Here is a 144,179-nt window from a genome sequence, read left to right as displayed (position 1 = left end):
ATCTGCATGTTTTGAAGTGAATACGCCATTGCAGATAGCAGCAGAAACAGCAAATCCATTTCGCAGCATAAAGATAGTTACACCAAAGAAAAGTAAATGAACTAATCACAGCTTTGGTTGCATTCCAATGAATTATTTTATTTCAAATGTTTGTGCTGCAAGCGACGACTACATTTGAATAATCTTTAGTCAATGCTGTGGAAAATTTCTCCAGAAATGCAGGTTTTGTAAGGCACTCTGAGTCATCCCCTGAACTCGTAGATGTTTTGTGTTGGTGGTTAAATAGCATTCGGCTATACGTTTGGCATTTGGCAGAACATTTATCTTATTTTTGAAGCTGTTTTGAGTCTACTCCTTTCAGCCAAGTGCTAGCAACATGAAGAAATATCAAGTCAACTTTGCAGAAAACTGTTGGACTATGGACTATATTTTAGATTTGTGGATACATGCTTTAGCAGTGCCATCCAGATTCCAGAGGCTCTAGACTCTCAAACACGTTTTATCACAATAAAAATGTTCATGTTAGAAATAGTAATCTTACTTGGTAAATGATCAGAGTTGTATATAGCGCTTTTCCACTTTCAAGGCACTCAAAGCACTTTACATCAAGGAAACACTCCATTCACACACACATTCATACACCAGTGTAGAGATCCTGGGGGTGAGGTGGGTTAAGTGTCTTGCTAAAGGACACAACAACAGCATTCATCTTTGGGAGCTGCAAGAGCATTGCCAGCCTGTGGATCAGTGGCTCTGCCTGCTCTCCCAATAATGTTTTATGTAGAGAGTGGGATTCGAGCTGTAACCTTTGGATCAGTAGACAAAATATGCCTAAAATATTTAAGGGGACAACTGTAGTTCAGTTGTCCCCTTTAATATTTTAGGCAACTTGTGATTATATAAGAAACTCATTGAGACAGTTTACTACAGGGGCAAACTCTCTTATGAAACAATGCCATTATAAGACTTCCAAAATAATCGTTCTTTTTGTGCATATAGCTGCTCAAATTAATGCAGAAACTCTCCTGGCTGTAGTGAGCTGGGTCCACATCAAAACTTGTAATGGTACACTTGGTCTATTATCGACCAATTTAAACTCAAGTCCTTTTTTTCCTACATTTTTAATTAACAGCATTTTTACACCTCACTAAAACTTCTGCACAGTACTTTGTTGCCAACACATATACATTCATCTTAATTATCCCAAGAGTTCAGCCTCATTGAGACGACTACCAGAAGCATCACTGATAATATGTTTTGCACTCCAATACCCTGACTAACATTCCCACATGTTAAGTAGCACGAAAGGATCTGTGTGGAACTGTCTACAGAGAACGCAGTGTGCCCAGGCAGGCAGCTGCAGCTCAGTGCCACAAGGTGAGGACTGAGTGAAGCTAATGTGATGGGACGTACTAAATGCGAGCTAAAGCAGCGGCAGGACGCAGAGCAGGAGGCCTTCAAAGCACTGGAGGTGTGGGGGTGCCACGTCGACTCTAATCCAGCCTGACACCGTGTGAACTACAGTAACTAAAGCACACATCAATATGGAGCCTATTGACTCACTTCAGAAGATGATTTGATCCTTGAAGACAGGCCCACATACAAATAAGAACATGACATTTAATGCGTCTAGACCAATCAATTAAACCAGGATTAAACCGAAACAAGATGGAGATATGGGGACATGTCAACGCATGAGAAATGGGTGGGGTTGGCTTGGATTGTTTGATGGGGCATAGCAGTATCTCTCTCTTTATTTCTCTGTCTCACTCTCTCCCATATTATTTCTCTGTCTATTGCACTCTCTCCCATACGCACATATGTATATATACACACACATTTCTGTCTCTCTCTTATATTTATATATATATATATTTTTTTTTTTTTTTCTCTCTCTCATATATAAATGAGTTCTTCTGTATTTGACACCAAACAAAACATGTCCTTAATGTACTAAGAGCACATTATGTGCACAATGACAAGGACCATGCTCACATAAGGCCCTTTTTACTGTTGCTACTTTTGGATTTATGGCTGAGATAAAATGCTCTCTAAATAAACCTGGGACAAACTATGTGTAATGTATTTGCTTTGTTATAGTGGGTGTTTGTTTGATTATATATTTTATTAAATCATCCTCACCCTCCACAGGTGGTCTCATCCCTTTTCCACGTGTTGTTCCTTCTTTACTTTTCTCTCCGTGTTTGTGGGAACCTCTTGAGCCCCACTAACCACTCCTTTAAAGATAGTGAGGTACAGATCTTAACCAGAGAAAATACATTTTATATATATATATATATATATATATATATATATATATATATATATATATATATATATATATATATATATATATATATATATATATATATATATATATATATATATATATATATATATATATATATATATATATGGAATTCTGTTCAATTAGGAGTTAAACTTACATACGCAGTACAAGTGTCAAATTTAATAAATTAATTATGCGGGCACTACAAGATTTAATGAGAATAAAATTAAGTTGTAACTTTACGAGAATAAAGTAGTAATTTTACAAGAATACAGTTAAAATTGTACATGATTAGAGTCGTGATGTTTTTCTTAGCCAAAAAAAGACAATTTTACTAAAAATAAGATCGACATTTAATGATAGAAGATTCAACGCTCAATCAACACACACAGAATGCAAAAGACTGGTGCTTGGATGAGTGAAAAACGTACGTAACCTACAACTCAAGAATACCATTTTAAAATAATCTTTAGACCAAGCACTAGGATCAGAAGGGCTACAATAGGAATATGAATAGAGCGAATGTAAATGAAATGTCAGGAATCAGAAATGAGCAATGATGGTTTAGTTTAGGTAGAAAAATGAAATAAAATTAAAAGTTGTACAATTTAACAGCTGGCAAATTGTGTTACATTCATATTGTGTACAATAAAAAAAAAATACAAAAAAGTTCTACTGAGCTGAGTGATATTTCAGTCAAAGTCCATTGTTCAAAAAGGTTCCTCGTTGTGGCAGTTCAATTGGTTAACACGTGATGAGATAAACAAGAAGAGTAGAGAGAGTAGAGTTGCCCTTCTCCATTCACAGTTCAGGGTTCGAGAACAGGCTCGCTATCTCCTCTCAGAGTTTTCTCAATCGTCACCAACCATCAAAAACCTATCCTGCGTAACAATAATATATACACCTGGTTAAAAGTCCAATTCCATTCTCTAATCTTTGTTGTAGTAGTAGTAGTAGCTATATCTTTGTTTGGTTTTTTTTGTTTTTCAATCTCAAATTATCAATTTTGAATCCCCTTTGTACAATTTACAATATCAGGAACATACATGCATGCTTTAAAGTCAAAGTATCATTGTTGCACATGATGCAATCATAATAAAATGAATTGCTCCTTTAATCTTTTCAACTCACTAAACATGTGATTTGTGATCAATACTTGTATCCAATTGAATTAGTAACTTTTAACCTTTGTTAAAAGCTTTTGTAAATCAAGAAATTGACCTACTTGAATGCTTTTGCATAAAGAATCTAAATGTGCATTTAGCATCAAAATAAACATCACATCTCACCAGAAAATAGTGCAAAATTAGTGCAGTGACATTTTTATCAACTTAATTCTTGCTTTAAAATACCGTAAAAAAAAGTACAAATAAGTTTCATATTTACCTTAAGTAGTTGTTTACCACTTGCGATTAGCATTAGCGATAGCATGAGTTACTTTATACTTGAAGCGCATGTTGACTCACCGAGATAGTTTAGCCTGAACACGGAACAACACACTATCATGGCCACTCTGGTTCATCATGCAATCAACTTAAAACAGCATAAACAATTTCCCAATTAGAATTATAATTTTGTACCATATTTACATCAAAATAATTAGTGCACTCAACCATAATCTGTTCACTTAGCAAAATAAAGAGTTCGTCAACCAGCCTCTCATGTGTGTCCAAAGCATAAAAGAACTGAAAAAACAATGTGTACTGTACCTGTCATCGAACCTGGAGGAAGTGGGACTTAATTACTTTCGACAAATAAGGTCATTATCACCCAACATGACTGACAAGACAGGAAGCCACGAGAGCGACTGAGAGGATCACACTTCCTCTTACCAAAATAAAACTTTTCAAAATAAAATTACTGCATTAACATTAGGAGAGAAATAAGGCAGTTTTATCTACTACGTCTACTACGTTACACTTACCTATAAAGGACATCAAACTTTAAAATGCTGTTATTTTACATGGCCCATATGTTTTTAATTTATTAGACAAGTGTGCACCACAGTTTAGCTGCCACCTCTCCACTCATATGTGTCAATCACAATCTGTTGAATGAAGTACGCTTCATTTTCTCCAGTGGAGTGACTGGACTCCTTGGAAAAAGCCTGCAGAGCGTGTCACTCCCTGGGGCTCATTGCACAGGACACAGGCTGTGCACTGAGCTGCAAACAGGTGGAGGAGTCTCAGTGTGATCTTTATCCATACTTCACTCTGCTTAGCTTTGCTTCTCTACTTGTCTAAATGTGGGCCCTTTGCACAGTCACCGTTCAAAGATGTGCTCATTGTGGATAACTTCAGCCCGTCGTTATGGGCTTGTGGAGCCGTGCAGACTGGGTTGCCCCAATTTTTCACAGCAATTATAATGTAGCCTAATCCCTATTGACACTGAGCTGTCCCGTTTCTGTCTCCAAATGTGTACAGTTTAGTCCAATACACAGATCTGAAACTGGTTTTAGTCTCTGATCCCAAATTCTTTATGCAGATTTGATGCTGTCTTCATTGTTCCCCAGTGAGGTTTTGGAGCACTACATCCACTCCGTATCTGTGGATGTTCCAGGCAGACTGCGTAAACATGAGCTGCCACTAGCCTGATTGTGCATGGCTCCACAAGCCCATAAACAAGTGTTTGTAAACAGCTGTAAACAGCTCACAGCAATAAACAGTAGAAAGCTCAAAGGCTGAGGGAACAGATTAATGGTGAAAATCACCCCAAGACTCCGTCACCTGTATTTGGCTGTTGACTGGAGCATTGGTGTCCTGCTCAGGACATGGGCCATGCTGAGCATCAGCCACATGAAGAGGTTTCAACAGTTTTAAAGTTTAAAAGGCCAGCAATATAAAGTTCTATATCCATCGTATTTTTTTATTTAAGCTTTTAACTCAACTAAGCACCATTCTTTTGCACTAGTAAAAGATAGTAGTGAAGCACTGATAGTAGTGAAGAATTGCTCTTCTACGTTTTGACAATGTTTGTGTTGGCCCCTAAATCTTGATTAAAGTCATTGTCAAAATAAAGACATAATTTTTTTCTCATAAAATTACGATTTTGTTCTTGTAAGATTACGACTTCATTCTCTCAAAGTTACAACTTTTTCTGGCTTTGACTTTATTCTCATAAAATGACATCTTTAATATTGAAATGTTAAAACTTTGTGCTCATAGCACCCATATATGTTTTGTTTTTATGTGACACCTATACTCCGTCGTATACTTCACGCAGGAAGTGAGGTACACTTGTAGCTATTTTAGATCTTTAATGATTTGATCATTCAGTTAATTCAGGAATTTATATGTTTGATTTGTATCAACATTAAATAATTAAGTTAAAAATGACGTGATATTTATTTAGGATCAACACTGAGTTCTTTAGTGTACTTTATTTTAGTCAGATGTTGCACTTTATTTGCTACGTTAATGCGCCTGATTGTTGAATTCCTTAAGGGCACTTTGTAACTTTCTGGTGGGGGTCTGCCACTTGCTTGTCTCCATGGAGATGTTATTACTTAGTCTGGAATTTTTCACATTATGGCTTAAAGTTATTTATCTCACATCAGATTTATTATTCCAAAATATATTATAAATAGAACTGAAAAACATTCATTGGTACTGTGAGTGGGCTTGCCTCTCCACAGATGTGCCTGTAACTAGGCTTGGTGGCACCACCTTCTTGTATCAATGGAGTTTAGATAAATTTAATGCTATACTGTAAAATATTCCAGGCAAAAACTATCATCTCCATGGAGACAAGTAGGTGATGGACCCTCCTGGAGAAACCTTGTACAGAGCACAATAAGAGACAATATATTTAACAGTATTTTGAATGAATTCCTCTTGCCTTCTATTTTGGCAACATGTTTCTACGGTTGAACGCCACAGCCACAGAGCTGGCTGATGCTAAGTCCTCTCTCATTCAGTCTGCTCTAACCTGACATGTGGGAACACCCAAGGACCCAACCTGTTCACACACAATCTGCAGTGGCACAATCCCATTACTCAGGCTGTTATTGGTCCCTCTCACACACTGCACCATAGCACGGGATCACTCAGCCCTGGCCAGCTTCTGTGCCCCCCCCCCCTTCTATCTCTGTCCCTCTCTTCTTTCTCATGCTCCTCCTCCCTCTCCTTTTCCCCTCTGTCTCTCTCTCTCTCTGTCCCTCTCTCTTTCCCCCCCTCCTTTCCCTCTATCTCTCTCATTCTCCTGGGACCTGGCTGCTTGATTTTCCAAGGTGTTCGTCTCTCACTCTCCCTCCATTGTCCTCACTGCAGCCTTATATCAGTCTCTGCTTACGCCAGTGTCTTGTCGTTTATTCTTTCACACCGCTCTCCCCCCCTCTCTCTCTTCTTCCTCTTTCTTTCTCTTCACTACGGTCTTGGCTCCTTTCTGGACACAACACAAAACCTTATTTAGCAGTCCGCTCAGCAACAGCCGTAGCAAAAGCTGCCAATTCACCTGCTTAGATAGCTGTATTCTCTCGCCCTCTGTCTCCAAAACCCACCGCAATTACAATCCCTTGCATAAGTAAATGCACCTGGTACACAGCCACGTTTGATCAGCACACCGGATCATATTCACACACTTGTGGCCATATGCTTTATTACCCAGAGCGGCACCAGAGGATGTTGGAGGCTGTTGTCACGCACACTGTCTGGTCATGTCTGTCTGTGTGAGTGTGTGTGTCTGTGTGTACATGTGGGTGAGACTGTGTGTGTTTGCGTGTTTGTGCATGCGTGTGCGTCTGTGCACACTGCAGTAGGCTGTAGGGAGCCCAGGTAAATTGAATGGGTGAGAATGAAGATGTGATTAAAGTCTTGTGCGTATAGAGTACAAATTAACACAATGGCTCAGTGGCATCAATTATCAACCAACTTTGAGGAGTATGTCTTTGAATTTAGACAGTAAGATGATTTCCTGTCTATTTTTTTTAAATAAGTTATAACTCCCTATTTATAAACATTAACCAAAAATGCCACATATGTGTATTGACTAGAGCTGAGAGTTACAAGGTTCCTCGCAATACACAATATCACAATATACCATAATGTCACAGTTTTGCGATGCGTGCGATATAACATATTGCACATGATAATCTAAGCTATATAACATTATCTTTAAGAACCAAATACATTTTAACCACATTATTTCTTTGTAAATGAATAAATCATCATCAAAACAGCCACTATGTCAAATGTATTGCACAAACAAGTTTAAAAAATATACCACTGTCACAAAATAACTTAGTGATCTATACAAAAAAATACACATGGGAATATATTGGTACAGCAGACTGGAATATTAAGACTGTATCACCAAATTTAGTATCATGATATGTCAGTATTTTTACATGTGGAAGTAAAGCCTGTAAGCGAGGGTATCTGCCACTTAGGAGCAGTGAGTATAAGCACCCTCTGACCTTATAGACCTCACACCTCACACTGTTGTTTTTGTCCCCTGTCACCCTCGTCTCCAGGTAGTAGAGAAAACCTAGTCTTGACTGTAAGTTGCACTTTCGTTGTGGCACTAATTGGTATTTCTGAACATTCAGGGTGTTGCGGTGCTACTATGCTCCTGCGTGGGTTACAAGCTGGATGGCGGCACAGAGGTCGTGATGCAGTGTGTCGGTCGGGTGTTTGTGTCAGAGCTGTGTAATGCTTTGCTACAGGTTCATTAAATCAGAGCCTACTGTAGACGTCAGCTTTTAACTAATGTAATGTAATAACCGATGCTTACGCGTCAGTTGCCACTTGTGGTCTTGCCCTTTTTTTTGTGACCATGAAATGCTCTCAATGTGCAACAAACCTCTTGAAAGATAGATTCGTATGAACTGTGATGATGAACAGGTGAAATGAAGTACAACAACGGAGCTGTTAAAAACTAATGCCAGCTTCAAGTTTTTTTTAAAGAATAAATCCAGTCATGTGAATAATTTAAACGTTGCCTCTGTCGACTCAACAACGCTGTTGTATGCCTCAATTGTTATCACTTGTTATCGTTGAGCTAAAACTTCTTTGAAATAATAAGACTATCATCATTACTGCGTACTGTTCTGGGCTTTTTACACCTCGTCTGAAAGCAAAGAATCAAGCTTTAATATAACAGGGGTGCAGTCCACTAGAATCAATTTTAGTTGGTGTAAAATACTTTTCCCGCAAAGAGATCATGTTGTTTCTACCACTCATCATTTTAGTGAAAGCCGAATATTTCCTCTTTGTGCATCAGAAGAGTAGCACACACCTCTGTGTCAACCATTGCGCGCTAATGCTTTGTCAGATTGTAGCGGCTTTACTGTGCTTTCAAATCAGGCCCAGGTGGAACACGGCCAGATACTTTCAAAATAACAATGTAAAAACAGGGACAGTATGCATGATATTTCTGTATTATCTGGGGCATTTTTTGGCATTTTGTGATAATGGAAAACTGCGCAATATCCAACGACCATAATGGTAACATGGTGCAAATAAAATGGATATAAAATAGTGAAGAAAGAAGCGTTAAAGCAGCACAAAGAGATGAGGGAAATGAAAATATATCACTACTTTATATTTGAAAAAACGCTTTATAGAAGTGTAGCAGAGCCGTTCTCAGGCAGGAGTTTGTGGCTACAGGCATTTCCTAGACAAATATACATATGCCATTGTGATTCATCTCTCTGTCATCAGTCATATTCTGTAGTATTTAAAGGTGTACTATGTAACTTTTTGAGTAAAGTGAGTGAGTGGCCCCCATCTGCTTGTCTCCACGAAGATACAAGTTGAACACCCAAGCAATATTCCAACCATAACAGTTATATCTCCATTGAGACAAGAAGATGGCAGATTCTTCACTAGAAACGTTACATAGTGCACCTTTAAATTTGAGTTTGAAACTAAAAGAAAGACTTGATGATAGATATGAATTTTGATGTCACATGTAATTGTAATTTTCAGTACAAAATTGGCCTTATATCATTGTAGATTAAGACCATCATAAATATTCTACTATTATTATAACGTTACTATTCAGGAAAGGTTCAAATTTGTCCCTTTTATGTATTTTTTTGTATCTGCCCAAATGCATTTTGTTTTTAAATTTAGTATTGATTAGTATCTCGGACTGATTCTTTTGACAACCCATAGCAATCTATCGTTCTTCTTGTCATTTATTTGCTGAACACAGGGGTTACTGTGAGCTGTAACCCACGCCAAAGCAAGAGCAAAACAACAGCAGTCTCAACTCACTTGTGCCAGTCTGGTCTACAGGCCAGTAACTCACTAATAGAACCTTTTCATCAACTTGTCGTAACAATAGCAACCAAATGTCACATATAAAAGCAGTTACCTTAACAACAGCACATAAACAGTTACAAGAATAACAAGTGTCAATCCTGAACTAAACACTAAAAATCAGATCATTACAGTAATAAAGATTTAGCCCCTCCTAAAGTTCACAACTGCAGAGACACTCAAACAATGATGCATGGGTTACCATTTTCCATTAAGTCAGGTGAATGACTATGACTACTATTTTACAAATCCACTCCTGAGTAACGTTGGTAAAGCTCCCTGCAAATTTTGTCAGCCTTAATACAATAAAAGCACAGAATATTTTAATTGGAGGAATAAATCAGACAAAACCTCTTTTCTGTCACACTCTCGACATTCGTGTCTGAATGAATAAATGAAGAAAGCTGACAAGATTTCCAGTCAGGCGGTGGCTCAAAAGGTGTTTAACAAGAAAGGCGTTTGATTGGGCAATTCACTTTGTCAAAGGCGCTCACGTCAAGGGGCTGCTCGTAATGTGAACAAGTCAGACTGACCAACTGGACCCAACTTTCAATGGTATTATTCAAATCAGCTCAGACTTATTATAACACCTACTTGTTAGGATATTTGGCCCTGTCTTGCAATGGGACTGAAAGATAGCCACAAGGAGGTACTACATTTTCATAAAACCAAATCTTTACTCATTTGCGAAATAACAAAAACAACTCTATAGGATGGAATAGGCTATTTGTTATGGATTGATTGAACACTTGAGAATCGGGATGGAACAAAGGGTAATTTTTACAGCTGGAAGGGCATCTGGCATAAAATTCTGCTAATTCACTGTGCATCTAGTCCCATATAGAGAGAGTTCTAACGGCAAATGGAAAAAGCAGACTCGTAGAAAAGGGGATAGAATAAATCGAATAACTCCTATTTTGTCAATAACTAAAGAAAATGACATAGATTTATTTACCTCTACTGCTGTGCCTGTGCAAGGCCTCCCATTGACAGACAAAGCATGTTTACAAGCAGCAAGAGCATTTTCAATATCATTCTGACACCTAATGTAAAAAAGGGTTTTCAAATAAATTGCACCTGCAGTTTTGAGAGTACTTTCCCTTTCAAATTTAAGCCGGCACATTGAGTCAGCTTGAGACAAACAGTAGACATTGTTATAAGGCTGTATTATTTGATCTATGACATTAAAACCAGATTATAGTGATTGATTAAATGTGACTGTAATGTTCATTTGTTTTGTAGATAAGATATACATTAGATTTCTTTCTCTTTTTTTCTGAGGGTTTGGCAACGCTTTACTTTACTTTAATTAGCTGCGAATTTGCATACTTGTAAGTGGTTAATTTGGTTTAATTAGTATTTATTCTACCCTTATTTAATGCTCTATTCTTCTTAACCTTATTCTGCCATTAGACCTTTACTAACACTTTCCTAGCAGCAAACTCCTCATTAATGCTTATCACTATGATGCACAGACACTTTGGCAGTAACTGTTGCCAAAAGAAAGGTAGTTTTTACTTATTAACACTTACTCATCAACAAAACTGTTTTAATGTCATATGGTTATGCAGAATCACACATTAATAAGGGTCAAATATGAATCTACATCGAATTACTCACTTACATGCGTGGAAATTAGCAGCCATCTGTATTTTAATATCCCTTCATCGTGTTACTGATATGGTGTTTCAAAACAAATACATTTGAGCCATTTCATAAACACACTGACTTTTGGGGACTGTATTTTGTTATGTGAAATCTCTGCATACATTTGTTTTAAGTTGGTCTTTCCTGGTGTAACCTATCACGCACTCAGTCTAAAATTGAAAATGTCTTTTGTTATATTTGCTGATGAAGAAATAAGTCCTGCATGGTGCTGACTGATTGCAAAAGGCCTTGGTGTAGGTCGAGCCTTGTCAAGAAAAGAGCTCACTAAAATGAAGGATGGGGAGACCAGCGTATGAACAACAGTACTGCAAACACTGTACCTTCTATTTCAATGTTTTGTTTTGGTTTTTTTTGTTGTTGTTGTTGTAAGGACACACTGACTGATTTATGACTCCAATCACTTTAAATGCTCTTCAGATGCAAAGGTACACTCTGTAACTTTTCTGATGGAGGTTCCATAGACTGTATGTATATGTATATGTATATATATATATATATATATATATATATATATATATATATATATATATATATATATATATATATATATATATATAGCTAACCTGCTAGCTGACGCGTTTCAAAGCTGTGCCTCCTCTCTCTGTAACTGCTGCTGTCAAACTAGTCATTTGACAGCAGTCAAAAATATTTATATTAACCTGCTCTATGTGATCCTGGTATTTATATTTCACTCTTGTGTCCGTCAAGATATAAACATTAAGAGACAAATCAGGTGTCTTCTTTCCCTGAGGTCGCTCTTGCTAGCGTTAGCAAGAGGTTTGATTGATAGTGTTGCTAAGTGCCCGCCCGCAGACAAACCAGTGGTGCGGGCGGGAAGGGGCATTACCTTCAACAGATTGGCTCTTTGGTTGCCAAAATACTCACGATTGAAATTCCAAATATGGAACTCGGCTTCAGATTCGCCCCTATAACTGCACTGTCAGCCTCGATGAGGTTCATTTGACTGGAGCCGAACACTATGGGTGACGTCACATTCACTTAGTGCACGTCTTTATACAGTTTATGGGAGGATCTGCCTCTTGTTTGTCTCCATGGAGCTATCACTGCTTTTGTTGGAATGTTCTACAGTACAGCATTAACCGTTTCTTTCTCCATGGTCACAAGCAAGTGACGCCAGCAGGTCAAGTTAAAGGCAGATCTGTGGTGAGACGAACCCACTCACAGTAAGAGTGTTTCACATTCTTCAGGTTATTTCTTAAGCAATAAAACACCAGTGATTGACTGAATACAAGATAAATAAGTTTAATTCTGTACTATGGGACATTCAACACAAAGCAATAACATCTCATGGACACAAGCAAAAAAGTTACAGCGTGCACCTTCAAAGTGGTAAAAGGCATTGTATCAGGTTCGGCACTATCAAAATAAGTCAACAGGAATTCTGAGCACAATATCAAAAGCAGTCTAAAGTATGCCTGCTTAATAAAAACATTTCAGCAGTACATATAGACTCGTCCTTGATATCTTTTTTTTGCAGGAAACATTCAGGTGTGCTATGCAGCCTGGGCAATTCTTTCCTAAATGCTTTTGAACACACAGTCTAACCCAAGTTAATTGCATACGAGGAAATGCCATCAAAGCAAACCAATTTATCAGCCGAGCCTTTATAATGGGCATAGGCTGTTTCTAGTTTACATAGCTCTCACAGCTCATTGAACCGTTACATCAACTCATTTAAATAGAAAATAAACTCCATTTCAGATTATTTCTTTATGCGTCACTATAGGCAGACTGAGATGGATGACATACTTAAAGGGCACATTGTCATGATCCGCACTGTCCGCTCCTGGTTTTCCTCCTGTCCTGCTCTTTCCCTCCCTCACCTGCCAGATCTGGGCTGAGCGCTCGGCTCCTCCCGCACCTGCTGTCCATCAGCGCAATCACCAGCACCTGCTGTGCATAAGAGGAGCTGGGAGAAGAGACTCAGCGCGAGTTCGTTGTCGTCCCTGTGTTTCTGTGTTCCTGTCGTGCTCCGGCCCTGGATGTCTCCTGCCCGCTCTGCCCTAGGCCCGTCTGGTCTGCCTGTTCCTGTCGTGCCTGTGTTCCTGTCGTGCCTGCATTCCTGTCGGTTTCTGTTCCTGTTCACCTGCTCACCTCCGGATCACCCTCTGTTCGTACTTTGTCCCTTTTCTTCAATAAATACTGTAATTCTGCCCCGAGTCTGCATCCTTTGGTCCGCTACACACACCCGTTACGACACACATATTGCACTGTTTTCTGATCTATGTTGTAATATTGTTTCATAAACCTACCCGGAGTTGTTTTTTGTTTCATTCACGCATGTTTAACAGTTCTTCTCTCAAACGAAAATCACTATGTTCCAACTTGTCATGCCATGTGGTAATACAGGAATTTCAAGCTGTAATTGTCCATCTCTACTAAACAAAAGGTAAAAGGTAGCTGTTTGTAGCTTGGAAAGTACTGCTTCATGACATCACAAGGTGGAACAGCACATTTTGAGCTGTGAAGACGTAGAGTAATAATAAAAGGTTACTCAAACATGTGTGAATGAGACAAAGCAAAACTCCAGGGGTGTTTTGGAGGAGGTAACAGAATTTTAACATGGCTAAAAGCTCACAAGCATCAATTTTGCATAATATCCTTATATTAAAGTGTACCTTTAAAATACCACTTGTACTTGAGTAAAGGTAACACAACTTGTAAATCTGAGTACATTTCCTTTCTTACTATCTTGCTAAGAAAGATGCTAAAATGTGGTTGTCAAATCTAATTTCAAGTTTGACTGAACCAATTCTGTCCTGCAACTTCAGTCAGTTCTCACTACTTTAACCAAAATACAGGAAGTTATTGCTTGGCCTTGCTTTGCCATGAAATAGTACAGTCTCTCAAGGTTGCACTGTGTCCATAAAAGGCTGATTTTGTCCAGTTTCCTTTCTCATTTTCAGAGTACTGCCAAAATTATGTTGAGTTAGTGTTTTGTATAGCGAAGTGTTAATAATGCCTTGAAGTACCTCGAGAGTCCTTCGTCCAAGCGTTGGCCCTCTAGAGCTGTAAATATTGTGTTATAGTCCTGTGCTTATTACAGATTCGGTGTGGCTGAACTGTGCGATAGCTATTGAATAAAATGCGTACGCCTTGTTATCAAAATGTTGTGACTACTCATGCAGAATTAAGGGCTACCAAAACATAGGATTTGAAGTGTGGCTGAAAAACTATCCCTCAAACAATAAAATAAATTGGCCCGTCTGATGTGGTCGTTAAACAAGGAACTTTAACGATTCTGAGAGGACAAACTTAATGAATTCACAAGGCAATTAAATGGGTCATTTCAGTTATGTTTGGGGGGCTTTTCTCTAAAGTGATGGCTGCAGCTGTAATAATGGTAGGTGAAGGAGAAAGCAACTATTAGCTCCAGATAATACAGACATTCAAAGTAACTCAATATTTTCCTTATATTTGAGTATGATTATGAGTATGATAAAAACCGTAATGGCAGTTTGTAAAAGTAGACCAACAGAGGCAGGGGATGATGTAGCAAGTTTTACATTAGTTGTAGTAGTAAAAGCCAAAAGTAAAATCTGCCAAATGGACAAAAAGTTGTAGGAGTGAAGACATTTTGCTGCTCATCCAAGCCGCTTCTTTAGTTCTGGTCAGAAGCTGCTTAGATGAGAAGCGAAAACTCTTAACTCCTACAACATTTTGTCCCATTGACAGATTTTAGTTCTGTTTTTTACTAAGGATCAAATCTGGACGACTGAGGGATTACACAGACATTAGTTGTAGTCCCGCAGCAGTAGGAGTGATGGGGTGAATTTATGTACAGTTGAAGTAGTACTGCAGTTAGGTTAGTAAAAGTAAGCATAACAGTAGTAGTATTTAGCAGTCACAGTAGTTGTCATAGAGGTGTAGATGTAAAACTAGCATTGGGCTACAAGAAAGAATAGGCTTAGTAAAAGTAATGTAATTGTGTTGTATATTATTATTCATAGACATAAATGCTTACAATAAATACAACTGTAGGCTACTTACATTCCATCGTTTTATTATTGTACTTTTATAACTCAAGCCCTAGCCCACTGTTCTGACAGCACATCAAATTGTCTATTGTTACTGAGAATGCTGATGTATTGAAAGTGGGACAACCTAAAGGTACATCGTGTAAGTTTCCGGAGGTAGTACGTTATCTATATTATTCATGGATATAAAACATGTAAAGCCATATTTTCAAACATTCTCCATAGAGATAGAAAGGTTTTATGCCATACTATGGAAGATTGTAGTCAAATGAACAACATTTCCATGGAAACAAGAAACCGGAGGTCAGGCCAAACAAGACTCACGTTTGTGGAGATGGAAGGCCTAAAGCTAACCCTAACCCACTCAGAGTAAGGATGCATGTTTTTCAGTGAACTAAACACAACAAAACGTGGCTAAAAAAGTTACATACTGTGGTTTACTGCTTTAATTGTGAGAGATTATGTCAACTGTTGATACAATCTAACCTATTTTCTGGCGCTAACACCGCTCTGACCTTTGCCTTTTGACCCTGCAACCAGCAATCTCTCCTCCCCAGCTGGAGATTACAATAATGAGGATGCACCAAATACAATCACTGGCAGCTATTCAAATGTTTGTCTAGGCCCTTAGAGGACTAAACCACAACCTGAAGAATATGAAACAAAAACTATGCAAAGTTCATTTTAAAATGTCCTGAGAAGGGGGAAGTTTATTGCTCAACTTTGCATAAGAAAAAATGAAATTGCAATGGGTCAAACAGGCTCAAGTGGCCAATTAGAGAGGTTACACAGCCACCTCAAATTTGGTAAACAGTGTTGCATAAGCGCGCTATCCTTCTATGGGATGGTGAGCTAATTATATGGAAGGAAAGAGAGAGAGGATGCCAGCAGCGGGTCTTGATAAAGTGTCAGACTGAAAGAGCCACGCGAGGATAGTTTGAATCACACATCGCAACGGGAGGTGAGAGAGAGGAGATACAATGATACAAGTCATAGAGAGGATGAGGAGCTCAGAAGGGACGCTAGACAAGCATGACAAAACATTTGAGTGAGATGGCAGCAGATGGAATGGATAGAATTGGTACACAAGTAAGGATACAGGAAGTAAAAGAACATTGTAAAAGAACAACAGCTATTATTTGGATAGAAATCACAACACAAACTACTACAATACTTTGAAATAAACAGACACATTTCCAATAGCAGATAGATAGATACACTTGACTTGAGATGCTGCGTGTAAAATGGGGTTTGTAAGTAAACCAGAAAATAGGAATGGAAAATTGATCATGTAAACACAGGGACCTATTTATGTTTTTAAATTACTAAAATTGACCAGCACAGCCCCGTTTAAAGCTACCAACTTTATTCTTTTAAATGAGTAAATTTTGTCTTCAACCCAAATCAGTACTTGACAAAAACACACCACTGCATAAAAACTGTAAAACATGCATGTGAATACTAGTAATAATGTGCCTAATGAGGGCTTAATGAGATAGATTTAAATACTACTTAAATACTATTTCCTCCTTTCACATTTTTCCCAGTTTTAAGGACATAACAGTGAATGATTTTTATCCTACTTTGAATCCTGATTCTATACTTTCAGGTCGCTAAAGCCCATTTTGATCCGTGGTCACATCTGGACACAGCGATGAAGACCACTTCTCCACATGTCATGATCAGGCTCTATGTGAAAAGTAGCCAATGAGAACTTTCTCTGTTGTTACCGTGGAAACCAGGCTCTCTGTGGAGTTTCTGAAGCCTACCTTAAACCCCCTTTGTGAAAAATGAAGTTGTGGTAATGCATCAGCAGCCCATACTTTATGGTTTTATCTGCCCTCAGTGCAGAACTACACCTTCCTTTGAAAACACCTAGGTCTGGTCTGGTGAATTAGCTCAGTTATGAAAATAATATGTAATAATGTGTGTATTATAAAAGGCAGAGCAGCAGGCAAAAATAACTTCTGTTCATCTAGTTTGTAATACCAAAAATGAAAAAGGTAGAAAAGTACATTTCTCATTAGAGGGGACATTACACTTCTACGGGGTATTAATTGTGCTATAAAGTGACTTGCAATTACCTATAATTGTTGAATCGGGATTGAGGTATAGAGCTCATTCTTGTGGCTTGCCTACAGCTGATGATGCCATTGTATTTGTTTCTGCTTCAAAGCCTGTGCTTCTTACTCTGCACAGTTTAGGTGGAGAAAATATTTTGTGCTGCGAATGTGAACCCCAAGAGATAACTTTCTGACAATTTTCTTTTGAAACATTGGAAACATTAGAGGCAAAGTCATCCATTACGGGGCACAGTAGTCACAAAGCCAGTAGGACAAACAGTATCCTCTTATTGTGTTTCTCCTATTATAAAGCCTGTCATTTATTGTTCCTTTTTGGAGCTTGTGACATGAGTTTTATGCATGAGGTGTGTTGTGTTCAAAACTAGTCCTGTGTCCTTTTTTGGCACAGTGCACAAGGGCCCAAGTTAAGGGACGTTGACCATGAACTGCAGTGTTTGAGATGACCTTTCCTCTCCTCTCACTGTCTCCTCTCCACCATGACTCAAAAAGTAAAGTTTAAACTAAAGTCAGCTACATGTTGGAACAGAATAGTTTTTCCAAATGGTGGCACAGATCCAATTGACCACAGCAAATAGAGTAAACTTTGGAATGAGATTTTTATGAGGAGGTTTATCAAAATAAACACTAATCATATGTTCTTTGGCTCATTTTTGATGACTTAAATACATTTTTATCCATCTGTAAGATGCATCTTGCAATTAAAACATGCCAACAAATGAGTGCAGATAAGGGTATAATTTTTTGATGGAGGCAAATTTTGAAAGTTACAGCTATAATGCAAATAAGAGTTTTAAATTATGTTACATATAAAATAAATTTGTAATGATTACTGGTGCTCTTTTTAGGCTTTATTTGATAAATTAGATGAGACAGAATCTGACTTGGGCAAACTTTAATATTGTAATTTCAATTTCTGTTATTTCATTACCAGAAAGAAAATCCAATTTTTCCCTTTTTCTTGCCACAGCAGCAAGAGAAAATCCTGGGTAGACTGAGGCTCTGTGTTGGCAAATGTCTGGACATGGCTTCGTAGAGAGAGAGAGAGAGAGAGAGGGAGATTTTAATTAACACAGTTTTTCTTTTTTAATAATATCCCACTATCCCACTTGATTCAATACACAGTGACTCAAAGCGCCTCCAAGAGTTTACCCTCCACATTATTTCAAATAGATAGGGTCTTGTAGATGAATGCATAAATTCTGTTGGTTATTGGCCATAATCACGATGCCAGTAAACATCTACGCAAACAGATGGAACAGATACTTAATAAACCCCAGCCTAATTAGAGTGTGCACATCATTTTGATATACTTCTGCTTCCCTGTAGCTATGGTGATGGGCATTTGTGCTCTTATCAAATTGTTGTATTGTAACTCAACTCATTTGACACATTTCAGTCCAACTTTTTGATCTTGGTCTTTAATCTTTTGGTGTGCAACTGCCTCTCTGTGTCAGGTCTCCGGAGTTTTGGGGCATGGATGAGTGGAAGTAAAGCCAGTGTCATCCATGTTGATTCCTGGTCTTATAACACTCTCGCCTCTCGCTATAGGCCTCAGCTGTGCTTGTGTTTTCTCTCATCTTGTCCATCTGTGTCTGGGACTGTGAGGGCACTCCAGTCCTGCACCTTCCTGCCTCCTATCTCAGCAACTTCAAACCACTACTTGGCAAGAATAAAGATTGCGCTCTGTCTGTGTGAGTTTATAAGGGTATTCCAGTCCATTCTTTGCAAAGATTGACTTATGATTGTGTCTCCAAAGTGCCAGTGTTAACAGTTACAGATAATGGCAACATAAAGGCAAGTGTGGACTTAAGTCACCTTTCTTCTTTCAGGTGTCACCACTTCATAAAAAACTCATCAGGACTGGACGTGACAGGGGACAGTTTGGTCTCTTGAGTATTGGAGTTTGGCCATAACACTAAACATTGTAGGGCTTTTCTTTGTGAGGAGAAATGGGTGTCACAGTAAGGCCATCTATACAAGGCCAGCGCTTGTCTTCAAATAACTCACAATGTATGGTTGTGTTTTTGAATCTAAAAAGAACAAATTCTCTTTATACATCTCTATATATCTTATATATCTTTATATTTATAGTATGTTTTGTAGTACTTTGCATTACACATATAAAAGTCAGACAAACAAGCTGTCTTTAACTCTAGTAAAGTCAATAAGAGCATGTGTGCCATTAGTGACATATGAACCATCTCGCCCTCTGAGGACTTCAGGGACCGGCCTCCTGCTGGTGCCCAGAGTCAGGACTAAACATGGGGAATCAGCGTTTTAGTTTTTTGCAGCTAAAACCTGGAACAATTTTCCTAAAGGTGTGAGACAGGCCTCTACTTTGACTATGTTTAAATCCAGGCTAAAAAAGGTTTGGTTTAGACTGAAAGGTTTTTATTCTGCACTCTTCTGTTTTAATTTTATGATGATTATTTGTGATTATTTAAGTTTTAATTTCTTATTCTGTAAAACAGTTTGAATTACTTTGTGTAAGAATTGTGCTATATAAATAAACTTGCCTTGCCATGCGTGTCGATGTTTTAGAAAGTAAAATTAATTCCAGATCTTAGACCCAGCCCCGTGTTTTTAAGTCCTCTTATGCATCATGAGCTGGAGCTGGCTATTAGTGATTGACCCTCATTTCAGAGGGTCAAACAACAAATTTCTGTCCTCCATTTTGGGAAAGTATAATCTACGCATGAGACTGACCCAACAAGCTCGTGACCTCTAGAGTGGTGATATTTCTCCATTATGAAAAAAGTATCTTTTTCAAATCATCTGCTGCCCAGAAACAAACAACTGAGTGTTGTTTAATACTTTGAATACAGCAATAGAAACATTTTTATAAAAACAAAGCCAAACTAAATCCTACATGTCCACCCACACTCGCTACTCACCTCTGCTTCTCCAGATTACATATTCATATCATTCAAACACTTGATGGGTTCCAACATCCTCCTTGCTGTCTTGGCGCTCTCCCGCTCGATCGCTCCTCCATAACTGGAGCATGCTTTCTCTTTCTTATTGAAATGAACTGCCTACATGATTAGTATGTAGAGACATGATTCATATTACAGCCTCACCTCTGCTCACTCAGCTCATGCGTTCATTAATTACTCATCTCTCAGACACGTACTGAACGTGACAACTGTTAGACCAAGATACAACCCCTAACCCCCTCCACTGTATCCCTGTCTACCTGCTGATAATTGAGACACTTGGCTTAATTGCTAAATAACTTTTCAAGTGTCTGTAGTCATTACAAATTACAAAGGTGTAAATCTGAAGGACTAAAAAGGAAACTTTGCTCTCTGCCTTTCTAATATTTGCTTTGAGGAGGATCAATACTGCATGTGGCATGTTTGCAAACAGCGAAGCTGTTGTTGTTTCACTATTGGTTAGCTGAATTAGCCACAGGGAATATTGTATAGACTTTGTTCTTGGTCTGCAGTACTTCATTATAAGGTTGAGAAGAAAGTCTGTTTTAAAATTTGGGGGAATGTTTACTGGGATCAATTTGCACCTATGGGGAGAACTTGATAAGATCGATTACTTGGACTTTAGGTCACTAAATGTCCAGATGTGGGACTCCACTTCATCAACTTGCAGACATCTATTGTGGAGCAGAATATAATAGAGCTTCTGGGACTAAACTAAGAATGCAATTATGCAAGAATTCATATTTTTAGATACAAGAACAAAATATTCACAGCCTACACTCAATCGTGACATGCAGCATAGGAGACAGTGAAATAGCGGTTAGTACTTTTGCCTCCCAGTGAGAAGGTTCTGGGTTTGTTTTTCAGGGTGGGGCTTATTTGTGTGGAGTTTGTGCATCCTCCCATGTCTATGCCCTCCTAAAACATGCGGTGACATGCACACCAAAAGTCTGTTCATTATCTGATTTTTGAAGTTATCAGATCATGCAAATGTCATGTTCACAGTTTCATCAGATGTGCAGGGCAAACTAATGGGGCAAAAACAAGCATAAAAGAGAAGGCAAGGCAAGTTTATTTGTATAGCACAATTAGTACACAACATAATTCAAAGTGCTTTACAGAATCAGAAAGGCATTAAAGCCACAGTACAAATAAATAAAAACATAAATAATCATCGTAAAATGAACATTAAGAGAAGAGTGAAGAAAAAAACCTTTCAGTTATATGCACAACTAAACAGAACCGTTTGGAGCCTTAAACATTGTCAAAATAGTGGCCTGTCTCGCATCTTCATGAAGACTGTTTAAGGTTCTAACTGCATAAGAATGAAATGCTGATTCCCCATGTTTAGTCCTGACTCAGGGCACCAGCACGAGGCCGATCCCTGAGGTCCTGAATGTGAGATGGTTCATATGGCACTAACATGTGGGAGATGTACTTTGGTGCTGGTCCATGGAGAGACTTGTACACAAGCAGAGCTGCTTTAAAGTCTATTCTCTGAGCCACAGGCACCAGTGCAGAGACCCAAGCACGAGTACGTGCATGTGCTCGTACGTCCTGGTTCTAGTCAGGACCCGAGCAGCTGCGTTCTGGATAAACTGCTAAAAAAAAGTTTTTAAGACTTATTTTAAAAACTTTTCTTCCTTGTCTTCAAAATACAAGTTACTCTAAAAATCCACTAATTAACTGACACGCACCAGGTGTTGTTGATGATCAAATTTCTCTTGCACATGTAAATACACCAAAAATCAAGGTTGTCGGAAGAAATGGGTGTCACAGTAAGTCAGTCTATACAAGGCCAGTGCTTGTCTTCAAATAATCAAAAATGATTCTTTAAGCTATGTTAGAATATTGTTACCTTATCAAAAACATACCCATGTTTACATTGTGTTTCAGTAACCCTTTATTATTAGTTTGACTACATCTCAAAATGCTCTCTCTTCCACCTTGTGATGTCATGAAGAGGTAGTTTTCAAGAGCTACCTTTTAACTTTAGTTCAGTAGAGATTGTAAATTTCAAGGCTGAAATGATCCAAATGATTCTAGTGAAGGTGTATTGAGTTTAAAACACAATTGGGTGTTTCATGTACATGATACATGACATCATAAGGTGGAACGGAGTGTTTTCTCTTTGAGGATGGAACTCAATATGCAGGGATTGTGTGTTAAACATGTGTGAATGGAACAAAACACAACCCCAGGTATGTTTATGATGAGGAAACAACATTATAAAACCAAACCAAAAGAACATGGGCCTGATCGTAATTCCACAAAATGAGAAACATGTTGCTGGATTCATTATTGATGCAATTTTTAATATTGGAGAGACTATTTTCCTCTCAGGTCAGGTGAATAGACGGCGGAGTTGGAGGTCATTATTTTCAAATTAATGAAAGATTCTCTGGTTAATGTCCTTTTGTTGAAGCGTTACATTTTACCTAGCACCTCAGGGGACTCTATTGAGGCTCCATCAATGAGCTTGTAATTTCTTCCCCCTCATATTAATAGCCTTTTTCTTTTTGTCTGCATTTTATCGCTGGCGTACAGTCCTGCATGTTGCTTGAGTAAATTTTTGCCTGTGGCACAGGGTCTATTACGTGTTGATCATGGCGTTTTAATGCGTACTTTGTTGGAGTTATGCTGGAAATAATGTCTCTTTGAAAGCCAATGGAAATGATTTTAGATATTCCTCCGATACAAGATGGATGCCGAGAATGGTAAACACGGATAAATACATGTTGTGGTGGCTATGCTAAGCGTGGTCGCACCAAAGCCAAGATTGACTTCATTTACAACCGCTGTGGCTGGTGTCCGCTAATTCTCTTTAGCAAGGCCAGTGTTTATTACCACGGTGATCATCATTCAGAGTAATCATCAGGGTGCTCCAGTTTTATGTCAGCCAATAAAAACTCAAAAGAGATCATATCTAGTTATTGAGGCGGATGGGGGTAGTACGCAAGAGCAGTTAAACAACATCTTTGACCATTGGCAACCTGCATTTTAATTATGCTAGTGAAAAACAAGATCCAAGCCAGAATGTATTTTAAACCTCCACATTATAATATTATGTGTAAACTGAATCTGTATTCCCTATGGTGTGCTTGTTTTTTTCACTTGTAACTGAACCAAATGTTCCCGAGACATCTGGCAACAACACTGTCCACATGCAGTTAATAAAGTTTTCATTAAGCAAAAACAATGGGATGATAGATTGTAGACAACAATGAACAGAGCTGTTCGATAAATGCTCTGAGCCCCACAGCCCAAACAATTCACTAAACTGGCCTCTTGCAGAATTGTACATAATCATTTCAAACATGCTCTGTCTGCATTCAGGATCCAAAAAATGTGGCCAAACTTTGGAAATGTTTTGTTAACCGAGTAATGAACCATCTCTGCCTGGCAAAAGTGATACAAAGCAACAGTTCATACTTCTCCACAACCAGCAGACCAACATGTGGAACTCAAGGTGGATTTCAAGTACTTCTACAATAAATGTTTTTATTTTAGCCCCAAAAATTGTCTACTTAATCTTATATTCCCTGTTTCAGGCCAAAAACCTTGTCATAAATAACATTTGTCCTGCCAAGCTCAAATGCGTTCTGTGTCAGTATTTCTGTCAAAGCATGTTCAAATGATCCATTTTAAAAAGACTCTCGCCAGCTCCCTAGCACACAGACAAATGAGGTCCAGGTGTTGACTGAGCTCTGGGTGGAAGATATTAAATATTCATATTCAAAATGATGCGGCTGTGGTAAACAACAATGCCGCAGCACCAAGCTTTGGGTTAGCTTTGGACTTTTACCATTTAAAAAAACACAATAGATGAAAAGAAGTTAAAGGTGCACTGTGCTGATGCTATTGCTTTGACAAGAAAGTTTCATAGTATGTCGTTAAACATTTAAGTTTTTATTTACAGGTGTTTGCATCAGTCTAAAATATCATATGCATTCTTAGCAGCGGGTCTGTCTCTCCATAGATCTGACTTATAACTGGTAGTGTCACATTTTAGCAAAGCAATGTACATGGAGACAAGCTGGTGGCAGACTCACCCCTGGAAATGCACATATTAATTAATAATGCAGCTTAACAGACAGTGCTCTCTCCAACAGACTCACAGTTGCTCATCTGCTTTCTCCATGGCGATATATAAATTCAATGCCATACTGTGGAGCATTCTAGTATAGCAATAATATCTACATGGAGACAAGTGGGTAAACCCCCCCTAGCAGAAAAGTTACATTATGTACTTTTAATTAGTGATGCACCTTACCTAAGACAGAGTGTTCTCTCCATAGATCAGACTTATAATTGGTAATGTCACCCTCTTTCTCTATGGCGACAGATAAATTCAATGCCATAGTGTGGAGCATTCTAATATAAGATTAATATCTACAAACAGGTAGACCCTCCACCAGAAAAGTTACATAATTAGTGATGCAGCTTAACAAAGACAGCGTTCTCTCCATAGATCAGACTTATAAAAATAGTGAAAGCAGGCGACACAACCAGTTATAAGTAAATTCAGTGCCATATTGTGAGACATTGTAGCATAACAATAATATCTATATGGAGATGAGCGGGTAGACCCTCCACCAGAAAAGTTACGTCATACATCTTTAATTAGTGATGCAGCTTAACGAAGGCGAAGTGTTTTGATAGAGTGATGACCTCTGCCATTCTGATCACTGCTCAATAGCCATTTTTATCATAATGATTTCAGCTCCGACTATAACAGCGCACTAAATCTTCTGTGGTTTCCGACTCTTACATATTGTTCTATGGTTGCACATTCAGACTGATTAAATGCATGAATCTGATATCTGGTCGACCATGGGAGGCTAAAATAATGAACTGAATACGGCATCAATTAGCAAGTACCGTGAGGCAGCCTTAGATAACGCTTACCAACGCATTCTGAAAAGTCAAAGACAAAGTGAATGCATTGTGAGTCACAGTATAAAAGTTGGTGTGTGGAAAAAATAAAACAATGATATGCGTTGAAAAGAGTCACATCTGACTGAGCCTTGAATCTCCAAAGCAGAACGGAAAGTGAAATTTAGCTTTTGGTAAATGGCCCCATGAGTTGATGGATCCGAGCTTTTGTGAGAAAAATGTATTCGGGGGAAACTGTCATCACATCAGAGAGAAAGACAGACGTATCTCAGGAAATGGAGCCTCTATCAGAAAGAGTTGCAAGGGCATTGGGACAAACAGATCGTCTTAGTACTTACACCGTAGTGAATGCAAGGTGATGTGGAGGTGTAGAAACAAAGTGTGAAAAGGACAGGATGCAGTGATCTACAGATACTTTTTAAAAGAACTTTCACAATATAATCCCGTGCTGAAACAAACACATTTCCTCCACTGCTGTTCCTGTGTTTCCGAATGATGAGAAATTAGGTCCGTTGCCCTAGCGATTAACATTTCAAAGCTAAATATTACATCTTTTGAATGGGAAAAGTCCTTCAAATGTAGCATATAACAGAAAAATGAAACCCACGAATGGTGTGAAAAGTGAATAATGCTGCAATACATTTTTGTCTTTTTTTTTTGGTGGTAAATTTCCAAGTGCTATAGAAGTTGCATGTACTTTATCATTACAAAGATGCAATTTATTAAGACGGGTGGATGAAGTGTCTTGCCCAAGGACACGTGCAGATGCCAAAGCTAAAAGTGAGGATCGCTGCCGTAAGTATTTATCTTATCTTTATCTTATTGCATGTTATTTACTGTATATTTGAACACTTTCATCAGATCAGACCAGACTGAACTTGGAAGGCCCTGAGTGTCTGCACATGAAGAGAAATTGGCTCTTGACTCTTGCCTCATACAGATATATTATGGCCCAATAGTTGCTTTAAAATAAACCCAAGAATGAAAAAGAGACACACATCTGCAAACTTCAGGATATTAGCGGCACCGTGCATTGTATTTTATTTATTAAGACCTTTTATTACTTTTATAAAAATACTGTTATCATGAGATATTATGAGTTTTGGCCTTATCTGTCTTATGGACGTCACACCCTTTCCTCATGCAGCTGCTTACCCCATTTTTGGCAAGTAAAATTTGTTAGGTATCAAAGGGTTAAATGTAAATCATATTTGACTGCAATTTCCTGTTTAAAAAGTTGAGGATGAGTTGAGTAATTAAGTTTCATCAGCTACGCTTGCTATTTTTAAGGTAATTATATCATTTTTAGCCATATGTAATGTGACAGTGTTTTTCAAATACTGGGTTAGGGTTAAAAGGGGATTAAGTTTCTGTATTTTAATTGAAGGCGTGAAACTATATGAGGATGTGTTAAGTCAGAGAACAGTTCGCTAAAACATAGTTGAGTGGACAACTGGAGCAAAAAAATACTCAAGTATCATTTGAAAAAATCTATATAAGTAAGTATCTGTTTAAAAAAATTACTTAAAGAGTAAAAAGTAAAAGTATTTTGTGAGGATTTTGAGAATAACGCTTCAAATGTAGTGATTTTGATAAAGATTTGTGCTTTTTGTTTTTCCTAAATGTTTTTATTTTGTATATTTTTGTTTGCCCAAAAGAACGTGTTAAAAACAAACCCTCCAGCTTTTTCAGCAGGTCTCAAATAATAATAAAAAACACTATTCAGTCCTGTTCAAAAATGTAGTGTAGAGTAGAAATTAGAAGAATAAAATTTGTATTTACATGCAGGACGTTACTACCTTTACTTTGTTACGTTCCACCGCTGCTGTATAGTAGGATGAAAAGAAGGACATATATTATTTGAAGTACTGGTTAGCTTGCAGATGTGCCCTCCCAGAAAAAGACAAAATGATCTGCAGTAATCGTACTGACAACCACTGATGGAGATACATGAACGTAGCTACTGTCAACAGATATTTTTAGGTCAAAGAGCGTGCATGTTTTTTGTTTTGGATAACAGCAAAATTGAGACGCAATTGTTGATGCAATGGTTTAAAATCCTCACTAAACAACCCAAATTCAGGAGAATGCCTCAGAGCTGCACACATTATGAAAATTATATCCAGGATTCCAGCATCTTACACGAGCACGGCTGATTTTTCTCACACAACAGTCTTAGCGAGATCCAACTGCGAAATACATGGCTTCCAACGCACTAAACCTGCTAACACTGCGCCTGCTCGCTACATCTGCTTCTCAATTTCACCGAGAGCTGGGAGTTTTTGGGGCGGAATTTTTGACGTTTCAAACTGCATTGAAATTGGATTAGGAACTTTATCTGTGTAGTAAATCGTTTTGTGAAAAGATGAATACCTCCATCTCTTGCTCCAATCTCAATCCTTTTTGGGGAAAATCGTTCTAGTCACAATAAACCTGGTCTTTGATGAGAAAATCACAGCCATTTTTATCTCTGCTTACTCGGCAATAGCACCCATTCCAACAAAACTTATTCTGTTCTATAGGTCTAAAGTACTTCAGCTCGATATAATATCCAATTAACTCACGCTGGTCTCCTCTGTGTGGTTTCCAATCTCTCCATGACCAAATAGAAAGAGCTGGGTACAGGTGGAGTGGCCCAGCTGCCATGTTGACTAAGATTAATCAGTAGAATTACAGAGATAGTGGCCGGCCAAAGGAATCAACGCGTTTCTAACCAATGTCCGTTCAAACCCATTTTCCAATCTCATGTGACCAGGTAATAACAGTTTATCCCATAAGAACTCTGTGATATCCAGTATTTTTATTATAAATGCACAAAACTAAAAGCACTTCTAATATGGAGATGGCAAAACTTTCACGGGCAGATCATAAGCCAAATTTGACTTGCAGTTTAATATGTCAAACTAACAGATGGCACGATGATGGACGATCGTCAGCGGTCATAGCCCCAGTGCGTGTAGTGTCTAAACATACAACTGCACAATAGTAAAAAAGCTGTTTTTCATTCATGAGTGGAAGATAAAAATTTCACGAAAAATAACCGTGGAGTTTGTATCTCCTAGACAATTTTCTAGGTCACTACAAATATTTTCTTTATATATTACAAAGACTTTCTATGTCACAAATATACTCAAACTTAGATTTGTTCTTTTGTTCTTTAGGAGTTAATATTTCTGACCCTATCTGGCAGGATCCAAAAAACAACCCAAACTTGCAGAAGAATATTTTTCACCTTCTAATACTTTGCTGGAGGTCTGCATTCTCCAAGTGGTCTTTTAAAATCCCACTCAAAATCAACAGGGACTAGCCTTATTCTTTGTATGGAGGAGAAAACGAATTGGACTTACTGGTCAGTTCAGCTTCAGCCCTAAAGGCACAGCTCAGGGGAAAGGATGCAGTACAAAGCAGGTGGGAGTGCGTCTCCACGGGAAGTCTGACAGGAAACAGCCCCCTTAGTGGCAGGGTGGTGGACCGCCGGTGGGCTGGAGACTCGCTGACCCTTTTATCAGGCTGCGGCTCTCGCGCTGCACTGCGCTAATGACCCAGCCGTCTGTCAGGGAAAAGAATAGGCTAAAGCTGGTTCCCTGGCCTCACTCACTGTGCCAAATGACAGCTTGGCACAGAGGAAATAACTCCTTTCAGATTAGTATTACTCATATCCAGAGATAAACATCGGGGAGCTTCACCTGTACAGACACTGCAGACTCACCCACATCTACTACCACTACACCAGGATCTTTAAGACGCTCACTGCCCACCAGACCCAGCTGTCTTTTATCAAACTGGTGCAAACGCCTGATATGAGAACCAGGTGTTTGGCCAGACTGAAGGTGGTTCCACTAACAGGCGAGTCAGCAAGAGAAGTGACTTTTAGAAACATCACATTTTGAAGTAGCCTACAGTTCAAGGTTGGTGGTTTGACTCCCTGCCGCTGTGTCTCCATTTGCAAAATAATGGTTCAATTATTGTTTAGTTGATGGTGATTTAAGTGTCATTGCCCGATTGGATAAATTCTGGCGTATATGTTCTTTTAGAAAGTCCTTGAGGATGAAATAAATATTTGGCAATTATCCAAAAAACAAACTAAACTTTTGAAAGTGATCAAATTTTTTCTACTTCTGGATGCTTCAGTGGAGGTCTGCACTCTCCATGCAGTATATGTCAAATATTTTCACTTTTCATGTTTTATTTTATTTTTATATTTTAGACAGGACAATGTCAGTGTAAAATGTGGACAGAGAGGGTAATGCCAGTGGTCCCCAACCTTTTTATCACCGCGGACCGGCCAACGCTTGAAAATTTTACCGTGGACCGGGGGGGGGTTTACTCATTTTGCTAATTTGTGGGTTAAAAACCCCTTAGCATTCCGGGTCATTTTGGTGAAATTGCCTTTGTTCTGACCTCTCCAAATTAAAATAATCACCACTATTGAACCCTCAGTAGTAAATGCACAAGTTTGGGGTCTTTGTAAAGGTAACACCCTATAGTTTTACCCACAGGTGTCAGAATCACTGTAAGTTTGTCTGCTGAGCATTTATACACTTTGGGGCGCAGATTGGCATTAGCTAATGCTAATGATTACACATGATACACATTTGACCCACAATAGCAGAATAAACCACGCTTACCGATCAGGAACAGCATCCAGTCCATCAGCACATAAGGTCCTCTGCTCCTGACTCCACCATGAGATCTTCACTCGGTTCCACGAACCGCTCCGGGTCCAGATGCCTCTAGTTTAACTTGTACAAACATCCACAGTGTCCTCGGTCGCGTACTTCCTTTGTTTTGTCCGTTTCGTCATGTTTAAAACGCAAAAGTGCTGCAAAACAGTGCGTAAAATTACGCAATTACGCGCGCGGGCCGTCGGAATGCTAAGTGGTTAAGTTGTCGGCGCTCAAGTGGCGGAAATGTAACCGAGAGAATCCGGTCATTTTTCAAAATAAAAGATTTTTCAAAATAAACGATTGTTCAGACTCAGATAATAAATACAACAGAAATAATTAATTATTTCTTGGACGGCCCGCGGCCCGGTACCAATTGATCCACGGACCGGTACCGGTCCGCGGCCCGGTGGTTGGGGACCACTGCCTTAAACCACTACACCATCAGCAAGTTAAGTTTGAAGCAGAAATGTTCTGTTTGTCCTTGAATTCTATTACATAAACATTACATATCTCGCTGCATCTTCTGATAGATTTCCAACAATTGTAACAGTTAATTGCATATTGACTTGTGTATTGACTAGATTTACATTGGAAATAACCTCTCTCTCTCAAGTCAGTTCACTATGTTCAATTCTTTTTTAATTTGTAGCCAAACCAAACTATGTAAAAGCCGTTGCAGTCTACTAATTATTTATTCTATTTATGGTGAAATTATATACTTATACAATGAAAAAAATGGTCAGAGAGGGGTTGCTCAAACTCCAAATGCAACAATAACATTACTTATTCGTTTCTCTGTCATATATGTTAAAAATGCACAGAGGCAGTTTGATTGAGGCCAATGTGAAATCTGCATTTAATCGTTATGAGAAAACATCACTTTGTTATGATTTCTGGTGAAATTCCTCCCTCTGGAATTCCCCTCCCCAAAAACTTTCTGAGGGAAAATTCAAATGTTCACAGAACTGTGACAGGAGCCTCTGCAGTGTGGATGCAGGTGGATTATGAGAGCTGCTTTGGAGGTAAGACTTTAATGAGATTTTATAGACTTTTGGCATGGATTTCATTGTAAACACATGTTTGTGCTTGCTTTATTTGAAATTAAGATTCATGTAAGGCTTGTTTCCATCAAACAGGTTGTTAATATGACCACCTACAAGAGTGTGAGATACTAACTTTTGAATGTTGTTTCTACAGAGTCTGCAAACATAAAGGAGGGATGTCTGTAGCTGCTGGTAAACCTCACACATATTATAGTTCATGTTAGTTAGTGTTTTTGTCTAACTTTCAGAAAAAAGGCAGCACTTTGAAGATCCGCCAAAACACAGGCCACAAATGAACAAAGTATTATTTCTCTTTACAGCATTTACTATATAGTGAACATTTATCACTTGTCTTGTCTCTATAGGGTGGTGTAGCAGTAAGAAGAGTTTGTACCAGATGCCCTACCTGTTACTGAATGCTACTGAGGAAGATGAAGAAAAGCAGCATGTGGTGATTTTTTTCTGCAGGTCCATTTATGTATTGCTCTGTGAATCTGTCCTGACCCTAATGTAATGTTAAAAATGTACAACTTAAAATAGATAATAATATTGTAATCATTATTCTCGTGTCCACAGGCAGAGACCAGAGCTTCTTCATTGGAATAAGTCTTAACATTGTTCAGCTCCAAACAGGCTCTTTATCACTTACCTGTGTTTGATTCATTTACAACAAAACAGAACTGTAAGAAGCGATCACATTTCATCAGCATGACAAAGTTTGTGTAAAGGGTATGCAATGACGTCAAAGCATAATTTAATTACATACAACAGTTCATATTCATATTATTTTTACTCATATCCAGCCACTTTTATCTTTCAGAATGTGCTGTTAAATCCAGTGAGCTATTTTTTCAGGGCACTATGTGAAATCACTGTTGCTCTAGGCTCTATAACTGTCTGTAATCCCGAAAGACATATCAACTTTGCTCAGTTTCCAGTATATTTTTTGTGATAAAACACCTCCAGCTCAATAATTGCAAAAAGACAGTTAATGTATACTGTGGAAGATTAAAGCAATATCATCGAGACAAAAAGTTACAGTGCACCTGCAAACTAAAAATGTTCTGTACGCTGTTCAGGCAGTTTTTCCCACAAATGCTGACAGCTTTCCGGTGTGATAGACTATAATTTGTACCAACCTGAACTTTCAGGTAGTAATTTTGCGTACTTACATGCAGAGGCAGTTCTTAACCCCAAGCGTACCATTTAAAATCATATTAGTGTAAGAGGTCTGTCCAGCAGACTAATATTAACAACTTTAAATACCTGTACAGCCTTGATCCATCTGACAGCTTATATCGATGTATAATAACTACACGCTTTTGAGAGATATCCTTCATCAGTCATAGCAGCAATTATTTTCACATGGGTTTTTACAAGGTCATAATCTGTCATTTAAATGAGCCCGAGTTAAACAGAGGCAGATAGGATGTGAATAATGTGGGAGAAATGAGCACCTCCTTGAGTATCCTGCTGACTGTGGGTGTGTGTGGTCTTATAGGCTTTAGACCTGGGTTAGACCTGGGTAAGGTGTCCCAGTCCGATATGGTCCCTCTTCTGAGCAGAGACCATGGCAAATCAGCTCTCTGCGCCGTAACCAATTCACTCAAAAAATAAATTATACTGCAGTGTATAAAAGTATGATTGTGTGTGTGTGTGTGAGGGTGTGTGTGCGTGTGTGTGGGGGGGGGGGGGGTGCGTGTGGGGGTGCGTGTGTGTGAGTGTGTGTGTGAAAGTGTGCGTCTCCGCTATCCACAAAAGGATAGCTGGTCATATCGAGTATCACCTTTTTATAAAATGAGCATAATTCAAGACTAATTAACACAAGTTAGTTTTAGTTTTCTTTTCCTTTTTTTTTAAGAAGGTCTTGATTAAGCTCTAATAACTAATAATTACTGAAATTACAATATTTTTACTGACAACTGATGGTGAGCTTGAGTCACGGTTTTGACAAGGCTGCCCCAGTTATAACAGAGGTCTGAACAGAGCTGAAAGACTCACGATTCTTTGGTAAAATATTCAGCTCAAAGCTCATTTTGATGATGTCCACATCACAGTTATGAGTCAGAGGAATCAGTGCCACACGACTCCAGCATGAGTTGTCTAAACGTACAACTGCAATAGTGTGTGTCACCAACAGATGACCCTGACACGATCACATAAGCATGTTTATTTACAACTACCAATTTTACTACTGGCCTTTACAGTACTGTAAACATTTTTACAGTGTTCAGTGCCCTCCATCACCACTACTGCATGATAAATACTGCACAAGAGCCAATCTCACAAGACCAAAGCCAAACACTTTCAGGGGATCAAACATAGTGAAAAAAGCAGGATTTCTTCCAGTGGTGTAAGATAGAGAAATGCTGACATTTGGGTAAAAAGCTTCTGCAGTCCATGTTTGAAGAGCATCAGGCTGATTTTGTGTAAATGGCTTATACCTGCAGACCATCATGCCCGCACAAAACCCTGTTATGCCCGCTATAAGCTCCACTCTATCGCTGCCCTGCAATAGTCCTGTGGCCAGGGCAGAAATTGAATAAAAACAGTCGAGGGGAGCAGTCGGGACATGTTGACTGGAGGTTACACAGCCATTGCAGAGCTGTTGCTGCTCAGTGGGGTCCTCACCATGACATTGGGTTAGGCATGCGGCGTGGATATGTAGCCTGCGTGCTCTGGCTGTTTGATTTACACAGTCATGCTCCCTGTTATGTGTGCTGCAGGTCACAGGTGGAGGCACAGAATCATTGTGCCAAAATAATGGGATTGAATGTCAGTGGGCTTGCTGCTCCCCTCAAAGGAAATAAATGGAACCCAAATGACAAGGTTCAGGGACGAGACATCAACAAAGAGAAAATATGGGAGGGGATAAATAAAAGCTGGAGGTGAAATGTTGTGTCAAAAATGGATAGAAAAATGGGTGTTTAATGACTGTCCGGGTTTGTTAGTGTGATGCCTGCTGTGATAATGTACTTGTCCGAAGCAGAGGTCATAAACAGCTGTTGTATGGGCCCCGTTGCCAAGTTTGGGGGCACCATTAAAGCAACAGGGTAACCTTCCAGGATTGCTCATTTCCCAGCTGCAAAGACAATTTTTCAATAAATGTCATGTGGAGGAAAGCTGTGAAGTAAAAGTTTGCATTCATCGAACATTGAGTGATGAAATATACAGGAAATAGTCGTGCAGGTGCTGCTAGTACTGCAGACCTCTCTGAGAGTTACTTACTTACTTGCAGTTGTCCACATAAAGCTGGTTCTTGTTTGTAGAAAACCACAGAGGCAAAATTAAACAATGAATCCATCTCATATCATAGTATCATAGTCTAAAATAAAAGTCAAAAGGTTGATTAGGTGGTAAAACATTTTTGTGAGATAGTAGAATGTTTTTTGTAAAATTTGAATTACATTTTTTTAGTTGTTTAGACTTCATTTGAGCCTGGATAATGTTTGAGCAAATATTGTATATGCTCTGGTGCTAAACAATTGTTCTCTTATTGTATATCTGCAAAAGTAAGAACAGAATATTGATGTAAAAAAAACAAAGTTAAAATGCCATGGGCATAACCAGAAGCTTTTGAGAAGAAAATGTAAAGCGCTCAAGATTTAACAATGTGTAGATAAATCAACAGTTAGCTTGTCCTGACCTCGTGCATTAATTTAATTGGCTTTGAGAATGAGCAATTTAACATGGGATGGCTTATGAGCCTCTATAACTTTAATGCCACCATGAGGATATGTCTACTCAGCACTTTCCTCTATAATATGACTAAAGATATTACCCATAAAGTTGTAGTCTTCCCTCAAAACTGCTCTAAATCAGACTATAATGAAAAATATAGACAGTAAATACATATAGAGAAACTCTGTGATCTATGTAAACCTTTGTAAACGAGTGACTGCTAAAAACACAAGTCATAAGATTACTTTCAAAAGAATACTACAGAACTTTCAATCGACCCCGGTTTGACAAAAATAAACCAATGAAGAGTCAGCGGTATCATCTTGGTGCCAGTGTGAATGAACGCCATGGTCAACATGGAGAGGAAATGAAACATGACCGTCTTGGAAAGCTACTCAGAAAATATGTTTTAAAAGAAAAAAAATATATAAAAATTCATTCTTGTGAACCCTGATGTCTAGTGGCTCAGATGACAAACTGTCCTGGAATTCATTGATTTCTTGTTATTTATGTTTTTAAAAGAGACCAAACATTTTAACCTCTAGGTAAATGAATGAATATCATAAACAAAAGACTTGTGAGTAACTGCACATGTGACAGTTAAGGTTGGTGCGGTGCTTAAGAATTTAGACATAAAATGACATTTCTACCTTTGTTCACATGCAGCAGAAGGCAGCCAGTGTAAATACTAGGACTATAATAAAGATTACAATAGAGGGCTGATTGGGGTTGTTCTGTGATTTGCAGGCTTTGTATGTCTAACTTACAATACAAATCTTGCTTGACAAAAGAAGTAATGTTTGGTTTTTGCCTAAAAAGCTAACTTAAAGTAACACTACATAAATTTCTGGAGTTGTCACATCAACTGCGTGATTCTATGACAATAGGTTAACACCATAGCATAGATATTAAAAGAACAAAAAGGCTCTTTTAATATCCATGCCCTGATGAAGGCCCAGTAAAGCCGAAACATGTTGGCATTTTTTATGAAATCAGCCATGATTGAAAAGGCTTTTTAGGCTTTTTAATATTTTCTAAATCCCACGAGTGCCTCAGCCCCCTTTTTAAACAATACCTGATCCTCAAACAGAGAAGCACCTGAGTGAAACTACACTGAAACTACAAAGACACTCAAGTAGCATTCCAGTAACCCGGCTAAGAAGGTTAACACCATACTTTGGAACATTGTCCATAGATTCCATACTGTGGAATATCATATCATAAGAACAACATTTGTTTGGACATAACATTTGGGGAGAAGCAGTGAAGGTCTTCTTTTAGGTCAAATAAGAGTCATAACTGTGTAAATACAAGCCCCTGCTCACTGTAAGGGTGCATGATTTTCCGTTTTCAGTTCAATTAAGACATCCAAACTAAAAAAAAAAAACAAAAAAAAAAAAAAAAAAAACATGCTTTCACTTTAGCCTGTTTTGGGGCCAAAAAGGTACGAGATGGGGCTTTAAAGGTAAAAGCAAAAGGCCACAGTATGTTTCCTTTTGTTTGTCACGAGCTGACCAGACTCTGTAAATATGTCTCTTCTTCCTTCACATTGAGATGGGTCTTGTTAATGTGATAGCAGCTTATTGCTAAAACATGCTCATAAGTGACAAGTCTATTATACCTTTAGCCTGAAGTTACTGTAGTCATTTGCATTGCCCTTTATTCGACAAGATATCAACCACCACATTACATGTACCTGGGACTGTCTATGTAAATAGGTGAAGCAGTCAGCATGGGGCAGACAGAGCAGGCAGAATGTTAATGTTTACTTGCAGAAAGAAAAATCCCAGCATGCATCAGTCATGGCTCGGACACACAGAACGACCTAGGCGGGGTGTGCATGATTGAACACCAGAGGGGAGGGCCCTATCAGCATTTATCTTTGAGATGCACAGCCAGGAGATAAGACAGCCTTTAATTGTGCCTGGGTCTATTGTAGGTCACCAGCCTCCCATCAATCACCTCACCCAGGGCAACGCAGCATCAGCGCACTTTAAGAAACAGAGGGGAGCTGATCAGGAATTATAATAAATTACTCTTTCTGGCATATCCTTCATTAGAGAGAAAATGTCGTAAGCGAGTAAAATGGATGAATAGAAGCAGGTTTTCATAAAAGTGGTAATAATATTTCTATGGCAAAAGGGGCCATAAAAGTGAAATATAGTCTGGGGCAAAATCTGCAGTATCATATAGGGATAACCAAGGTTTGTCTGCTGCTAGGAGCAAAGTTTGGTGTACTTTCTTAAAGTTGACTTCCTGAAAGCAGCAAGTTCAAAAATAGGCTAACCAAGAAAAAGAAATCTGTTCAGTGAATGTCAGGAGCACTGTGGTGAAAAAGCTGTTAGTCAGCTCGGCATTAGCTGCACGCTTATGGTCCCTTTATATCCATATGCAGATCAATTATAAAATACATAGAAAGTAGGTGCAAGTGAGTTAACACAGGTAGCAGATGGTGATATATAACTATATTTTTGTCATATAGGGTCCATGCAATGTTAATGTGGCAGGAAAATGAAAAAAGCATTTGTATTTAATTTAAGGTTTAGATTTGACTGGTTGACTGCTGTGCATGTTTTCTACTGGGATGGGGGATAAATGCACTTTGCAGCTCTGTTTCCTTATAATAGCCAGAAAAATGCAACAATAGCCATGTTTTCATGGGTTCACTTTGAAACGGATTGGGACTGGGCGAAAGTGTTTCTAAAGGGAAGCATATCCTGGGCTGATTGCACCCCCCGCTAAGCATAATGCAGCTAACATTTGCCAAACCAAATGTATTACATAAAGAGACACTTATCTGTCTTATCCACCTCTCACAGCACCACAAACTACTGCGCACACTACTAACACTAATTTTGTGCATTGCTGAGATCAAGCTAAAAATAAAGTAAACTATAATTCAAGTACAATTATTTGTAAAAAATAAATAAAAATAAAATAAATTAAATTAAAAAAATAAATAATAATTATTATTATTATAATAAAAAATGTTATGTTTGGATGACTTCAGTAGCTTGTAGTAAACCCCTGCCATGAAAATGCAGGCCGCCATTAAAAAGAGGTGTATCACAGAGCTTGAAGGAGAACCAGTGGGGATGGTGTGGCCAGCCAAAACCACACACTTTGACCAAACTTTACAAAGACAAGTGGAACCGTGTCCAATCTCCCTAATTTTAAGCAGGTTTAATTGATTATTTGAGTTTTCTATTTAAAAATACATTAGGCATTATTGAAAAAAGTGTCAGAGTTATAAAATTACATCTTTCAAATCCTCTTGTCAAGTGTTCTATGGAGGAAATAGTGAACCAGCTTGTCTCCAGTTAAGTTCATGCTATGACAGTTTATTGCTTATGGGTCTAGATTTAAAGCTGATTCACAATGTTGTCGTACCTGATCATTGTGTGTCCATTCAATCAGTGGCCGACACACATGGCCTTGAACCAATCTATAATTTATTTTTCACACAAACCTGTCATCATCAGAGATAACCATAGAATCAGCTCAACATAACCAACCTGCTTATTTCTCTGTCAATTCTCAATACTTTCCCCTCTCCCCTCTGCCTCTAATGGTTTCTTTTTTCTTGCAACCGATATTGCCATGGCAACTGTGGGTCCTGTATGGAAAAACTGTTGAAGATGTAAAGTAGTTCTTGTGGAAAAATCTTCTTGCAAATCCCCAAAACAGGAACGAGGCGGCATATCCAGTAGTAGGAAGAGGTGAAGGGATAGTAGAGGAATTAAGCCTGTTATAGGATTACACAGCAGTATGATTTTACATAACCCAAACTAACTCCATGTGTGATGTTGCCAGATTCTATATATGCCTTATCTTCTGCGTCTCCTGGTGGTCAATAGTTGCGCACGGTGATTGGCAAGTGTATAGATCGACTGCTGTGTTTTAGTTGCAATCCGTCTCTGCCTGCCACCCAATTGGACGGCTGTCACCCAGTAGACACACAAATCCCATGGGCCATTATAGGGCTGGTTTAATCCTCAGCACAGCAGAAGCGTGTGCGTTTGGAGGGCTGTTCAGAACCATGATACGCTGTCTGTCACATGTATCCGCGGGAGGCACTGTATTGTACTGATCCAATGCTCCTTCAAAAATGTCCCCTCTCATCTATCAATGCGCAGACACAAAACGGGTATTCTGCTGGTTCAAATCTTCCACCAGGATTTGTGTACTGAAAAACAGATGCACTGAATTGGCATTTATGGTTAATTAATTAGCTTTTGGTGCAAGATTTATAAAGAAAATTGTTGTTGCTTCGAATGTGAGGCTCTATAAAGGGTGGTTTATGCCAGGTTTCTTAGAAGGGATGGGTTTCATGGGAGAATTTAACCATTAAGAATAGAATCCAGCTGCAGAATTTCTCACATTTTCTGAAGAATGAAAAAAAAACCTTATAGTACAGTAATTATTTTGTTCAGCAATTCTATATAGAGTGTGTGATGTTATGGTGGTTCAGGGACAGGGTTAAAGGGTTGGATTTTTTGATAACAGTTCCTCATGTGTGAAAGCCCTACTGCTAATTGCTAATAAAAAAACAAAAAAAAAAACAAACAAAAAATCTAATTTATGAAGCACTTTCTAGACACTCAAAATGGACTTAAGTTTCCCTTTACAGATCCAAATCCAAATCTTACTAGATCATAATATTTGGCGGACCGGTGCATATTCTGGGGGCACCTCGCAGGTGTCTTCGTGGGGAATTTAAAAGGTGTTCTGACAAATCCCATAATCCTAATTAAGTATTTCCTCCTATTGCAGCTGCATGTTTACACAGCTAAAGCCCTCATTGGCTTTCCAGGCTCAGTTCAAACACAGACTTTAGGGCAAGCTCCACAAACACAAAAGACAGAAGAGACTGCTGATAAAGGAATCATTTACAAAGATAATCTATTTGGGGGGTGGTTGTTAGGAGTTTGAACATAAATATTGCATCAACAGGTCATGGTTTTATGAACTGAGCTTTTGTGATGTTTGCAGTTCTCTTTTAACACAAGATTCCAAATGAATAATACAAAGGAAGAGAACTCAAGCAGATGTCTTTACAGTGTACAGTGTTGGAAGTTCAATTCTAAATGCATCAATAGGACAAAACAGGATTAAGGCCATAGAAACGTTTATCTTGATTTTCAAATATGGAAACATCATGCAGTGAGCGGCGTCATTCACTGACCCTGACAAGCTGCTGGCATTTTTAGGTCTAAAGTGCTAAATAAAATGAAAGGTAAATAGAACAGATTACCTTCAGAAACATTTATCAATAGAATACATGCATTGCTTGAGTCTGCATTGTATTAGTAACAGTAAAAAAGTAAAGATTTGCATGTTTGTTATAAAATATGGCTAATCTATTGTATACTTTTGGCTGACCAGACAGCAGACCAGTCACATCACAGCAACATTACTTGACACTTGAGGAAAGAGTGCAGTCAAAACATGTCAAGGTGAGATACAATACAATGAAGGAAACTGGAGACCAAGACCAGGAGAGTCCCCACACAGAGGAAGACCCTCACTGTCGCTCTGTCTAGTCTTTAATATGACATAGAAAAGCAGACAGAACACACATATACCTTATGTCTCTGCTCTCAACCCTGGCGCACGGACACTACCCACTATAGCCCGAGCAGCTGCCACTTTAAATACTCGGTGCTGTCACCGCCTATGCACTCAGCGGGGGCAGTGACATGTTCACACCAGGCCTCCGCGCTGCAGAGGGCACTGGAGTTTAAGCATTCCTCACACATTCTCAGATTATAAAGGAGGGACTGAGGCTGCGGTCCAGTCCTCTTCAAGGGCACAACGTCACAACAGCATCTGAATCATAACAACGTGGACATGCACTGGTCAAGCACGAGACAAGGCTCAAACAGAATCAATACAAGAGGAGAGGAGGAGATGATGCATGGCACATCCATCACAGGGCGGGCAGGTGAGTGCAGACAGGACGAGGAAATGTTCATCATATTGGGACAACTTTGTGGAAATGGTCTAATTATATTTAAAAATGTATGAGCACAGTCACAATAAAAACTCCTTCATGTCCAAGTAAAAGAAAAATATGCTTTCACTATAATTAAAAAACATAAAAATTCAATCCTGTCAACTGGACAAAAAGTTATTTGAGTGAAGACGTTGTGCTGCTCATCCAAGTCACTTCTTCACTTCTGGGAGCTCACCACTATAAAAACTACCTTATAACAAACTGGTTTAGGCTTAGTAACTACTTAACGAAGGGGTTAGGAGTTAGGGTATTAATTAAGTAGTTACAAATACTGAATATATTTGATCTATTTATTAGGTTATTAAGGCTAATTAGGTGAAAACATTATAAAGTGGCTATTATAAAGTTACCTATAGGCTAAAGTGACAGTACCTCAGTTTAGTCGCATTCGTCCACTCCTGCAAAGGTTGGCAGATCAAATCCCAGGTCTGTGTATGAATGTGTGTGTGAATTGGAGAGTGGCTCCTTGATGTAAAGTGCTTTAAGTGTCTTGAAGATGGAAAAGCACTATATAAAAATGTGACCATTGACTGTGGCCATACGTTACAAATAATTGTATTAGCTAGAGCAGTAGTACTGTGGATGGCTGTGATTATTTGTCTACTTTTAACAAGGCGTGATCCTCTGAAATGTGTTTTTCTAAAATTACTTTGATTTGAGTGATAGTTGAGCGCTCTTCAATTAAGCCCTGGTATTGTTAAGACAACTCTTGTCTTACACTTAAATTTGATGTTGAGTGTGCATGATTACTAAACCATGCAACTTTAATCCCAAGTCAAAAAACACAAATCACACCTTCTGAAATAGACGATGCCTTTAACAAGAGGTTAGAGAAGCTTGACAAACCACACAGCAAAACTGAAACTAATTAATTTCCTAATAACCCCCCACTACAACATGGTCATTAAAATTTAGATAGAAAAGCTATTGGAGCCTCTTGTTGTTTGGGATGGAGTGGACACTGATTGCACGCTTCATAAATTATCTAGAGATGGCACGTGTGTAGGATCAACAGCACGCAGCTCATTAATTTCAGAAATATTTGCAAAGAAGTGTGCAAGGGGGACCAACCTGAGATACAGACTGAGGCTGTTCAAGGACACTACACAAGAGTGGTCAGTAATTGATGAGACTGCAGTGTTGTCATAATCATCAGATGTTTGGCTCTGGATCAAAACTGTATAGATATTTGAACATGTATGGAGTTTCAAGTTTCAAGGGCAAGTGTGACCAACTGTAGCTGAGCAAAACAAATGGGGCAGACTTCACACAGACCTTAAAAAATGTGTGTGAGTGCGTTCTTGGTAAATGGTCAATTTTTTATATATTATTATATATAGGTTTTTCCACCTTCACCTTCACCCATTTACACGCACAATCAAACACCAGTGTACGCAGAAATTGGGGGCAAGGTGGGTTAAGTGTGTTGCCCAAGAACACAACAACAGTGGGAGCTGGAATCACACCACCAATCTGTGAGTCAGTGGATTGGACAGGTCTGACAATGATGTTTATGTCAAGAGCGGGATTCGAACCGGCAAACTTCAGATCAGTGAAAGTTCTTTTGTCCCATTTCTTATCAATATTTTTGACGTGTCAGCTACACAGCAGTCTTTTTTGCCCATTTTTAAAACGGTGCACTATGTAACTCTTCAGGTGGAGGTCTCCAAGGGGATGTTATGTTTCAGATTAAGGCATTAAATTTACCCATCTTGCATTTATTCCATTACAGGTGTTTTTGTTGCTCCATGGAGAGAGATAAGTTCAATGTCATACTGTGAAACATTGCAGGCAACATCATCTCCATGGAGAAAAGGCAGGCTAAACCTACACCAGAAAAGTAAAAAAGCCTTTAATGGTCCTATATTACACAAAATCTACTCTTGTGAGCTTTAAGCCATATTATAACACTGTTACCTCCTCAAAAACATACCCAGAGTTGTTTTGTTTCATTCACACATGCTATGCTTGAATAATCCTGCATCTCTAAAACTCAAAATGGTTTATTCCATGTTGTGATGTCATGAAGTGGTAGTTTAAGTTAACAGCTGCCTTTTACCTTTTGTTCAGTAGAGATTGGCAATTCCAGGGCTGAAATGATGTAAACGACTCTTGTGAAGGTGTATTGAGTTTAAAAGTACAGTCGAGCAGTTCTTGTTTTGCTACATGACATCACAAGTTGGAGTCATAAGCTGGAGTCACAGGTCCAAGGTAAATTTGTGTGTTAAATGTGTGAATGAAACAAAACAACTCCAGGAATGTTTGTGATGAGGAGTCCAAATTTTAACATAGATCATAAAATAGTGTAATATAGGGCCTTTAATGTGTAATATAATAAATTGCCTACCAATCAGGGTGCAGACAAATTTAATTCTTGCCCATCAGTCTAATCTATTACAAACAGTATGCATGGCTGACTTATCTAGATATACCATATTTACCGTGTCCAACTATATACACGTCTGCCCCCAAATTCATCTGAGCTGGAACAGGGCCAGCAACACATTTAATAGCATAATCAAACTCATTCCGCCATTATGGGACTCAAGTTTATAATTTCCCATTTGGAGTTGCAACTATACTTTTCAATTTACCTCATGCACCTGCTCATTGAGGTTGTGTATAAACAAATATTATCTCCAAAAGCCGGTTTTAGATGGGAGCACTAAATAGTGAAATAACCCTAAAATGCACTTAATTTCTCTCAGCAGATGGTAACTGTTGTAAGCAGTAATGAAAATGTGGTCAGAGGTGGACTTGGTGAGAATAAGCCCTTCAGTTAACATTTATAATTCAGAGTCTTTTTTACTAATGAGCACAATAGAGGCTGACACGACTGCTTTAGAAGCTTGTAAATAGCAGTCCCTACCTTCAAAGAAATATTAAAACACACTTTTAATAATGAAGTATCTTTATCTTGAATTTTTCACCAGGGAAGCGGCAAGTCATACACAATCCTAATACTAACATGGTTGTCAAAAGTATCAACAGTCAAATGTGAATAGATACTAAAACTAAATACTAATTTGAACAGGTATCGATACTAAAAAAGTCACTTTCACAAGACATAAATGAACCTTTCCTGAATAGCTTTAGAGTGATCTTGAGCTGTATTAGAACCACATAGACTTGTATATGCCCATGGAACACTATGGAAACTACCTGGGTGACTGGGGGATTACATAACTGGTGATGGGTAACATGGTAATATAAAAGAAAGTACTTATTTAATGTTGGAAACTGCATATATTGTCTAAAGAGTTTTATTATCATCGCGGTATTGTTATGGTTAGTGAGTACTCAGTCTATCCCTTAGTTATTTTATAATCTTAACAGCACTAATGGATAATTCACATTGTACAAAGCTTCATTGTACACTTTACTCTTGGGCCAAAGTCACCCATCCAGTTCAAAATAAATGTTTGTATATTCCTGAACTTTTCTTATTTGTATGCACGACATGTCTTTATCAAAAAAGCCAGTTTGACTTTCTTTTTTCATTAGACAAAGCAGTTTCTCTGCCAATTCAATATTATTAATTACTTCCTCTGTTAGCAGCATCTCCAAAAGTGCTTATCAGTTTTAGTCAATTTTGGCAAAACACTGTCGAGAAATCACAGCCAGAGCAGGTGACAGTCTCATTCCACTTTTTGGCAAACCCCGCAGCTCTCCATCTAAAAACATATCTTCAAACTGCGCCAATTTTATTATGTAGATGGTCTTTCTAAATCCTCAGACTACACAGGTGCCAAGTGCTATTGGAGTAGAACAAAGGGAGATTATTGAACATACATTTCTATCATCCTTAAGGGGGAAATAGCTTTAAAAAATACTGTTTGTTTGGTGCTGTGAGACTGAGTGTTGAGATGAGTAACAGCCACTTTACTTACTGTTCACAAGGCAACAATTTCTCCCACAATCTAAAACAACACTTGAACAAATTTACCGCACCTGCTTGTATTTCTAAGCTTGTTTCATCACTGTTACGTGCAAGTACTACTGTGCCGTTTAATTATTCTGAATTATGCATACAGGCCTCAGTTTTGCATTTTCTCAACTAAACTTTAGTATGACAAAATACGAAATGATGCGGGAATTCAGAGTTACAATATGGTGCAATTAGCAGGAGAAGGACGTTGGGGCTGAACAGGGACTTAAAACTTAAAAAAGATTTAGGAGAAAGCTTATTGAAATGAAAACAGTAACACATTTTTAATAAACAAGATTCATTTGCATATTGGAGTGTCATCTGTATCCAGATCCAGTTGAATAAAAACTTATTTCTAACCATTCAGTTGTGGTGACACAGCCTAATACATTTTTATAGTGCTCTCCCAGGACCCACCAGGCATCTAAACTTTTGTAAAGTGTATTTCTTCCATCCATCCATTTTCTTCCACTTTATCCGGGGCGAGGTCATGGAGGTAGCAGTTTGAGCAGAGAGGCCCACTCTTCTCTTTCCACGCACAATTCCTCTAGCTCAAGTGCATTTAAAACACACAGGATGGGTGCAGATGTTGGAGACAAAATAACCAAATATGAACCAAGAAAATAAACAGTCTGAAAGAGTTTTCCAGAGAAATTACTTTTTATTTAAGTGAAAATCTGATCATTTTGGGGCCAATATTTATGTAAAAACAATTGAAATATTATGCAGAAATCTTTTAATGGTTCTCACGTCGTCTCTCAGGTGTTTGCGCATCTTATATTTTTCACGTCGTCGTCTCATCTTTAATTGTGGCCTTGGAGCGCCTCTGCCATGAACAGCTTTCCCAGGTTCTGTGAGGTAAATTCTTTCACGTTCTGGCAGTAGTTGTTAATTTGCCCTGTTGGAAAGAAACCACATGAAATCAAGTGCACCCACATGCACAGAGAGAATCACAAACAAGCCCCCACCTCACCTCAGCACATGCATATATGAACAACAGGCGGGGGAGGGAGAGAGAGAGGGAAAGGTGCAGTGAGCAACAGCAAAACATCAAATTAGAGGGGCGTGGAGAGAACGGAAAGGATCAGGATGTTGTCAGGAGGCGGTGGAGCAGCGTGAAACAGCAGAAAGGGGCGGTGGAGTTGGAAGATTGAGTCAATAAACTTTAGATTAATGTAATTTCTCCATAATGGTGGAGATAATTACAAAACAGAACCTGAGCTCCAGTGAACAGAGGCGGGGAGAGAGGAGAGAGAGGGGGAATGTGATAGTGCTGAATGGAACTACAAAAAAAACAAAACAGGACAATACCAGGATTAGAAAAACAAAATGGCCAAATGGTACTAAACTGTATATATATGTATGTGTGTGCGTGCATATATATATATATATATATATATATATATATATATACACACACATATACATATACACATACACACACACACACATATATATACACACACACATATATATATACATATATGCATATATACATATATACATGCACACATATATAATATTTTAATATTTTATATATTATATATAATATTTTAATATTTTATATATACACACGCCCACACATATATTATAGTTAGCAGTAGTGTGATGGCAAAACTCCACTCTGGCTTCTGAAAGTTGAAAAATGTGTTTATAAACCATTGTGGTGAATAATGAGGAAAATGAGAAATAAGTGGACCGCTGCAAACAACTCAAATATGCATTGTTAGTATAGCACTAAATTCGATACAAATATTCATGCAGTACACTATATGCTGTACCATATACAAGTTCTTACCTGCGATAAGAAGTGTGTCCATGCGTGGAGGTGGCTGGGGGGGCTTGAACATTTTGGTGATGTCTTCCTCGGGCAGCGGGGGCTCTCCTCTGCTCTGTCTCTGGGCGTTTTCCTGCTGTCTGCGCTGGAGGTACTGCAAACAAACACAACCAGGGATCAGAGCAGGGACAAGATGCCACAACACTATCATTATTATAACAAAGTCAATATTTGAGGTAAACACCGGCATTGAGCATTATCGCAAGAGGCATTTTTTGTTCTGCTGTTTGTAAACAAAAACAAACCAGATACTGATAACAACTTTTTTTACATTTATGGCTTTGTAATTTCTACTTTCTAATGGTACTAGAGAAATAAAGTTAATATAGTGCAATATTCACAAAATAGCCCGTGTTTACAATTCACCTTTCCATCAAGACTGCCTGTATTTTCACAAATTAAAAATACAATTGAAAAAAACAAGTCAGTCAGACATTTGGTTACAATGAAAAGACGTTAACTGAAAGTCATCCACACACGACAGAACAAGCACCTCATAGATTAAAAGTTCCATTTAAATGGAAGCCTGCAGAAAGTCTATACGTACTATTCCTGAACTTATAATTGGGTGAGACTCAAGGTCAGAAAGCCTTGTCAAATGTGGAGAAAATAAGAGCAAACGAGAGGAAGAGGTGAAGTTAGAACAAACATAATAATAAAACTATGAAAAGAATTTATAAAGTAAATGTAGAGGGCTTAGAAAAGTAAGGAACCTGGACAGAAGAGTAGCAAAAGTTGAACAGTGAGTCTCGCAACATTCAATAGGCCAATAATATTTCATACAGATGGAGGCAGCTAAAATTAATATTGATAAAATGCTAATTTCTGTTGTAATATAGCAAGTTTTTAGGTCTTGTCACTAATAGAAATAATCAGGTTCAACATTTGTTAATTTAATTTTGAATATTTAAGAAAATATGGTGTAATCAATTTGAAAATCTGGCACCTGTCCCCCATCTGAAACTATGACATCACCACATACTAGAATCTGAAAACCATAGGACCATGCTGACAAAATGGAGAGATCTGGGGGAGATACCAGTGTTGACATGGTAGTGATATGTGGAGGTGTGACACCGTGTACCGTGTCTCCAGAGATCCTAAAAGCCTTGTTAATTTGGCAAGATGGCGGAGAGACTGACATAGAACAGAATTAAGCAGTGAAAACACACAGAATGCATCTGTACCTGACTGCATAAATACATAATCGCGTTCTTAAACCCTTTGTTGATATCAGGATGTTTTTATTCAAAGCCCCATCACATCTTTGAGCATAATCAGCATGCAAATATATACATGTATGCAAATTCTTAAACAAGAAAATAATAACCGTTCGAAACCTGTGCTCCACCTTTCAAAAATAAACAGGCTTTAAAAAGAACACATTCTTTAGTCTTTTTTCTGATTGTCAAATGGTTCAAAGTGATTGCAAGACGATGACAATTTGATTGAAATGAACTAAAATAGAATTAATTATTATGTATGCTTCAAGACAGCATTAGCGAAGTCATCTTTGACTTTTGAGCTACTTTCACTGACTTCTGTTGAGTGGCAATGGGAAATCATATGTGTTTTAAGTCCTGGCAGATAAACCACTCTTTTGAGGCTAATATTTGCCAAGTAAGAAACTATATTCTCTCATAATGCACCTCTCTGACAAAGTGCAGCAGGCAGCATGTTTGTTTTTTGGTATTTATTTTTTAACAGTACCTCTAATGCCTTGCAGGGCCTTCGAGCAGACAACAACCTCTCAGCATGAGGTGGGGACTGCCGGGCGAGGCTGTGTTTTTCTACCTGCTGATACTTAGTTTGGCTTTACGATACCAAAGTACAGCTTAAGGATGATGGCAGAAAATCTCAAAAGATGCTTTTGTGAAACCGCAGGTGTTTTCAAGAACTTGGTTGTTTTCTATGTCAAAAAGAGATTGCTACAGTGTTAGATCAGCTAACAGCATAAAGCTGCATGAGCCTGCAGTATCACAACAACTTTGCCCTCATTAGTAATAACATAATTATAGGGTACAGTAAATGCAATAATCATTGAAGAAACATGCTTCCACATATTGAATGTGTAGTGCCTAAAACAGAACTCAGAACAAGCATAATCTAAATGAAGTTACTGTCACTCATGGCAAATGCATAGTTGCTTCCTAATAAATTCAAAGAGCCACCTGGGTAAACTAATTATTATTATTATTATTATTATTATTAATAAACAGTGATTAAGGTTCATTTTAGTTTGGTTTCGTGCATCTGTGTCAACAAGTGTCCATTGCGTAGATTGTGTAGCATGCTTGCATATAGTCTTTGATGATTTTCAAACACACACATATACACACACACACACATATATATATATATGTGTGTGTGTGTGTGTGTGTGTGTGGGGGGGGGGGGGGGGGGGGGGGGTGTATATGTGTGTGTGTATATGGTTAAGTTTTAACTTAACCAACCCTAACTTTGTTCCGGTGTACCAGGCTATTGTATAGACTACAGATTAAGTCACAACATATAGTTGTTTCATGGTATGGACACAAAGACAAAAAGTACTGCCAAAACATTTCCAATACATGGCCCTTCTTGAGTTGAAGCTACTAGGTCGCTACTTAGCTAGGCTTCATTTCACTTCACTTCACTTCACTAAAGAAGTACTTAAAGACGATAACATTTAATCTCTCTTCGTATTTAGAGCTTAAGTGCCTTGTTTTATTCCAACGTGTCAAACACCAAATAATGTATTACATCAACTTTGAACAACAATGGTGCGATAGCGTGCGGACCAAGATGAGAAGTGGGAACCTTCTTCATCATTTGTTTTTGATGGCCCTATTTTTATGCAGAACACAACTCTTGTCGTTCCTGCACCTCATAGTTCTAACTCTTTCACCTATGTTTGTTGTTTAATGGCATCAAAGGCAATTACACAGCTCAGTAATTACATCAAAATATGCATCTGGATATTGTGAGGAATAGGATCGTTAACCATAAATCATGACTCAAGAGATTAGCACATTTGCCCATAACTAATCTAGTGCTAAGCGATGCCTGCTTCCCTGTGGCTGTAGAAAAAAAAAAAGAAAACATAAAACAGATAAATCAGCACTGAGTGAGACATAAATTTTCTGAAACAAAGACTAACTTAGCCACAGATTGTGCCTGAGAACGCAGCTATTTACAATTCAGAGAGCTGCTAAATGAGTAATGCACCTCTCCGTGTGCCCAAGCATCTATTTTTTCCCTTTTTTGCAATTTTCTATGATGATTAATAAGGTTTCATTTGTGCAGGAAGCAGCCGGAGTCCATAGCGCCAGGATCACATGGAGCACGCAATGTACATGTCTGAAAAGAGTAATGGAGGTTTGGGCATTGCTTCAGTCTTGTGTGCGCAGCGTGATTTTTCCACATTGTAACAGTCGGAAACATGAAAAAGTCGACACCATTAGGGGCTTGTCAGTGTGAGATTGCGTGACGTGCAAGGGGGGTAAAGGCCCGGGGTGCGGCCATGATGAGAAGGTCAGGAGGCAGGCGTGATGGATCGTAATGGTCGCTGTGTAGGTCGGTTGGCCCGGGAAGGCGTGGGAGCAGAGGAGAGTGTTTGAGCAGACAACCTGTAGTTGCACGTGTATGTTTCAACTTGAACTTTAAACAGCTCGGCTATACTGGTGATGATTATGTTTGCTCATCAGAAGTACTCCGGTAAATGTAATTATATCACTGTAACACAAGGGGTTAACGCACGATTTCTTTGTACTAGTGAGACTTTTTGTTTTGCAATTTTCCATTCCACGGATAGTTTTGAGCTGAAGAACACTAAATAAATAACTTCTATAACTCATGAGACAGGGATGAGACATTTCCCACAAGATTACATAAGACAAGATAGAGTCCACAAAAGTGAAAAGACACGATTTTTACATCATAAATAATAAATGAATTGTGCGGATCAGTTGACAATATTGGCCTCATAATTATTTTATATTTATTTTATATTTTAGCTGTCAAAGTAGAACAGATTTTCTTTTTTTTTACTAGATTTTTTGCCAGAGCCAACTGTAAGTGCCGGGAGAAAATCTCTCTCATCTTTAACCTGCTAAAGGAACATTTCTACAACATTCAAGACAACTATAACATAACATGCCTAAAATGTCTCTGACGTGTGGGGTGCTCCAGGGGTCAAATCTTGGACCCCTGTTATTCAATCTCTACATGCTCCCGTTAGGCCAGTTAATACACAGCAATAATGTGTCCAAGCATAACTATGCAGATGACCCTCAGATCTATGAATCCACTGGTCCATATTCACCTGCTGCCAGTGAGACACTCTGCCACTGCATCCAACAGATCAGTGTGTGAATGTAAAACAACTTTCTCCAGCGAAACTCAAACAAGACTGAAGTCATAGTCTTTGGCCCACAGAAACACAGTCACCTCCAGTCTCTCTCTCTAAAACCTTCATATCAGGCTAGAAATCTAAGGTTAATAATGGACTCAGACTTGAACTTAAACAATAAAATCAGCAACTTTTTAAAATCTAAAAAACATCGCAAAAATCAAAGGTATACGGTCAAAACCAGACTAAGACAGACGCATCCTTGCATGTGTCTCCAGGTTAGATTGAAGTTGGTAACTTAAACACCCAAACATCCAGAGAGACATTTGTAACCCCTGGAAATAGCAGAAACTTATAAAACTAAATGCTATTCCTCTGTATTACACTCTGCACTGACGCCTACCTGCTCTCGAGTTCCCACAGAATTTTGGGCCCTCTCGCAGTAACTCTGAAGTCACAGGACTAATGGTTTTAATCATGGTGTGGCAGTCTGTTGGGCAGGCAATGGCATTTTGGCGGCCTACAGCAGATGTTGTGTGAGACCAAACTGAGCCGTTAGACTCGAGTGACTAGTGCTAAAATAGTCAGAGCATTTACCACTGAATATGCTAATTAGACTCCGGAAGACTTGGACAGTACAGTGGTAAACAGTATGTAATAATGGTAATAAAGTTGCGATAGTGTATTAAGTACTTTTGCACAATAGCCTAGTATTAGAAGCTTGCTAGAGTTCTCTCTATGAGGTTAAGGACCAGTAAAAATAAACAATGAAGCAGTAGCTTTAAAAAAATTACAAGGTACCTACCTTGTAATTTTTTTAGTAATGAAGTTCAAAAGTGAGTATTTACATATGTACAGTTTAGGTCATGACCTTAGGTAGCAACAATTTTATTATCATGTTTGGTGGTCAACAGCAACATTCAAATCAACAAGCTTGATTTGATTGATGCTTGGTTCAGAATCTTGGTTGGGCAAGCTTGCCATGGAATGGTTGAAGCAGGAAAAGAAAAAGACCCAGCCAGCTTCAGATGACCATTTGTAATCACACGTTTTGCGCCAAACGGCTAAATTTGATCCCACACAACATCTGCTGCAGCCCTTCATAATGCTACACTTGTTGCCTGCCCGACTGACTGCCGCGCCATGATTAAAACTATTAGTCCACGTGACTCACAAGCATCATGTGACTTCAGAGTTACGGCGAGAGGGCCCGAAATACCACGAGAACTCGAGAGCGGCTCAGACAGCAGTACAAAGTATAATATAGAGGAATAGTACATTTAGTTTTATAAGTTTTTGCTATTTGCAGGGGTTACATATTTACTTTCACACTCAAGAATTATATATAATCAAGAACTATAATGATCAACTTCATGAACGTCTGCTTACCTTCAAACAGGGGAAGCTTGCTGAAGCTCGCAAACAGATCCTGGTAATATAAAGACATCACAATGCAACAAGCCCAATATGGGGTAGAACTAAGGATGGGTGATATGGTGGCTTTTTTTTCTGGTTGAGGAGAAACAAATGGGACTGATGAGCATGAACAAAAAAGAAACAAATGAACTTTGTCAACAGCATCCACTCCAGTGCCATTTAACACACAATATTCTCAATTTCATTAAAATACAATTAACTGCCAAGTCCTCAACTCTCAGCCTTATTTAATAAGAGACAGTGACTCTGGAGAAATGCACGTACATGTTGCATTGTATTCTATATTGCAGATGCATTATATGTAGTATAATGCACATACAATCTTCATTCTTTTTTAATTTGTATTTTTGTGCTATTTCTTGTATTAGACAATATTGCATTCGCAGAACACATCAGACTCCATTGAGGGGAAATAGCTGCTATACAATCTAGATGAATGGATGTAGGTGTCAGGACTGCGTGCCGCTCTCCTCAGTGACTTGGCCTTTTCTCATTCTCACTGAGTAATCTAATGTGTTTGATGTTTAGGATGCATCCAGGTAAGGTTATTCTTGCAGATGGTCCGTGGCCAACTCCTCATAATCTTCAGTTTTTATTTTGTTTTTTTGTTTATTATACCTTTTTGGCTTGGTTCAGTGTGCTAGGACAAGAAGTGTATGTATGTTTATATCCCTTATGTATATAATGCTGTGTGTGTGTTTTACAAAGTGGTACCACGGCTCTTGTTAAAATTAAGTTTGAGCTCAGTGATTCGTCTCAGTGGTGTGGAGGCAGCTAAAAGAGCATTTTCACATCATTAAAATAAAAAGCTGGTTTAATAATACAAGCAGGCCCCGTGTCTTTACAGCTCCCCCCGTGAGTCGGCAGTATTTTCTGCATTGTCTCCGTGTACCCATTGTGCTTAACCTACTGAACGCATCCTTGTTCGCTGAAGCATAAATCAAATTCTCTGCCACAAAACTAGCTGTTATTTTGATGAAAATGCCCACTTATTTGACAAGAAACTAATGCGGCAGATGGAGAAGGAACGTGCTTGCCATAAGAAAAATGGTGATCTGCATTGGCTGCATGTATGCGGCAAGGTGAGAAATGATATTGTCGTGACAGAAATGTGAAGGTTAACATTAGTCACTCTCTCCTCATTAGTGTCAGCACAAAACAACAGAAATGACTTTTTAAACCTGTTTGTCTTTGCCTAAAGTTCCTTGTCCTGAGAGCTCAAGAGGGGAAGGGGGGAACAGAGAGGGTAGTGGATACTGTCCAGCTTCCCAATTTACATTTCTGCACTGAGTAAATGCAGCCAATCTTCCAGAGCTTCCTGTGTTTGTCTAATTGTTTTCTCGCTGTTGGCTGCAAAAGCTGGTTCATGTGTTTTGGCTTGTATTGAGAGTGGAAAGATGGTATTTAGATTACACAACCAATCCAAGTGCATCCACTAAAAAGAAACTCAAAATCAGGGCCCAAATCTGATCTGCAAAAAAATAATTTCATAAAGAAAAGTTGGAGAGATAAATAAATGCGAAAAGGACTCAAGGAGGCCATGGCAAAGAAACCAGCCAATGTTGGCAATTAATAGGGAGCAGGCGTCAGAATGAGCTGCTTTTCTGTCAAACTCAAACCCAAAGTCAGACTTGTATTATGTTCCGGTCCTGAATGCCATTTGCACTTGACCTCATTTCCGATTCATTTAGTGGGTTTCTGTATTAAAAGATAACAACTGTAGATATGACCCTTGCACGAAAGAATCTAACAATACTTTATTTCAGCCAAATTGGGGAATCCAGCTTGCCATGTTCAGACAACAAGCAACAACAATTGATGCTGATTATTGACAAAACATGTCTTTTGGGCATAGCTGCCAATCAGGCCTGTTCGATTTCCTGTCAGTGTTTGCTGGCATAAGTAATGATGGCTCGTAGTTGGCAGAAGTGCATGTTTCTTGGAAGAGCTGTAGCCCCTGACATGCCAGTATAAAAGGACAATAAAAACACCATGACCACCAACTCATTAAATCTGCCATCTGAAAGCCATTGCAACTCCCACAATGTATTCAAATAAATATACTTAACATAAGATTTCTATGCCCCATGTGCAAAATTATAATCTTTATAGTCTAATCATGAAGTAATTTCACTGCTGAAAATGTGTAACATAGATAGCATCTAGTGGTGATATGTGAGAATACAAAAGGGGCGGGTCAGCCACTGTAATTGTGGATGGTAGCTTTAAAATAATGTGGCACACAAAGAGGGTTGCAAGATATTTTGTAATCAAATTGAAATTTGAATGGACACAATTAACAAATCACAAAAACATTGTAATGCATTAAACAAATGCAATTATTTCCCCGCTGGTTCCCCATACAACCCCACTGTGCACCCCCACCTGATGTCTTTGCGTCAGGACAGAGGCTTCATGTTGTACCTGAATACAAATACCTTGGTGTCCAGGCAGACACTAAATTAACATTTATATCACGTCAAGAAAGTCCATAACAAAGTCAAATTCCACCTCTCCAACTACTGTTTCATCAGACCACAGCTGTCAATGCTGCCACAGTCTACATGCACACAATGATACTCTACCATATCATATACTGTCCACCTGGTCACATGCAAACATGACCCCTACCCTACCCTCGTTACCGTACGATCATCAACAAACTGGGTGACTAGTGGAACAGTTAGAGGGAATAAATTAATTCTACTCAGAAGAAGTACGTTTGGACAATCATCTTTTTTTGTCAAAGCCGCATATCAGTGGAATTCTATTCCTATTGTAGATGTTTAAGACCCTTTTAATGAAATGGCTAATTCAGAATCAGTACTGCTCACACTGACACTTGGTCATTGTTTTGTTATGTCTTGTTAATATCTGTCTATAAGCTTTTCACGTTTTGTCTTGTTCTATGTCTAAGCTGTTTGTTCTGTCTGTTGCATGTGTTTTAATGGCTGTACATGTAAACAGCTGTAAATAGTTTATGTATATCCTTTTAACCTGCATTTTTAGGGTGACAACATAACATCTGTCCACAGACTATGGATTAAAATTACCCCTGTGGCAAAATCTTGTTCATTAAAGCACTGTCCCTGTCAAACAAATACATTTTTTAAAATTCTATAAAATAATTTACTTTGTAAACAATAAAGTATCCTTTACTATGTTTAAAATGTAGTAGTAATGTAGTAAGTAGTTAAAGTGTAGTTTATCCTTCTACAAAGAAGTTTCAAAATGTATGTTATTCTGTAATGTTCAACAGTTCCAATTTCGGTCTCTAAAATGTCAACTTTGAACTGAATCCTACCATTAAAATGGCAAATCTCATTGCAATTGGATAATTTAGTCCTAAATCGTTCAGCCCCACACTGAACTAGAAAACTGAAACAGAAGCAGACAAGCGGCTGTAGGTATATTGGAGTGTCAGCTATGTCTGTGTAATTCCTCAGTCGTCCAGCTCTGATCCATAGTAAAAGCAAGAGTTAAATCTGTCAACTGGACAAAAAATTGTAGGAGTGAAGACGTTTCCCTGTTCCTCCAAGCCGTTTCTTCAGTTCTGGTCAGATTGCTGTTAAGGCAGTGTCCGCCAGCAATCTGACCAGAACTTGAATGAGCAGCAAAACATCTTCACTCCTACAGCATTTTGTCCACTTGACAGATTTAACTTTGGCTTTAACTAAGTGTCAGCTATGTTTGTTAGGTGGTTGAGGGATCAAAAGTCAGGCTAGATCAGGGGCATCAAACTCATTTTCACTGAGGGCCACATCAGCAAAATGGCCGCCATCAAGGGCCAGATGTAACTGTGCGGCAGTGTAAATGTCACTAAATGCAACTGAATGTCATGTAAAATAAATGTTATTACTTTTTAACTTGTTAAATAACGGATTCTGTGATAAACTGACAATTTTAAAAGTGTGTATCTGGTCGGGACACACCTGCTCACAGACCTTCAGCTCTGCTTCAAATACGGCCTTTTACAGCCTTTTAATTATTGGACAATTTGTTGTTTTTCTTGCAGACTAACTTTTGCATACTTACCTCCATGTTTGGTGTCAAAATGTCGACGTGGACTGTACCGACCCTGCCTCATAACACAAAAAACATACAGGTTTTTCTCCTCAAAGCACAAACTTGTATTCACCTTCACCTTTCTTCCTTCCAACTTCCTTCCACGCCAACAATTTTCCTCTTCATGAACATTTTGTGATGATCATTTGCAAATATTTCTCAGTTCCACTTGCTGGGAAAATCTCATTAGTTTATTGTCAGTGCACACATTAAAGCAGCATAGACTTATTTTAAAAGGACAGTCATGCCTTTTAATTTATCCTCTCGCGGGCCACATAAAATGATGTGGCGAGCTGCATTTGGCACCCGGGCCTTGAGTTTGACACATGTGGGCTAGATAAAAAAGATAATAAAAAAAGAAAGTTTGCAGATATAAAGGAAAGGTATGGAGAAATTGGGAAAATGATTGCTGAATGCAACTAAGAAACCCCGACAAAGGAAAACAGAATAATCCTATGTATAGCCCTAAACAAGCCATTACCCATTTAAAAGGAAGCCCAGTGTAAAACATCCTCCTTTCTGTAGGCGTTCATTGTAAGTTGATATTTTCCTACCCTCAACAATGAATTCAACAAGCACCCCCACTGTGACTAGAACAGGCACTGTCCCCATGTGCATATATTGGTAAATGTTGAAAATGCCCTGTTTGCTTGTTACTTTTGTTAGAGCTGTGACTCTCTCAGTTGGGTGCATGTATATAATGTGAGTCCATATTTTTGCCCTCTCCCTGGCTACCTGGTGTGTCAGCTGTTTGCATGCTGTGATTATGCCTTCAATTGGCTATGTCCAAAGCTGAGAGAAAAGCTGTGTACAGGTCCCCAGGCCCCCCTCCCCCCATTTGTGGGCGACTGTGTTTGAATGCATCACTGTGTGTTTGTGTTGGACCTTTCTTTACCCTGAATGTGCACTTGTAGTGGGGGTGTGTGGTACTCTGCACTATAGTACACACTAGGCTTACCTGGTGCTTCTGCTGCTGCTGCTTGCTCAGATTGCGGCTGTAGGTGTTGTATTTGACGATCTCCTGGCTCATGTCATCAACCCTGTCCATCAAAAGCTGGAGGCTCTTCTCCAGGTGGTTACTACGAAATAAGCAAGAGTCATGAGTTTACACTTTGGAAATACAACTGGTCAGTTTGAATCAGAAATGTACAAGATTCTGGCCCAAGGGCATGTCAAGGCAAGGACTTCATAAGGGATCTTGTGTCTGATAACATGTACTGCATATGGCACAGTGGCATTGTAACATCCTTAAGTATATCATAGTGACATAAGATGTGGTGTGAGAATGGGGAACAGAGCATCCAATATGGGTCAAAGTTGAATAGTCTCAATAGTCCCTAAATCGTTCAGTCCCTAAATCGTTCAGCCTCCTACTGGTAGTGGCAGAGGTACACCACCAGTCAAAAAAAACAAAAAAAAACACTGAATGAGAGGGTGTGTCCAAATGTTTTACTGGTATTAATTAAACATGCACTACAAGTCAAAAGTTTTCTAGTTTTTTGGTAGAGTAGAGTAACTTTCTTTTAGATACATAACTGCATACATGTCTTCATATTTGATGTCGTCTGTTTGTATTTAAAATGTAGAAAGTGGTAAAAATGAAGAAAATGTAAACATTGAATGAGATGGAGTGTCCAAACTTTTGACTGTTAGTGTGTATAAAAAATATATATATATCACAGCTGATGTTTTGGATATGTGCCAATTTAGAATATCGAGTACTGTACATAGTAGGGCTGTATCCCAATACAGGGTCCATGATACATTTCACATCCTAATACTCGTACCTTGATACGATACGCATCCTGATACACGGATATCCACTAAAACCAGTGTTCAAATTTTACTAGTCAGTGTTTTGATCATGTAGAAAACGCACTGGAATGTCATATGCATATTAATATCATGGTACAAATGTCCTTTGAATTAGTCACATTTTCAGACCAGCAGATTCAGCCTTAATACAGTAGTCAATGGTTGAGTGTTGTTTAACTTTGTATCACAATAGACATCTTATCAATACCGTATTGCCAAGAAGTTTGTCACCATATATTGCTCTGTCTATATTTTGAGTACATCTCTACTATATAGTCTACAACTAAAAGAAGTATATACTTGTAATTTGTGTGATACTGAATCTCACATTTTAACACATCAGTAATGCATTGTTAAAGTCACAAGAATATTGCTATCAAGATGATGCAAAAAAATCTATTTGTGCCTTTTTTGCCCATCCCTATTATAATGTAATGCTACATACATACAGCATAAATTGTGTGGTAAAAAGTTAGGCAAAGTAACTTGGACTACAGAACATGTGTCAGAAAAGCAAATTGAGAAACAATACAGTCAGTTTGAGAGTAGAGCCTTCACCATAGCAGAAAAATGAATAGTTGCAATATTTTAAGCAAATCAAAAATGATAAAACTCCTCACAGCTATGTGCATTAGCTTTCCATTTTTGTTTGGCTTCGTGACCTTCAAGATGTCAATTTTATCTTGACTTTCACAAAATTTATACAGATAAGATTTTTTTTAATAACTAGAGAAAGTTGCATAGCTTGTGGTTGTAAAATATAGTGATCAGATATGAATGGAAAGTACACGCAGAAGTTTTGTAATAAAGTTGTACTGAAAAGAAATGAAAGGGCAACCTACAAAAAGGAGGCTTTTTTTTCCTCAGTGACTCAGTGACAGTGTATGATCAATCAATCTAAAAAATATGCCCAGGAAAAAATGAAATTGAATGAAAATGTGACATAGATGTAGGAGAGATGGAAACATCATAAATGCTACTTTGTACGGTCTGGTTTTTGGGAGCCATTCTGTTCAGTGCCTTGTCCCTGCAGCAGCTCAATCACTCACAACTATCCTGAGAAACATCCGACATCAAACGCTGCCTCCCGGGTATCCAGGGGTCCCGGGCCCACTGACCCCTCCACTTGTCCCTGAGCTGCATCAGTCTGCTCTGGTATTACATCGCTGATCCTTTCCCAACATCGCCATGCCGACAACCCTCAACATAACACAACTGCATCTGTCTGCCTGCCTATCCTCTGTGCCCACCTCCCCTGAGCCTCAATCTTCTTTTTATAAGTCTCTTTAAGTTGCTCCAAGTTCAACCTTTGGTACTTCACTTTTTCACTCAAAGTCAGTCACCGGCACTGCTCCTCTCAGGATTGCTCTTTCATGAGTGTTTGGGTGATACATAACCCAACGTGTACTGGTGGCAAAACAGATTCTGTTTATTTAAATGACAACTCTAGCCAGTAGGAGAGCCAGGGCTGTGTGGGCTTTGGCGGGATGTTCGCTGATGTATCAGTATTTGAGTTTTGTGACCATTTCTGATAGACGAGACAGAATGCAAACGTCTTGTGGGTATATTCAGTCACTTTTTTCGGTGCTGTTGTGAAAGTTTTCAATTAGCCACTTCATAAATCAATATTCTTCTCCCATGGCTCTGCACATTCACTGCTGAAATATACTTTTGCTGTCAAAGACTTCACATGCTCTCAACTTGGCTTAAAGTAGTGCGCACTAAAATGGCATCTGCTGCAATAACTTTTGGAATAGGTAGATAAACTGATGTAAACTTTACATTGCTTGGCCAACCATCGAGTGCCAAGTCCATATACACTGGACATATCAGGTCCATCCACTATTCACCAAGTTATATTTCAGTAACAGTCCTGAGAGACATTTCGTTACACCACACTTAAGTGACAAATATAAATGACTTGTTTATAAAAATATACAGCGGGTAGTAGTGGGTATGAGCTGGAGCAGTACAGCAGTTTTTGATGAGAAATCTTTTTGTACAATTTCAGGATGTTTGAGTGGCATCACTTTGGCTTCATCTAGTTCAAATTTAGTTCAGAATCTATTGACTAATTTCTATCCAGTTGCTTGATTAATCAGATTAATCAATTAGAAAAAGTGATTAGTTGCAGGCCTGTAATGATCCATAGAATTGGATCATGTGCAGATAATGAAGTGGCCACTGTGCCCATTGAAGACTGACGGGCGTTAGATAGTGTAATAATCTGTCGCATGTAGCATAGGCAAAATCTAAACACACAAACTGACAACCCTGATCCTAATTACATCAGCTAAGCATCCTGCTGCTGTCAACCACTATACGAGCACCCGACCATAATCAGATTTTCATGTAAACAAATGCAAATGAAGATCATGTCTACACTGTGGAGGGGCCATTGTCTTTGAATGCCAGGATTGGGATGGCACCTTTGCCATGGTGTAATGGTCTAAATGCATTTCCATGGTCTTAAGTGAACTGTGCTGGCCCATTAGTGGGGTGCAATTTAGAGCACACATAGAAAAATGCCTTTATGATTAACATACTAATTAACAAAAAACTCAGTGTTATAACTGAAATTGTGATATGAACACTTTCATAATATTTGTTTTACACATTGGACCCAGAATCTAAGCATGCCAGAACACCTCCCCACTGCGACCTGCTGGCTGTGTCAAAACTGATTCGCACTGACGAAAGTCCATTTTATACCATTCCATCAGCCAATATGGTGGCTAATTTGTTTGGTGGGCATTTATAAAATATGCATAGGAAATAATTTAGTCAGGGCAGGATGCTTCAAAACATCTGTGGTGTATCACACGGCGAATGCTTATAAACTTTCAGTGAGTTGGCAAGTGAGGCTATTTTTTCCTTCTTGGGCTACAGCGACATGTTGAAATTCACTTGTTTTCACTGCGAGATGAAGGCAATTTTGCAGTGACCAGGGATTTAATGTTTAAATGGCAGGGTTTGGGGATTAAACAAATAATGCGCACCCATTACATATTGACCATATCTGACATTGATGACAGGTGCATTATACACTGGTTTGCTTTAGAAACAACTCAGGATTTGTGATGAGGTTAAAAGTTTTAGCACAAAACTTTCACAAGACAAAATGAAGCTACTGATGGTAACAGTTTACAGCTGCCCTTCAAAAATCACAAGCCTAAAACAGTGGAAGACCAGACCATTAAAACGTGTCCCTACAATAAAATGATGGACAACAAGCCATTTTATGAAAGAGGATCCGAGTGTATTTTCACGTCACCAAATACTCTCAAATACTCACCATATTGTAAATATTTTTCTGGTACAACTATAGTATAATCCCTAAACAGCCACAGGTGCTCAGCTCACACCTTTTGTCCAAAGCTTTCTAAATAATGCATTGAAAAACACTATTGGCAACAAATATATTGAACAAGGCCTTGCACAGTACACCACGACCTGGTCACATACAGCAAAAGCTAAATTATTCACATGGTCCAGCAAGCCTTCGATCTCCCCTGAATTACAAATCAAAGTGTACTGAGGGGCTCCTGTTCGTCACATAGTATGTTTTAGGGCCAAGTCTGGCTGCCTGCTTTTGCACGGGGTGGGCCACTATGTATTCCTATTAAAACAAGGACAAAGGAGGGCACTCTTAAAAACTGCATCGATTTGCAGGAATACGGCTGACATTCAGTAAATTATGAGTTCAGCTGGGAGTTGTTTAACAAAGCTGCCAAAAGAACGCAGAGAATGCCTTCTATTCTTACAGTGCCACTCTGATGTAACCTTTATAACTGATGGACAAGGACGTAGTAGGGAGTCACTTCAATGTACTGCCGGGAACATTTCTAGAAAGCACCAAAAATGATTGAGGAAAGATCTGATGGTTTAAAGTAATATCATTTCATTTATATAACTGCTAAAGAGTCTTATATGATTTTTTTAAATGTGAGACAAAAAGTGCAGACTACAGACCTGAAGAGAATCATATGAGATTTAAAATCTTATGATGCGCCAAATGAAAAGACTGCGGCGAATAAAGCACACACGACAAGCTAAAACTTGTGAAAGTTAGTGCACTCTCGTCAGCCATTTCCTGTCTAGACTAAAGCGACTCGCTTTGAGACTCATCTGTTCAAAACAATCAGAGCATTGCACTTACAAAAGTCAAAAGAGTATTATTTCTTAAAACGTAGCTCAGAAAAGGTTTTGCACAGACAGAAAATTGGTGATAATAAACAATAGACTACTTCCTGTGTTTCTATCAGTAATCTGCAACAGCTTCACTCACTGTAGACCACACATATTGCTATAGTACACATTTTCAAAAAATGAATTTCACATATCAGACTGTACAACAAGGGAGACAATAGATATTTTTCATCATATCACCACCAATTTAAATACATAGACTGCTTTGCAACATTGGAATTGCATAAGCCTTTCAATGTGGTCTAGAGGGGAAGCTACACAAAGAAATTTACATCCATGCAATCCATCACCAGGCTCAACATCATCATCTGTGGTAAGAACAACGCTGTTTTCTGGAGTGAAAATGCACTCACTCAGCCTTAGACATAGATGACAGTGACAAATGGCGCTTCAGATTGGGAAATGAGACAACGGGAAAAACATTAAATAAAACCCATTATGGTTTAGTTTTTGAAGAGGTGGGAATGAGAGGAAGAGGGTGGGGCTGTCAGCAGAGGATGTAGGGAGACGGACACTACAATCCAATACAAGGACAGAACCGCAGAGCCATCTGACAACTTCAGGAAACAATTTCATCCTGCCAAACATCCCATCGCAGAGACTGCGGAGAGCTATGGGCCTGTGTTTCTGCCCTACTTTGGGACATTTCAAACACTGTCACAACTTCAGAGTGGGCCTGAACAATGTGCTGTGCTAGCACATTGTTCATTTTTCAAACTCTGGGAGATGCAGTATAAGGCTACTTTCCCAAGCACATGTATTTAACTCTGCTTTGTACATTAGAGCCCTCATTAAATCCATGGCTTACTTGTGTTGAAGGACACAGATGAGGAGAATCATAACAACTCCTGATGCGCTGCAGTACAGGAGTGAGCCGAGTGCGTTAGGACACCAGCAGTGCGTAAATCAGCACTTTGTGTCGTTATTGTGCTAATTTCTCACACCTGCCCCTGGGAAGCTTTTTGATTAGCAGCTTCACAGCTGTTGCTCCACTTGCAGCGGTTTATCTCCATAAATGATTGCTGATAAATTCTCCTGAGACCGATGCTGGGAGCCTCTGAGAGCTAAACGCACAACTTAAAGAGCCAGGCACTAGGTTGAGATGAGGGGATTTGTTCATATTGGGCTCATTAGTGACGGAAGGCGCAGTCTAATGACGGGTCCTCCTATTTGAGACATTTTAAAATAATCATTTACTCTAGTGTACATTTAATTAAAACCATCTCTCAAAAGTCAAGAAGCAACTAGGGATGGGACGATATAAAATTTTAGACTCACGATTATCGTGGCCAAAATAATCACGATTAACGATATTATCGCGATAATTATTAACCTGTTAACGTTCCGATGGCCCGGGCCTGCTTTACAACTTTACAGCAATGTACATACACTTCTGCGTCACCCACACAAACAATCTACACATCAAATGAAAGCTGCGGCGCTCGTCTTTCTGGATATGCAAACCATTTTCACCTGCAATCACCACAGTGCTGACAGGAAAGACGTTTTTATAGAAAAGTCACAAAGTGTGAATCTGGACTTCACTTACCATTGTGCGCTCTGGTTCTGTCAAACATCAACATATTCACACAAAGTTGGTCTCATTTGTTCCGTAAAGGTCCAGAGAATATAATCCAGTCAAGAAATTATGTCCACAAAATAAGATCCTCCATGTCCAATCTGCTGCAGGAAAGTACTCCAAATATGAAATCTGCTCCGTCACTTTTTTGCCTTTCTTTTGTCGATTTCAGGCATAATAAACTTCTGACAGCACCAACTTTGTTCCCCAGTGCTAAACACACGTGTTAGCTTGTGATTGACACCAGTGTTGGCCAATAAGTTGGGGGTTGTGGGTTACTGAGGCCGCAGACAGCGAATCAGTGCTACAGATGACTGAAAGTTTACGCCCCACTCTTCCCCTTGTAGAATCAACCAATTACATCACACACATTTAGTGACATTTTCCCCTTACAGCCAATGAGCAGCGGGACAGGATGATGTATCACATGCCATGGTTTTCCGTAAACAGACGTACCCGGAAGAAAATGTGTACTCCTCAATGCCATGCTGCCGAAATGGACCGGTCCTTGTTGCGCCGGAAGTGACGCAAGTGCCCGTCGACAAACACTTAATTTTTTTAATTAAGGCACTTTGGTGAATTGGGAAACAAGTGGATGCAGAAATGTGTGCATAATGGCGCATTTTACGCACTGCTGTTTTGCGTTTTGAATATGACGAAACGGACAAAACAAAGGGAGTACATGATCGAGGACACTGTGGATGTTTGTACAAGTTAAACTAGAGGCATCTCTGACCTGGAGCGGTTCATGCGGATCAAGAGTAAAGATCCCACAGTGGACTCAGGAGTAAAGGACCTTATTTTTTGATGGACTGGATGCTGTTCTCGATCGGTAAGCGTGGTTTATTCTGCTATTGACTTAATTGCGGACCTTATTTATCGCGATTAACGATATTATCGTATATCGTCCCATCCCTAGAAGCAACCATCATAAGGCTAAACAAATAGAATAGTTTTCCTGATGGGCTGCTGCTACATTGTAAGTTTTTATTACAAATGGGGTAGAGAATATGGCAAAAATAAGTAGCTTCATCTTTAGAGGTAGGCCACATTTTTTCATCAGAATTCTCAGATGGCATATGGCCAATCACAGTCCAGACCAGGGCTATGGCATCACTGTAATATTGTGACACAGCTCACAATGGCACCTTGCTGAGAGACTGAACAAGCCTTATAAAAATCTGGAGCACATATTGTCGTGCTGTTGTGTAAATGAAAGGCCAAAATATTGAGGATTCATGAAAGTCAGTGATGATCAGAATATTTCCAGAGCATATATATATATATATATATATATATATATATATATATATATATATATATATATATATATATATATATTCCATCCATCCATTTTCTTCCGCTTATCCGGAGCCGGGTCGCGGGGGCAGCAGTCTAAGCAGGGACTCCCAGACTTCCCTCACCCCGGACACGTCCTCCAGCTCCTCCGGTGGGACCCCAAGGCGTTCCCAGGCCAGCCGAGAGACATAGTCCCTCCAGCGTGTCCTGGGTCTTCCCCGGGGCCTCCTCCCGGTGGGACATGCCCAGAACACCTCCCTAGGGAGGCGTCCAGGAGGCATCCTGAGCAGATGCCCGAGCCACCTCAACTGGTTCCTCTCAACGTGTAGGAGCAGCAGCTCTACTCCGAGCTCCTCCCGTGTGACAGAGCTTCTCACCCTATCCCTAAGGGTGCGCCCGGCCACTCTGCGGAGGAAGCCCATTTCAGCCGCTTGTATCCGCGATCTTGTCCTTTCGGTCATTACCCAGAGCTCATGACTATAGGTGAGGGTAGGAACGTAGATTGACCGGTAAATAGAGAGCTTCGCCTTCCGGCTCAGCTCCTTCTTTACCACAACGGACCGCTACAGCGACCGCATCACTGCAGACGCTGCACCGATCCGCCTGTCAATCTCCCGCTCCATCCTTCCCTCACTCGTGAACAAGACCCCGAGATACTTGAACTCCTCCACTTGGGGCAGAGACTCACCACCCACCCGGAGAGAGCAAACCACCTTTTTCCGGTCGAGAACCATGGCCTCGGATTTGGAGGAGCTGATTCTCATCCCAGCCACTTCACACTCGGCTGCAAACCGCCCCAGTGCCTGCTGCAGGTCCTGGCTCGAAGAAGCCATCAGGACAACATCATCCGCAAACAGCAGAGATGAAATCCTGTGGTTCCCAAACCAGGCCCCCTCCGGCCCCTGGCTGCACCTAGAAATTCTGTCCATAAATATAATGAACAGAACCGGTGACAAAGGGCAGCCCTGGCGGAGTCCAACATGCACCGGGAACAGGTCTGACTTACTGCCGGCAATGCGAACACAGCTCCTGCTCTGGTCATACAGGGACCGGACAGCCCTTAGCAAAGAGCCCCGGACCCCATACTCCCAGAGCACCCCCCAAAGGGCACCACGAGGGACACGGTCGAATGCCTTCTCCAGATCCACAAAACACATGTGGACTGGTTGGGCATACTCCCATGAGCCCTCGAGGACCCGATGAAGAGTATAGAGCTGGTCCAGTGTTCCACGACCAGGACGAAAACCACACTGCTCCTCCTGAATCCGAGGTTCGACTATCGGTCGGATTCTCCTCTCCAGTACCCTGGAATAGACCTTACCGGGAAGGCTGAGGAGTGTGATTCCCCTGTAATTGGAACACACCCTCCGGTCCCCCTTCTTATACAGAGGGACCACCACCCCGGTCTGCCATTCCACAGGTACTGTCCCCGACCGCCACGCAATGTTGCAGAGACGTGTCAGCCAAGACAGCCCCACAACATCCAGAGACTTGAGGTACTCAGGACGGATCTCGTCCACCCCCGGAGCCTTGCCACCGAAGAGCTTGCCAACCACCTCAGTGACTTCAGCCAGGGTGATGGACGAGTCCGCATCTGGGTCCCCAGTTTCTGCTTCCTCCTCGGAAGACGTGACAGTGGGATTGAGGAGATCCTCAAAGTATTCCTTCCACCGCCCGACAACATCCCCAGTCGAGGTCAGCAGCTCTCCACCCGCACTGTATACAGTGTTGGTGAAGCACTGCTTCCTCCTCCTGAGGCGTCGGACGGTTTGCCAGAATCTCTTTGAGGCCGTCCGGTAGTCCTTCTCCATGGCCTCTCCGAACTCCTCCCAACCCCGAGTTTTTGCCTCTGTGACCGCCCGAGCTGCGGCACGCTTGGCCCGCCGGTACTCATCAGCTGCCTCAGGAGTCCCACGAGCCAACAAGGCTCGATAGGACTCCTTCTTCAGCTTGACGGCATCCCTTACTTCCGGTGTCCATCACCGGGTTCAGGGATTGCCGCCGCGACAAGCACCACAGACCTTACGACCACAGCTACGAGCAGCCGCATCGACAATAGAGGTGGAGAACATGGCCCACTCGGAGTCCATGTCTCCAACCTCCCCCGGAATCAGGGAGAAGCTCTCCCGGAGGTGGGAGTTGAAGACCCCCCTGACAGAGGGCTCCGCCAGACGTTCCCAGCAGACCCTCACAATGCGCTTGGGTCTGCCAGGTCTGTCCGGCTTCCTCCTCCGCCAGCGGATCCAACTCACCACCAGGTGGTGATCAGTTGACAGCTCAGCCCCTCTCTTCACCCGAGTGTCCAAGACACGCGGTCGGAGGTCAGATGACACGACAACAAAGTCGATCATCGACCTCCGACCTAGAGTGTCCTGGTGCCGAACATGGTGTTTGTTATGGACAAGCTGTGACTAGCACAGAAGTCCAATAACAAAACACCGCTCGGGTTCAGATCGGGGAGGCCGTTCCTCCCAATCACGCCCCTCCAAGTGTCACTGTCGTTACCCACATGGGCGTTGAAGTCCCCCAGGAGAACAACGGAGTCCCCGGTTGGTGCACTGTCTAGTACCCCTCCCAGGGACTCCAAGAAGGCCGGGTACTCTGCACTGCTGTTTGGCCCGTAGGCCGACACAACAGTGAGAGACCTGTCCCCGACCCGAAGGCGCAGGGACGCGACCCTCTCGTTCACCGGAGTGAACCCCAACACGCAGCGGCTGAGCTGTGGGGCAATGAGCAAGCCCACACCAGCTCGCCGCCGCTCCCCGCGGGCAACGCCAGAGAAATGGAGAGTCCAACCCCTCTCAAGAAGTTGGGTTCCAGAGCCCGAGCTGTGCGTGGAGGTGAGGCCGACTATATCTAGCCGGTAACGCTCAACCTCCCGCACAAGCTCAGGCTCCTTCCCCCCCAGCGAGGTGACGTTATATATATATATATATATATATAAATATATATATATATATTTTTTTTTTACATTACTATCATGCACTTAAAAATGTATTGATAAATATTAATTCATTTGCTTACTTCTGGTAACAAAGTGTACAATTAATGAATATGGATTTGATCTAGTACAAAGATGTTATAAAGGCGAGTGCAATTATAAAAGGTTAACACAATTATCCATAAAACCAAGTGGAGGATAATGCACCATAAAAATCAAACAAAGCCACTGTCTTATCTCCTTTTATAGTGCATTTCACACACTGTGGCTAACATGGCCAGAATGACCCTTTGTGGATAAATGGTATTCCTTTTGAACCAAGCTTTGCAATTAAAATAGGGCTTGAACTAATCTCTTTGTTCTACTAAAAACCAAAGACATAAATGACTATTTTATGTGCTTTTAAAGGGCTTTGGTAACCAATGTTTAGCTTGTTTGCCATGTCTTATCACGCAATGCACTGTGATAGATGTAATATTAAATGGCACACTTAAACATCTCTTGGAAAGGAGCTCCACTCATGTGTGCTGTGTAAACGTTAAGTGTACATCGATGGGTCTTTAGTTTCCAATTGGGTACACTTTAGGACAGTGCAGATGGGGCAGATTAATGCCAGGAGTTCCCTAATGTCAAATCAATTTTAATTTCGACAAAGCCTTAACTCATGTCTACAGGAGAAGGCTGCAGTTTAAAGAGACACTGGCTGCAGTTACATCTGTTTATCATCAGATTTTTTGAGTTCTAAGACTATTTAAATACTGTAAAAAAATAATGTAAAAAGCAAACTTCTATGACCATGGTCCCGCCAATTACTCACATCAAATTTTGTGGTTAGCATGTAATTTAGGTAATTTCAAAAAAGTTATGGTTATAATCAGATTTTGGTGTGCATGTACACATAGGCACTGTAATGCTTTGAAAAAGGGTTCACATTATATAGCCAATATATTGCTGGTAAATAAAAACAATATTCAGCTATAGTTGCATTAATCAAACAGATATTCCAGCTGAAAAACATTGAAACTTTCAAAAAGAGCCCTTTGAGCCACTGAAATTATGTCTGACCAAAAATGGGCCGACAAAATTTTCAAACTTGAGACAAAGTGGCAATTGAATTGAAATATTGTGATTTTTTTTTTTTTTTTGAAGATATACTCAAATTTCAGTTTGCATATCATAGAAATCAATCAATCAAAAAAAATATTTCCAAATAAAGGGTATATAAAGTCATAATGTCAATATCCCCAATACCGCAAGACCACAATGTCTCAATCATCTCCCATCTCACCATTATTTTTCTCAGTGGTTTCTTAATCAACATTTTAAAATTTTACACTACACTTTCTCCACAGAAAGACAATGCATATAGCAACCTATCTGCGGATTCAAAAATATAGAATATAGAAGTGAAATCTAATGATGAATTTCAGGAGACGATGTAGTAACGGGTTTGTGAAAGCATATGAGGTCACAGTACTAACCCAGGAACTTTTGGTGATTGAGGATTAAAAAGATCTGAAGTTGAAGGATGTAAGAGCCTCCCTGCACCAAGATATTAGCAGGGTCTGTCAGAGCCACATAAGATTACTGCTGTGCCGTTTTGTAAACAAGACACTTGAAAGGCTAAACCAGGACTTTAATATGGAAATAAAAAGCCCCACATGAGAAAAGTGCAAGTTCATGCATAGTCCCCAAGCTGAATGTTTAGGACGACTAAAGCCTTTGGTGCAATGCCACGGTTAGATTAGAAAATTTACTGTTGAATTGAAGGTCGGGGCTTTTTAAAGGGGACAAATGATAAAACGACATATTTCCACAGCACAGCATGACACGCAGACATATCCTGTAAAATGTGAGCGAGTCCCCAGAGGAAAAGCTTGTCTGAAAGAGCTGATACAGATTGCAGATGCTCACTGTCTAACACCATAACACCAGAGAGATGTCCGGCCCTGGAGCATTGTGGGTAAGAAGATTGTCTCACCTGCTGGAAAGGTTGAGCAGTTCGTGTTTGTCGCTGACGGTGGACTTGTCCTCCAGCTCCCACATCATGACGCTGATGAGGTGAGAGTTTTTTATCACAATGGGCACTTCCTCAAACATGTGCTCGAAGCCAATGTTGGCCTTCTTCAGACTAGGAAGAAAGGGATTACACCATTAGTTGAGCAATAGGGATGTCAGGCTTATTCATTTATCGATAGTCATGATTATTCAAGTCAAAATATAATCAGAACCAAACTTGAAAATGAAAGTTATTTCAATGCAATCTATACTCATTCTAGAAAACCCAATTCTAAAATGCTTTATTATCCAGCTATTTTATATTACTTTATCATTCAGACAGAAATCATGAGGAGTGGTGATCAATTGGACTATGTAAAAAAGTATAGGTATAGTGTATCTCTGTTTAATGCTGTCAGTAATTGTGACATTGTGACATTTGCTGAATGTCCATTTTAGATACTTCAACCTCTGGGTACCTTAAGACTAAAGACTTAATACGTTGCGTTAGATATTCTATAGAACCATAAAACACATTGCATCTCATCGAACTTACGATACTATGTTCATTTTTTTAATTACCGTAAATTTCGGACTATAAGCCGCCTTGAACACTGCAGCCTATACAACAGTGCGGCTTATTTATAGAATTTTACTGGATAACAGCCACCGGGGGGCACTCTCTCGCTGTAAACGTAAAAGTGAGACAGACGTGGGGAAAGATTATGCTCTGAAGAATTCACTAGTTTTGATTTTATATGGTCATTTTGCGCATCATGCACACGCCCTCATCATGGAAAACACACGAAGAAATGGATATGATGCAGTTTTTAAGATAAAGAAGGAAATAGAGCCACTGCACGTAAGCTTGGCATCAATGAATCGAAATGTAAAAAAAAACGACAAAAGCTTTCAGAGGAAATAAAAGCATGGCCCGTGTTGGTACAGTTTCATTTTTCTAAACCTGCAGGTATATTCATCCCGTGTTGAAGGCTGTTGGTGCCAATTTTCAGGCACAGTTTAAAAAAAGTGTGTCCGTGTGCCGTCTTCCTGTGTAAATATCTCATGTTACAATATGAAATGATATGATATATGATATTCTTTTCAAATTTAGCTGGTGCGGCTTATATTCAGGTGCGCTCTATAGTCCGAAATTTACGGTAATCATTTTGTGATGTGACAATCTACGTAGAAACTATTTATATGGAACCACTATAAAAAAAAACTTGGTACCAACAAATATTTTTTGTATCAACAGTGTTCAATGCCAAAATTCGATCTAATGGTATCCATCCCTAGACACTACTGATTTAATCTACCCAATAGTAAGTTTTATTGTACTGTACACTACGACAATACACCAGGATATTTACTTTATACAAAACCAAACTGGATGTGTGCAACACTTTTCCCTTTTCTGCTCACATTTCAATAGCTTTTGACATTCCTCTTTTGCGTACATGCACACCCCCTTGTTCATACACAATTATTAATATGAAAGGGAGATACAACTTTGCTGTCTGACATGAATATATTTTGTAGAGAAGTCAACCTTTGAAACATTTCCACTGCTGACATATGCCAACAAAAGAACAGTGCCTTTATGCATGGCGATGGAAAAGTGAGACGGATAGTAAGTATATAGCCTTTACCATCTGCATGTGTACAGTAGAATGTTCATATTACATACACAGCAAAACTGAAACCTCCTAGAAAACCTAAATGAGTTTTTTATGGTCTCGATCAAAAGCATCAAATGGTTTTTAAAGACTTTTCATTTGAGGCTGAGGAGCCACAAGCGGCATCCTTACCATGGACCTCTTAACACAAAATGAAACTTCCAACTTTGCTTAATGTCTTGCATAAATCCAGTTGCATTGACTGACTCCTCAGCATCACCACTTGTGCACCCTGAAAAAGACAGACATTACATCTGTATATGCCTAATGCAGCTTTATAAAATATGCTGCCGATCAATATGTTCACTGCATTAATCCTACGAGTGCACTGTACCACAAAGATATTTATATTACACTTGTCCGAGTGATAGATGGAAGTGTGTCGCTTCATTTGACTCCTAATGTAATTCTTAAAATGTTTTCTATAGCAACCTTGGCAAGGTATAGGCATTGACAGCAGCTAAATGGATACACAAAGGTATGGATAATTAGGCTAATTCCAGCAGTAAGTCACTGAGGAAATAGACTGCCAACAGTTTACATACAAACAGTTATCCACAAAGTGCTTACTGTTCATGATGACCTTTCTGCATGCCTGAATTCTGATGGAACACGTACAATGGGGAGAATAGAAGGACAGCATATTTTAGGCAGGACAAATTGTTCAACCCTACTGGACTTTTGGCAAGCGGAATGCCATGCTCTTTCCAAGTTGAGTCCCGCTGGACGGACCCAAAGGTTGACTGGATGGCCGCAGTAAATTGATGCTCATATTGCGTGTTGAAAAGGCGCCTGCTGACCACTGCCTCTGTAGCCCAGTGGACTGGGGGAGGCCAGTTCAAAGCGAATGAGGCCTATTCAAGATTTATCTAGCCGTGCGCCTTTCATTTCCAAAAGGTGCACAATATATGCACACTTAAGTAACATCAAATACAGCAGACATAAAAGGGCTTTCTGCATGGGATGGGGGGGGGGGGGGGGGGCTTTTTGAAGTTCTGGATCTTTAGGAGAAAAGGGAAATATTATTGATATTCAAAAGTGAATCCTGGAAATAATCAGATTGGCTTAGAGAGATTGTTATGCTGTAATGTGATGATATTGCCCTTCCTAGCCCAGAGCTGAACGCTCTCAATCATGAGTTTATTGGGAACACTGATAGCTACACATCACAGCCATAATAAATCATAGGACTAATGAAACGCCAGAGAGATCAGCTGAGTTTTGACTGCAGATGAAACTCTTGGTCAATATCCGAGCTGCATGGGCAAGTGAATGAACTCGAGGAGAAAAGTTAAATGATAAACCTAGATTGTTCCTACCTGCTGCAAATCAACACACCCCCATTACACTTCCAAAAATATATGTGCAGTTTGTAGGGGACAGTAATTTGATTCTTCTGGGTCTTCACTTCAGGGTTTATGTATGTTTTGGATCCCCTCACAACTTTATTTATGCATGCAAGAGTTTGTGCGCAGCACCTAAACTACGTAGAAAATAGTCCCCCTCATTACAGTCATTTTTAGTCGCAATTTAAAAGCAATTACGATAAGCCTCGGGGTCACAAACAGCATAAACATGGTACATTTGTTTGACGGGCAAGGGCACACTGATAAATCATCTGTAGCAGTATCCTTCTCTAACTGCTACTAAATAGCTCCCCCCATGGAAGCGGCAGCCTATATTTGCATCTACTGAATAAGCAGCTGAGAAAATATACATTCAATATCACTGGCAGTGGAAGCTTGTGTTATAAATATGCAAACACATGAGTCATTTATAGTAGCAGTTCTCATTTTGAGCATTACTCCAGAGGATAATGAAGATTGCTGGTACTTAGACACTTACCCCTCAGGTGTGAAGTCTTTTTCTTTGCAGATTTCCATTAGTTTGGGAGTCAGCCTGTAGGCCTTCAGGGACAGGGAGCCCTGGGCTGTCTTGATAGGGTCTACAGGGACGAGAGAGCAGCAGGAGAGAGCGAGAGCATTAAGAAGGAGATTGAGTGTGCCTAATTGTGTTCTTGATTAGTAATGACATGAAAACAGAAAGAACAGCACTGGTCACAGAATCTACTAAAATCTCAAAGCCATCTTGGAATCCTCTAAGATCCAGAAACTTGGGGATAATTTTAATAAAAGAACCATATTTTCCAGACTATATGTCACTCTGGAGTATAATTCGTACCAGTGAAAAATATGCATAATAATGAAGAAAAAACACATACCGTTGCACTGGACTATAAGTCACATTTTTTGGGGAAATTTATTTTACAAAATCCAAGACCAAGAACAGACATTTTATCTTGAAAGGCAAGTTATAATAACAATAAAATAGAGAACAGCATGCTGAATAGCAGTACAGCACGCTAACATAACACATTTCTAATTATTCAGCTACATGAAGCATAGACAACGAACTGAATAAGTGTCTGGTATGTTGACGTAAAATATTAACAGTTCATCAGATAACTAAAGCATAAAAAATAGCTAACAAATTTACCCTCAATCTCACTCCTAATCACTAAATCCATTGAATTCTTCATCACTGGCATCGCTTCTGAACAACTCCGTCATCTCTGGAAGTAGATGTAGTGCCACTTCCACATGGATGTCATACTGGTACACAAGCCTAGAGTGCCCTTGCGCCATTGTCAGTGTGAGAATAACGAAGATGTGAAATTATATATTTTAATCTGAGTATATGTCGCACCCCCGGCAAAACTATGAAAAAGTGTGGCTTATAGTCTGGACAATATGGTAATTATGGAAAACATGTCAATTGCTTCTTAAGATGGATGATTATCTTAAAGAAATAGTCAACATCCACACTCCTCTGCTACAGTTAAATGTTTTACCTTAAAAAACAAAAAATGCTTGTTTGGCCCATCAGCAGACCAAACAAACAAATTATTTATCATTATTCATTTTTCCACAAAATAGATTTGAGTTCAATGAAATACCATTTGTTTTGAGATCTTAAGTCATAAAAATTATATTCCATATTGTGCTCTTTCAAATGGTATACTGACTTAATGTAAACCAACAAGCCACGTATCCATGACAGCTCAAACAAACCATAACCTATAGAGAGTGCTCTGATTTATTGTCTTATGTTACTACATTTGTAAATGTATACTCCCGTTGAGAACTTTAAGGTACAGTGGGTACGGAAAGTATTCAGACCCCCTTCAATTTTTCACTCTTTGTTATAATGCAGCCATTTGCTAAAATCATTTAAGTTCATTCAAGTTCATTTTTTTCCTCATTAATGTTCACACAGCACCCATATTGACAGGGAAACACAAAACTGTTGAAATTTTTGCAGAGAAGAAAAACTGAAATATCCCTCATATATTTAAATATGCTGTCCATTTCTTCTGATCATCCTTGAGATGGTTCTACACCACATGTGTCAAATTCAAGGCCCGGTTGCCAAATGCGGCCCGCCACATCATTTTATGTGGCCCTCGAGAGGGTAAATTAAAAGGTATGATGGTCTTAAAATGTCATTTTGCCAGGAGATACAGTTACACAGCCATATTTAACATCTAGGCAAATTCACTTGCAATATTTGTAACTTGAATAAGTAATAAACACAAAAACAGTTAATTAACAAGTTAAAAAAGTTATTAGATTTATTTTACATCTGGCCCTTTGAGAGCAGCAATTTTGCTGATGTGGCCCTTGGTGAAAATGTGTTTGACACCCCTGTTCTACACCTTCACTGGAGTCCAGCTGTGTTTGATTATAATGATTGGACTTGATTAGGAAGGCCATACACCTGTCTATATAAGACCTTTACAGCTCACAGTGCATGTCTGAGCAAATGCGAATCATGAGGTCTGCCTGAAGAGCTCAGAGACAGAATTGTGGCAAGGCACAGATCTGGCCAAGGTTACAAAAATATGTTTTGCTGCACTTAAGGTTCCTAAGAGCACATAATCCTTAAATGGGAGACGTTTGGGACAACCAGAACCCTTCCTAGAGCTGGCCGTCTGGCCAAATTGAGCAATCGGGGGAGAAGCCTTGGTGAGAGAGGTAAAAAAGAACCCAAAGATCACTGTGGCTGAGCTCCAGAGATGCAGTCAGGAGATGGGAGAAAGTTCTAGAAAGTCAACGATCACTGCAGCCCTCCACCAGTCGGGGCTTTATGGCAGAGTGGCCCGACGGAAACCTCTCCTCAGTGCAAGCCCGCATGGAGTTCACCAAAAAAAAAAAAAAAAACACCTGAAGGACGCCAAGATGGCGAGCAAAAAGATTCTCTGTTTTGATGAGACCAAGATAGAACTTTTTGGCCTTAATTCTAAGCGGTATGTGTGGAGAAAACAAGGCACTGCTCATCACCTGTCCAATACAGTCTTAACAGTGAAGCATGTTGCAATCGAAGGAAAAATGAATAGGGCCAAGTGCAGGGCTATCTGGGATGAAACCCTTCTCCAGAGTGCTCAAGTCCTTAGACTGGGCCTGAGGTTCATCTTCCAACAAGACAATAACCCTAAGCACACAACTAAAATAACGAAGGAGTGGCTTCAGGACAACTCCGTAACTGTTCTTGTTCTGGCCCAGCCATAGCCCTGACTTAAACCCAATTGAGCATGTCTGGAGGGACCTGAAAATGGCTGTCCACCAACGTTCACCATCCAACCTGACAGAACTGGAGAAGGTCTGCAAAGAGGAATGGCAGAGGATCCCCAAATCCAGGTGTGAAAAACTTGTTGCCTCATTCCCAAAAAGACTCATGGCTGTATTAGCTCAAAAAGGTGCTTCTACTAAATACTGAGCAAAGGGTCTGAATACTTATGACCGTGTGATATTTTTTCTTTTTTTTTTAATAATTCTGCAAAAATTCCAACAATTTTGTGTTTCTCTGTCAATATGGAGTGCCGTGTGTACATTAATGAAAAAAATTAACTTAAATGATTTTAGCATATGGCTGCAATATAACAGAGTGAAAAATTTAAGGTGGTCTGAATACTTTCTGGACCCACTGTAAACTGTGTTAGACAAATGGAACAATATTGCCTAGTCCATAGACAAAAGTTATAATGTGTAATTGTCAATGTATGTAATATATGCAAATAAACACCATAAGAATAACAAATGTGAGGATTTATGGTTACTCCTTTATGCTGGCCTCATAATCTTGAAAATAAATTTAAAGTAAATGAAAAATGATGTTATTTCATCTCATCAAGATACATTAATACATTACATTAACACATTAATTTCATACATTCATCTCCTAAACTGGGGTTCATGTTTCTTTACAAAAATAATTTGTGTTGTAGTTTGCCTATCTTGGATCAGGTTTTACAGCTCGTACACTAGAGATCTCAGAAACACAGAGCATGTCATCTCTGGAGAGCAAACGTGATATCAAAAGTGCTGATGAAGAAGTCATCGCACCAGCACCGGGAACATGCTGAGCCTATCTGGCACTCTACATTGATTTTGTCACTTAATTGAAATGCTGCTCTTTCCACAGATTGAAAACATTTATTCCCAGTGAGGAGCATCTTTCCCTGGCAGTGTTCAGGCTCATGTCGGGAAACTAAACACACAACTTTAAAAGGTGTTGTACCCTGGAGGCACTGGGGATGTCTGTTGCCCAGCTGCTGCTAATGCTTGTTACTTCAGACAGATACAGAGAAAATGCAGGCATACAGAGCTAACAGGCAGTGAACTACACACAACCAGATATTCCACTGACTGATTCACTCCCCTGCAGCCCTCCGAGACAAGCCATTTTCCTACCGCCAAACCGGCCCCACAAAAGATTGACAATTGACAGTGGCTCTTAATTCAGGCTGGCCAATACCTGTGGAGACTGACTGGTGGCAGCCAGCCCTGACTGAGAAGCCCTCTCTCCTTCACACAGCTAGCAGACAGCATTAGCACCCTTAGTAGTTTTTGAGCAATGAAACTTTTCCAGTCAGTCATGATAGAGAAAATAGTGTTTTTAAAATATTTAGTACAATCTATTTAAAATTTAAAAAAAAAGTACTGTCATATTATGAAAGATGTAGCATACCATCATCCAGCATTATTGATATTTCAATAATGTGCCCACCTCTATTTGGGGCCCAAACTTTTCAGAACAAAATTAAGTATGAAGTTCCTTATCTTCAGCACCCCAGCAGACACCATTCACATATTGACTGTATTCTATAATTTCTGCAGCCTATGATTAAGAATCACTGAGCTAAGCTGTACGACACAGGAATTAGCATTAATTAACATCTGGATTGCCAAATAAAAAGAGCTTGATTTAACTTTGCTCCCATTGGTTGGTTTATAATGCACTGCAAAAACTTGAACAGTCTAATCACATAAATATTGGTACATGGTATTTTTTAGCATTCCTGAACACTAAATTGCTGTGAAATAATCCATGTGCAAAAAAGATGCATTCACGACCTCTTCAACTGTTCACCTCGATTCAGGAAATCTCATGAAGAGGTCAAACCCTTAGCTTTAATGGCACTTTCTAATCTGGAGTCATCATTGGTCAGAAGCCATTAACTCAATAGTTGCCCATGTGATTGAGTGATCCATCCAAATAAAATGACCAGGCTGATAGTAACACAGGAAAAACAAAAAGAATCAATATTATTCCCTTTTGATGTTAACTAGGTATAATGTCAATTTCTATGAGGTGCTCTGATCCATTAAGCATAGCATTATTGATTGAGGCCCTTGTCGAGAATGAGAAAAGACTGAGTAGCCTGCTTTACAATAGATTTAAGTGGTTCATGTTCAGATGGTTAAAAGTCATTAGTGTAGTGTTACATAATATTGGAGGACATGACAAGGCCAGCAGTGATTTTGGTGTAAGAGCTTGAGGAGAATGGTTGCTCACATTAGAGCTGCACAGGCATTCCATTATGATTTTAGAAAAAAAAACAATATTGCATGAAGAGAGGCATTTAGAAAATAATGTTGAGGTTGTCCAAAATAGCTGTGCAATAAATCAAACTACGGTAATCTGTTGATCGCAATTGTAACAAACAATGTTTGAAGAAATTACAGTGAGAAAAATATATAATATTCAGACCAACTCAACATTTTTGCGCATGCAAAAGATTGTGAGATTGGAGTTGAGTGGAGGGTGGAGCTTTTTTTTTTTCCATTTCATTTAGTAGGCTGATGCACCACTCACTATGCAAATATTGGCTTAAATAATCATCTCAATTATGATCAAAATCTTCTCTTATAGTCTGGTCTAGTCTGTATTAGCACATAAGTATGGAAGGCTGAGTCAAGTAATGTACCTCATATTGTATTTTGAATACAAAAGGTGTGGCTGTATTTCACCGCTCTGAAATAAAATGCAAGGTTTTGGTATAATAAACATGTACTTAAGTTGCTCCTACACGTCTGGAGTTGTTGAGATCAGAGACCTTGATTTAAGGTCAGTGTGTCTGGGAATTTACATTTCTGCTTTCACTTCATAAACCTAACAGAGAATCAGCACTTAAGTTTGTATCTGATTTAATATCTGGAGATAAACCAGCCATGAAAAAACAACAACATCCGGCTTCATTATTCTAATATAATGAATGTGCCCTATGCATTTCCTCCACACAAAAATGACGTATAGTGGATGTCTTTGCAGCTGTTACTGTTTTCTGCAAGGGAAGCCTTAGTACAGTGTTTTGGTTTGATATTTTTAGGAATTTCTAAATTACACATAGTAATGTCCCTCCACATGTGTCAATACTTTTACAAAGGCACTATGGAAATGAACAAATAACTCAGATTTAGGGTATAAAGACTGAAACACAAAAAGTATAAACTTTAATATAATAATATATAATATGCATTTTCATTGTCTCATTGCAAGATGTGTGTATTGACTTTTTTCAAGAGGAACTGTGCATTTATTAATTACTCAATGTTGTATTTAACCATGGTTACTTACTGCAAGTATGGCAGTCCCACCAACAGGCATCCTGTGTGTTGATGAATGGCAAATACATACAAGTACTACAACTGCACTGATTCTAACTCTGGCATGGGCTGTGCCAGATAGGGTTTGCATTGGTTTAAAACTAAAATCAGTGTTACCCTTCACTTCTAATGTAAACAAATGTAAAATCTCAAAGGATATATACATAACTGATCAAATATCACTGTCAGCTCTGGTGTATGGGAATATCTGAACAGCGATGGTGGATTATGAAACAATTTTTAGGGTTACAGTGGCTCAGTGGTTGGCGCATCTTTGAAAACTTTTCTACCATATTACATCTTAGAGGGGCAAATTAATGAGACAATGGCTTGGTAACAGTGAGTTAAGTACAAAATCCTAAACAATGATAAACATTTGTGATTAGCTAACAGTTTATAAGTGTCTGAAACCTTCCATCTGTATTGTTTAGTGCTGCACTAAATGGAAATTACATTTTAGGCGAAATTGATCTTATAATGCTTTGATAGTTTCAGTATCTGACTGTTATAAGTCTGAAATAATCTTAAAAAGCTGCCCCAATATCTATGCTAACTGTCCTGGGTGCTGCAATTTGGCAAAAAACTATCCAGTTGAGTTTCACATCTGATAATACAATGCAGCTAAATTTAGATGTTATCTGGGATCACCACTTACCGTAGATGAGCACAACAGACTCTTCAATGGCATGCTGGTAGCTGAACTGGGAGTCTAGCAGTGCCCGGCTGACAAAAGAGCCGTAGTAGGTGGACTGGTACCAGCCCACATGCAGATGGTCAATGTTGACATGACGCAGTGAACGCATCATCTCCATCTGGTATTGGACTGAAAGGAGAAAAAGAGGTAGAGAACAAGAAAATTAGATAGCAAAGCTAAATACAAAATTAACTTTAATTTTTATTTGGTATCCATCTGGAAGTGAGATGTGTACAAACACAGTGGGCAAGGAAGACCAAAGATTATACAAACAACTAGATTCACAGTCAAAAACAGCAACAAGAAGGAAAACGTTTCATCCTGCCTTTGATGGAACTGTGAAGGCATTCTCCTAGACAAACGGCACTTGCAACTACAAGCCTGTCTATTATTTTAGCAGGCCTATCCCAGAGGAGACAAAAACGACTGAATGAATACAGAGAGGGCCTGGCTACAGGACACAAGGCCAGATGCATTAGCAAGAGAGCCATTTCATTACACCAGACACCACCTAAGGACACATGGCAGCGAATACACAGCAGCCTGCCTCGTCAGCTGTAAGTAACGGCACAAACAAGTGAGCGGAGCAGCGTCTTTGTGCAGCCTTCCTGTGGGGAGCCCGATAAATCAGGCCCTTATTGGGCAGCTGTGGCCCCCTAGACCCCAAACTGTAGAGCGCATCCTTGTACTGCTGCGCCTGTTAACAAGAACAAACCAAATCAGGCAATGGCTATGGCAGAAAAGAGATAGGAGGAATGTTGGAATGTGGACTAATAAAAATGAGCAAATGGTAAACAAGCATCAAAAACTAATAGGGCTCTGTACTTTATTTTAACTTATTAAAAAAACATGATAAACAGAAGTAGTTGACAGTATGTGTGTTATTCCTCACTTTTCTAGTGTATTTTTCCTGCTTTTTGATGGATAAAAAATGTTGTATAAATTAGATCTAGACAACATAATACAGCATTTCTGTTCAAATGTAATTAACTTTACTACATGAAAATAAATCAGGTAGCCCCTGAAATAATGCATTCTATTGGCCCTGTCCAGTATATGGTATTGGTATGCAGGTTTTTTCTGACATATTTTATAGATATTTCCCATCACTCTTCAGACGGCATATACATGGTCAAATCCTTGATTTATTAACAATGTTTCTGTCAATTTAATTACAAAAGTCTTTACATGAAAGTGTGTTTACCCATTGGCGCTCTATAAGAGATATCTTCAATATACAAGGTTGAGCTTGCATCTCAGGTTGCAGATTTTAAACATTGAGACGCATGTTACACATATTACCTCCACAGTGAACTGCAATGCACCATTTTTCACACTTAGCTAAAAGTGAAAACTTGTTTAATGCTGTTTCAAATGGAGGGGAAAAAGTGAAAAAGTCCAAATACATTTTCCCTCCCTCTGATTTGCTTCACAGCTTCTGTAGCAAAAAACAAAACAAAAGCCAACAGTGCACCAACAATTAAACATTCGGCTGTGGCAGGAGTACAGCGTGGGAAGGAGGGCAGCACTTACAGAGCATCTTGTGGAATTAAAAAACACATCTGGCATGGGGGACTGTTGTGAAGGCAGAGGACAAGCAAATAAAAATAGCCTGTATCTTCTTTTTTCTTTCTCTTTTCAGGGAAGACTGAACATCTAATCTATCTCTTCAATCTTGCCTTTTATTTGGTGATTGACGCAGTCAGTGAGACAAATGAAAGCTGGATGGATAGAACAATGCAGAGGGCAATGGATAAAAGGAACAGACCATGTATAAAGAGACTTCAGACTGTACAGCTATGTCAGGCCAAATCAGGAGGAGGTGTGAGTGGTGTCTGAAGCTGTCCTGCGACATAATAAACCCATACAAATTAGATCTGAGTCAAATACAAAATGCAAAAACCTGTATTCCTCAATACTTGTTCAGCCTAAATGTGGTTTTAGGATCGACTAAGATACTGTTCATAGGGAATGAATTTACTTAATAAAAATGCATCATATCACACATGTTTAGAATAAAAAATAATATATACGACTGTGCAGCATAAACATTGACTATTAACATCCAAACTAGGTTGCATGAATCACTTGAGAGACAATTTAAACTTGCTACTATTTTTGAGAACACATAATTCAGCGATTCCATTCTAAGCAGGTGTACTGTACAAATAATCATTAAAAAAAATGCATTTATGTTTTTATGTTACACTGGACTGATCCACAATACTGAAGTATGTAAGAATCTCATTCTACTGCTGGGAACTCAGAAATTCAAATTGGTGTCATAACTGCCACCTCCATAAAGAAATGACAAAGAACTATAGAACGATGTAAGAAGCCAGTTTTTATCTGTGGAAATTAGCAGTTGGAACATTTTAAACATGCAAAGAGAGCAGAAAAGTACACTGAGACAAAGTGAGAATGTCAGTGACTGTGTGTGTTGTAGCCCAGAGCAGGGCTGGCAGCACATGTCAGTACACACTTTTCAATGGGAAAATACACTACTGTATCCATGTTCACACGGAATGCCACTCAGTATGGAAGCTTACCTCTCCAATGCCATTGATGCGTGGACATGCTCCAGCACCCTATCATTAGCAGGGAAATTGTGCACAAAGTGATCCGTCTCTGAAGCACAAGCTGAAGGCTTGTGCTTCAGAGACGGACAACTTGGGCAAAAAAACAATCAGATAGCTCAAAGGTCTTATTCAATAAGAAAGTACTTCTTTAAAACAGGCCATCTATTGAGTACTTGAGATCTGCAGTATTTCTTTGTGAGGAGAATAATAAGATGTCGAGAGTATCTAAAAAATGTCTGATATTCTTTATGATCCATTGCACATATTGTTAAACTTGTAGTTGTTCCATTGTTGTGTGTGTGTTTTTTTTTTATTTGACCAAAAGCCATCTTAACAAACAATAATACCTGCCTTTGTCACTCTGCACTGTGGATGTCGTTTGATTGCACTGCATTTAGTGGAACTTTGTAATAATTTCAATGTCCTAGGGTCATCTGTGCCAGTCCTTGCATTCCATTTCTGTTCATTTCAAGACTGTGAAAAAACACAGATCTTTAAAAGAAAATGCATTTTGGAAGGATGAAAATATCAAAAAGGACAGAGCAGGCTGTACATAAATTCAAGCTCTTTATGATGCAGTGTTTTCCCAGTGCTACTGGGTCAACTGAACAGCCAGAGCAAACAAGCGATAAGAAGTCCACACAGGAAGCACGCAGATGGAGAAGCAAAGAGCAATAAGCCATGAAGAAAAAGAAAAACTGAAAAATTATGTTAAGGTCTGTTGTTTCTACATGTGCATGAAATATATAAGGATAAAAGCAGTATGAAAGTGCATCTTAATCAGTGCAGCATTTCAAAAAGGGCTGAATGTCATGAAAAGGTTGCTGAAGAGATTTTCCAAGGAATGGCATTCAGTATGAAGAGCTATAAAAAATTGATGAGAAAATCAATACAAACTTAAGATGTTTTGTTATGACAATTCAACACACCACAGACTATTTGCTTGTAATTCCACAGAGCAAAAAGATGGATTTGTTTCCAAGCAATAAAAAGTTTCTTTCAAAACCTTTTAGACTCAAGCAGATAGCAACATGACCAAACAAGGCCCTACACACAGGTCAGAGAGACAGATAGTGAAGAAAGAGGGCGCTCACGGTCTGATAACAAAACTGAGAATTAGATGGCCGAGTCAGACAGAGGAGGAGCCAGGCCATCCGCTCACATCGAACAGGATCCACAGAGCCTCAGACATGCCACGGGATCACAGGCTTGTTTGCTCATAAACCACCAACACAACCAGAGAATTGGAGGTGAGAGAGCAGTCCCACATCTGTGAGAGCCAGAATGTGAACTGGCTAGTTGTGGTAAAACATTGGGCAGAGCTGTTATGTTAAAGGACAAGACGACTACAGCAAGACAATCATTTGAATGCCATTTCTCAGCAGGTACCCATACTGTGAATTACTCTTGCTGTTGTGAATGCTAACTGATATTTACTACGTTGGTATCAATATTTTCAAATCTATGGCCTGCAACTAGAAAAGTCATAGGAAAGTTTAGAAATTCTTCACTTCACTTGTAAATATAATTGCAAAATTCCTTTTTCATGATTGGCCGAGTATACAACCATCTGTTTCCATTTCAATTGTATCTAATAGACACAATCTGATGCACTGAGGACAGACATACATTGGCACACAATCTTGAATTTGCAACGACAACAAAAAACTTGGTAGAAAGTCATTTAATGATTTGTGGATATCCTAGAAGAATGGTGTTTTTACCAATGTTTGCAAGATGGATGGTGATATCCAGTGTACGCAACAGCAGTATTAGCCAAAAAATACTCAATTTAACAAGACCATCAAGAAGCAGAGGTGGGAGCATGTTCATTTCTTCTGCTCCAGCTGACTCAGCGATCAATCAATCTGATCCCGAGGCCAGACAGGGAATGAGTCTGCCCATTCCCCCAGCGATGTGCCACTCTGCTGTGTGTTTGTGACAGGGAGGACAATGGACAGTGGGCATGTGTAACAGAGACCAATATAGCCAGTGTGGAACTAGAGAAATGTAAAAGACTGGACAGAAATGCCATAGCCAAGTGCTGTGCTGGTCTGGAAAAGGTGTGTCATGATCAGAAGTGGTGAGAATAAGAACTGTGGCTTTTGTACAAGGTTAGACCAGAGGATCGGTTTCTACAGAGGCTTTTGATCATTTGTAAAACCAAACCTCAAATAAAAAGGACAACGGCCCCAAGTTCACCGAACCCTCAACTAGCCTACCTCTAGACAGACAAGGCATTTGTTCGATGGAATATATTGTTAACCAACATTCACAATATCAGCCAATAATCTGCCAAAATTGCCATAATCCCCAATATTTTATGATGTCACGGCATTTCAGTTTAAAATTACTACATTTTAAATTTGAATGTAAATCTAATATTATATTGTGATAGAGCTTTTCGTATAATGCAACTCTATACTCAAACACAGTCTCCAATGACTCCAGTTCTCCAATTGACAGGTGGGTTTAATCAGTCAGTCAAACTGCCAGAAGAAGCAGACATCTTTAGGAAGATTTCAAAGGCATGTGTAAATCTAATCTAATTTTGATTAGAATACTTTTGATAGCCAAGACTTGCACAACTACACTGGGCATTTTTTTTTTTGCTTTGTGAATTGCATCTACACATTTTTGCCTGTGGCCTATGCCCTGTGGCAACAGAGTGAACAGTGAAATCATGGAGGCAGAGTAAGCATGCGGGTGCTGATCAGTATTCAGTCTACTCAAAACCCAAACCAGTGTTTATGGGGATGTGTGTGTTTGTCCAGCAGCATATTCTTCACCTTGGGCCATAATGTTAGGAATCATAATCAAGCAGACATTATATATGCGTGTGGCTCCACTGTGGGCTGGACAGATAGTCTATACTCTAACGCTTAGTGACATGAGAGGTGAACTTTGTTGGACCTTACTGAGATGTTGTGGCCTGCAGCAGCCAGCAAGTGTGGTGTGATGTGCACGTATATGCAGCTCTGAATGAGAGCATGGTCGCTACGCATTTCAGTCTACACCCTGACAAGCAGACGTGGCCTTGGCCCCGAACCATACTTTTTGTAGTTTGAGCTGAATAATAAGGTGCACAGGGCTTTCCAGGTGAAATTTAAGACTTCAAAAACAAACTAGTCTCAACTTTAGATCTCAATCCAGCTGAATTAAATTCGTTGACTAGATGTAATAACGCTGATGAAATATTGCACTTTATTTTATCATCATTAAATTTTGGATTTCAAATAAGTTGAATGAATTTTAGTTTGAGAAGTATTTATTTAGAGGTCTGGGTTCAATTTGAAGATACTTAAAAAAAGAACAGTCCAGCTACAACAGCTGAAAAGACCCACAAAGTTGTTCACCACTGGCCTGAGTAGAGAGGAGTAGAAAGAGCATTAATTGGCTATTGATTATGAAGCTACAATCCAGAAATGAGAAAAATGTTAAGCCACCATAATGCTCTTTATCTTTAACATTTTATAACACAAAATTCCTTAGATGAGAGAGTCTGAAAGCTAATCTGACAGTAGCCAATAGTAGGGATGCACTGTTACAATACTGGTATCACATATCGGCGCAGATATTAAGAATTTTGGTGGCTCTGATATCTGCTTCCAAGATCCCTTTTTGTTTTATAAATGTAATAAGACTGGCCAATGTTGGCCCAAAATGTCTCATTATATTAAACATTTATTTTTACAAAGTTGTTCCGTTACAAAACAAATCTGGATCATGTTTTACCTTATACTGTTTGTGTTTAAAGGTAATACATTATATTTTCAGTCTACTCTACTCTAGTATTAGTTAATCTGATATCGGCAGATACTTAAAGCCAAGGTGTCGACATCGGTGTCGGAACAGAAAAAGCTAGATTTGTGCATCCCCACCTAATGGGTTTGTTGCTTTTAAACATGCCACATTCATGATGGACAACGTCTGCTGGTTTATTGCTGCTTTGTCATAACTCTTGTCTGAGACCACAACATAGACATACATTTATATTGGCCATTTACGTGCTTAAATTATATATGAAAAATTGACATAATGCTTTAGGTATATAAAATAAAGTATGCTTCATGCCTCTAATGCCTTAATTGGCTGCATCAAGAAGCTGAGTAAGCATCTTGCAGGTTAAGAGTGTGATGGTCGCTTTGAGGCACCACTTAACGCTGCAGATAATAAACACAGCTCGCATCCACATATTCAAAGCAGAATTAAAATGTGCTTTTACAAGACAACAGCAGAGTCCATGTTAACAAGCTATCAATTACCCACACAAGAGAACAGTCACTTTAACTCAAAGAAAACGGCAAAAGACAAGTGTTAATCTCTGAATGCAATTTGCTGGACCAGCACATTAAATGGACCACATAATGCACTGGGGCTGCCTCTAAAGGGGAGATGCTCTGTACAACAAGGCAAAGCTCAGCTCTGACATGACTATTGATTTCCAAGGGTCAATATGTCGAGAAATGATGAGAACTCGGGCGATGCAAAAGGTTTAGTTAGCATGAATACATACAAGACTGCAAGCGCTAATGGTCAAGTGAAGTCCAAAGCTGTAGATTGTTGGCCAACATTTAGTGAAACACTTAAGGTTTCTTCTAAATAGATTGATTATTTTGTATTGCTGGGTCAAATATAAAAAGCCTACTTTTAATAAGAAATTACAAGGCTGTTGCCAGTAGGTGTCACTGTAGTCCTGTTTAGTAATGCAGTGGTCAATTGAAGTTGCATGCATGATGTCAACACAGCGTGACAGCCGGGCACCCATGACCATGGATCTGTTAAAATAAGTGACAGAAAATAGTGTATCAGTGAGAATGTTCATTAAAATGGGTATTAAGTATAAAAATAATCTTTGATATTGATAGTCCATACTTTAATTAAGATCATATTCTAAAATTATTGTTGTTTTAATTTGTAGAAACGAAGATTGATGTATGTTATATTTTATAATTATATTATATTAATGTAATATATAATGTATATCGATATATAGATATAAACACATTTTTGACGTTGAGACACTGTAAAGGCCCTGCACTGGAGACATGTGTTTTGAGTACGTTGCAACTTCTCTTTTACTGGTAAGATGATACACTGAGCAGTATTTGGACACATGTAGGATAAATGAATTGCACAAACTACATTCACATTTTTACAGAGTGCAGTCATGATGCATGAGCACCTGCGCTGTTGCTAAGTGACACTGGCATTTAAAGCCAAAGAACCAAAAAATGTACTGAAAAAACACTGTTCAGTGCCTAGTACTTACCGAACCTTTTCGGTCGGTCCCTACTTGGAACTGAGTTTCAGTACCCAGCCCTATTTACACCATGCCACATTTGTATTTGCAGCATATTTTGTTATAAATGCTTTGTTGTAAATGCTTTACTTTATATCAACAATGTAAATTTGCATTATATTCTGCTGCCAAATGACATTTTTTGGTTTATCAAAATGACCCCATGTACTTCGAAAAAAATGACCCCATGTACTTCGAAAAAAATGACCCCATGTACTATGAAAAAGGACAATATCTTCACACATGTTTCAAGGTCAGATGTGTCTGCGTAAAACGGCCGATATCTTGTCTTCATGTCGTGCCATTTTGCTGGTCTGTGCGTTTTGTCAATCGGAAGTCGGCAGCAGTGATGAATGTAGGACTTGTCGGGAAGTAAATGGTGGTATCGAGTTGTGGTCTGGGCTGTGGTGTCAGGAGAGGCGCGGGACTAATTTTCAGTAGCGCGGCTATAATGGGAATGTGTGTGCCTTTTATGCTCCGTGTTCCACCTGGCACAGTGGATTAGGTGCAATTAATCTTAGTTAACCATGGGCTGCGCTGGGCTGTCTGGTGGCCACGTGCGTCCACATAAAAAACCCAAGGCGCAGAGGCGCAGACAGTCACACAAACGCATCACAGATCGAGGCAGCTGCTGTGGTTGGACTAGTTCACCATATGCACTGTTGACAGGGCTGCTTGTCACACAGCTTTGTTTTCATAGAGTGAATGGGGAAATGATGGAGAGGGAAATGATGTGTGCCGGCTTGTTTGCTCACATGTGCTCAGTGGCTTGGTAATTTCTGAAGAAAAAAGGAGAAATCTACTTTATGTGCATGCCAGTGCACAGTTTAACCAAGGGATGGAAAAATGGCATAACTAGAAGAAATGGACTACACCCGGGAGCTGTTACAGAAAAGTAGTCTCCTTAAGGCTGCCTTATTGTGTTGTCATAATGTACACAAAAAAGGAGGACTGAATGAGGAAGTATATTACTCTCAATATCAAAAGTTGCAACTGACATCACAAAAATGCGCTGCATGTTGTGTGGCTTCAGGCTTGACAAACCATGTTCAACTGAATTTATAGCATGACGACATATCTCAGTGACAACAGTAGTCCTGTGTCTGAGCATATGAGATGCACTGTACAGAAATGTCCTGTTCAGGTTTGCCTACCTGTAGGTCTCTACATAAAAGGATGATTGACATATGAAATGACAAATCACACTCAGAGGAAGAAAGTGAATCAGGCTGTAGCTGGCAGAAGGGACTCTCATTTCTGAAACTCAACTCTATGGATGTCAGTATGAGTGACAGGAGAAATGTGGAAGCCTTTATAAGCTTGAGATTTTATCCTTTATTTACAACCACTGCAAACAGACACCAATGTTGCACATGTGTTGGGCAAATAAACAAATCTCTGAAAATATAAATCTTCCAAGCCTTACAATGTCCATGCTGACATTTTTTTAATCTTTCTTTTTTCCTTCCCTTATTACAAACAGCATCCAGAGCAAACCACTAGATTCCAGACTGATTTACATAGTTACTTGGCAAAGACTTTTTCAGCAGATGCCCTTTTTGACGCAATTGGGCTTTAGACCAGTGTCCAGATTGAGCTATATTGGGACATAACAATCCCATGCTTTGTATGAGAAGAATTCAAAATTACCTCATCTCACTGTTAGGGGTGTTCATGGTTAACTGGTTAATATAAAAACTTTGCCTCATCTCTTACATACCTCTTTTTTTTTTTTTTTTTCCTCTACCAGAGAGAGTACATGTAGTGCCAAACAAGAACCTGGGTGAAAAAGTTTGGTCAATCTGTCACTTTCAGTAAAGACACACATTTAGAACTTTGGCAAAATGTTTATAAATTATTATATAATTATATATTATATAACATTATTATTATATAATTGTGTGGTCATTAGTAACTAGATTATTTGCTCTGTGTTTAATCTCACAATGCGTTGTAGTCTAAAATGACACATCTAGTGTCATTTTAGACTGTGTTAAAGCCATAGAATGTATTTTTTTGGCCAATATACTAAAGTGAAAGCATGTCTTTTTTTTCATTTTGATTGTCTATTGCACTGAAAAACATGAAACCTACGTTCTTACTGTGAGCGGGCTTGTATCTCCACAAACGTGACTCTTATTTGGCCTTGATGAGGGCCTCTGTTGGCTATACTCTACCACATTATGGCATAAAATGTATCCATTTTCAATGGAGAATGTTCAGATGTATGGTTTCCATTTCCATGGAAACATACAAGTGATGAGTAACCTTCAAATACACATATTGTACCTTTAAGAAACAGCTTAACCACAACAACTACTTCCTACAAGAAAGGAGTGCAAGAAAATGTACATTCCTACTCACTGTAGAACTGCATTGTTCTGTACAATTTATGAAAAAGCAACAGTGCAATTATGTCAACAGCATTAACCAACATTTGACAGCAGTAGCAATTGCATTGGGGTTGATATGAAAGTCCTAGTTTTCCTCTATATGGGGTTTCAATCAGCCATATCAAATTGATATTTACACAGTCTGTTATTAAAATACCTCAATTGGACAGTATTGTTGGAGCACCATAGCTTTAATAGTCATTTCACCATTCGCAGGGTTCACTCTACAATACAAACTAGGCTCCTCTCTGTTTGGTTAACTGTTTCTGTGCCCTAGCATCTCCATCATAACTATTTACTTTTGCCGTCCATCTTGTGCTGCTTCCCCTCTGCTCCTGCTAACTCTTAATCTTTTGCTTGGTTGCTCTCATATTTGCTCATAACTTCGCCTCAGCTCCATCATCTCCTGTCCTTTTGGCCTGCTCTTCCCTTTTTCTTCCTCATGCCTTGCTATCCCGGGCCGTTCATTTTTCTAGACTGTCACGTCACTTTTGCTGTTCCAGCTACCTTTCACCCCCCCCCGTAACTCCCTGCAGCCCACCTGGATTAGCAGCCGTCGACGGTAATGCATTCTGACCCTTCTTTTACACGGCAGCCCCCGCCACACACAAAACTTAATGTGGGCCAGAATCGTGATGAGACAAAGGAGCGGATGAATAAAACAGTGGAACTGATGGCGCTGGTGACGGCACCCGGGGGACCCACACTCTTGATTTATAACTCTGGCTGAGCATTCAAAGGCAGACAGAGCGCTGCTAGCTGCTAAGAGCCTGCCTCAGATCTCCACTACAGCGAACCCTGGGAAGCTTAGATGGAGAGATAAAGATAGGAATAAAGAAAAGGTGAGCAACTGGGGACACAAGCAGCAAACACAATGAGTAGGTGCATTTTTTAAGTCACCAGGGAATAAAATGTACAATTGCAGACCCCCAATATCTTTAACTACAATACCATCTTTAGTGTTTATATGTGTACTTTTAAGGGTGAATGTCGAGTGATTTTTAATTAGGCTTAATAGGCGAGAACAAGGAAAAGGGGAGGGAATCAATTTCTCATTTGGGGCATGTGGAGTGATCTATTGAAAGCCTGACCCCAAGGAAGACCTTATCAGAAAACGAGCAGGCCAATTTTTAAAATACATAAACATAAACGCGTGTATGCATACAGAATAGTGTATTTACAGGAGGCAGATGAGAGATCATGGCGGAGGCATTTTTAATCCCCCTGACTTCAATTAACCTGCAGTGAAAATGTCTGCCACAGACGACAATTACTGCTCAGGAAACGAAGGACTAACCTTGGTCCCTACCACAGGAAAATGCTGAGGTAATTGTCGTTAATTAGTTTTGTTGGTGGTTTTAGCTCTCACCATTTTGCATAGACTCAGAAGATAACAGAAATGTCCCTAAAAATACTATTACCAAAAGGGTTTTCTGCAAGATATTAGTTGAACAGTTGTATTCACAAGGAAGTCTCTCACAATTTTGACAAACTAAAACTAAATATGCAGGGTTGTACAAAGGCACGTTCTTGAGCCAGACTGTCTTTGTTGTAAATGTGCCTTCATTGATATCACAAAAGGTGTTGGGAATATAAATAATGAAAACATCTGTTGCAGACACAAGTACTTCTAGGAAAATGAAGAAAGCCGATGTAGAAGGACAACAATGATGAAGGGGTCAACTGAATGCAAGGCTGAGGTGTACTTTCAAAATAACCCAATTATAAAGCAGAGTGGACATACTACACAACAATATATTACAGTAGTTATTTTTCACATAATATCCAATAATTATTTTTATATATCAAATAAGGATCTAAATTGAGCTAATTAATATATTTTGTTGCACTTTTAAAAGCTCATATGTGCGGTGCTTTGTGGAGCAAAATATGGTTTGCACAGACCAGAGTATCAAACATTGAGTTTACCCTGGTCCATGACCATCTTCATCTCTACTCTGACTGATTTGTGTCACATACCTTTTCCACCTTTAAGCAAAAGGGAGAAGAAGCTAAACACAAATAGTAGCATGTACAATTAAAAACACACACATTATACAGGGCAATTAACTATCCTTCATTAGGTTAGCACCAGTAGTACCGGACCTTATTTAAGTCTTGAGAATTGTGTTCCACTCATTTAATCCTTTCAGATGCCAGATTATTTGTTCTTCACAGCGAGGTATTCTCTCAATCTTCCAGCCAAATCATACTTACTTCAATAGGAAGTTTGTGTGACTAATTGGTTTGCACAGTTGAATCCAACAGTGGCAGCAGGAGTGACAAAAACAACAAACACACTAAAAAGAGAATGCCAATCACGCAAATCAACGCAGTTAATCACTACAGGTTGTTTATAAATCAAGAGTTGGGTTCTCTGTCTTTTTAATTAAGCATCTTGTTAAAAGTGGAAATGCTTCGGTGTCTGAGATTCTTTAAGTCAAATATCCTGGTCCGGACAACACCACACACTTTTCGTTAAGGTTTGTGTAAAAACACTTACCAATTACTGAATTAGGACACTTTGGAAAACAAGTACTCCTAAAAGTTGTTTGTTTCAACAGTTTGACAACTGTTGGGTTGTCAGGGCCAATAAGACACCCAGGCGGAGGCTGGCAGACACTACCACCTCTCTTGGCCAGTTGGCTTGGAGGACAAAGACAGCCAGCAGAAAGAGCCCAGGGCAAAACCACAAACGTCTACACTGACACAGAGAAACTGGTGATGCTAAGCATCCATTTCAAGAGCATCTTATATTAGATTTGTCAGCATGGTCACTATAGTGGGTAATCCCCAGGAGCAGGCAGAATATAATTACTAAAAATTTTCAATTTCCTTTCCATTGTCATTGATTCCACAGTCATCCCACACAGTGCAAGGGAGCGCTATCCCTGGTAGCTTCCTTTACACCATTTCCATAAAATGAATGTTTTATTTCTGGGACACAATTATCCTGACAAGACACCAGTTTTGGTTCTTACATCCTGTCCTCTTAGACTATATTGCTTAATTAATCCTCCTATGGTCAGGGCCAGGACGGAGGATTTGAGGATAGAGGGAGCAGAAAGGAAGCATAAAAGGACAGGATGAGGACATGCACTCGAGGAAAAAAGCAGAATTGGTGGATGCTTACAAGAAAAATGTATGAAGGGAGGTGGGCGGCTCGTACCTGCAGTGAGCTACATAAGAAAGAAGGAGAAAGTCGGAAAGTGGGGGCAGAAAAGGAGTAGGCTAATTTTGTTCTACCTTCAGGACACCTCCACCTGCTGCCGAGTTCTGGTGACACTGCCTGAATATCAAATGCACTAACCAAAAGTGGCAGAAAGTTGTTGGAGCAACGCAACTTCTCTTTGCAATAACAAAAAATTATGTCAAATGGTGAACCTAATGAGTAATACAAGACAAGAAACATTTTTAACAAAATGTATTGTATAATAATGGAAAAATAACCCCCAAAAGAGACAGAATGTGTGGTCCTTCTGGGGTTAAACAAGTGCTCATCAAAATCCTAGGGGACCAGCAAAAGTTTAAAAGCCACTTTTCTGCAAGATTCTACAAGGGTGCCATCAAACCACATCCTCACATCAAGCACCACCAAAGGTTTAGATCTGGTCTAAACAAGTTCTATAACTTGACTAATCCAGGTTTAAATGCCACTGGATGCTTGACTGTTCATTTTATAGTCACATTCTCAAAACACTGTAGGTAGTACGAATAGTGAAATACTGTCTGGACAATGTAGTAGCAAGCTGTATGTGAAAGAACAAAATGCTTCTATGGATGTGCTCCGACAAGCTGGCCATCAGAAGCATAACAGTTCTTGAGAGCCAAAGAGAGTTGACTATATGAATGCCAAAAAGGTTGCTACATCAAGACTTACTTTATACATAATGCGCATAGGTTGCCCCCTACAGACAGCACAATTATTTTGATTCATTAACAAAAGGATTTAATTATATTGCTCATAGCATCTGTTAATCTGAATGACAGCAGTGATAGGCTGCACGCATCCTCCTACAGCCATGGCTACATCTGCTAGCATTTGACATTACCTACAGAATGGGAGACCACCACTGTGCAGCACATTTGCATACATTCAGTGATTCATAAAATTGGACATCACAGCAAACATAGTAAGCAGTTTGCTTGATTGAAAGCAGGTAAAACAGATGTTCTACCTGCTTTGAAAGACCCAATCTGTCATGTGTCTGCAACATCTGCATCATTTCTTTACCATTTTAAGATTTACTTTCATTTGGAAGTAACTTCAACAGCTTGGCATTTCACACATTTAATGAAGCTTATGTTGCTGACTTGATGCAAACATTATAAATCAACCCCCATATCAAGTCCTATGAGATTCTATGCAATTCAAACACACTAGTGCCATGAGTAACCACAATTGAATCTAAAATGGTAAATGGTCACAGTTAAAAAAGGTCTGCAATGAAAAATTATCCTTGTGTTAAAAATCTGCTTTCCCAGAGGATAAACATGTTTTGAAAAGCATGTATATCAGTTAAGCAGTCTCACAATTGCAATATTAGCCAGAAAATGTATTTTTTAGGGTTTTTTAATAAATATACCACACAAATATCAAAAGCTCTGCCACCACTGCTTGTCAATAAGCTTCAGCTGTTGCTCTCAAGTGTAGAGAATTATTAGCTCTACTTGTAAAAATGGAAAAAGAAGGTACGGTACAACGTTAAGTGAATCTGTCTCATCTGCCACCAGCACACAATCTGCACCAGGCTCACATTATATCATCACTGCCATCTTACAAAAGAGCCAGAGCACTTTATTAACATGCTACTTGCCATCCTCTGGACAAAATGGATAGATATAAATGTGTGCGGCCCAATACGTTAACCCCCACACGTGTTGATACAAGGACAAGGTGCGAAGGACATAAGAGATATGGCCTGGGGATCAACCATGTTTTTTTTCTCATTTGAGGCTGATTTTGCTGTGTATGCTCAATTACTTTTTTTTCTCATTCTCAGGCTCATACTGGTCCATGGCAGCAAACGTGACCAGGAGTGCTCCTGCAGCTCCACAGTGTCACCTGTTGATCAGATGTAGCATAGCACACATGGATAAAAAATCCCTGCAACATTTTTTATCCACGTTGAGGTGTGAACACATCCTAATAGTTAGGAATATAACGTTGGGGAGTAAAGGCAGGACCATGTTAAACTTCATGTCTTTTTTTGTTCGTTTGTTTAATAATGCCTTATAAATAGTGTTTTAAAAGATATTTTAACCATTTTGAAAATGTAACTTTACAACTAAAATAAAATAGATTTTACTGGCTGATCTGAAGATGTAAAATCTGGGCTCTTAAATGAAATGAGCATTTAAGAGTCAGTACAAGATCCCAGTAACAGAGGCTTAAGGACTTGGGGACATGGGCAAAAAAAGCGAAAAAAAATTCCTTCCATTGATTGATCATGATTTGATAATATTTAAAGCCATTTAAAGTTATGAACATATACAAGACCTTAAAGTAAAAGTTATTTTACATGAGCTAAAGACCAATTTATTCCTCTAAAGCCTGAACTTTGCTCCAAACCTTTTCCTGGCCAAATTGGCTGTAGGCCTCTCGATTAAAAAAAGACAAGGTGATCGTTAATGATTGAAACTCTGTTTGATTAAAATGTGATTCAATGTGCAGCCCTGCGATGGTTAGTGTATTTTTGCAAACTGGTTCTTTTTTATTATTTCATAAAACTGTCAATACTATACTTGTGCAACTGTTACAAGTATAGTATGGTGTTGAAAACCTTGCTGCAGTTTACATGTAAAAAGATTCACAGACCAAACAATCAATGTACTATTTATTTTAATATTAGTTCAACAGTTATTCAGAAAGACCTTTACTGAAAATGATTCAGCTGTGAAACCAGGCAAAATTTTCTCTGCTCCGGTGCTCCTAATAAGTGACTCACCGTGCATCTACCCAATCTCTCTCCTGCCAAGATCCCCACTGCTACAGCCACTTCAAGCCATCCAATTCCACCAAAGACAATACGCTTTAGAGAGCCAGGCGAAAACATAACCTGAAGAAGGTCAACACTATACTGCCAGCAACAGTGCCACCATGCATGGATACTTCACTGGAATTACTGTACTTCACCCAGTTAAAAGCCATACCTTGAACTCGAGGTATGGCTTTTAACAAAGACAAACCCCAAACTATATAAACTCCTCTGCACTCTTTCCGACGTACATTACTCTTCAAAGTTGCAATCACATCCATTTCTGCTTTTCACCATGAATGGACAATGCAAAGTGAGTATTTAAAGTGGTATTTATGTATACATGAGCCAGTAATGAGTAGGGAGAGGATGATATAAGAGAACAGCATTAATCACAAAAAAAGGTCCACAATTAATCGTTCATAGCATTTTCTAATAATCGTGATCATCGCACACAATAATAATTGCCTTTACAGCACTAGACTGCCTCATGTTTCTGGGTTCGATACAATGTTTAGATGTTAGTTCTGGTGCTTGTCCACAAGAGGGTCCTCTATGATAGCAACGAAAGCTTTGTTAGCTTTTGTGCCTATTCTGAATTGGGCATGGTTCTTAATCACCTCAGTCACCGTCATGGCTAGTGGGCAGGCAGTGGATCTGGATCCCAGTGAGCCTTCACTGGAATCCATTTATATCCTCCACTCAAGAAGGTGAAGTCTGATGTGTGGAATTATTATGGATCTGAAAAACAAGACCAGCAAAATGAGCTACCAATCTGCAGAGCCTGCCGAAAAAAAAAAAAAAAAGATACAGCTCCGAGGGTAAACACCAGCAACTTACAATGGATATTTTCTACTCAAGTTTGTCAAACAAAGTAGGATGGTTGTCTCGTAAATGTGCATGTAAGTAGGGATGGGACAATACACGATAATATAGCTAATCACAATAAAAAAGGTCTGCAATGAATTGTTCGTGGCATTTTTTAATAATCGTGATCATCGCACACTTTTATAAAATCGCCTTTACAGCACCAGACTGCCTCATATTTGCAGTTTCAATACAATGTTTAGATGTTAGTTCTGGTGTTTGCCCACAAGGGGGGCCTCTGTCATAGCAATGACACTTGTTAGCTTCTGTGCCTACTAGGCAGCACAGTTATCGCTGTCTGAACTATATTCTGCCAGTTATCAACAAAACACAAAATCTGATACGTAACTCTCCACAGGAGCACGCCTCACCCATGCGCACAGATGAGATGCTAATGTGTGCACATCTTATATTTTTACCCACAATAATGCAAACTGCAGAAAAAAACACCACCTTTCAAAACAATAGACAAATGAAGTCTAATTCATATAGCTAAACACAAATGTGCCAGAGCGCATGGTTCGAATGCGCGCTATGTACACAGAAGCAAGGCTAACGATTACACACAATATATTTTACCAACAATTATGTCAATAGCAGAATAAACCACGCTTACTGATCGAGAACAGCATACAATCCATGAATCGGTGTTAAGGTCCTCTACTCCTGAGGCCACCGTGGAATTTCACTCTAACACGAACCACTCCGGGTCAGAGATGCCTCTAGCATAACTTGTACGAGTGTCCTCGATTGCATACTTCCTTTGTTTTGTTTCATCATCTTTAGAACACAAAATAAAAGTGCGTAAAATGCGCACATATTACACACGGATTTCTGGATCCACTTGGCTTCGTTTACGCACTTGTCAAGCTCTGTCTGACTACGGAAAAGCATGGCATGCCATACATCGTCGTGTTCCGCTGCTCACTGGCTGTAAGGGGGAACAACACTAAATGCGTGTAATGTAATTGGTTGATTCTATAAGGGGGAGAGTGGGGTGTAAACTTTCAGTCATCTGTAGCACTGACTTTAGCACTTTACTCTCTGGGGCTCCAGTAACCCACAGCCCTCACCTTATTGGCCAACATTGGTGTCAATCAGAAGCTAACACGTGTGTTTAGCACCGAGGGACAAAGCTGGCACTGTCAGAAGTTTATTATGCCAGAAAATCGACAAAAGAAATGCAAAAAAGTGGCAGAGCAGATTTCACATTTAGAATACATTTCTGTAAGAGATTCGACATGGAAGATCTAACTTATTTTGTGGACATAATTTCTTCACTGGATATTCTCTGGACCTGTATGGAACGAATGAGACCAACTCTGGGAATACGTTGATGTTTGACAGAACCAGAGCCCTCAAAGGTACGTGAAAAAATGGCTTTCCTGTCAGCACTGTGGTGATTGCAGGTGAAAATGGTCTGCATATTCGGAAAGACGAGCGCCATAGCTTTCATTTGATGTGTAGATTGTTTGTGGGGTGACGCAGAAGTATATGTAAATTGCTGTAGAGTTGTAAAGTAGTTGCCCGGGCCGTCGGAATGTTAACAGGTTAAAAATTATAGCGATATCGTTAATCGTGATTATTTTGGTCAAAACAATCATGAGTCTAAATAATAACACTTCATCTAATCGTAAGTAACATACCATGAGAAATAAACTACTGAATGTGGTTTGTGTTAGTTTGGATTTGTATGAATCAGTGTTTGCGGCGACTTTGCTATTGCTAGGTTAGCGCTAGCTAAATAGCATTTTGTACAGCTGATTGCACAGCTTGCTAGCAGTGGCGCATGGTTTTACAACAATCATGAATTGATCTGAAAACCTATAACCTCCTAGGACCTGGCTTCTACATATGTGGACAACACATTTTGGGTTGTCTAGGCCACAATACAATTTTTTCTCTACAAGGTCTTGGTGTTCACATATGAGGACATTATAATGCCTTAATATCGTCCCATCCTTAGTAATGAGTAGGTTTGACTGAAACCCCATTCAAGAGGGCCGGGCTCAGGGGGAGATGGAGCAGCAAAAAAACACAGGCTCATAGAGCTTTAGTGAACTCTTAACGTTGCTTCTCTGACCCACCTTAAGCAGTCGATTATGATGGGTTACTATTTGAGAATGTTTTCTTATAACTAAGCACTAGAGGTATGAAACAAAGTATTGTATCGTATTTTACGGACTATATGTCGCTCCGGAGTATAAATGGCCCTAGCAGGAAAAAAATGCATAATAATGAAGAAACAAAAGATGCACTGGACTACAAGTCGCAATTTTTGGAGAAATTAATTTTACAAAACCCAAGACCAAGAACAGACATTTAATCTTTAAATGCAAGTTATAACAATAAAATGGAGAATAACAGGCTGAATAGCAGTATAGCATGCTAACATAACATAATTATATTTATCCAACTACATGAAGCATGGACAACGAACTGAATACATGTCTGGTATGTTAATGTAAGGTATTAACAGTTAATCAGATAACTAAGGCATAAAAAACAAGCTAACAACTTTACTCTCAATCTCACTCCAAATCACTAAATCCACTGAATTGTTCATCCTTGGTGTCGCTTCTGAACAACTCAGAAAAGTTTAAGTTTCATTCAGTTTCCTTTGAATGAAGCAACAGAAAAACACAATTGAAATATACAAGGACTGTTCGAAATGCCTTTTAGTTGTGTTGGTAGGTGTTAAGGCAAGAGTTTGACTGGTCAACTGAATGCGTGGGTAGAACATTCTGGCATGAGTAATACACTGAAGCAAAATGTACAGGGAAAACATCATTTTTATGTTTTTGTCAAAATCTTTCTATCTCACTGTAATTGATTTTGCTATGCTGGGTTTGCTAGGGATAAAAACCATCAATGTAACATAATCAGCTTTCTCCAGATCGACTGTGAACCCAGATGGGGCATGCATATTCTTGTGCTGAGAGAGTTTGCTTCAAATAGCAGAAAAAAAACGTAGGTCTTCTTTAAGTTTGCCCAATGAAAGGAAAGCGTGGACGTACTACAGACAATGTAGGCCATGATATTAAGTGTTACAGATAGGACAAGATCTTGCATCATAAGATCACAAGACTGTGCACACATGCACACATTTTTTTCCAGGTTTTTAAATTTGAATTGGACAAAAAAGGGTCTAAAAAGCATTAGTGAGTTACACCTTCTTCAGGGGCTATAGTTCAAAAATGCAGTGCAAATGTGTAAAATGTTGATAAAAAATAAATTGCGTAATCCAGTTCATCCATCCATTCATTTTCTTCCGCTTATCCGGGGCCGGGTCACGGGGGCAGCAGTCTAAGCAGGGACTCCCAGACTTCCCTCACCCCGGACACATCCACCAGCTCCTCCGGTGGGACCCCAAGGCGTTCCCAGGCCAGCCGAGAGACACAGTCCCTCCAGCGTGTCCTGGGTCTTCCCCGGGGCCTCCTCCCGGTGGGACATGCCCAGAACACCTCCCTAGGGAGGCGTCCAGGAGGCATCCTGAGCAGATGCCCGAGCCACCTCAACTGATTCCTCTCGAGGTGTAGGAGCAGCAGCTCTACTCCGAGCTCCTCCCGTGTGACCGAGCTCCTCACCCTATCCCTAAGGGTGCGCCTGGCCACCCTACGGAGGAAACCCATTTCAGCCGTTTGTATCCAGTTCAGTTTTGGCCTAATTAAGTCAAAATCTCATTTTCTCTCGTTCTCGTGGACCCATTCTCGTGTCTCATCTTATCTCATAATAGACATGTGATGAAACTCAATTCTTAAGTGAGGACATTGTTTTTTTTTACAATTGAAGTCCCTTGATGGTTGTAAGGTTTGAAACTGTTCAAAAATTCAACTTCAACTTTCAAGTTCAACTTTCAATGCAATTTCTACACTCCCTTTAAGTCTTCACAGTTGAGCTCAGGCCTTGTTAAGTTATGGGAGTGACAGATGAGGAAATATGGCCCATCAGAATGAACAACACAACAGGCCATGACACCAACACTGACACACATACATACAGCAAGCTTCTTGCTGACACTAACGATCTTTAGTTGCCATTGTTGCTTGTGCATCGAGCAAAATTTCTGACAGTTGCTTGTTAGTAGCGGCGGCCGGTTAGACGAGGATTTTCTTCAGCTTTCTCGCCATCTTTTGCCACATCTGCTGCTCACCTGCTTCCCCATTCTTTCCAGTCTTGGGTTTGTGAAGGGAGTTTGTAGCACTAATTAGATGTTGGTAACAACAAGGCTAGATAGGGAAGGGCTGAGGTCAGAGGGCACAGCATGCCTTAGATGGGGTACCTGTCCTGGAGATGGGAGCGGAGTGATGCATGCATTTGTGAAGAGAAGTAGAATCAAATACTGAGCACGTTCCCACTGCAAATGTGAAGCCCCCAGAGTTGTACTATTCACTATCCACACCCTCCCTGTGCCCTCTACCATCACCCTGGCACTGACAGGAGGACACCCAGAAGCTAACACAGGGCCTGGCGACACTCAACTTGGATCGCCTCAGCTGGATTTGTTGTCTTGTGTAATCTAGGCTGGTCAATACTATCCACTACAGCCAAGCAAACACTTGCTGAACATTTAAATCTACACAAAGAAGGAGTTCAATGAACATTTCCCATTATTGTTGGAAATGTTGCCTCTATTGAGGAATGACATAAAAAAAAGCATACTTGCGCTAAATGCCTAGTTCATAAAAGGATCTCTCTCTCCATCTTACTTGAAGCAGTATTACAAAATACAGGAATCTACAGAGATCAAGGCTTCCTTAATCCAAATCGGCAATCAATATTCTCCTCTATAAATTCATCTCCAAATAGAAATTTGACTGGAAGTTTGCTCTTTTTCAGCTTGTGTTGTAGCTCTAAATGCGTGGGCAGCTGTAGAGGAGGATCAATCTTTACAAACAGAGCGCAGTACATTACAGCGTTTCTCTTATACCTTCATCAAAGTCAGCGTCATCCTCTGTGTGCTGAGGAAACGGGAAGCAGTTTGTGATCTCCAGGCGATCATCCACCACCAGCCCCAGCAGGACTCCCTGGACCACTTCGCTGCCCTGGCCCTCCTCCTGGTAATGCTTGATAATCTTCAGCACCACCTGTGAAAGCACAAAAAAGCAATTGGACTTTTGATACTGAGCGGCTACAACAATATTGAGGAGCAGGAGAATAGGCCTCACACTTCAATAACTGGCCTGGGAAAGTGATTTCATTTTCTCAAGCGGGGCTAATTTATTTATCTTGCCCACAGTCTCTACATTCTGCGGCTGTTACAAAAATTCTAGTTATTGTTTTTCCCCTCTCATCTTATGATTTATGTTTGCTGGTTCGATGGTATCCAGACGCGCCATGTTGATTTGAGCTCATTAGGTTTTGTTGGGCTTAGTTTGCATTAGATTCATAGAGAAAGGGTTTAGTCCACAGCTTTTTTATCAACAACAGATCTGAGGCTTAATTCCCTTTGCCTTTTAATTTTTATGATTTATAAAAATACATTAAACTTATCAAACAAAATGCTTATACAATAAACCTTCATAATCCTGGGAAAGCACAGCAGATTTACAAACATGCATCATGTCAAGTAGCTAGACAAAGAAAACATGTGGATGTCACTGAAAATGAGAACCTATTATCATTCAACTTTGTTGGTTAGAGAAAGAATGAAAAAAGACATAACCTAATTTAAGGCATGCTTTTCATGGACTTCAAAATTTGTGGGCCGTATGCAAGAGAAGCAAACCAATAACGATCTGTGCACTAATAATGAGTATTCTTGGTGTAATATTTATGTGGATGGATTAAGAGCATGTTGAGCAAAAATTTACAATTCAAATAAAGGTATACATAAATGTGAGATTTTAGAAATGTTTTGTCCCATTAAGGGTATGCAACATCTGCCCCATCTAGACAGAGTGCCCATGCATCATTCAAGAATTCAAATGAGCTAAAAGGACAGTGAGTTTTCACCATATTAAAATATGCCCTTAGCTGTGTCAACACATCTGAAAAAAAAAAAAAGCAGGAAATTGATACAACAAAAAATCTTAAAAGACAACTTGAGCAGAAAGCTTGAAAACTAAAATGGTGAAGGAAAGGCAAAGCTTCTAAATGAGCAGGACAAGGAGCTGCGTGTAGGGGGAGAGCATAAATCACGCTGATAACAGTGTGGGCAGGTCATAGCCACAGGCATTAATAATACACACATACACGGTGCGGTCTTCAAGTCGTGTTCACAACAAAGCACCTCCATGAGGGAGCTCTTTCTGGTCTGCGCTGGTGCTACACATATACACACACGTGCACCTGTCCTGGGAGATTTATTTCAATAGACTGCTGGACCTGTCACGCAACAAGTATAAAGGCTAGAAGGTTGGGAGAGAAAGACTGCACTTTAGGAGAAAAACAAATCTCATTCCTGGCCTGCCTGACTGTGCCACTGACCATGAGGCTAAGAGCTGTGTACAATGGGTGCAGAAATAAAGAATAAAAAAATAAAAAATAAAAAAAAGAAGGCAGGCACTGAGGTAGAGGGTGGGACAAAAAATGGCAGTGACAACCAAAAAGCTCAGAGAAGTGAGTAAATGATGAGCAACCACTGATGGTGAGGAAAACTGAGGTGCTAAAAGAGGTAGGAGCCTGGAGGATGGACAGCTCTGGCTGCCTGCACAAAGACTCCTGCCCCCTTTTGAGACTTGGCTGCATCTGTTTCCAACAAATAGCTTTTTCTAGTCTCCATCAGTGGAAGCAGATAGCCCGATATACAAAGCTTACCCCTATCTACCTCTTGGCAATCTGTTCATCACGCACTTAAATAGCGTCAGTCTGGAAAGAGGACTGGCGAAGAGATTGACAACTGGCCAAAAACAACTTTAAGAAGGTCAAATAAACAACAGCCGAATTTGAGCTTTAGAAGTGAAAGCAGACTAGAACGGGTGTTTGTACAGTGGACAGAGGCATTTCATGGATCTGCCATGATGGTTTTCTTCATGCTGAGCAAATGTCATCAGGTATTGTAAGCAAAGCCAAGCAGGAGTACAGCAAATTTGGGGAGAAAAAGCAAGGACACACATGCAATACAGTACTATGTCTCAGAGCATCACTGCCTCTCATAGTTTTATTGATCCATCCAGCAAACAGCAACCCACAGAACTCACCTCATGTGGAGAAGGCCCAGATTGATATGTGGACACAATATTATAAATCAAAGAGCTTTAAATTGAATTGTGTAAAATCAATTGCAGTTTGAATCCCCCACTGGCCATCTTTAATTCTCATCATAAATCTTCTTACTCACACACACAGCAAAGGGGCTCATATTCACGCGACAATGGGCATCCAACTTATAAGAAAGGAGAGTAAATGCAACGGCAATGAATACTGAATTCTGATGAAGAGATAAACACTATATCTAATATAATTGATTGGTTCTCTGCTGAAGTTTGCACACAATAGAGGAATTAAAGATTCACACTTTTTCCGCAGGTTGGGCATTTCAAACATGTTACATTCTGTTTGTTAGCCTAATAATTTGTTTATGTGGGTCACAGTTGTATTCAAATGTGCAAACAGTGGGTGGTTTATTTAAAAGTGGGAAAGTAGACTTTTTATAACACTTTTCATAACACATCGTCAGCTGCCTGTTAATTTTGGTGCGTTTCATTTTTATACGAGCCAAATGGTACCAAAGACAAACTGAAAATTTTAGAAGTGAAAAAGATGCTGTAAGCATTCAGCTATGTCATGCAGTCATTTCTTTAGCACTAGTAAGAGCTGATCAGTTTTATTATCACACACAGTGATTGACAATATAGCTTTAGAGGAGAATATACCTCAAGGGTATTTGCAAACTCATGGTGTAATAAGCTGGTTTGACAGAATAAATCAAACTACAGTAATGCAAGCTTGCATAGAAACTTGGTAACTGAAGCAAATTCTATCTTTTTCCCTTAAAGCCCCACCGTATAAACTTTAGCCAAAAAAACCACTAAAATAAAAGCCTGTTTTTATATATATACACCGAAAAACATAGTTCTTAAGTGGGTTTGCATCTCCACAAACCTGAATTTTCTTGGCCATAATTTCACAGTATGGCATAATCGTATCTTATGTCCATGGAGAATACTCCGAGGAATGGTTTTAATTTTTTTTTTTATTTCCATGGCCTCTTGCCAGGTAGGTGCATGAGGTTATGCAGTGTTACTACAAGTAAAATGACAACAGGGAAAATACTAAGCCATGCTAATGGAATAGAAGCACTCGTGTTATCCGCTGGTGGATTCATTTAAGAGCACTCGGATAGGTAGTCAGTATAGCTACATCACAGGTGAAACATCTTCAAAGCACAGAAACAAAACATTTCAATAACCTTGGTGATGAGGTCTGTGGTCATGCCTCCAGTACTGCCAGTAACAGACAGGGCATAACTAACTAGCTTAATCCACTGTGACTTATGCTACCATGTTTATACCTGAAATGAGCATTTTGGTGGTCTGAATGCATTTTGCATACAGTGAAAGAGCAGATCACTAACTATAATCGATGGAAAAGTGATCAACAAACAATGCAAGAGTTAAGGCATTTATCAAAAGTAAGCATGTTGAGCAGGAGAAAGGTAAGGAGCAGCTACCCCCACAGATGTTAAGCACATCATGTAAATGAGATGCTACGGTCCACAACAGTGAGGTTCATGTGGGAACATGGAAGAGCCATGGATGTGAAGCAAGTTTGTCCTCTACTGTTTATACAGAGGTACTACACAACAAAACCACAGTTGAGCTTTAACTACAATATACTATGTAGATGCTGAATATAACGTGAGTTTCTTTTCACATGTTAAAACAGAAGTTTTTGATGACTCAATCAACTGACATTATGTGTACTAACAAGTAAACAAGCAGTGTCAATAACAGTAATGGACTTCACATCGTCTAGCCTAGTAGTCTAGACTTCAATTCAGAGAGATTAAACAACGAAGAGGTAAATCTCTTATGTGCTTTGGATGATTTTTAAGCTTCACCAGAGTTTGAGTTACCGCAGTAAGTTCCCAGTTCCTATAAAATGACCCTCGCTTTCAAATGATCAGCCTGGAGGTCTCGTCGCAACCATTTTATTGTGTTTACATGTTAAAACATATGATGGTAGGTAACTATTGTATTTGGACAATACACAAAAATACCAACTGTAACACAGTAAGTAACTATATAATGGGATTAAATACATTTTAAATTAAAACGTATGTATGAAAAACTACGATTGTGAACTACTCTAGCTATAAATCCGCCATGACTATGCTAGCTCTGAAGCTAACCAATGCTTCCTCTAATAACATTGACCAAACAATCAGTGAAACCCTTCCAGGTTTGTACTTCAGACTTACCAGGCCTTCAATCTGGATCTGTTTGACGGGAGAGTCCAGGGTGCCACCTGTAGAAGACATACCGGCGTTAGATGATGAACCGGTCTCTTTACGTGAAGCCATATGTAAACCGCTACACGCGGAAAGGAGGTAAGATTTCAGCGACGGACTACAAACGTGTTCGTTCTTTCTCCCTGACGGAAACACGGCCTAGAAAAGGTTCCTCCACAACGGCGAGGTATGCCGACCATTGACTGTATAAAACGACTGACGCAATCCCTTGCATTTAATACATTATCCATTCTGATTGAAAAAAATAAATATTTAATAATAATAAAATTATATATATATATATATATATATATATATATATATATATATATATATATATATGTATATATATATATATAATGTGACGTTAAAATATTTGCTTATAATTATTATGAATTGTAATGGTTGAAATGTAACATGAAACACATTTACATCATTACACTGAGGCACTTACGCAAATAATTGTATACATCCATTTCATGATGACCTGAGTAGCATTGATTTCCTTGTGGCTTTTGTAATAGTTTCATTTTAATAGCACTTCAAACTATTGCAAATTATAACAAGTACTTAAAACACTTTATTTCAAATGTTTCAGATGTATCACAACTAGTAGTTATCCAAAGACTAAAAAGGTGGGATATTGAACTTATTGTAACAAGTATATTACCTAGTTACATAATGCAAAAAGGTGAATAAGCATAAACAACAAAAAAAATACAAAAAAAAATTACAGGAAACTTGGAATAACCCACCTGAATTTTACATCTTAACGTGATACTAACGAGATTCATTAATGGTTCTGACAGATCAGCCTTTGCTTGTCATGAAATAACAAGTGCAACAAGTAGGTGTGAGGGAATACACTTCAGATATACCAGTACCTTTTATCATCACATGTACAGTGTCAATACAAAGTTCAACATGAAAATATAAAGGCCTTTCGTAAAAACATTTTAATACAAGAGGGACGATGCTAAACTGTTTGGAATGAGAGGCCAGTTTTTACTTAAAAAAAGCCAAAATTGTTGACTGGAAAAGTAGCTTTATAAATATAGTTGTTAAACATTCTTCCTCATATCATTTTGAACCACATGAATACTGCATGATTCCACCATTAGTTACAGTAAAATCCTTTGTAAAAACTTGCCCCACCTTCTAACCCACATACATCACTTTCCAACATGGGCTGACGGGAAAACAAAATAAAAAGGCAAAGTACTTTAAAAGTATGTCTGCAAGTAGAGTGTTCTTCCAATGTCTAAACAATATGAAATCTTGGTCCAGCTGTGGCAATGATGTCGCTGTAGGGCTGAGACTGGGACACCTCAATGGCTTGTTGCTTCTTAAGGACCAGAAAACTGTAAAACTTTGCAGCTGCCTGTTTTTTGTTGTTGTTTCGGCACAAGTCAAGCAGACTGACGGACTCTGCCCCAGTCTTGGCCATGACACGCTGGAAAAAACAAACACAGGATTAAATACCAAATGGCAATTATGCATCTAATTCATACTTTATAAAAGTAGTTCAGTACCTGCAGGCCGTGAAGCATCTGTTGGGTCCTCTTGTTCCACCTTTTCTCCTCTTGATCTTGATCTCCGGCCTGACCCTCTTCATCCTAAATGTGATAGACAGGACTCCATCAATAACTCATCAGCCAGATTCCTGTATTTTAGAGAAGAAATCTACACTGACCTCCTCTTCATCGCTATCATCCTTCTTGTCTTTGCCCTTGTCACCGAGCAGGTCGAGCTCAGGGACAAGTTGTGTGAGGTTGATACTGCTCTCCTCTGGGGGCAGATCTACCTGAGGCATATCTAACCTCTGGGACAAGATGGAGCGATCAGCCTGTGTCTGGTCCAAGGAGCCCATCTGAGGAAAACACAAACATGGGTCAAATATTGCCATCCTTTTTATTCTTACCATTTGTAACTTCTATAGTATATTTGCCGGGTTTTTTTTTTTTTTACAAGGCTCACAGAATCACGGCTACTTAAAGGATATGGTTTAATGTGCAATAAACTGCCTTCAAAAAGCTTAAATGGCTAGATGCATCAGTGGTGTTCTTACTGGCAGAGCATCCTTTTCAAGGGTCTTGCGTTTGACTCCACGGGGAGTTGAGGGAGGTGGCATAACGGTCTCATCTAGGGTTGTCCTGCTGCCCTCCATTGCAGACTGTGCCAGCATGCTGGGCTCCTCCATTATAGTTTGGTCTAATTAATACCATAAAAATGCTTTTAGAAAAGGATCCAGATATATAAATTTTAATGCAAAGTATAATCATAATATTAGATAGATCATTTTTATTATATTAATGTCAACATGTATGACTTACCAATAACATCTCTGTGCTGACCCATAACCTCCTCCCTAGGTACCTCTGGGTTCTCCAGTTCTTTAAGGATCTCATCCAGACTATCTGCTTCACCACCCTTCCTCCTCTTCCTCAATTCGTCTGGCACCAGAGGAGTCAGGCAGCGTGTGAACATCTGACAGTAAAAATACACATCTATTGCTTAAAATCTAGTTAAGACAATTGTATGGAAAGAATATTTTTATTACAATTTTCTCCAATGAAATGACAGTAGGGAATAGCCTGATCAACACACAATTTGCAGGTGTAAGAGCATAAGAAGAAAAATGTATTCAGACATTTCCTCCTGCCTGGCAAGAATTGGCGTTCAAGTCCACAGCAAACTCTGGGGTTACACAGCTAATTAAGAGATCCCTGGTAAATTTTTACGGTTGCTACATGTATTTAAGCCCTCACCTTCAGCAGCCTGCCATTCCAGAGAGGTTGAGCAGGGAGAGAGAAGAGTTTTTCCACTCCTCCAGTTTCCTTCCACATCATAAGTTTCTTTGTGGGAGGAGCGAGATCAAGCGTGGTGACGATGTCTGAATAGTCAGATAGCTGAGCCCTGATGGTTTTACTGTCCAACTCCTTCACACTGTCCACAATCAGCTTTCTCTTACGCTTGGCCTTTGTCTCCTTCACTGAAAATGGATCATATTGCATCAAATTTAGAACAGACCATGTGATATTATGCATTTATCTTGTGTATAGAAAATGGTGTTTACCTGTGATGTCAATAGGCTCCAGTGCAAAAGCTTCTTCCTCATTATGAACCAAAGTGGTCTGTTCTGTCTGATCGGCCATAGCTGGAAGAGGCTCTGCTGGACCAGAGTCTGGACTGTCTGGACCCGCTACCAGTCAAAAATCAAATTAAAAATGGCAAATGTTATTTACCATGTACACAACACAAGTTAGGTTATACTTACGTGATTGAAGGTTATCAAAGTCATCTTCATCATCTCCATGGTCTGGGGGCATCATGACACTGTCTGTGATGGCTGGAGGGTCATCAAAGATGCCTCCTCCATCTTCAGAGCTCAACAGCTTATCAACTAAAAAAGAAAAACACAGTGTCAATTTCTATAGCGCCATAAGCTTACTAACAAACCATGCAAAGGCACTGTTAACTTACCAAGCATTCCACCATCACTGTTGCCCATAGAGGCATCACCAAAGTCATCATACTCCATATGGTTGGACTTTTCAGGGAGATTGGCAGGTCCAGGCTCTGCTTCTAGAAGCAAGTTGGAGGCTGTGGCGCCATGCATGATGTCCTCCTCAAAAGTGCTGGCATCCCGCATCATCTCCCTGTCATCCATTCCAAAGTCGGCTAAAAAGTATTACACGGTAGTGATAAAAAGTTCATACAGCAAGGTGCATGTGTCAACAACAGTGTTTCTTCCTACCAAAGTCATTGTCTTGCAGGAGATTGAGGTTGCCAACATCTTCCCTCATTGTGATTTCTTCCACTCTACTCTGGTTCAGAGTGAACTGTTGGGCCACATCAATGTCACTGGAGAAAGAAATCATTAGTAAGCATATTTGTTATTGAAGCTTATATAAAACAGTAAACTTACTCAAGATCAGGAAGAGGTTGGTCGAAGTCATGAAACTCCTCAGGTAAAGTGATAGCATTATAAGCTGCTTCTCGGTTTTCCTCAGGTAAATCCACAACACCTGAATATTTAACAATCATTTTATGAAGTTACATGCTTTATGCATGTATGCGTTATGAAACATACGTGCCCTTACCTGGCCTGAAAGCCATTTTGATCTTGATAAAGGCTTCATTACAGTCAGCCAGCAGGTATTTGGCCTTTCTGTGGTAGATTCTCACCACTCCAAGGAGTAAGTGACCCGAAGTACGCAAAGCCATTTTCACCTGAGAAAACAAACATAATGTAATCAGTATGGTGAAAATCAATACTAACTGTCTGAAAGAAAACAGGTCAGACAAAACATGACTCATACCTTGGGAGATATGATGCTCTCCACACTGCTTTCAAGGTTGCATTCAAATACATGAGCCTTGGTCAGCTTCTTGTCCCAATGGGCCGCCAGCCAGATCTTGGCCAGCGGCCCACGCTTACTGAGGACAAAGTGGGCGTAAAACATTGCCCTGGTTGTCCTGACTCACTCTCTCACTGGGGGCGATGTTACCTAAAAAAGAAATACGTTTGTGAAAGTGATCAACAGTTACGTAGACGCAGTACAAGGAAGTTGTGCTTTTTGGCCAACTCGCAACTCCATACAATTCTCGTATGCCATTTAAAAAAAAAAAAGAAGATATTAGCTACGTTGTATATAGCATACATATGAGCATTCCTCGAGTACCCGCTCAAGTGTGCATGATTTGCAGGCTCTGCCTCTGAAGCTCCACAAACGGGTCCGTGCGGTCTCCTCAACTTGATGAAGCGAAAAAGATACGCCTCAGCAACTTAACAAAAAGCTCGGTCGTTCAGCTAATACAAAAATAAATATGCAAATTCATATACTTTAGAAATACATGTGGAGTAAACTATCACGTGAAACAATGAACACTTGGTTAGCTACTTTGTCAACGAGAGGCGGATCCCGAAGAGGTGAGCGCCTGATTTGACAAACACTCAAGCTAACACACTGCTAATCATTTACAATGTGTGGAGTCTTTTTCCATCAGTTTCTGACAAAAAATGAGTTTTGATTGTAGCTTTATTTATGTAGGATGTTCTACAGGTCGTAAGCCAACCCGACCGCCGGAAAATGTAGAATTCAAAGAAAAGCGCCAAAAGAAAAATCCATCGCCACTAAATAGTCGGCGCCATTAGATGAGAAATTAGCCGCAAGTAAAACATGAAAATCGCTCACATAAGAGACCACTGAAATCTTTAAAATTTTTCATTACTTTGGATCAGTCCGTGATTATTTAGAAGACATTAAGACTTATTAAAAGTGCATGAAAACAACACCGCCAGAGTCCCTCGTACTTTTTCTTGCAGCACAACTGGTCGCTGCATGGATGCTAAAGGCTTCTCACATACAGGAAAGGCCGCGATAAATAAAGAAGAGCATGCACATCATCTTTGTGCTATAAACTACTTCAAACTGCGCCCAAATAACCCCAATGTAAAATTACTTACCAGTGGCACCCCCGTTTGAGCGAAAGCCCAAAGATTATGTTATTTCTCCCCGCGGTTTCTTCCCTGTTGTACTCATTAAAACAGCCAAGATGGCGCCAGCCGCCTTCCTCCCGCTCAGCGCTGTCCTTTTAAAATCTGCAGGATGTTTACAGTCAAAAATGGCGGAGGAGGAGTCAGCCCGACGCCGAATAACGACCAGCAGCGGCGGCTCTGGGCGATACGGGGCGCTGTGGCACAGAGCTGCACGTAATCAAGCAGGACCATGTATTTACTGTAGGACAGAGAAATGATCCGATTGTTCTGATTTATCACTAATATATTCTTTATTTTGACACCCAAGACGGTGCAGGGCTAGGGTTAGGTAGGCATCACTATTATTGAGCCATATATAGCCTAACTATAGCATTTTTGTTTTATTTTATTGCATTTATTTATTTTTTGTAGAATGGCATTGATAGTGTCTGGACTTAAAGCACTAGGGAACTTTTCTGGTAGAGGGTCCATCACCAGCTCATATTATCGCTAATGTTATTATGTTATTACTGAAAGTTGAAACGATAGACTGTATAAAGAAGTGGACTAAGATAGTGTGACCTCACCCATAGCGTTTGGCCAAATTAAGTTGAAATGAAGAATTTGGAGTTGCGTTCTATATTTGGAATTCTGACCACAAGTATCATAACAACCAAAGAGCCAATCTGGAGCGAGGCTGTTAACAGTAACTGCCCTTCCCGGCCACACTGCTGGTTTAGCAGGGAGAAGGCACTGCTGTTATTAATGTTCATATCTTGATTTATTACATTTGTCATTTTAAGACCAAAATGACGACCCTGACAACAGCAGTTACGGAGAGAGGAGTGACAGTTTTTCAATAGAAAATGAACTGGAGCCAGAGTCGATGGAACCGGAAGTGCGCCCATTTTCAGTTCCTATTTGGAACGCAGTGACTAACAGGTTACCTCATTTATACACACATTACTTTGGAACTGGAACATTCTTCATGGTGATAAGAAATCTATATACACACATATATGTAAACACAAACATAATCATCAGCTCATGAGGTCCAGTTGGAAAATTGGTATTTATTGAAGCAGATCGGCCTCATAGGCCTGAGCATCTGCTGCACAAATATGACTGCCAGCTGAGCATAGTTATGACTTGTCAACAGAAGGGATCTGACACTGCATAGGGGTGACATGATATACCCAAAATAGGTATTCACACATAATGTTGACAAACATGGACCTGCCTATTTTGCACTGCTCTTGGAATCACACAATACTCATCAAAGGATACAGATGGAAAACAAGGAGGCAGTTTGTCTCATACATCATAAACTCTGGCAAGTGATCAATGGGTACTAAAATAACTTATTATTTTCACAAAATAAGTAATTTGTCGTTGTGTATACCCCTGCAGTATATTTTAGATTTTGTTTACACTTGCTCAAAGATGTACCTATTGATCTAGGCCAGATTTTGGAGATATACTGGAGAGATAATTTGGGATTTTAAGGAAGCTTTTCTGCGTGCTGTGTGAGTCCTGAGACCATTAAGCTGCAGAGAAAGTACATTGTACAGCATAATGCACCATATCTATGTTCTCATCATATGACACAGTTTTGAGCCTCGTCTGTTACATAGATTGTTTATACAGATTGATTGTGTAAGCTGTTATGGAATGATAGAAAAACACAGATCATCCAACAGTCTCCAGACTGATGCTTTATAAGAGCTTCTACAGTGAGTCACTAACCTTCAACATCTGATTAGCCTACATACCAAAACATAGCATATTATTATTGACAGCTGGACAGAATAAACTAGCTTTTACGTAGAGTTTATTCACACGCACTGTAGTGACAGATCACTTGCGATCTTTTTGTTTTAATATTGCAAAGATAAATTGTTTCAGCTTAGTGAAGCCCTCATGAATGTCTGTATAATCTTACAGTATTAAATTATAGCACTGCGGGATGCCCCTTCAATTCCTCTGCTTTGAGACTGTGATACTCAATGCAAGTCATGCTACTGAGTCGTTTACTGGCATCTGGAGCTAATTATGCAACTTTCTTTTTGCATTTTTAAAACTCAAACCAAGAAAAATGAGACTGACTGAGATGGTTCTCACAACACACGGTTCTTCATTTTGTTTTTAGGATATATTAGAACATATGGCCCTTGTTTAAAAAAAATCCCCCATTTAAATCAGTTTATTATTAATTATTACTTAACTAGCTCACAGACCCAAACCTTAACCATTGTTTTACAACAATGAAACATGCTTGTGGGAACACTTGGCCCTTTTACATATTTTGCCTCATATACAACTGTCAGTAGAGAAGGGTATACTAAATCGCTCCCAATCTGCAAGCTCATCTGCCTATATATAAGAAGTCCATTACATAGGTTCAAGTGTAAAGTGGACTCGAATAGGCCTGCTTTACAAAACACACTGTTCAAATCAAATACAGTCATAATTGATTATGTGTTTTGGTATGTTACTAGATAAATGATCCCGCTGTCAGTGGAGATTTCCATATAGCATACATATTGGGGCTTTCGGAGAGAGGGGAGAGGGGGTATCTCTCCTGTAGCGTTGGCTCCAGCTGAGTTGGCAGCTCTCATGCATCCTGGGATCATCCGAGATAGATGCTGTTATTTATGCAACGTGTCTAAACCAATCGCCCTGACACAGATTTATGTAAACACTGCAGTTTCTTGGCATGGCACAAGGTTCACACACACGCAAAGGAAAAGCAGCTAGCAATTATTTATTTTGGCTGCCCCTTGTGAACACAGTACATTCTGATAGACCCCAAAATAGGTTAGAAGTAGGACTAAATGAGGCTAGCTTATAATAACTACATCAATCAAATGTTTCGCAATGAGCCTCAGAATATTGTACTTTTCCCTCTTGATGTTGGCAATAGAGATCCAAGTCCTGTCTAAACCATATATTCTATACACAGTGTACACAAAAAAGTTGAATAAGACTGACTCAATTTATATCAATATATTTTTTTTTTTTATTGTTGGATGTTTCTTAGAAAAATCAATGTTTTGTAAAAGTTTTATTCTAACTTTCCACTGCTATAAAACTGTAGTACAGTGAAGGTGTTGTCTGATAAATCCTGTGTGTAAATATTATCCATGTTTAATGTGACACAACCAGGAAGTGGAGATCCTTAGATGTTCCAAATTCAGTACACCAAGGCAGTAGGAGCATCTACCACTATGAAAGTCAGGAATGTCAGTTACAGTTGGGGTGATAAGACTTGTCTCCAGTGTTTAACAGTAATAAAAAGTTATAAGTTACAAAAAAAAACTATGAAATGAAAATCAAAAATATCCATATGAAACAAGCGAAAACACACAAGATTTTCTTATGAAGGCACATCAATACGTAACCCCCTGCTCTGAAACAATACAAGATAGAGAAATGTAATATTAATATTGCACCAAGTTAATTTTGCCACTGTGAATCTATGACCATTTTCACTGCTTCCAGGACTACACATAGAGGCTGTTTATTTGTGCTCAATTGCTTTGATTTCCCACAATCCATCACATAGTCTTTTTCATACATTCTACTTTCTCATACAAAAGAAATGGAACATGAACCAAAATAAATATGGAAATGTTGAGACTGTCCAATGTTAGCCTGTACAAATGGCTGTATTGGCACACTGGGTAAAGGGTGCAATTTCGCCTATTTAAAGAAAACAAAAAAAACTAAAAAACATTTCTCACAGTAGTGAAACTCAGTTAAAAGGCTCTCTGGGCAGTGTAGTTAGTGTTACATTAATGTGATCAATACAAACATTCTCAGTTAGTGTTAATCTCCACTTATTGATATGGTGTGTGTGAAAATGAAGAGTGTGTGAAAACAAAAGCAGATTTGAATGTCAGTTTGACTTTAAAATACAAGATGATGACCAAGAGTGGAGACTAACTAAATGACATCTTGCTAAACATTGCAAATCCTATCCATTTTGTGAGTGTATGATTTTTGACAGGGCATGACAGGCTAACTTCAATTTAATCAATTTTAGGAAAACCTGTGAAATTCTCAAACATCTAATTTGACCTCATTTCCCTGAGGTGTCTCTATCTCATCAGAAACTCACTGGAATAGTACACAAGCCTAGTCAAACAAGTTCACATTGAATCCTAAAATATAGCTTTCTGCTTTTGTATGATGCAGTTGTTGTAATGCCAGACTTGGGGCATTGTCCAATGTTTCCTAATGAGAACTGTGTTAGACCCTGTCAAGCACTTGTCAGCTTTAGCCACTGCCAAACCTGTCATTGGGGGAAAAGGGACAAAAAAACGGTGCGTGACATGAAAATAATGATTTTTCATTTCAATTTCTGTCCAGGATCTTGTCCTACACAATCTGGAAAGGTATGTTTACACAAGACCTGGCAAGGCTCCCTTAAAAAAAGGCTATGCACTTACTCTTCAGGACAGCAGTGGTTCCAAATTATTCTGCATGGACTTTACTTAGTTTAATAAAATGTTTAATCCCACCCACTGACCTTTAATCTGGTCGTTGTTTACTGAGAATGCTTTGATAAATATTATCCCTATACTTTGATTATGTGAATACGGACCTGAAGAATCCTGGGATCCAAATTTGATCAATTATATAAAAATAACAAATAAATTCAACGCAGCAAGACTTCACCTTCCAACACAAGAAGAAAGAGGCACTGCAAAAATCAACTTAACACAATTTCTCAGTTTTGTGGGAGAAGGGTTGTCATTTCCCCCTACAACTCCTTACACTATTTACAAACAGACAAAAGGTTGTGCTGGCCATTTTGGTTTACAAAAATAGTTATTCACATCCAAAATAGTGTTATCCTCTTCATTGTTCATCAGTAATAATATTTTATCAGACTTTCAGGTACCTGTGCATAGTGTACAGTCTTTCATTGTGTCATGGTTGAGAGGTTTGTGTTTGCAGAATCTCAGCTCCAGCTCTGTTTTGTTCAGTTTAAAGGCTGATCAGTCTCAATGAAGTAATTCATGTTTCTCAATTATTCCCAAAATACATGGTGCGCTGGAAGAGCAGTGTAGATTCAGCCATTCATTTTATAGTCCATTGTCTCTCATTATTTATATAAATCTGAGCAATTGTGACAAGAAGTTTGTGCGTTTTAGGAGTCCGCCCCTCTGCCCTGAAAAAGTCCATAGGGCAGGGGGGCTCTGGTGGGTTATAGCCTCTCGATGTCTCTGTATTTCTTCCTCAGTATAGACACTTGATCTTTAAATAGGACTGGGTCTAGCCTCATCTGAGAGTGGACCAACGGCATTGTGCCAAACCAGCTGGCAAACTTGTTCATGCAGGTCTGACGCTGGGCGAAGTGGTCCGGATCTGCCCACCGAGATGCACGGAAGTCTTATAGGGGAAAAATATTTAAAATTTAAAAAATGTTCGACATATGATTCAAATTATGTTTAATAAATGTTGAGTAATACCTGTCCCATCATTGTCTCTTTATATTGTTTCTTTTGGGTGACTTTAATGGGTGGAAGCTTTGTGACTGATGACACCAGAAAATTCATCAGAATATCCTCACAGTTTGACATCTGATCAACCATAGTCTTCAAAGTAGCAGGTAGGTATGAGGTGTACAAGTAGTGATAGTACCTAGAGAAAAAAAATATAGATTGAATTAAGTATCTTTTAATAGATCATTTTCTGCATGAGGGTTGCAAACATACTTATGATAGATGGCAGCTCCAGTCAGCACCATAGAGTAGTCATTGGTCCATTTTGAAGTGTAGCCCCAGCGTTCTTTGTTGCTATCCCAGAAGTGGCTGCGTGCAGGGTAGCCAACAATGCGGTCTGGGAAACTCTGCCATACAGTGAAGGCAAAGTCCACCTGGTTTAGATAACAAATTTTAAATGAGACAAAAAATCCAGGAACTGTGTGTAATGTGTATATTATTTAGTTTATCTATTGACCTCAGTAGTGGAGAGGACAGTATCTTCATCCAGACTCAGTACTGCATCAGTGGGTATGGTATCATAGGGAAGGAAACGGCTGCTTATGACCTGAACATACAAAAAACACAATTATCAACATGGATAAGAAACAAAAATGTTAAACCACTCAGTAAAGATCAAATATCAGAGATAAAACAGGACTCAAATGAATAAATTCAGGTTACATGCGTATGACAAGCAGCGTTAGCAGTCTTTTGGTGTCTATTTGCACTGTTAAGCCTTTTCCCTCTATGTTAACTGCACGGTCAGCTAAATATACAAGCTGACACAACATCAATGAGGACAGAAACATTGCATTTTACTGATGAGCAACACTGGCGCTAGACTTCACAGAAGTGTAGTTGTCCCTCCCAATGGACACTTCTGCCACCAATCTGTGTCTATTACTCCAAGTGCTTTTTAAGTGTATTTCTGTATTCACCTAAGTACACTTTAAAATGACAGGGCAAACCTGAATGTAGTCAGCAGCATTTCATAACTCAGTTCAGTCTTGTCTACAATATTTAGTAAAAGAGCTGTTGACAAATGATATCGCCCAGCACCACTCATCAGTATTCATCTAATTGTATAATGAGGCACTCTGGTTTAAAATAAAAGTCCTTTATTAGCCTATAAGTAGGACATGCCAAAGCATTTCCACCATGTCCGGGTCTTCTACGATGAATACCCTGAAGAAGACATGGTTGAAACGTGTCGGTATGTCCCACTTATAGGGTAATAAAGGACTTTTATTTTAAGCCTCAGCTCTCCTTTTCTTTCTGCATTTAAGTAATTTTTTTACCTTGGGTCCCTGAAGAGCACCTGTCTCACATCTACTGACGCACTCACCTTTCTCATTTGTTGTATGATTAGTTTTGGGGTTTTTTTACTCTCAGCAAAAACAAATATTACATAAGCTTTAATATACCTTGCTCTCTCCTTCAATAACAAGGACAGGCACAGCAGTGGCAGGCCAGCGCTGCTTTGCAGGAAGAGGCTTGTCACAGTTCCACAGAACAATCACCTATTGCAATGAGTAAGAAGACATCATGTTATTGACTGCAGGAGAAGGGTAGTCTAAGAGCACAGATGAGTGAACTGTAAGCCAGTCTTATTTAAAAATTCAATAGCAATTTAAACCAGATCCAGCAATCTCAGAAGTGTCAGATTCGAGTGAGGTAATGTTGAGTTTTGGATTACCTGAGCGCAGTATTGGGATTTGGCCACAGCCATGAGCAGTTTCATGACTGGCTGAGACTGTGAGACAAGAGGTGTCACGACATGGATGATTGCCGTGAACTTGGGATATGGCTTGATACCTGCAATGACAAGAACATAAGTTAGCTTGAGAAGATTTTCAGCCCAAAAAATGTATTTTAACTATACAGTAAATATAAGTTATTCTTCTTAATGGCTCAGATATTGATATGAGCTCTCTGCTTGAGTATACTGCTGAGTTTTTGCATGTTTCCTAGGAGCTGATTTTACTTGGCATAGAGAGTCCGTGAACATGTCTAATTAGGCTTGTAAAGGAAAAAGGTGCCGGTAAACTCAATACCCATGTCAACACCACACAGAGTATCAAGCCAATTAAATAAGACCTTGTGCTTGTGTTAGCTATACAGTTGTAACATGGAGCATTGTTACAATTTGCACATTTGCACATAAATCGCAATATTCATGTAAAATGACTTAAAGAAACAAGTCCGCCGACTAGAAAACTGCAGTGTCCAATGAAAGATGACGTCGCCGTAAACTTCATCACAACAAAGAGCCATGTAGCTGTTGGCCCCTCGTATAGAAAAGTCAATTTTGCATAACAGGTCTGTTTTAAAAAAGCCCAAGTACAACATGGCAGCTCTTAATTGGAGAATCGCTCCACTACAAATCACAAATTATTAAATATATATTGCATAATTTGTACCAATGTCACATGTTACATTTACATACATCCACCAGCTGCCACACTCCAGCTGTTGGTGAGCTGTGTGACAAATGAAAATCAATCCAGTTTAACCTCAATGTGCATTATTAGTTTAAGAATGATTGTGTTCAATATTCACTCACTACATGTAGATACAAACAGCATATGTGAGGCTTATTAACTGACCCAGCTTAGCGTAGTAGAAAGGGAAGTCTCTCAGGGCCGTGGAGTACTGCGGCAGGGTGAAGAGGCCTCCAGGCAGACTGTTCCACATCAGGTAACTCCTCGAAGTGTGGCGCAGCACTCGATCCTGGATTATCTGCTCACAAATGCAGATGGACAGAAATAAATAACTTCTGATGCAATGTTAGGCAGACTTTAGACATCAAAAGGACACAGGCAGCAAGAAAACAGTGCTGAGGGTCACAAAGGACACATTGTGATGGTAGACAGGGCAACTCCAGAAACAGATCTTTTATTAGTTTGCTGGTAATCAAAATGTGAAATGCTACGTCAATTTTGAAATAACAACTATGAGAAGAAGTCTAATCAAACCCCAGAGAACATAAACACCAATTTGCTTTTATGCCAGGGAGTGAGTCTAAAATCCCATGGAGAGGAATAAACATCTTTTACAGCTGACAATTATTGCCTACATAAAATTACTCTGGCATGCCTTGTATGTCTGTCAAGCTCAGCTCATTAAAATCACCTCTGGGCTCTCAAATGAAAGTAGAGGTGATTGGTATTAGAAAACACAAGACACTATTAAGTTTATCCAGCTTACGGTTTATAGCCAAGTTGTTTGTGTAAACTCATCCAAATGCAGCATATTATTAAAGACTTTAAGAAGTTCGTACTCTCCAGCTGAGCAAATTGAGCATAAACAGCAAGCATGTTGTGTATCACATCTCATTCAAGTAAAAACCTTTCTATTAAATACACTATACACACAAATACACTACACTTTTAGGCTTTACGTGATAACAGCAGTTATTTTATCCTTCAATGCAAAAGGATCAGATAAAATATTTAGTGTCCTTTGGAGCTACAGGGAACCTACAGCGTATCATAAACTCCAAGTATACCCATTCTGAATATTTTTGTTTCACACATAATGCAGGCTCAATTTTGATATTGATGTGATGTTGAAATGTGAACGTATTTTGTCTATCCAAGACATGTGAAGTGTGTTGTGCCTTTGCTTAATAAATAGTCAGATATGACATTTTGAATTCATCTTTATCACACTCCTCTGTATCCTTCCTTATTTGTGCTTGTTTGTAATTGTAGCTTAACAACAGTATGGTGCTGCCAGGGCATCTCACCAGAAGAATACAGATAGACCCACTGACATGATGGATAGTCAGGGAACAGGGGACAACAATTTCAGTATTTAACAGTAGACTATAACAAACTATTTTAAGTTCCAGTCCAAGCAGCGCATTATGTCATACAGACAGTGCCCTGGCTTTTACCCTTGTCTAAACATAACAATACAATACAGTACAGTACAGAATCAGTAAAGAGTAATAACTGAATGGATGCATAAATAAGTATACCTCCAATGTGGTCAGCACAATCTTTTCCACAGAGTTGAAGTACGCCTCCCAAAGGAACTGGGTCTGCTGCCTCAAGGAGAGGATCTTATCCTGGTGGATGGAGCGCACAGTGGAAGGGATCTGAAATGACCATAGGTTATCATTTTTATGTTGTGCTGAATAAATATTGACATTTCTTTTTAAATCAAATAGGGTCACATTCCAGTGGGTTTACATTGTATAGGGTAATTTATGATTTGGTTACCTGTAGTAACAGCCTCTCATCTCCCCACACAGCTGCTGTGTTCCAGTCAATGATCTCTGAGAAGGGCAGTTCCCAGCCATTGCTTAGCATAACTGGCACACATGCTGCCTGTTTGGATATGACACAAAGACAGTGCTTTAAATGAAATGTTTGAAATCAATCTCATACCACTCTAAACTTGTATTCATTCAAAAAGGACAAACACTTTGTAATAGTGCACTCTGTGTGTGATATCTGTATACTGAATACGTTTATGCTCTGTAAGTTTCTATAACCACTCTAAGGATAATTTCATTTCATTGTTTTTTTAAGTACAATATGTCAACATCACCTTGAGGATTAGCTCTCAAAGTTAGAAACTTTATAAAAATAAAAAAAAAAGCTTGATATTGTGGGGATAGGAAAATGCACAGCACCAATATCCAAGACTGACTGAAGTGAAAGCGTATGCTATTTGAGTGAGGAATATTCTAGTAAACATTTGCATATAAAAATTAGGTTTTACCTATGGAGTAGCAACATCCCTGAAATGCACCACAAGACACATGAAATACTTGAGCATACTTGAGCAAGAGTGGCATCACGCTCATCTAATCTTGTTGTCATTAGCAAGGGCACAAACGTGCTAAACCCTGACATGGCTCCCACCTCAGCTCTGAGCGAGCAATCAGCCTGAGCCCCCTGCAGCTCAATCCTCTTTCAGCACATCAAATTACACACACAAAGAATGTCAATGTCTGCTGTCGTCATGATGCTCCTGTACTCGTTACCCTGATCCCAAACAAACTGCATCACTCCTGAGTCCTGGGCAGGGGAACAGAAACTACTGCATGGAGAATCTTTGCAAAGCAGCAACAAACTCAAGCTCCTATGTTTCATCGTTACTTTTGCAAAGGGCACCAAATGGAATCCTTACTGCCCCTAGGCAACTCCTGACTCAAGCCAAGCACACTCTGCTCTCCTTGCATCACTGTCAACACCTGCTTTGGTGCAAAAAAATCTTTCCACTGGAAATATGCAGTTGGACAAGTAATAAATTGTGTCTTCAGCAAAGGTTATTGCACTACAGACATAAAATAAGTTTACATTGATGTAACTCATTTTCACCTTGGACAACTGTTATCTCTGTCTGTTCAATTAATGCTGCAGTATGGTTGGATTGTAACAGTTATTCTGTGTTTCTACCAATACGCTGAAAAAGTACCATAATAAATATATGTGGCTAACCTGCAAAGCCTCCAAAAATCGAAAGGAGCCAAGTCGCCGTCCTCTTGGAACCAGACAAAAAGTGGAGTTGTACAGCATCTCTCTGTAGTCATACCTGTAAGACAAGGAGGTGAAAAAAATGAGTTAGAATAGTTAGTGTTAGTTAATAAATTTCCTGTTTTTGACCTGCCTTAGGACAACGGGTGTAAAGTAGCTATTGTGCTAATTCCGGCATATTTACATTGATGCTATTTGTTGACATGTTGATTAATATGCACTGTCCTAATTAAAATAAATAAATAAATAAAAAAAAATAAAAATAAGTTAGTCAGAATTGTTAGTCAAGCTAAGTGTTACAATGTGCACATCCTCAACAAGTGTGCAAATTTAGGTAGAACAAATACAGTCTGCCTCATGAGTCAAAAGTGGGTTACAGTAGGTTCAGTTTGAACCCGCTCTTTCACTGCTGTGCAAGCTTTAAACCCATTGCCCTCTCACCTGCACATCTTAGCATCTCTAGTTTCCTCCTTGTTCCTTGTGTCCAATCTAGGCCTCTGTCAGCACTCCCTTGGATTATTAAGCTGCTTGGAATTCCTCTTATGTCAATATCAACTGTACTCGCAAAAACTGTGCAAAATACTGCTTTCATCTCACGTCTAGCCGTGCATTTCACTTTGCTTGTTTTTGAAACAATAAGATAAATTATTCTTTTTGTTAATTTTTCTGATAGGTAAATGTGTTTTCTAGCCAAAACCCTCATGTTTGCATCAAATTTCAAATATGAATGTTTTGGTCAATTTAATAATTCTGTTAAATGTGCTGCTGTCTTAGTTAGGGCTCCTCAAATAGAGGTTAAAAAAAAAGTGAAATGCCAAGTAATATAAATGCACAAGAGTTATTAGAGTTGGAAACACAAAAGCAGGCTAGCAAAATTACTAAAGTACTAAAAGTACTAAAAAGATAAGATAGTGTTGTACCAAATGGCATCTCATACACAGCCAAGGGCCATTATAACAGTTGAGAGTTAGGGAGTTGCTCTCAAAATGATGTTACTACTGCTGTATTAAAACATAATCAGTTTCATCGTCTGACTGCATCATAAATATAAAAGTCTTTAATTTAGGATGGCAAACACATAATCCAAGCAAAGGCATGTAATCACCGTCTCTAACCGTTTTGCGAGCCTATAAAAATGAGCACTACAGGTCCATATCTGGGACTTGCTGGGTGTGAATGTATCATCCATCATATTTTCTGTCAGTGCAAATGCAGAAAAGACCAGATGTTCCTCTACATGCATACCTCCAGCTCTCCTCTCTCTCCATATGTCTGTATGTGGGAGGAGCAGCTTCTCAGTGTGTGCTCTGCTACGAGTCAGAGATGTTATTGAAGAACGGGGTTCCACACATTTAAGGATCGTTTCTTTAATGTTGTCTTGCGTTTCAGTCACTTCAACAAGATGAATTGTGTAAGGAAAACAATCCGCTTTTTGTAACCAACAGTGTCAGATAGTCATAACTGTCAAAAGGTCTAGAAATCAGACCATACCTAGATGAAAGGAATGAGCTTCACCTTGAAGTCGGGCTGCACAATATACCACATTTGAAACGAAAGGGCTGTAATTATTTAGCGAAAAGAATATATAGAACAAAATATATTATTTTTATAGAAAAATATACACATTTCCATTTTCTCTCAAATGTTAATGCTGGTCCTGGAGCGGTTTACAATGAGAAGTTTGAATAGAATCCTACTTTTTAAACGTATACGCAAATATAATGGCTCCTAATACTTACAGTAAATTGTGCAGGCCTATCTAGAAGGGTATTAAACTGGAAAAAATAAATACACACGTTCCAAGATATGAGGCAGGATTTGCTAAATTCACCTAAGAGGCAATCTAATTTCTCTTCTACAAATGAATGACTAAATCTTTGCATATTAGGTTATATTAGGTAGTGTTTGAACAATGTTTCATATAGAATGTGTTTGCTATGTGTTAAGTCCACATCTCAGACAAACACAGTTCAAAACAAACTTGTGGTTTACTGCAAGCTGCACAGTAATTTTCGCTCAAACACAATCAAAGAGAAAGATGCTTGGTTTATTCTACATGTACTCTCTTCCACCTACACACAGCAAATGTGAAAACCTGAAGAAAACCTGTACAGCATCACAAGTTCAACAGGACAACTCACATGAATAATTTAACTGTCTAGCCTTGTCTCATGGCTCAATAACAAATCTACGGCAAACTAGCTAGTCAAATGGGGAGTCTAATGAAGCACTATAATTAATTCATATCCTTTTAAGCTGTTAATATAGGAATAAACAATGATTCACAGAACAAGAGAAATAACAGATTTGAGCTGAGTAAAAAAAAAGATCAACTGGTCTCCTAGCAACAAGAAAGGATGGCGTGAAAAAGAAAAGCATGTCTCCCTCTGTCAAGTGCCTGAAGAGACTTAGCAGAACAGAAAAGTGTTTGTTTCCCATAATACGCAAAAGAGACCACACACATTTACTGCATGACAGCACACAGACACAGCCACAATTGCAGGAAGCTTTAAATCAGTGGCTAACATGTAAGAATGATAAAAATGCTGTTTTAGGTCTATGATCCCAATAAGTATATTTATCACATGAATTGTATATACAGGTGTAAAATAGTTACTTCTCCTGAAAAGAGACACTATTACTCCATCGACTTAAACACTTTAACTCAATCAAGTTTTTGTAAAAAAATATTTGGCTATGTAATCTGATCAAACAACAAGTAGAGCTGGGCAATTATTTCAATTTTCAGTCAGCTTTGGGCTTTTTAATTGAGAGGTCTACAGCAAATCCTCTGTCAATAAAATGGTGCTGACTTGAAGTGTATCTTGTTTAGTTTCATGAAACAAATATACAAAGCTATTTTTTTTTTTTCTTTTTGAAAATCAAGACTGATCCATATGGGGGAAAATGTGATTAATTATTTTGTCATATTGCCCAGTCCTGCCAACAAGACCTTTAATTATTAATTGCATGTATATTCTTAATATTGGCACTTGTCCGGCAAGAGTAGCTCCTACTAACTAAATTCATTCAAAAGACACACAGGCAACTTCTTCCATAGCAATCCACTGCATCTGGGAGAAGTCTTGGTATCAAAGAACTCCCAGAGATAAACTTCAAAGCCTGAAATGATAGCAGTGCTAGTACAATGCCACTCTCCCACCCGTCTCTTATTCCATTCCCACTTCAAATTATATTTTCTGCTTCCTCCTTTCTGTCACACTCGAGCCAAGTTGATGGGCAGTCGGCAGTTGCCAAGACTATGAGTTCAAGCCAAAGGAATTTGTGTGTGAAAGAGACGGAGTGAAAGTGAGTGTCATCAGATGAGAAAAGCAAAAAGAGAAGGAAAAAAACATCCTTTGACAACCACACACAGAATCCCAGCCCCAGCAGCCAGAGCCACCCAGGGCAAGAAGAATGTCACACACAATGCAAAGACACAAAGACTGTCACACAGATCACAATACACATCTGAGGAGCTTCTTCAGCCTCTAAGGGCACTGCCAAACCATTGAGATGACTTCTAGCACACTGTAAATAATTCTGTTGGATTCTAATCAGTAACAGTAAGCAAACTAATCAAACGCTAACTCACAAAGCATGGTGAAGATACAATATAGACTCCGTCTTATGTATGCGTTATCTAGACATTTGGATAAAATACTAAAACATTGTTATATGAGCAATGAGGAAATACTTCATTTAAGACCCTCTAGAAAACAGTTTACTATTAGTTTAATTAAAAGGGAGAGGATAGACTATTGTTACAGTGAAAGGGGCAACCAATGCCACGTCCATGGGCCATCTAACCTAGTATAATCATGGTTTTAGTAGAATAAGGTGAATTAAATAATTGATGTATGAAAGGAGTATCATCTTCCATTCAAGAATACATCTTGAAAATGTAAGTTCAATGCAAAAGTTATTTCAAAGGGTCATCTTGAGCAAACCAACCAGAGGCCATTAATACAACCAACATAAGAGTTAAGGAAAGCAAGCCACATAAGATAATTGACATCTGCAGTTTCTCCAGGCATTCACCTCCCTCTATGGCATTGTAACTGCCAAAGAATTACCACAACAATCAAGAGTCTGTCTGATCATACACATGTTAAGTCTGCCTATTCACACCTGGTATTCAAATGTATATCGAGGGACTTCAAAGTTGTGAACTTTCCTTTTACATTTGTAAAAGAACAAACTATAGAACAGTTTTTCTTTAGTCTGCAAAAGGTGGAAAACTAAAAGAAGAATTCACTTCTGTCAACTGGACAAAGTTTTTGAGTGAAGACATCTCGCTGCTCATCCAAGCCGCTTCTTCAGTTCTGATTAGATTACAGGTGGACACTGCCTTATATCCATCTGATGATAGGAGTTTACAACACGGAAACTAAGGCAGTTTTCACATTTGTCAGTGGATTGACGCCAATAGCACTACATTTTGTTTTGTTTACTTCACTTTTGGGTTGCTCTTGATCACATATACTGCACATCATTCACCCAAACACGCACCATGACCCAGATGAGAGTGCATCAGCTGATCAAACAACTTATTGTCATGATAACACGCTTCAAGCGGACAGATCCCGTGAATATGTGCACACACAGTCACTTCCCCTATAGGCGATGGTCTTTTCTTTCACCTGTGGTTAAATACACGGTGAAGATTGTACGTAGAGGATGCATGCTAGTGGAGGGGAAAAAGCTTTTGGAATGACATACAGAAACATCTACGTTCACCTGTACAGATAGACCCAGAGTGTGAGGGGAGCCACGCTGAGACCTCCTGTTTCAAGCGCTCTCGGACCGGCCGTTTATTACGGTTCAGAATGCGACTGTCGTGTTCACATCGGCCCATGCACCACTCTCGAAGAAAATGCTCTTTTGTGTTGACCTGACTTTTGGCAGTGTGAAAACAACCTAACAAACCTGTTTGTAAACAGTTTGTTTCTTAGCTAGGGCTATTGAACTACAGTAAGTGTGAACAGTGCCTGAGTCATATTTTGCATAATCATTCAGCAATGCTAATGTACAAAATATGGTCCAATGTTAGTTTGCATCATTGTTTAGATAAGCTCACTGCTGCAGTGCAGTATAGGAGTTTGCACTTAACGGGGTTTAAGAAACACTCAAAGCCAATTTGCAGCCAGTGGAGCAAAGATGATGAGACAACTAACATGTCTTTTTGAAAAACAAAGCCTTTAGAGCTCCTCTCGTGCGGGGGCCTGCAGGCCTCACACATCTTCCTCTGGTTAATGAGTTCAAAGACAGTCAAATGAAACATTTACACATCCACCTGGTCTGCAGCTCCAGCCTCGTTCAGCACGACCCCTTTAATTATCCATTATTTTACTTTTAGATAGCAATATATCTTCCTAGGCATCATTTGGATTATTTTGATTGAAAGTCTCAAAATAAAATAGCTTCAGCTCTCATTGCTATAGAGTTGACAAAGATAGTGTTGTTGAAATACAGGTGAAGTGGAGTCTTCATTGTGCCTGGAGAATAAACCGCCTGGCTTTTAATCAGCAATCCATCAGGCTGATGAGGAGGAGATGAGGAAGATGCTTTGAAGTGGTCTCTGGATGCTGCACTGCAGAACAAGAGAGTCTGGGCGATAATGAAATCACTGTTGTTAATGGGTCTGTCATTAGCTCAGAAATGCCCTGAGTGACTTTTGCTGTCAGGAAAAATAAAAATGCCAAATGAGAGAGTTCAGGTCAGACTATTTGTCTACACGGAGACAAAATGGGTTGATGGTAAATGTTTCCTCTTCTTACAAAGGTGGAAGTTGAGAAGATTAATCTCAGGATCCCTGAGCTAGGTGGAATGTTGTCAGAATGACTTTGCAGCTACAGCAGCTCGTCGCTCAGAAGATAAGGCCAGGTCAGGAATGTCTGTGTTCATGGGCCAAGCAGGAATGGATAGAGGAGGAGATATAAAGGATGTAGGCTGATAGTGATGGGGAGGATTGAATGACAAAAGGTTGATGTTTGCAGTCGAGGGGGTGATGAATGGTTGGGGCAATTGTGTTGGAAAAGACGACAAAACACAAGTAAAGTGTGATGAAACCGGGAGCAAAGGACATGGAAATGTAATCAGGACAGGGCCAAATAAACTGAATAGCCTGTGTACGCTTGTGTGAATGCAGCCGCATGTGGGGAGCCTTTCTAAATGTCAATGTGTTTTTCAGAACTGTGAAAAAAGCCTGTCAGCTTGCAGACAGCCACTACCCTTTAATGGCAAGGCAACCATTGCAATAGCCCTGACAGCAAGAAAGAGGCTTTGTAACATCTTTCTCAGTGCTGAGTATATAGGATGTTATCGGCCCAGTTTCCCTATCAATGCACCATCAAATAGACTTGGGGGCTGTGACTGATCTGATCCAATATCCATCATGCCAGGAGTGGGATTTAGATAAAGCCGTTCTGCTGAGGCCAGGGATCTGTCTGGAGTGAAAAATCCGTTATGGGGCATTTTGTGTTTGTGTGAGATTTGGGACAATTTCTGAGGGGATAACCACGGCAGCTGAGTAGTGGAACCACGTGTGACATGTCTGATGGGTGGGGTCACTTTAGTGAGCATCATAAGAGGGTTGGTGTATGTATGGACTTGAGTGAGAAGGAGATGTCATAGAGTGGTTAGTTAACACAAGATCGGTTTTATAGTCTGAAATGAGGATGGAAATTTCAGAAGCTGTGAGAGCTCGGAAGATTAACCAGACCTGCATAGTTTGTTTGTGTCAAAACAAACATGGTAGCTTACATGTGGGGAAAAAGGGGGAAAAATGCTAAGGACTAAGAAAAAGATTTCTGCAGAATCAACAATCGAAGTCCCAAACACTTATTTATCTCAGTTAAAGGAAGTTGTATATATTTTCTACCTTTAAGTATTTTATTTGATTTTTAAGCATTTTTTTTTAACTTCGTGCATGCCCTTAATTGTATTTGTATTTATTCAGTGTGTTTTTATGTTTTATGTTGCACTTCATCACCAAAATAAGTTCCTAGTTTGTGAACTGTGTTCACAAACAATGGCAATAAAAGGATTCTGATTCTGATTGTATGAACGATATGAGAATTGTGTTTTGCATTTGAGAGAGACATGCTACAACTTGGCAGCTGTAGTTAGGATGGAAGTTTTTCACACTCTGTGGTCCAATTCTAGACCCTTCTGGATTTTAACAGAATGTAGGAGGAACCGGCTAGTCAGGCAAGTAACAAATGCTCATAAGAAAATTTCAGCAAAGTATTCTACTATGCTACTCTTGTTTGGAAGAGTTTCTGTTCTTCTGAATTTTTACTTTTATCATCTTTTTAAAATTGTTTTTAGCATTACCGATATCTACTTATATTTAAATTTAAAGATCAGTTTTTCTGAGTCTGGGCAGAATTAAGATAGAGATCAATAAAAATAACTTCCAAAAAAAAAAAAAAAAAATGTTTTCATCAATACATAAAGACATACAAGTCTAATATTCTTAAGAGAACAAACATTTCCCAGAAGTGAATTTTATTTTTTTTATTCCACCGAAATGAACTGGGACACCAATGGCTGCAAGTGCAAGCCAGTGAGGAGTAATGAGAAGAGTGGCTTCATTGTGCAGAGAGAGTAAATTAACGTCTCGCCAAGTTGAGCCGCCAAAAAAAAAACCCAAGTGTAAACACAGCTCTCTTAGCTCTCAAGAGGGGGAAGATGATTACCTCACAATTACAGGACCACAGAGGAGAGAGAAGCCCCATTGCCTCAGTGACAGAAAGAGAGATTACAGGGTGGCGGCGGGACTAATGATGATGGGGAAAGGGAAAAACACTGCAGCGCATCCCTGAGGAAACGCTAAATTGCAGCAACTAAAAGAAATTTGTGGCACTTGGCAATCCTCGTAAACGTGAGGGATGAGGAAGGAATGCCTTTTTTGTAACGGGTCAAGATGTAGATGTTCAAGAGTTTCCTTTCGGTGCACCACTGAGTTATCAACATTTTGAGAAGTATTCAACAGGTCCTACAACTTACTATACTTGCTAGTGTGTTACTAAAATTCCCTTTTGGCCAATTAAATTACTTCAATTTTTTTATTAGAGATGGTTTAGTCATTATGCGGACTAAAATGATATTTTATTTAATAGTCACTTTTTTCTCAGTAATAAGGAGACTTGCAAAATATAACTTTTGGAATTGCAAATCATTTTTCATATCTGTGAAAAGATCCATGATAAGCACAAAAAATACATATATTAGGGAAAGTGTGAAAGGTCAAAACAAAGCATAAGTCAAGTCTTGTCCCAACCCAATTTAAAATGTGTTGAACAGTGAGTCTTTAATGGCCATTTGGTCTTGATGAGCTGAATTCTTGTGTACTGGCCAGAACAAAGCTTCATCATCTGTTAATGAATTCCTCAGCCAGCAGTGGTTACCGCTGCAGGCAGGTAATTAGTTTGAACAGCGGGAAAGATCAAAGACTACACTTCCTGTCTTGCCCTCTGGATGTGACCTCACAAGGGGAAGTCGCGGATTCACAGGAGAAATGCCAAGAGACTGCAAAGCTAGACATAACAGTTTGAGAATAACGCTTGAAGAAATATGACATTATAAAAAACTTCAGGATCGTACAAAAGTAGTAGTACCATTACAAGTCATGGCGGTTCACATCACTGGTTAGACTTATCAGACAAATTGGAGTCCAAAGAGGACAGGGTGTGATAGCATATCTGCCTGTGCGAATGTGTCCCAGTTTTATCTGATGATCCAAGGCACTACCAGCCAAGCCTCGCAACATGGTGGCTGGTAATATTTCAGAGCTGCCAAGAGTGGAACACTGACAAAGCACAGCATAGATTTTTGCAAAGAATTCAAGGGCAATTGTACACTAATGTCAGAAACACTAACTGTACTTTAAAACATCCTCGATCATGGCAGTCAAATAATACAGGAAACATAAGATGGTGGTAAATGCAGCAGCATACTGAACAGTCTGTAGATTGGCAGGTTGCTTCTCTGCATGGACCAAAGGGATTAAAACAGCAGGATTTGGCTGGCACAGGTTTTAGAGTACTGCTTAATTCTTCATGTCACTCTCTGAACATTTTATGGTACATGAAAAATAATACTTCAGAAAACTCTGTTGTGCCAAATAAACCAACTGCAGACAGTTTCTTGAAACAAGAACAGGGTCACATGCTTCCAAACAAATGCAGATATGGAGAAGAGGACAGTTGTGAGGAAGAATATTATACATTTCTATACATATACATTTTCTTTACAACATTATATTCCAAATAAAAGACTTTATGTGCTCCTTAAGCCAAACTTAAGAAACTGAGAAGGTTGAGTGTGCATCTTCAACTAGTTAAATTCATAGTTAAATCCAATGAATGTAAATATCTGGGTTTTTACTTTAATTCCTATCTAAATGCAATAAATTATAACAAGCAAGCAAAACTTTACCACATCTGTTAAAGCAGCGGGTTTTTATGCCTGATGGGCTCTGGGTGCACAATAGAAAGTTACTAGGCAAACCAACCCCAAATGAATGATGAAAACTACTACAGGTACCAGTTTGGAAAACCAGGTATGACTCAAATACAGATAACCAAAAAAAACTGAAAGGTACCCAGCACTAACTCTGCCATACCCGCAGTCTGAGCCTTGGACATCTCCTCATTTCCAGTGGCATTCCTGGTGGTGTACATCACCTGCTCTCTGCTGCCAAGGACAAATTGTACATCATTTCTTTGAGACAGGAGCCCAGAAAGAGACAGCTTGACACCACTGTCACCAAAAACAAGCCTTAAAAACAGTCAGAAAGTACAGCAGAGGAAAAAAAAATAATCAAGAAATGTTTATGAATAAATGATGATCACAGAAGCATAGATTTGTAAAAGCCTGACCCTTGCTCCGGTTTTCTTTAAGTCCTGACAGCGGAGAATTATATAGGGATTGATTAATTGACTGAGCTGAGTAAACAGGCCTCTTCTGGGAAACAATATCCCTGAACAGTTGCAGCCGTCAAGAAGACAAACTGCGCGAGGGGTACAAAGTATTATATGGAGAAAAATGAAATATTACTAACCATGGGTTAGTTCAAGAAAACTAAACTGTTTTGGGCTAAGATGGAAGATGAAAATGTATCTGTTCCTAAGTCCACATAAACTTAATGCCAGAGATTCCTGTGATTACATTTTGCAGGTTATTGACTCTTCTGGTGGTGCAAGAACCTAATTGGTCCACTCTACAACTCGGTGGCCAATGTGTTATAAATGACTGAATTAACCAGCACTTAAAAACAAAGGATGAAACTAATGAACAAGAGGAGAATCTGGATGCCAGGCGGAGTTCAGCCTCTGCTCACTGATGTATGTGCTTCCATATATCACTTACCATAATCTCTCTAATCCTTTTGCAATAGCAAGGACCAGTTTAGCACTTCGCCCTAACCGTCTGCTTCAGTCTAATAAAAGATATGGGTGATTTAGTGTCAATGCATTTTATTACAATGAGAATGGAGACAGATTAGTGCAGAATACTAATGCATCCTGTTGTTGTCATGCAAGAGAGATGAGCAACTGCTATCATATATCAATACTAACAATCTGCTTGACAAATATCAGTCTGGTTTAAGAAAACATCACAGTACAGAAACTGCCTTAATTAAAATTGTCAACGACCAAAACTCACAGATAAAAAAAAATATTTCCATCCTTATTCTCTTAGAGCCACCTTTGACACTTACATTCTCATTAGTTGTTTAAAAAAACTATTAGCATGAAAGGAAAGGCTCTGGACTGGTTTGCCTCGTATATTAAAGTCTTTCTTTGTGCAACTGGTGATTTTAATTCTGAATCCATCACCATTCCTTTCGGAGTTCCACAAAGGTACATTCTTGGGCAACTTCTTTTAAATATTTATATGCTGCCTGTGATGTCCATTTTAAAATATTTTACTGCTTCTTACCACTCATATGCTGATTATACTCTTTATATAATTGCTGTATATTTCATCGTCCAATCTTAACCCTCCGAATGACCTTTTAAACTGTATCTCCACCATCAAAACTGTTATTCTCCAACTGAATAACAAGACAGAAGTATTATGGCAAAAATTAAACCCACAATATGACTTCTTACCCTTCCATTTCTCTGACCACATAAAGAATTTAGAAATAATATTGTCCATTTATGCAATATATCTAAGGTCAGAAGTCTCCTGTTCAAACCTGAGAAGCTTGAGCATGCTTTTGTTTCAAGTTGATTAGACTACTGCAGTGCACTATGCGAGGTTTACTAATCAATAAACTCCAGTTAATCCAAAATACTGCTGCTAGAAGGGGGCTCGCTCTGCCTGTACTATAGCAAACTGTAAAGATCCTTAAAAGCCGAGGCCTCCTACTAGTTTTTGAAGCCAATATTTTTTTAATAGCTTTTTACCTTACATATTTTTTTTTTTTTAGAGTATGTATGTATATCCAGGTAAAAGTTAGGTATTTAGCCATTCCTGCGGAGGCGATTTAAGAACAATATGTTATGATGGCTTAAATAAGTGGTGGGCTTTGGTGCACCAAAATCATTTTCTGGTAACCCTAACCCTAACCCAAATGAAAATTTTAGGCCACCAATGTACCCAACCCAAATTATTAGTCTGGAGCCTTGACTATGGCCCAATTCTCTGGAACTCTCTGCCAACTACCATAAAAAAAAGGCAGGATACTGTGTTTAAAACCAGACTTAAAACCTTTTTTATTCTATTGTTAATTACGACTGCATGATTTTACTCCATGTTCTTGTAATGTATCGTCTTTTGTTTTGTTTGTTTTTTTGTATATGCACCAGTACACTGAGTTGATGTTTACCATATGAAATGTGCTATGTAAAATGTATTATTATTATTATTATTATTATATGCAAAAAGGTTGCGCTACAACATGGCATAGAGAAGAGGCAATCCAATTGTTTTGTGATTATTTGTAAAGGGCTATAGCGAACCAACAACTACTCAAACTAGCCTGTTCTCAGAGCAGGGGTGTTAGATGTTGATCAAAATTAATATAATCTTTCCCCATTTACAATACCCAGATGGCATCATGGCAATCCACCAGAAAGGTGCAAAAACATGCCTGTACCTGTTGTGATTCATTAATTCATGTTCAAGTGTCTCTTTCAATTGTTCATGTACCATGGACTATAAAATTAAACACAGAAGTATCACTGTTTAACTTTATGTGAAAATGTATGTATTTTTTTTTTTATCTGCTTCATTTTTGTTACAGTCTTAAGTTTTAGATGATAAAGGTGATATTCCCATTTTGTGTAATTGTTCTTAACTCACCTAGGCTAGCCAGTCTTCAAATAAAAATATAAACTGGGACAAACTTAGGAAATGAAAACACTAGGAGGTCAAACCAGCCAAACAACAGAAAGCACTGTGGTCATGTAAATGTCAATTGTAGGTTTGCATTGACGATGAGTAAACACATAATCAGTGGTTTTGTGGTGTACCCAGTATATCATTCAGCTCCTTACAGCTTTGCCTGTGGTAACAGTTAAGTGGCTTAGGAGAGTATGGTAAAAAGGTGGATCATTAGATACAATATAGTTCTATAGAGAAAACCTATGTCAAACATGATATGGAACATAGCTCAAGTTACACACAACAAATTGTGGGTAACATGAAGCATCATTGACAAAAGCCACACAACTTGTGAGAAGGGATATCCCTTCTCATTTCCCATTTCTAATTGTATTTATTATTTATTCTGTGCAGTGGGTCTGCTTAGTAAATTATCCAACCAAAAATTTGTGGACAGAGAAGATGCAAGTAAAGAATGAAATGTACTAGGGTAGACAAAAGAGTTCATATACACATTCACCCACCAACAGTTGAAAGAGACACTTTATAGTATGTGCAAGAACTCAGAACAAGCATCATCCCCCAGCGATTATCGTTTTTTTTTTCCCCAAGCTCTGAAGCCTGCATCAACCTGGCCCACAGCCCTTTGCCAGGGGCTTTGGCCAACACAGAGGATTAAAACCCTACTGCAAGTCTATAAATACACCTAGCAGACCAATGCGAGCCCAGCCAGTCACTGCTCACCTCCTGCTGTATACATCCTTCCTCCTCTATTCAACTTTCCCCTTTCCCTCTCTTTCTCACAGTCACTGTGTGTGCCTTTCCTGAGGTCCTACACTCCCTCTGCCCAAGTCACTGTGAGTTTATCCCTGCTCTATCCCTCTTGTACGCTCTCACTTGGCAGGGCCTCTTAATTGGAAACAAGCTGTGAGAGGGCTTTCAGTTTGAGGTTAAAATTGCATCTGACCTGCCTCCTGCTGTAGCTTTTCTCCTCTTCTTCTTTAGCCATGTTGTACGGTTGTACAAAGTGGAGGAGAGAAGACATGTGAACTGGCCTGAGTTAGGAGAGACATGATAAGCAAACACGCAGTCACTCAACAGAAATATAAAAATGGACTGCACAATCCATAAACTATTACAAGACCAGTCAAGACAATGTGCTTTTCCAATACTGTCAATGACAAAGACAGTCTGAAACTGGGACTCTCCCCCTCAGTTGGCCATGATCAACAGGTGGCTTAACTAATCAGGAACCCATGGTCTGTTTGTGTCAACCAGGACAGCCTACAAGTGAAAAATAATTCAATAGTTTTATATGGTTTACTTTTAAAAGGCAGTTCATAGCCCTTAACATAATTATAATACAAGCAAATGGATTGCATATGTCTGTAGTCTACAGTAGCTGTACAATATCGTGGTACAAGCCAACATCTGGACACAAAGCCCAAAGTATTACGCACAGATGACATGGCAATTACATGGTTATTATGGTTATTACATTCAGTCTGTCAAAACTTCCTTGTTGTCGGCAGAAGAGGATAAGAGGGATTTGTTGCACAAAGGGCCATAGACACAGCACATAAACGATTACTTCCACCCAGTTAGACCATAGACTGCACTGTCTGAGTCTGACCTAGTGATGTATGATCTGGCTGTGCAGTGACCAAAGTGCTTTAACAGCATTTAGGAGACCGAGCCACACAGAAGGTTTTCAAACTGCATCCTCTGCCTTTTCAAAGAAGCATGCATTGTGCTTCATCAAGCAATAGAGAAATTTAACACACTTTACAAATGGGCCAAAGCCAGAACCCATCAGCCACACAAAATAGGGATAAGGCCAGAAAAGGGCATTTCATGTCTTTAAAATATAAACAAGTTGTCAAAAGCTTATTCAAACGCATGTTGTTTACAGTCCAGGACAAGTTTGACACACTTTAGATTTGGAACTCCAATCACGAACCAAAAACAAATATTGATCTCCATGGCAACTGGATCCGTGATTGCTGTCCCACCCACTTCTCTAGCCAAACCTCACTCTTGCACACTGCCATGGGTTTCTGGGGGCCAGGCCAAAGACATGCAGCAGGTCTGGGTACAATTAGCTCTGGTAAGCCATTCAGCATCAGATTATCCAGTTCAGACAAATTAACCACCATTTACATTTTTCCAAACTTCAGTCATTTCTGTACCAAAACACAAGAAACATCCAATAATAGATTTATGGTTTTCCTCAGTTAAGCATGCATTTAGAAGACATTTGGAAATTTCACTAAACTCCTTGATGTGTTTAGCAAACATGGTATTGCGAGCCTACAACTTCTAAGCAGTTGCTTTATTAGCTCCCCAAGACAATTCATCATCATCGCCTGCTAAACATTTAAGATATGTCTTTTGAAGTGTTTGCTCTGCAATTTTGAATGTGAGCATTATTACATCGCTCCAAATGCAGAGGAAAATGTGGGATCAGTGTATGTTATTTAATCGGAAATCCCTGGTATGACTGTCGATCAAGCTAAAGCCAGTTGACTGAGCAACTGTGTTCTTTTGCAGTGAAGCTAAGCTGGTAAGGGCAACACATATCCAAAAACGTGCTTCCACAACACTACTTAATGACAGCAGGATTAACTTTTCCTTTGGGTTCTAGCTCCGGTGCCACCCATCTCACTGTGTGAAATCATATCAGTGCCTGGCACAAGTTGGCAGCCGACACAAGCTGGCTCCATGTGATAGAGAGCTTCATCTTGTGAAATAAAGAATGCAACATGCCACTACGCCAACTAATGAAGCACCAGGTTGATACTTATACCTACAAAAACCTGTACAAACAAAAGCCTTCTGAGGATTTATGGGATACTCACGTTTTGTCTTTATATAGAAACATGTTACCATTAAACGCCAATTCCAACACAGATTTTTGTATGTCTGTTTTGTTTTTTTTCCAAAAATGTTGTCTTATAGTAAAATTGTGTGTTTGCAATGGTCTTGATCATTGTGTTTGCTGTTACCTTTCTGATTGAGTTACTCATTGAATCATTGAACACCAAAATTAAATGTATTAAAGAATTAATTTAAAGAGGACGTTCTACCTTTAATGCTGAACGGAGGAAATATGCAATAAAGAGAGGTTCATAAGTGACCACACATTTTGGAAAGGTCAAGTGGGACACGAGTTGGGGCATTTGGGATTTTGTGTGGGAAATGGCTGCACAAACGGGACACAGTGGCTTCCCCTCTCTGGCACCAGCTTTGTCCCAGTTAATCCGTCCCAAAGAGCTAGAGAGGAACAGCCCGCACCGCACCATACCACCAGCAGTAACAGCACATGACAGGCTGACATAAATACCACAGGTCAAAGTATTATCACTGCACATTGTTATCTGTATCTACTACTGCTCCATACTGATAATAATCATATCAACAATCACAATCATAATGATAATAATAATAGGATTTCAGCTAATCTTAGGGCCCAGGGTAGAACAATTTACATTTAATTTAAGATTAAATGTCATAGGGAATTACAGCATTGGTACACACTGATGATGGGTGTAGATGAAGGCTGCAAGAGAGATTTGTTGGTTTACCAGACAGAAATTAGAATTACATGTAGAATTAAACAGCAAAAGTAACGTCATAACCAGGTTCCTCTACTTCATATGAAAAGTGTTGACATTTTAAAACATCCGCACAAACACAGATTAGTGCACTTTGAAACCATTTTACAAGATGAAAAGGAATATGGAGAGAAACTGCACTGTGCTCTTGCAACTCCACCACATTTAGAAACATTCTCATCTTGCTGCCGCATCCCTGTGAAGCTAAAAATCAACACCGCCAACATCAAAGATGGAGATGTCTGAAAAAATAACTACAAAAACTTAACAGTGAAAAACAGAAAAAATGTACTTTACAGTTTTGACAAGTGGCAAATGCTATAGAAAAATGTGTAAAAAACAAAACAAAAAACAAGGTAGAGAGGCACAATTTTAACTTAAAAACCATTGCATTATAAACCAATTGTATTTACTCAAAAGTGCAAGGCAAATGCAGACAGAAAAGGAGTGTGAAGTTGAATGAACCACTTACTTGTCATACTCTGCATTGTCTTTGTCACAGCGGGCATCCTTGTGCTTCTGCCAGTCTTTGCCATGTTTACACGTAGTGAGCAGCACCACATCCTCAGAGTTATGGACATGATATAAAGCATTCCTAGTGTCTGAGCCTATTCCAGTCAAATATCTCTTGCCCTTAAAAACGAGCATGTACTTCCTAAAAGGGGGAATAGTGTTGTGTTTAAGGTAGCCCCTTTCTCCACCTGTCCTTGGGTGGTCTTTGGAGAAAAGGGGGATAGAAACGTCAAAGTTAGGTCTAAAGTTTTCGGTGCTGATGCTGGCTTTGGCCAACATGGCATAGCCTATGTCAAAACCTAGGTCCTCCGTGTAGTCTGGCCATGTGCCTGAGTACAAGTTAAAAATAATGTGGTTCCTGCCTTCATTCCACAGAGGAAGGCTTTGAACTTTTGCCCGCAGGTTGTGGACATACTGTGGTGAGAGCTGGTCCCTGTCCAGAGTGTCCAAACTCAGGACAAACAGACAGGCCTGTGATGGATCCGAGGTATAGAACCTGGACCCTTCAATGGATGACAAAATGTTCTGATAACTCTCCGACATCTTCTCTCCTTTCTGCACGGGGTAAACGTATACTTTAAAACCATTCTTCTTGCACAGGGAGAAATTAAAGCAGGAGTCCATTCTACAGCGTTTGTCCGTGTAAACGCCCAGATTTCCTTCTCTTTTTTGCCTCGGTGATATATGCCCATTGTAGTCATCGCTGCGCTCTGGTTGCCAGGAGCTAAAGGTCTGGAGAGGCCCCAAGAACCGACGCCACCGCTGCCCCGGGTGAGACCCCGAGAGGCTGCGGTCATCACGCCTGCTGTGACTCCGCCTGGACAACACAGGAACTTGCAAGCCCCCCAAACAAAAGAGCAGGATGAGACACGTACCAGTAGAGAGCAGGAAAAGGTAGCGTTTTTTGGCCTGCATGTGTCCAACAATCTGAGAGCAGATGTGTCGTGATAAATCCGTGGAGTCTGCAAGTTTTGGTCTCAGCTCCTAATGTGGGATCTCTCCGCCATCTTCCCCCGGGCTGCAAGGGCTGTGAGCTCGCGTCTCCCACCTTCTGCTTCAAAAACCTTTCACAAGTCCGGGAACTGAGCCAGTGCATGTGGGCGACTTTTAATGTTCATCCACCTCGTCTCCTCGTCAATAGTTGTATGGATTGAACTTGAAAAGCCACTCCTGGGAGTTACAACATAGCTCGCTCAAATCTGGGTGTCCAACTCTTTCCCTGCTTCTCAGTTACGCTGCCCTTAACATTTGACTCGCTTGACCCTTCTAACTATCCTCTAACATACAATGAAACTAGTGCAAACTTGAAAAAGCAACAGACTGCTCGGAGAGTTAACTATTGTCCCCGTAGAAAACTAGCCCCGGAGCGGATACCGGTGTGTGGGATTAGCCATTCTTACACACGATGTAATAAAATCAAAGCTGTATTTTATAATAAAGTGTCTGTGCCCCGGTTTGGTACATATTAACAACCAAATTACTGAAGTTGATCTATGCGGCTAAAGGCTAACTACCTGGCTAGTTTCTATAAACATTGAGTTAGCTTGTTAGCAAAGCGGCGAGACATCAAAGTAGCTCTCACGCTGCTCGGAAAGTGATCCCACAGAAAGGCATTTTATCTTCGTCCTCAGGAAAAATCTTCGGCAAACGTTAACTTATCCACCGCTCTGTCAGAGTATAAACAGCCGGCACTTCCCCGGGATCGGCTTCAATCCTGGTAAGTGCTGAAGTGGTGCCTCACACTCAAAATCAGGAGGTGTTGTGTGGACTAGACTGCAAGGCAAGCACCGCGTACGTCAGTCCAACGCGGCGACGCATGACGACATCACGTTCCGGTGCGTTGCCATTGGGCACAGTCACAGTCCAGGGGGGTGGGTCTTCAAGAGAATTGAATTGCACTGATTTACGGGAAGTTAATTTTTAGGGAAGAGTAATGATGAGTCACTACAATAAGGTATTTAAGGCATAATCAATTGTGTTTGGAAATGTTTGGAGGTGTGTATTTACATAAGCAGAGTTTCCCAATATTGTATTTCTTTTTTGTGTTTAGCCTACATCATGGAAAAGTTTAGTCATTCTTTTATGTTCCACTTTTTTCTATTTCCTGTCACAGCCCAGTTACTTATTGGACATGCCAGGCAACATCTGACAGGATAATGGTACCACAGTGCATTGGTCTGATCTTTTCTGGCATCTCTTTAAGCAGTGATGTGTTTTCACAGCTGTCACGGCCTAAAAGACTTAAAGTGACTTCGCACAAGCAGGAAAAAGTCTACAAAGGTATGTGAAGAAGCATTTCAAACTCAGTATCTGCAATGCTCCGGTTCCCCATGGACGCTGATCAAAGAGGAGAAGAATATTGCCACCACCTCCTTCTGTTGCTCTGCCCCGTCTCTCCCCAACTCCTGTCCCCCTTCTACAGTCAGATCAGGTATGTATGCCAACTGACCGCCTTCATTCTATATAATTGATTTATGAAGGAAATGTGGTTCGTGACTGGTGTAAATAAATTGAAGTGCATCTTTGCCTCAGCTATGATCAAGTGCACTTTGTTTATGTGACTGGTTTAAAGCTCTTTAAAAATAACTTTTCTAAACTGTGTTGTCTGACATTTGCTTGCGCATATTTATCCAAGCCTTATAAAAACTTCATAGCAGTGTGATGACAAAACATCTCATCATTGCAAGAGTAGAAAGACGCTGTGTTGTTTTGTGGATGCATGGTGACTGTTGAGCAGAGCACCAGATTTAGAGCAGTGGGGTGACTGAGCCAGGGCTGCACTCCCACTGTGTGATAATCGCAGCCGTGCCAATATCTCATTTGGATGCACCCAGGTTGGCATCAGTGTTTTTCGAACCAGCCAGGCAAACAACTAAACAGCCAAATTAAGATTCACCATTTTCACATTTCTCTCACATTAGTTAGTGCTGACCAGTAAACTGCAATCAAATTTAATTCAGAATTTGAATTGGTGTAATAATAAAACCCCAAAGGTAATAACAAAATATCCACTCTATCCACTCCTGACCCACTCAAGACCCATTCAAACATGTTTTTCAAATCTGTGGAATTATTGTATTCATTTAATAGTTCATATCTCAGTCTTCTCTGAAATGTTAATGTTTCTAGGTGTGTTTAAATATGTAGTTTAAAATAAATCTTTAAAACACTAATCCAACATTTAATTGTAATACTCAGATATAAAAATCACAATTAGATTTTTGTTTCCAAACTGTGCTGCCCTACTTAAAAAGAAAAATGTTATTTGAAATCTAAGTTACCTTGTTCATAAATGCATGTGAGAAATATAAAACATAAAACCATGGACAATTTTGTAACAGTCTTAGACGGTAAAATCTAATGTTAAGATTTTGGCATAAATAAATGAGTTGTTGCTGCTGTCCCATACAGACACATGCATGACTACACCCACACAGTTATATGCGGTTGAGTAAATGGTATGTGTGCTTGTCGTTTATGTAGAGCACAGCCTTGGATGTGATAATTTAATGTCTCTTCTTGACAGAGACTGACAGCTTTTACAGAGCACTCCCCATCCATCTGGGCCTCGACGCCACAATGCACAAATCACATCTAAGTATATCAGGACGAACTGCGCGATGAAGGCTTTATGTGACAAATGGAAGTGGCTCTGTCTCACTGCAAGCTGGGCCTGGAGGAGCTCCGTGACGGGTGTAAATTGAGCTGATGCGCTTTATGTTACGGCAGCAGATTTCCAGTGGGGGAGAGGTGGAACAAGACGCATATTTTCTCTAGCCCATGGTCTACTTGGATCACTGTTGTCGTGTTGAGGTCATCAGAGGTCATGGACATCACAGTTAAATGAAATAACTGGAGTTGTATATCTCAGTGAAAACATGCATTATATTGAGCATCTGCATGGTTTAAACAGACTCTCAGTGTATAAATCAATATCTATCTGTGAAGTGCACCCCGCTATGAGGAGCCATTCATTTGATGTGTTGCTGTCACATATTCATGTCTCATTAACTTGAGTGACAGTCTCAAGGTGCTTCAACCTTGTTATGACCCTGTTGAAATTCTGTACCTAACTGCACACAAACTCGTGCTTATGTTAGGACATAGATCTTGAAAAAACACAGTGAAAACTATGTACAATAATATGATAAAAAAACAAAAAAAAAAAAAAAAAACACCCAATTGGTCTTAAAATAAATCTACACAAATGGCTTCTGTTTTATGGATGAAATAGGCCTATCTTTAACATTTAATTGTAGTCCCAGCTTTACAAAGCATGCCTGTGAATGTCTAAAAAATTACCTGTATAAATATGACTAAAATGTTAAGCAGATCTATTTTTTTCCTAATTACCATACTAAATATGCGGCTTATAGATCTAGTCCAATGTTAATGTGAGATGGTCCTCATTGTTTTTTAAGAAACTGTGTTGTAAA

At 39.4% G+C, this 144,179-nt stretch overlaps 3 protein-coding genes and 1 long non-coding RNA gene across 4 annotated transcripts; 1 reads left to right on the top strand and 3 right to left on the bottom strand.

Annotated features, from left to right (window-relative positions):
* Positions 1–45,264: 45,264 nt before the first annotated feature.
* Positions 45,265–106,942, bottom strand: LOC117383751 (eukaryotic translation initiation factor 3 subunit H). Its single transcript, XM_033980967.2, has 8 exons — positions 106,782–106,942; positions 102,348–102,504; positions 80,260–80,427; positions 73,504–73,603; positions 69,963–70,112; positions 57,097–57,217; positions 46,268–46,400; positions 45,265–45,367 (listed from the first exon to the last, which is right to left on the bottom strand). Exons 1-8 carry the CDS (start codon positions 106,881–106,883, stop codon positions 45,273–45,275), a joined length of 1,026 nt encoding a protein of 341 aa, XP_033836858.1. The 5' UTR covers positions 106,884–106,942; the 3' UTR covers positions 45,265–45,272.
* Positions 106,943–107,368: 426 nt separating this feature from the next.
* Positions 107,369–112,457, bottom strand: LOC117383338 (double-strand-break repair protein rad21 homolog A-like). Its single transcript, XM_033980491.2, has 14 exons — positions 112,282–112,457; positions 111,134–111,322; positions 110,915–111,044; positions 110,740–110,839; positions 110,569–110,675; positions 110,295–110,492; positions 110,089–110,214; positions 109,888–110,013; positions 109,580–109,803; positions 109,145–109,298; positions 108,880–109,022; positions 108,505–108,681; positions 108,344–108,427; positions 107,369–108,264 (listed from the first exon to the last, which is right to left on the bottom strand). The coding sequence occupies exons 2-14, from the start codon at positions 111,275–111,277 to the stop codon at positions 108,073–108,075; spliced, it is 1,905 nt and encodes a 634-aa protein (XP_033836382.1). The 5' UTR covers positions 111,278–111,322; positions 112,282–112,457; the 3' UTR covers positions 107,369–108,072.
* Positions 112,458–115,327: 2,870 nt separating this feature from the next.
* Positions 115,328–141,499, bottom strand: LOC117383275 (exostosin-1b-like). The gene is made up of 11 exons (XM_033980396.2): positions 139,703–141,499; positions 123,239–123,332; positions 122,012–122,119; positions 121,768–121,887; positions 120,392–120,524; positions 119,482–119,600; positions 119,210–119,305; positions 118,261–118,350; positions 118,017–118,177; positions 117,769–117,942; positions 115,328–117,689 (listed from the first exon to the last, which is right to left on the bottom strand). Exons 1-11 carry the CDS (start codon positions 140,656–140,658, stop codon positions 117,506–117,508), a joined length of 2,235 nt encoding a protein of 744 aa, XP_033836287.1. The 5' UTR covers positions 140,659–141,499; the 3' UTR covers positions 115,328–117,505.
* A 140-nt stretch (positions 141,500–141,639) lies between these two features.
* LOC129456900 (uncharacterized) lies at positions 141,640–143,905 on the top strand. Its single transcript, XR_008648998.1, has 3 exons — positions 141,640–141,697; positions 141,966–142,174; positions 143,270–143,905. It is a non-coding gene; the product is annotated as an uncharacterized LOC129456900 (long non-coding RNA).
* The last annotated feature ends 274 nt before the right edge of the window (positions 143,906–144,179 follow it).

Source organism: Periophthalmus magnuspinnatus, chromosome 16 (assembly GCF_009829125.3).
Source record: "Periophthalmus magnuspinnatus isolate fPerMag1 chromosome 16, fPerMag1.2.pri, whole genome shotgun sequence".
In the NCBI taxonomy this organism is placed as follows: domain Eukaryota; kingdom Metazoa; phylum Chordata; class Actinopteri; order Gobiiformes; family Gobiidae; genus Periophthalmus; species Periophthalmus magnuspinnatus.
The sequence above is the reverse complement of the archived record's forward strand: the minus strand, read 5'-3'. Positions and strand labels throughout refer to the sequence as shown.

What these genes read in the sequence shown, in the direction of transcription:
- LOC117383751 (XM_033980967.2), bottom strand. Translation starts at nt 106,883, where the DNA reads ATGGCTTCACGTAAAGAGACCGGTTCATCATCTAACGCCGGTATGTCT. An exon ending in AGATCCAGATTGAAGGCCTG is followed by an intron (nt 102,505 to 106,781) that starts GTAAGTCTGAAG and finishes GTGCTTTCACAG; the next exon opens with GTGGTGCTGAAGATTATCAA. An exon ending in AGCAGCAGCAGAAGCACCAG is followed by an intron (nt 46,401 to 57,096) that starts GTAAGCCTAGTG and finishes GTTTGTTTGCAG; the next exon opens with TACCTCCAGCGCAGACAGCA.
- LOC117383338 (XM_033980491.2), bottom strand. Translation starts at nt 111,277, where the DNA reads ATGTTTTACGCCCACTTTGTCCTCAGTAAGCGTGGGCCGCTGGCCAAG. An exon ending in AGAGCATCATATCTCCCAAG is followed by an intron (nt 111,045 to 111,133) that starts GTATGAGTCATG and finishes TTGTTTTCTCAG; the next exon opens with GTGAAAATGGCTTTGCGTAC. An exon ending in TTGAAAAGGATGCTCTGCCA is followed by an intron (nt 108,682 to 108,879) that starts GTAAGAACACCA and finishes TGTTTTCCTCAG; the next exon opens with ATGGGCTCCTTGGACCAGAC.
- LOC117383275 (XM_033980396.2), bottom strand. Translation starts at nt 140,658, where the DNA reads ATGCAGGCCAAAAAACGCTACCTTTTCCTGCTCTCTACTGGTACGTGT. An exon ending in ATGAGAGGCTGTTACTACAG is followed by an intron (nt 121,888 to 122,011) that starts GTAACCAAATCA and finishes TGGTCATTTCAG; the next exon opens with ATCCCTTCCACTGTGCGCTC. An exon ending in CTGTCCTCTCCACTACTGAG is followed by an intron (nt 118,178 to 118,260) that starts GTCAATAGATAA and finishes TATCTAAACCAG; the next exon opens with GTGGACTTTGCCTTCACTGT.